This window comes from Bubalus bubalis, chromosome 2 (genome assembly GCF_019923935.1).
Source record: "Bubalus bubalis isolate 160015118507 breed Murrah chromosome 2, NDDB_SH_1, whole genome shotgun sequence".
Classification (NCBI taxonomy): domain Eukaryota; kingdom Metazoa; phylum Chordata; class Mammalia; order Artiodactyla; family Bovidae; genus Bubalus; species Bubalus bubalis.
The window spans coordinates 12,293,396-12,415,376 of record NC_059158.1 but is presented as its reverse complement, the minus strand read 5'-3'; the positions used below and the strand labels follow the sequence as shown (position 1 = coordinate 12,415,376).

General features: G+C 41.5%; 1 protein-coding gene, 1 non-coding gene and 1 pseudogene across 2 annotated transcripts; all 3 read right to left on the bottom strand.

Annotated features, from left to right (window-relative positions):
• Window positions 1-11,058: 11,058 nt before the first annotated feature.
• LOC112578552 lies at window positions 11,059-49,255 on the bottom strand (annotated as a pseudogene).
• A 3,905-nt stretch (window positions 49,256-53,160) lies between these two features.
• RBM24 (RNA binding motif protein 24) lies at window positions 53,161-65,665 on the bottom strand. Its single transcript, XM_006072505.4, has 4 exons — window positions 64,928-65,665; window positions 63,634-63,757; window positions 62,148-62,202; window positions 53,161-55,318 (listed from the first exon to the last, which is right to left on the bottom strand). The coding sequence occupies exons 1-4, from the start codon at window positions 65,093-65,095 to the stop codon at window positions 54,955-54,957; spliced, it is 711 nt and encodes a 236-aa protein (XP_006072567.1). The 5' UTR covers window positions 65,096-65,665; the 3' UTR covers window positions 53,161-54,954.
• A 6,251-nt stretch (window positions 65,666-71,916) lies between these two features.
• TRNAY-GUA lies at window positions 71,917-71,988 on the bottom strand. The gene has a single exon. It is a non-coding gene; the product is annotated as a tRNA-Tyr (tRNA).
• Between the last annotated feature and the right edge of the window lie 49,993 nt (window positions 71,989-121,981).

Genomic DNA, 121,981 nt, shown 5'->3' with positions numbered 1-121,981 from the left:
ACATACAACATCTTTTTGTAAAAATTGCCTGATTGTTTAAGGATAAAAGTGCTGTGCTTAGTGACCTCCTAAACTGTAGTCCGCCAGGCTCCTCTGTTCATGGGGTTTCTCCAGGCAAAAATACTGGAGTGGGTTGCCAAGCCCTCCGCCAGGGGAATCCTTCCTACCCAGGGATCAAACCCAGCTCTCCCCACATTACAGGCGGATTCTTCACCGTCTGAGCCACCAGGGAAGCCCACTTCCTGGTACCCTAAACCAATCTACTTTTATTGTATTTGTGGCCATTCCTCTTGGTATGTTGACTACAATTACAAAACTGGAGATTTTTACTTTTTTTTGTTAACGCTGTTAGAAAGAAAACATTGATTTTCAATTTTCATTAGTTTATTTCAATCTGAAAAAGTAGACTTGAAGCTCTTCACTGAATGAATGCTAGGAAAATAATTACAGAGAAGAAAGGGGGGCGGGGTTGCATTGATATTTCTTAAAGCAAAATTTCTAAGCAAATACTAGGATAGTGTCTAAAAAGCCAGTATTTTCTGTCGGTGTTAAAATTGCATGTAATTTGGTTCTGTGCGTGACAAGGCTATTCTCACCCCAGAGGTCACAACTTAAGGTTTTTTCCTATCACACACTGTTCTTTGTCCAACACTGGTGATGAGGGGTGCCTTCTTGCTCCCCTTTGTCTGGAAAGAAGGGAAACAGAATGACATTGTTTATGTCATTGATCACATCGCTAGGTGAATGGATACATTACACATATCCAGGATCAGTGCTGTCCCTGCTGTGCACATGCCTTGCATTTGATAGGTATTCAATACATTTTTACTGAAGAATGAATGAACAGACGAATCTTTAAAAATATATATACATATATATGTTCCAGGAATACAAAAATTAATATATCCTTAAGAACCAATTTTTACAGGTTCACAGGAAACTTCAAAGTTTCCAGTTTAACATGACTTTTTTTTTCTCTAGCATTAACTTCAGCAAGCATTAATAGAGCATTTCTTTTGGCTAAGTGTATTTTGCACTGGAGTATAAAGTATTATGGAGTATAAAGGTGAATGAATGAGGCACAAATCCTCCCCTTGGATCTATAAGCTAGTAAGAAGATAAAGAGAGTATAAAAATAACCACATTGTAAGGAAGACTTTAAAACATGGTCCAAGAGAAGTATGAACAAAGTTTGTGGATATGCAGGGGAGGGAGGTTTTTTCTAATTCTGGGAACCAGAGAATGCATTCTGGTGGAAGTAAGAGTTGATCTTTCAAGCAGAAATAGGACAGTAAGAAAGGGCAGTGGGGGGAAGGGCACTCAAGATGAAAGGACAACAGGAACAAAAGTGGCGAGGTGGTGAAGGATGGGACATGTATGAAGGAGAATCCATGAACTTATATGAGAGCAGAGTTGTGGAACCCAGATCTGGGAAAAAAAAGGTTAGGCCCCAGCAGATGGAGACCTTCAATCTTAGCCTAAATTCTCTGAACCCTAAGGGGCAGGCACTGGGGTATTATTGACAGTTTTGGATGAGAATTATGACACAGTTGATTTGGTGGTGCCATCCAGGACTGGAAAGAGATAAGAGACAGAGAAGTTTTCTAAGAAATAATTCACTAGTTTGAATGGGAAAGTAATGAGTCTTAACCTGGTGCCGGAATTCTTCCCTTCACAAATTGCACCTGGCATAGCATCTGTCTGCTATGTGACAGATGCCTGTATGGGGTGGGGGGGGGGACACCCCCCCCCCAGTGAACTCTTCTTCCTCACAGCTCTCTAACACTTACTGTCCATATTTTCCAACTAGATTCAAAAATTCCAAGAAAGCAAGGATCATGTCTATTTAAAGGTTCAAGGCTATCTTCTCAAGCCTGACACTTAAGAAATCATTGAGTACATATTTATTGATACAGTTTTCTTCTACAGAATTAGTTCTGAAGGTGGTAGAGTTGGAAAGAACAGGGCAGACACTGGGTTCTTCTAAATCTTTTTGGATCTTGAGATTCCATCCCCAAACCTTGCCTTTCTCCTTACAAGATGATCTTATTATCTGCTTTACAAGGAGGCTGGTGCCATGTCAACCTCTACACCCTTTCGTTACATTGCATTTGAATTAAGGTCCCCTTCATTGCCTAAGCTAACAATATTCTTGTTTTATTCCACCTCTGCATTGCATCTGAGACTCCTCCTCCCCACTGATTTTGTCTCTGGATAACATTCTGGTTGCTACCGGCCAGGCTATATCAGAAAGCTGATAACATGACAGACACGTGGGAAACAGGGGGACCCATCACTGGAATGGTTCTGCTGTTCTACATTTCTTTATATAGTATAAAACATTTAAACTGACAATTTTATATGAAGGGTCTTTGCTAGGATCACCTACCCTCACGGCTGCTGACATACTGAGACCAGATTATAGTCCCTTTGCTATTTTACCTGAATCCCCTTTCCCGTTTTCCAGTAAGAGATCATACCAGTAAGCAGAAAACAGCTAATGAACACAGGGTTTGTTTGTTTTTTTTTAATGTTTAGTTTTTAATGCAGATTTTTAATAAGTGAATGGCCAAGGTTGCCTTTTTAAAAAAAATATTTCTTTGGCCGCACCCAACATGTCTTAGTGGCAGCAGTTGAGCTTTCAGATGCAGCATGCAAACTCTTAGTTGTGGCTCATGGGATCTAGTTCCCTGAGCAGGGATCAAACCCTGAATCCCTGCATTGGGAGCATAGAGTCTTAGCCACTGGACCACCAGGGAAGTCTTCACAGCTTTTCTGGAGCTTTTCCAAGCCCATGAGGAAGAAAGAATAATAACAACAGGTCTCCACAAACACTCTTCAAGAGTTTTGAAGAAAAAACATTACCAATGTCCAATGAGACATTGCATTTCATTTTAATAACTCCAAGGTGGAAAGTTATCAATGGTAATTTATCAGCAGCTGATCTACACATAGTGGGTACTGAGAATAACCAAGCAAACAGAGCCTGATAATAGTAGAGAAAAGTTACACTTACCATGTGAATGAGTTATTTACATTGTTTCTTCTCAAATAGGGAATGGGGAGAGCTCAGCTCTTGCATCCTGACCCTCTCCTCTCCATTGGCAGTGTGTGTTCCAAAAGTCAAAGACACTAAAAACAAATTTAAAATAGTCCAAACTTTTGCCATGTGAAGGTCCTTAGTAAAGAATTCTATCTAATTTACTTCCGTCTGTCCTGACCCAGCATCTATAAGGCTCCTTAATGGCTACGTCTTGTGGTCTGATTGTTCCCTGGTGTGCAGGAGTTAAACTGAGCTTTCACTGGATGGAGCAGTTACAACTATGCCAGAGCTGGCCACACCATATAGCCTTTGCATCATCACCTCCATCGCCCACCTTCCCCTCCACCACCACACACAGCCCCAGCCTCCTTTGGCTACACCTTGTTCTTGGTTACATAGTTCTAGCGCAAGGAAATAAATTGGAGGTAGCAGCATACCTCTTCTTCCTAAGGTGAGGATTCTTAGTCATTATTTTGATGATTCTGTCCACCCACCAATGAGGGTGGGGATGGGGGTAGGGGGTGGGAAAGATGAGCATGAAAGGTGAGTGGATGAACTATAAATGAAAGAAAATGAAGGGGAGCAATGCCAGTTTACACAGCACTGCAGACAATAAAAATAGCACTTTTTATTCGTTCAGTGAAGAGAGATTCTTAACCCGAGATCCCTAGATGGCTTCAGGAGTCTGTGAGCTCCATAAGGCATGTGCAATGTTTTAGGTTTTATGCATTTATCTGGGAAGATACTCTACAGCTTTCATCATGTTTTTCAGAGTCATCTATGTCTAAAAATTGATCAAGGTACCAGTGATTTTACAGAAGTGCAGAGAAGAGGTTCCTTCCTGCTTTTTCTTTCCAAGTCCCTCCACAAAGCCAGCATCTCAGGCTTAGGTGAACAGTCTCTGGCTCTCCAGAACAAAGGTGTGATCAGGCTTGCTGATCAGAATCATCCTGGCCAACCATGTTTGGTATGTTCAGTCTTTGGGGAATATCTTCTTTATTTAAAGGACATCTTGTGATGGCCATACCTTAACTCAAAGGGCTAACTCACTAATCGCAGGCATCAAGGAGAGCATGGGGAATGGTTCAGCGGCATTTGAGATGATGAAGAGGGCTGGTGGACACCACTCAGACGACCGGGCATGTCTCTATTAACCCACTTTGCTGATAAGACTGTCCCTGCATGAAAATTTTATGTAGTTAGAAATAGATAAGAGTGCTGGGCTTAAACCTAAGGATTCTTTTTATATTCCGCTGATCTGTTGGAGTTATACCTAAATACTCCAGTCCACATTCATCTCTTCTGTCATTAAATACCTTTGAAATTGAATACATTTACAGTTTATTCATTACAATATATAGAAATCACTCTCTTAAAATTTTTTCCAGGTCTCATCTATCTATATTTAAGTGCCTCAAAGCAGAACAATATACAGTTCAAATTTACTGTTAATCATTCAGTTCAGTTCAGTTCAGTCGCTCAGTCATGTCCAACTCTTTGCAACCCCATGAATTGCAGCATGCCAGGCCTCCCTGTCCACCACCAACTCCTGGAGTTCACCCAGACTCACATCCATCGAGTCAGTGATGCCATCCAGCCATCTCATCCTCTGTCGTCCCCTTCTCCTCTTGCACCCAATCCCTCCCAGCATCAGAGTCTTTTCCAATGAGTCAGTTCTTCCCATCAGGTGGCCAAAGTATTGGAGTTTCAGCTTTAGCATCATTCCTTCCAAAGAAATCCCAGGGCTGATCTCCTTCAGAATGGACTGGTTGGATCTCCTTGCAGTCCAAGGGATTCTCAAGAGTCTTCTCCAACACCACAGTTCAAAAGCATCAGTTCTTCGGCGCTCAGCCTTCTTCACAGTCCAACTCTCACATCCATACATGACCACAGGAAAAACCATAGCCTTGACTAGACGAACCTTTGTTGGCAAAGTAATGTCTCTGCTTTTGAATATGCTATCTAGGTTGGTCTTAACTTTCCTTCCAAGGAGTAAGCGTGTTTTCATTTCATGGCTGCAGTCACCATCTGCAGTGATTTTGGAGCCCAGAAAAACAAAGTCTGACGCTGTTTCCACTGTTTCCCCATCTATTTCCCATGAAGTGATGGGACCAGATGCCATAATCTTCGTTTTCTGAATGTTGAGCTTTAAGCCAACTTTGTCACTCTCCTCCTTCACTTTCATCAAGAGGCTTTTTAGTTCCTGTTCACTTTCTGCCATAAGGGTGGTGTCATCTGCATATCTGAGGTTATTGATATTTCTGCTGGCAATCTTGATTCCAGCTTGTGCTTCTTTCAGTCCAGCATTTCTCATGATGTACTCTGCATATAAGTTTAATAAGCAGGTTGACAATATACAGCCTTGACATACTGCTTTTCCTATTTGGAACCAATCTGTTGTTCCATGTCCAGTTCTAACTGTTGCTTCCTGACCTGCATACAAATTTCTCAAGAGGCAGATCAGGTGGTCTGGTATGCCCATCTCTTGAAGAATTTTCCACAGTTTATTGTGATCGACACAGTCAAAGGCTTTGGCATAGTCAATAAAGCAGAAATAGATTTTTTTTTCTGGAACTCTCTTGGTTTTTCCATGATCCAGCGGATGTTGGCAATTTGGTCTCTGGTTCCTCTGCCTTTTCTAAAACCAGCTTGAACATCAGGAAATTCATGGTTCACATATTGCTGAAGCCTGGCTTGGAGAATTTTGAGCATTACTTTACTAGCGTGTGAGATGAGTGCAATTGTGCAGTAGTTTGAGCATTCTTTGGTATTGCCTTTCTTTGGGATTGGAATGAAAACTCACCTTTTCCAGTCCTGTGGTCACTGCTGAGTTTTCCAAATTTGCTGGCATATTGAGTGCAGCACTTTCACAGCATCATCTTTCAGGATTTGAAAGAGCTCAACTAGAATTCCATCACCTCCACTAGCTTTGTTCGTAGTGATGCTTTCTAAGGCACACTTGATGTAATGCTAAAGAACCTAGATAGCATATTGAAAAGCAGAGACATTACTTTCCAACAAAGGTCCATCTAGTCAAGGCTACAGTTTTTCCTGTGGTCATGTATGGATGTGAGAGTTGGACTGTGAAGAAAGCTGAGCGCCGAAGAATTGATGCTTTTGAACTGTGGTGTTGGAGAAGACTCTTGAGAGTCCCTTGGACTGCAAGGAGATCCAACCAGTCCATTCTGAAGGAGATTAGTCCTGGGATTTCTTTGGAAGGAATGATGCTAAAGCTGAAACTCCAATACTTTGGCCACCTCATGTGAAGAGTTGACTCATTGGAAAAGACTCTGATGCTGGGAGGGATAAGGGGCAGGAGGAGAAGGGGACAACAGAGGATGAGATGGCTGGATGGCATCACTGACTCGATGGACTTGAGCCTGGGTGAACTCTGGGAGTTGGTGATGGACAGGGAGGCCTGGCGTGCTGGGATTCATGGGGTTGCAAAGAGTCGGACACGACTTAGCAACTGAACTGAATGCTAAAGAAAGGGCTGCCCGTAGCCTCCTCCTCTTGGCAGATGTGAACAAATAGCCTCCATTCATCCATTGGCCAGGTGCCCTTGTGCAGGGCACACCTGCATAGCTGTACACAGTGGTCCTAACTAAGGAGAACATGACATGTAATCCATGGTCAGTAAGCAGTTTTTATTGATTTGCTACTGAAACAAATCCAGATTTAGTCAGAGCTCAGAGAAATAGACCAGTGCATTTGAGATAGTACAGAAAATATAACTGTTGTCCATGATGTTTAATATATTTTTTAAAATTCTAACTATTGAGAAGAAATAAGATAATGAATTTGAAAATATGATGAATATGAGAAGTAACAGATTTAATTATAATTTGTTATAATTACTGGAGAAGGAATGACAACCCACTCCAGTATCCTTGCCTGGAGAATCCCATGGACAGAAGAGCCTGGTGGGCTACAGTCCATGGGGTCAAAAAAGGTTGGACATGACTGAGTGACTAACACTCAATCAGTAATTATAAAAATAAATCACAGTAATAAAACATAATAAAACAAGATTCAAAAGTTTAGAGGCAGCCTAAGGGAGAGATTATCCAAGAGAATTTAAGAGACCTGCTGCTGCTGCTAAGTCACTTCAGTTGTGTCCGACTCTGTGTGACCCCATAGATGCAGCCCACCAGGCTCCCCCGTCCCTGGGATTCTCCAGGCAAGAACACTGGAGTGGGTTGCCATTTCCTTCTCCAATGCATGAAAGTGAAAAGTGAAAGTGAAGTCACTCAGTCGTGTCCAACTCTTAGTGACCCCATGGTCTGCAGCCTACCAGGCTCCTCCATCCATGGGATTTTCCAGGCAAGAGTACTGGAGTGGGATGCCATTGCCTTTTCCATCTCAATATGAATTCAGAAAGAGGATAGGGAAAGGTGCCAACACAGTATTTAATTCTGAGTATAAAGAAGGTTTGAGAAATTGAATTGCCTGAGACTGATGGTTAAACAAGGCAAGTTTATCTTTCATTTTAATGGAATATCTTAAAACTAAAGAAAACAGGAAATTTCCTGGCAGTCCAGTTGTTAAGACTTGGTGCTTTCAGTGCCATGGGCCCAGGTTCAATCCCTGGTGGGGGAACTAAAATCCCACAAGCTGCATGGTGCAGCCAAAAACAAACAAAAAACCCAACCAACCAAACAAAAAATAATGAAAATACACAGCAAAAATAATCATATCATCCTAACACGACACACTAGTGTTTTTATGTTCTTCCACTTTTCATATTTTTTACATGATATACTTTGTTGCTGTAAGTTTAAAGGTGAAGTCAAAATAGAGAATTTTACTTTAAAAAATAAAATTAGTTTATTAAGTAGAACACACTTGCCTAATTTGATCATAGCAGAGGTAATGCTTACATAGAACTGCTGTAAGAAGAATAGCTCATCATGGGGAAGAAAGACTGAAGAATGTAAAGAAGTCTGCCTAGAATGTGGCCAGAATTAACAACCCTCTTTTAAGTGATGGAAATGCCAAAATATCTATCCACAACAACAACATTCAGTTAGGGAACAATCTAAAAAATATGCCTTGTCTGGAAAAAAACTTTCATTGTTCAAGATAATTCTAAGCAGTAAATATAATAATCAGTGGTCCATTATGAATTTAACATTGTACAGATGTATTATATATGCAGCATGTATTAAATACAGACTATGTTTAACACATGTAAAATAAAGAGTGGATTGATCTGCAAATTCATGGACTCACTAAGACAGCAAGTGGAAAATTCCAAAACAATAGCTCCCTCTCATCAGGTATATTCCTAGTCAGGGTGCCTGAAAACATTTTACAATGGACGACTCTAGATATCCAAGTTTCTGCCTGTTTTAGTTCAACAGTCATCAACAAAACAGCAAAGATTAACTTTTAATAATTTTCCTGGCTAGCTCTCATACTTGGAAAATAGTATTCTATTGAGTTCTGTGGATTCCTCAGGTTTTTTGGAAATAATACAATCTGGATTAAGTATTTTGTAATGATCCAAGGGAAAAAAAGAAAAGAAAAAAAAGGCTGATTTAAACCTGATACTTCGTTATGACACCTTGAGAGTTTTGTTGGTGTGTTCCTGCTGTTTCTAGTCAAATGCAAGGGATAGACTCGAGTTATTTAGGTGTCTGACCTACATGAAAGGAAGACCTATGAGCCTTCTTACCAGGTGCGGTCAGAGCAGTGAGCATTTGTCTCCTCCTTCTCTCCCCCTCACTTCCCACCCTAGATCATCTCCATCATCTTGTGACCAAAGGAGAAAATAACTCCCCAGCTGTCAGTGGCTTTCTCAGCTGCCAAAACAAGAACCTGAGCATACAGAGGAATTAAGGACAGAGAGTCAACATGCACATTTCTGCTTATACCACGTGGGCTTTTGCTGGTGGTCATGGTGGATACCTCTGCCTACATCCACCAGTGCTCCCTGAAGCATGTCTGAAGTTACAGTAAATACTCAGCTTTTTGTTGTTGTTATTATTCTTTTAGATTTTGCATAACTGTCTTTTTGAATATCCCCATGGACCACTGGCAGCTAGATTTTATATGAAACAGAGAGAACATACTGTTCACTTTATGCCATTTCAGAAATTCTCTGGGTCCTGCTGGACCTGTTAATAGTTAGTGGACCAGTGGTGGGTGGAAGGGAGGAGGCTCTGACTGAGGAGCTGGGATCTGGCTCAGTGTTGGCCCTTGGACCATGCTTCTAGGATGGACCACACTTCTACTTCTCAAGGATCAATAGGGCTGCAGACTGGAGAAATGGGAGGTATGCGACAGTGAGGGAAAAGGTGAAAATACTTTAGATCCATCTGGCAGTGCATGCATGGAGGGAGGCCTGGAGCGGGCAGCAGAAAGGGCTTGGGACTCTCTACAGGGTAGACAGGATGGATGGAGCCAGAGCCAGGACCAGCCTGTGGTGCCAGCGTTGGCTGGCATGGGTGTGGGTGTCTTGGGTGGGGGCAAACCAAGGCCTGGGATAAAAACCTCCAAGTTCACCACCTGTGACCCTGTGGCAGGTCTCCCTATGCAGTCCTAAATCTAATTGGAAGGAATTTAGAAGAGCTCCATTTTCTATTCCCTGTTTTAAGGATAATGAAAGCATGAATGGGTGAAATTGTGCATTTCTGAAGCTTTAATAAGTATCTATACTTTTGCGAATTTCTCCCAGTGTTGATGAAATAATAGTGGATGAAATAAAATCAATGTAACCTCTGCAAAGGAGAAGGCAATGGCACCCCACTCCAGTACTCTTGCCTGGAAAATCCCATGGACGGAAAAGCCTGGTAGGCTGCAGTCCATGGGGTCGCACAGAGTCGGACACGACTGAGCGACTTCACTTTCACTTTTCACTTTCATGCATTGGAGAAGGAAATGGCAACCCACTCCAGTGTTCTTGCCTGGAGAATCCCAGGGACGGAGGAGCCTCTTGGGCTGCCGTCTATGGGGTCGCACAGAGTCGGACATGACTGAAGTGACTTAGCAGCAGTAGCAACCTCTGCAAATACCTGTGGGAAAGGTTGATGGGCGAGAAAAAGGATTCTTTCTTTGGCTGTGTCAGTTCGTAGTGGTGGCACTTGGGGGTCTTCAATCTTTGTTGCGTCATGAAGGATCGTTTTTTTTTTTTTAGGGGTGGCATTTGGGATCTTTGATTGTGGTACATGGGATCTAGTTCTCTGACCAGGGATGGAACCTGGGCCCCCTGCACTGGGAGTGCTGAGTCTTAGCCACTGGACCACCAGGAAAGACCCAGGGAAGGGAAGGATTCTACAGCCCAGAATGGAGTACAGTTTATACTTCCAGTTTCTAACATGATGAGGAAGGAGAAGATGTGGGGTTTAATTCTAAGTTGACTTTGGGGAGAAAAAAGTGATTAATTTCTTACCTCTCACAGATGCAGCAATGAAAATCCATTCCTCACTCAAATGAAACTCGTTCTTCAGACAAGTCTTGAATGATTTACTACAACCTCATAAAAAGTGTCAAAGAGATCTGTAAAACAAGACCAGTTTGCCCACATTCTTTAAAAAAGTAACTATAGAAAAGTCTGAATAATTGTGTGGTACTGTTCAAACACGTTTGACAAGCCTTCTGCAATCATAAGTATGCACTTGGACTTTTCTTGTCTTATGTATTTTCTTGTATTTAGATGCTTCCCAGTGGTGCTAGTGGTAAAGAACCCACCTGGCAATCCAGGAGACGTGAGCTTGATCCCTGGGTCAGGAAGATCCCCTGGAGAAGGAAATGGCAACCCACTCTAGTATTCTTGCCTGGAGGATCCCCTGGACAGAGGAGCCTGGCGGGCTACAATCCATAGTGTTGCAGAGTCGGACATGACTGAAGCACTCAACTACACAAACTCTTTTAGTGTCATGAAAACTCATATTTTAAAATCAAATTAACTGTATTTTTCTTTATTTCAACTTCTATACCTCAAAAAAGATTCTAGTGCCTGATTTTTCCTGAATTTGGGAATACTGCTTAAATACTGATGTGGTCATTAAAAAAGATTGCAAAGAAAAGTAACTATAATCATAACCCTCTTGTAATCTAAAAACAACTGATGTCAGGAAGTACTGTGTGGCTGAAATGTTTAGTCGTTGCCTCCTTGATCATGTCTAGCAAGAACCTGAATAAAACTTACAAAGAACAGCAGTGACATAAGCTTTTCAACTATTTCAGTCTGATTTCAAATGTCCATTGAGAGATTTTTGCCCTCCCACCCACCCAAATGGCAACCTACTCCATTATCCTTGCCTGGAGAATTCTATGGACAGAGGAGCCTGGTGAGCCCCAGTCCATGGGGTCTCAAATAGTCGGGCATGACTGAGCAACCAACATACCCACCCCAAAAACACAGGACTGGTTGCAAATTGGAGCAAATGCTGACACAGATTTGCATTTTCCAGGGTTCTTCAAAGCACAAGCAAGAGCTCCATGGCCTCCCACTGAGTGGCCAAAAATAGCCAATTTTCCATGGTCCACTGGAAAGTTGGCATTTATCAGTGAGGGAAGCTTATTCATTATGTAAGAGTACATTCTGTAGATAGTTTTTCAACTATCCACATAAAATCCAGCCTATGTGCCAAGGTCCCAGAGCTCATCTTTCCCTGGTGTCCAGAGCAATGATGACCAGGTTGTGTTTTGAGCCTGCTTGAGGATGGCTGATTCACTCTAGCATTTGCTCTGTGTATTTTAAGATAGACAGCCAGTATAATTCAATAACTCTTCCTGGTCCTGGCTTTGGAAGTGTGCAGACAGCAGCTTTCATTTTGTCCATTAGTTCAAACCTGTCATGTTCAAACACCTTCAGCCACCCTCTAGAGAACAGTGCTGTCCAAAAGAACTTTCTGTAATGATGGAGGTGTTCATCTAAGTGTGATCTGAAAAGCTCGGGTGTGCTTCCCTACCCCATCCCACGCACTTCACCTCCCAGAGCAGAAATGTCCACCACTGCTGCCAGGAATCATCTTCATCAGTCCCCCTTTGGTGAGGGCTGAAAAGTTAAAATAGCAACCAGACAGGGAAAGAATGAAGAAACAGATTTCTGGTGACAAGGGTTCTAGAGTTATTCTGCCCAATATGGTAGCTTCTAGTCACAGGTGGCTATTATAATTTTTATTGACTTAAGTGAAAAATTCAGCTCCTCACTGGACACATTACAAGGGCTCAATAGCCACAGGAGTTAGTGGCTACTGTTTGGCTGTCCTGTAGGATATAGAAGAAAAATATCTTTATATTTTCCACACGAAGTGCCATTACACGATGAATAAAGCACAGAGATGATTTTATATACAGAGAAATTTTTAAAAATTAACTTGTTTAAAAAATTTCAAATAATTTATCTGAGTTGGGAGACCTGAATTTATTTAGAGCAGTGAGATTTTTTTCTTTAAGTCTTCTTGCTTGTGCCTGAATCTAGGACGATGTTCACAAACCAACCGGGAGGATATTGAAGAGCCATTAGAGAAATAGTTGTGCCACCCTTGAGAACCACTGCCTCAAAGGATGCTTTAACAAATGCTGGGGGCGAGGGGGTTGGGAGGGATTGCCTCCTCTGTCTTCTACTTCTACCAGGTCTCAAGGCAAAGAGAGCTCATTTCTGCTACCTGTCTCGGGGGAGGAAAGCAGAGTCTAAGTGGAGTGGATTGTTAAATGGAGTGGGTTGTTCCTGGGTTATTTGCCTTGGTACACAACGGTTTTTGAGTCAGTCTTTGACCTGCACATGTTAATGTTTATTGAGTGCCTACTGCAGCCCAGATACCATGCTTTACACACAGCAATTTTCCTTTTAAAATATTTATTTTTATTTATTTATTTGGCTATGCTGGGTCTTACTGTGACACATGGGATCTTAGATCATTGTAGTGGGACACAAGATCTTTAGTTGTGGCAGGCAGGATCTTTTTTCTTTTTCTTTCTTTAGTTGCAACATACGAACTCCCAGTTACATATGGGATCCAGTTCCCCAACCAGGGATAGAACCTGGGCCTCCTGCATTGGGAGCTCGGAGTCCCAGCCACTGGACCCCTGGGAAGTCCCCACATTGATTTTCTTAATCCTCAAACCAGCCCTCTAAGACAGACACCATTATTAGTCATTTTCCAGAATGGCGATTGAAATAAGTGATTAAGTAAATGGTGGGATCTGGCTTGACTCTCAGATACCACCCTATACTTCCCCCAGGTGACCAGTAGAACTACTGGGAGGATCAGAAAGGGACTCAGCAGGACTGAGGATTTTTAATGTGAAGGATAACTCTGCTGTTAAGTAAACAGTATTATAGAAAGTGTTATCATTTATAGCATTGAGAAATATAAAACTAAAACAAAATTGATTTAGCTATAAATGTAAGTAGCATTCTTGGGTCTATTTATTCTTATGAATATACTGTTTCCTGGGGAGCTTAGGGAACAGAGTTGACAACAGTTCCTATTTCTAGATTTTTTAAAACAGTAAGTTAAAGAAAAAAAAAAACTCAACAGGGCTCTCAATTCTTGAAAAGATTGCTGTGGATGCAAGAAGTACCATGGGTCACTATGAGGGTTAACTAATCAAACCTTCCTAGTCCTTCTTGAGTCTTCTATGACCCTTGAGCTGTAGATTCCATAAGAATAGTTTTAAACTGTTAATAAAATTCTGTCACTACAAACTGCTGGTTCCTGTTTGCTCCTGATAATCAGAATACTATAGGAACACCTCAAATGTTTCCACTTATTTCAAAGGTGTGTGTGTGTGTGTGTGTGTGTGTGTGTGTGTATGTTAGTCACTCAATCGTGTCCAACTCTTTGCAACCCCATGGACTACAGCCCACCAGGCTCCTCTGTCCATAGAATTCTCCAGGCAAGAATACTGGAGTGGGTTGCCACTTTCTTCTCCAGGGGATCTTCCCAACCCAGGGATCGAACCTGGGATTTTGCATTGCAGGCAGATTCTTCACTGTCTGAGCCACCAGGGAAGCCCATTATTTCAAAGGTATACTGATTGCAGATTTAAAGGAAGTCTAAAACTGAAATCAAGTTCAATGAAAAACATATGTTTTCTTTTCAGTATTTTGGGGTGAGGGCATATGTGTATGTGGTTATCTAATACATAAGACCTTAGTAATAATTGCTGAAAGATTTGTGATACTCATTTATTAAAAGATTTCCTGGAAGCTAGAGATTCTATTTTCTCAAATATTCAGTACTCAGTATTAATTTATGCACCAGGAGAATCTGAACAGATTATGCAAGACCTATATAATTGAAAGACCTCCTTGGGGGGCATTTCTTAAATTTGACCCCCACCACAAGTATACTTTCTACATAAATATTAGACTATATATATACATAAATATTAGACTATATATAATATCAGGGCTTCCCTGGTGGCTCAGAGGTTAAAGCATCTGCCTGAAGGCGGGAGACCCGGGTCCAGAGACCTGGGTCCGAGCCCTGGGTTGGGAAAATCCCCTGGAGAAGGAAATGGCAACCCACTCCAGTACTCTTGCCTGGAGAATCCCATGGAGGGAGGAGCCTGGTAGGCTACAATCCATGGGGTCGCAAAGAGTCGGACACGACTGAGCGACTTCACTTGCTCACTCACTCATATATAATATCAGTTGGCTTACACACTGTAAAATAAAAAGAAAGATAGCACTGATATTAAAAGTACCAAAAACAAGGAAAGGGGGGAAATAAGAAAACCTACTCCACTCACAGAATGGCTGTCTCTTTGACGAGTTTTCTTGGCTCCAAGGAAGTTGATGAATGAAACATTTATAAGGGAAACAAAAGATCTTATTAAATTATGAGAAAAAATTTACTTGCAAGATAGGGATGATGAGCAGAGCTGGGGGAATAGCCATATTTCCATATTCTGTTCTTTGGAAATGGAAGCTGGAGGTTCTCTTGCAAAATGAAGTGATGTCTTGAATAATTTTAAATGTTAATTAAATTGGAATGTATAGGAATTGGTTAAATCATTAAAAATAATTTTCAAAAAAGAGAAACTGTGAATTTTATATAGTACATCTAAAATCAATAAGTACCAAGACATTTAACTCATTAATTAATAAAGGAACCAATAAGATGTTACAGCTGGTTTCAAGGAGAATTTCAAAGGTGGAGGTACAGGAAAATTATGAAATAAATATGCAAATAGATGCAAAAATTATCTATGTCTGCAGGGTAAGAGAGAGAAAGCAATTGTCTTCTGATGCTCCAAAATTTATTTGTGGGACTATTGACAAAAAATATTTGCATTGCATTCATTATCTACAAATTACAGAGCTGTAAAATAGCTCAAAGGCAATGAAGGACACAAGCCCTCTAGAACGAGACAGTCCAAAAGAATGTGCTCTAAACTGAACATAGTTTTCCGTGAAAACCACTAGTAACATGAGTTTGAGCAAGCTCCAGGAGTTGGTGAGGGACAGGGAAGCCTGGTGTACTGCAGTCCATGGGATCGCAGAGTCGGACACGACTGAGCAACTGGACTGAACTGAACTGAACCTTTCGGTACATTTCAAAGGCCATCAGAATTTTTTCCTACACAGGTGATATGAGATCAGGCAGAATTATTCCCATGACTATCTAAAGTTCTTCACATTTCTGATGTATATGAAGCCTTATCAGATTTGATTTCATTCCAAATACACAGAGCAATGAATTACATCTATGTTTTGGAGGGTGAAGATTTATTGTTTACTTGGGAAAATGTCACCAGCAAAGCCCACTAACAATTCCTGATAAATAAAAACAGAATCTGGGTAATAAAATAAAATCTTTTTTCCCCTTCTCTTTCTTTGTGCTTAGTCATTCTGCTTACTCACAGGGTGCTGTGTGCAGGAGGCCTTGCACCCATCACTTCAGGCCAGAGTTCCTAGTGTGAAATGGCTATATCTGGCAGTACAGCTCTCTCAGTTGTGTGCAGATACCACATCTTGATTCAAAACGGCAGAATTTATAAATTCTTCTATACTTGGGAAATGTTATCTTTTTGCTTAGGACACCAAATTAATTCATGTCTCCCACATGAGCCATTAATTTTCTGAATTTTTCTCTTTTGACTGCCAAGAGTTGCATATACTTTGCAGTCACTCCCTCTCTTCATTTATTCTCCATAATTTTTTTTCATCTTGAAGTTCAAATTGCATTTCTACCACCATTAACAACAGTAAAGAAATTGTTCAGATGTAGCTCTTCTGTTCCAATCAAATCTGTTTCTCTTAAGTTGATTCATATTCTCAGACTTTCAAAGATGTGCAAACATTTATGTCATTACTAATATACAGGCAAAGCTTCAGCTGTACCAAAGGCCAGATGTAAAATTAGAGCAATGAACTAATTAGCGTTATATGTACTAAAAGAAACTGGAAGTTATTTTTTGTATTTACCACTTGAGCATGGGCGAGTGGAACTTGTCAAGTTTAAAACCCAAAGTGTTGACAAGGTCCCCCTGAAGACTTACGAGATTCAAATAGTATTACTACTGGCACCATGCAATGTCATCTTTAAGAAATATAAAAACTGGCACCAGAAAACCAATGGCACTACATCTGGGAAAAAGAATTGAGTGCATTTTGGCTTTTGAGTTTTTCATCACAACAAAATTACTTCTCTTCTGACTGAGAAACTACGATTGTAGTTCCGGAAAAAAATTTTTTTTTTCTTGAAACAAATTCTTCTTTTAGAGAACTTAGATTGTTTACCCTTAACTTAAAATTATGCACCTTAATGAAACTTTATATAAAATTACATTAGTGTCTGTACTATTTTTCTGCAAAATTTCAAAGCTGATGATCTTTGTTGGGCTGTCATTTCTACTTCAGTGTGCCTGGTTGAAGAGACTTCCTACTTGTAGGGAAACTTAGCACTTGGGAGGCTTTGGTCTGCCTGCCTTTCAAAATGCTCTCAGAGGTTGTTGGGAGTAAGCACGGCAGAGTGGAACGAAAGTGGCTCTAGATGCATTTTATCATCTATTTTTTCTCTTCTCAGTTTTTTCCCACATGCTAATGCTGGCTACTAAAAGCATGCTTCATTCCTTATGCCTAGCAACCGATCTACTTCAGGAACAGACAATTATGTTGCAGCAATGAAGAGGAATCAAATCCCAGCAAAGGTTAAGACAAATCCTCAGCCAGAACAGCCTGGGTTTGAATGCCAGCTCTTGCTTTTAAGCTGTGTGACCAGGGACAAATCACTTCATTGCTCTACTCTCAGTTTCCTCATCTGCAGAGCAGACATGATAGTAGCAGTGCCTAGAGCAAAGGGTTATTTTAGAGATTAAATGAGCTCGCTTTTGTAAACTGCTTGGAATACTGCTTGGCACTTGGTATATGTTATGTATTTTGAAGTAACTAAATTAAAATAATTGCTCTCAATTGTGAAGGCTAGAAACAAGGCAACTGTCCATCAATAGGAGGCTGGTATTAAATCCGATATAGTACATTTCTGCAGGGTTGTACAATGTAAGTATTAAAAAGAATGTGGCAAGTTCTCCTATCTTACATGGGAAGAGCTTCAATAAAAAAGATACACATATGCTTTTATATATACTGTGAAAGTGAAAGTTGCTCCGTTTTGTCTGACACTCTTTGCAACTGTATAGTCCATGGAATTCTCCAGGCCAGAATACTGGAGTGGGTAACCTTTCCCTTCTCCAGGGGATCTTCCCAACCCAGGGATCGAACCCAGGTCTCCCACATTACAGGTGGATTCTTTACCAACGGAGCCACAAGGGAAGCCCAAGAATACTAGGGTGGGTAGCCTATCCCTTCTCCAGGGGATCTTCCTGACCCAGGAACCGAACCCAGGTCTCCTGCATTGCAGGCGGATTCTTTACCAACTGAGCTATTAGGGAAGCCCGATAAATATTGTACCATGGCCCCAAGTCATGGCTTAGAAGAAGATGAGGATTGAGGATGTTTCGTGCTCTCAGTTCCCAAAGAGAACACTAATACTATATTTAATTCCGAAGATACCAGCAAAGTAATTTAGAATATCTTATATTTGTCTTTATTCTTCTAGGTAACGAATTTAAGTTCATGTCCTTAATCTTTCACCATTACCCTTCCCCCTTCTCCCACCCTGCCACTAATAAAACCATAATGAACCAGACTTTTATTGAAAAAGTAATAACTGAAACTGGATTTTTTTTTAGCAGAATAAAGGGTATATTATTATAATAATAAAAAGAAGAAGCCTCCCAAATCCCCAAGTCTCTGTGCCACTCAGAAACAACTGCTGATTGTAATTATCTCTGTGTTCTTCCACAGCTCATTGTGTTTGTGTGTGTGTGTGTGTGTGTGTGTGAATTATATGTTCATTTTGGGAATTGGTTCACATCTCTAGGCCTCAATTTCCTACTCTGCAAAATGAGGATAATACTTGTATGTATGGTAATTTTTAAAAATCTTGTATTGTTATATAGCCCCAGAGCCTAGAATAGCACCTGGAATATAATACATGATCAATAAACATTTGTTAATTAACCAAATGAATTAAATGAGGTAATATAAATTACTTGAAGGCAAGAGGTGGCCAGTATATCTTAGTTCTCTTCTTCTGGCTCCAGGAAGGCCTTTGACAAGGTTCTTCCTGATACATATATCCCTCATGAAGAGTGGATTATGGGCTAGAGGCAAACATGAGTAACTGCTTCAGTGACTGTAATCAAAGGTGGATTAATGGATCACTGTCAGTCTGGTGATAGGTTTCAAGATTTACAATGGGATTCTGTCCTTTGCATCCATTAAACATTTTTGTCATCTACTTGGGGAAGAGTATAAACAGTGTGGTTCATCACATATTTATAAGAACCTAAGCTGAAAGAAAGGATATACTGGAGAGAAGAATCAGGAGACTTTGACTGATTAATCCAAGAGACAGAATTAAATAAGATGAGATTTAGCAGGGTAAATTTAAGGTCTTACATTTGGGTCCCCAAACTCTAAAACATATGAACGTGATGGAGGAGACTTTGTTTAATAGCTTGTATGTGGACAAGCCACAGAAGTTTTTGTTTTCAACAACTCAAAATGTATCAAGTTCAAATATTATGTGTATTAATCAGTTCAGTTCAGTTCAGTCGCTCAGTCGTGTCTGACTCTTTGCGACCCCATGAATTGCAGCACGCCAGGCCTCCCTGTCCATCACCAGCTACTGGAGTTCACTCAGACTCATGTCCATCGAGTCAGTGATGCCATCCAGCCACCTCATCCTCTGTCGTCCCCTTCTCCTCCTGCCCCCAATCCCTCCCAGTATCAGAGTCTTATCCAATGAGTCAACTTTTCGCATGATGTGTATTAATAAGGTCATGCAGTTTTGAGTTGCCTTACTAGAAGAGAGGCATAAATTCAAGTTAAGGCATAAATTCATAGTTCCAACTGATTCTGTGACCCCTGGAAGGCTATGATCTACTCTTAAGAGTAGCACTTTCAAAACAATATACGAAAACTAGTTTAAATTTAGAGACAAGTAATCAAAATCACGAAGGACTCAGCACTATGTATGCAAGGTTTGATTAAAGAAAAGGAAAATTTAGCCTCAAAGAAAAACTTAGATGAAGATAAAATGTTGCTAGGTTGTTATATGGGAAAGAAATTAGATTTGATCTATAAGACACCAAGAGGTAAACTATCTTTAATGGGGAGAATTAAAAGACAGATTTTTGTCTCAGTCTAAGGAAGAATTTTTAAGGGTAAAAACTGTCCAAAGATGGGATAAACAATAATGGTTTTCTTCATGGTAAAAAGAATATGTGTCCTTTTAAGAAAATTGGAGAACAAAAAATGTTGAAACATAAACACTTATTATTTGGAAATCTCCCATCTGTTTAATCTCAAGCATGCTAATGCACTGTTGAAAAAAGTTCTGCGTTTAATAGTTCACTGAATTTGGCAGATGTTTATGCAGCGGTTGGTCCAGAGCTCAGCAGTGAAGTTATAGACAGGATGGCACTTAGATTAAATAACATTTTGGGCCCCTTTCAAATCTGGGAGCTTATTATCTTATAAATGCCAGAAGCATTGATTCTATTGAGATCATAGGCCAGGTTGGCTGTAGATCTAGGCCTTCTGTGAATATGTGAGTGTTAGCTCATATACTGGACTCTAACAGCTCCATCCACAGCTGGTTAACTAGAATGGAAGGCTGATGCAGTTGCCAAGCAACTCAGATTTGGATAAATATGGCTCCCTTTTCTGGTGTACCAGCTAAGTGGATAAACAAACATTCTTTTGACTATGACTCAATCTTATCCTACGAGTATACTTTTAAAGAACTAAGGCAGATATTTAGGTAACTCAGAACAAAAATTTCTATGAATAATCTAAAAATTTTAAAGCCCAGTGTCCTGACCCATGTGAATGGATGTCCTCAATCCTATATTTTAATGTGTAAGTAGAACAAAGGCTCAGCAACACATTTCTCCTTGAATAGACAGTAGATGAGGTAGCACCGGGAGATAGAAAAGGAAGACCAGAGAACTGGTGGTAAATGTGCAACTGTATTTCTTCTGCAATTTGGAGCTGACTTATGAGTTGGGATGTCTTTTTTTAGAATCTTGGACCACAGTCAGTAGCTGCTAGCAAGACAATGAGGTCAGCTTCTGGCAGCAATGAAATGGTTGTTTCCCCAAGTAGACTCTGAGCATTTTGAGGGCATTTATTTTTGTATTTCATAATGTCCAGAAAGCATAGAGTACTAGATATTAATTCATTACAGATGATTACAGATCAAAGTTGTCCTTGACATACACATATTCACTTACGTTTCCCAAATTTATGGGAACAAAATATACATACTATACTAATATACATACCAATAAAGATACCTGAAATGAAGCAAATGAATTCTCTGAATATATTTATTATTGTTTGAGCAAGCTCCGGGAGTTGGTGATGGACAGGGCAGCCTGGTGTGCTGCAGTCCATGGGGTCGCAAAGACTCGGACACGACTGAGCGACTGAACTGACTGACTGATTGTGACACTTTAAAGCTTAAGCTAAGAAAAACATTTTTTCCTGAAACACTGGTGAAATGTTGTTGTTTAGTTGTGAAATCACGTCCAACTCTTTTGCCACCTCATGGACTGTAGCCCACCAGACTCCTCTGTCCGTGGGATTTCCCAGGCAAGAATACTGGAGTGGGTTGCCTTCTCCGGGGGATCTTCCCTACCCAGGGATTGAACTCATGTCTTCTGCATTGGCAGGCGGGTTCTTTACCACTGAGCCATCAGGGAAGCCCTGGTGAAATACTGATTATTCATATATCAAATCTTTTCTCAACAACTCACTGCCATGCTTGTGTTTAGAAGATGGTGACATTTCAAAATATTGTGTTTATGTTTCAACATTTTTCTTTCCAATTTTTAAAAATGACATATTCTTTTTACAATGAAGAAAGCCATCATTGTTTTATAATAATAAAAAAAAACCATCAGAAATTTCTAACTATTCCCAGTGTAGAGAATATTTTCCTAAATCATGCTAAACTAGCCCCTGCTGATACTCATATGGCAGTGGGTGAGAAATGAGAATAGAATGGAAATCCTGAACACTGGGGCTGAAGGCTCTTAGTTCAGTTGGCTGCTCTAGAGTTGGCCTGGATTGGAGGACTGGCAGCCATACTTCTATCATGGTGGGGGAGCCTGCAGTGGCTGCTGGCTACAACTTTCTTCCCATTTTCCCACTCCACACATCCTACTCAACTCTTCCCACTCCCACCCCTAATCCACAGTCACTCCTGTAAATTTCTAAGAGCTCTGCATTGCCAGCAGCTTTGGGAGTCACCAGATCCTGAAGGCATAAAAGGAAGGGTATTGAGAAAACTTTACCTTGTAGTCTTGAAGGTCAAATTGTTTGAGAGATGAAAACTGGACTGCATAAATATAAGAAGAAAATCGGAGTCTCTGAAGACCACCTGGCCTATAGTAAGCTCTTTCTGTAATGCACGTATTAGAGATTCTGTGTTATAACGTCACAAGTCTAGGGGTAAGCACTGTCATCGTCCTTATTTACTGGCAAAGACATTGAGAGGCAGAAAGACAAAAGGCTGAGCCGAGATTTGTTTTCTCATTCTGCTGGACACAAAGCCATACAACCTTTTAAGACAGATTTTGTAGAGCAGAGAGAATTAGTAAGAGAAAAGTCTTCATTTAATTTAAATCACTACCATGTGACTGTTGCCTCTCTTACATGGGCAGAGATGACTTGACTTAGACCAGGGCCTTCCCATTTTCCTCATTCCTCTCAAAGATTCTAAAGATTATGAGCTCTGTAAGGGCAAGATCACGTCTCAACCCCTTTTGGATCCATAGCACCTACTACAGTGGCCGACACACAACCTGGAGGTAGAGAATGAAGCAGATGGCAGAGGACCGTTGTTATTTCTGCAAAACAGTGTGAAGGAGTTCAAGTGTATGAAGACCTGGGATTTTGTTTTCTCTCTGCCACTAGTTAACAGTGCTGGGAAAGTGACTTAGCTAATCGGTACTTTGATTCGTGTGTCCTTGACAGTATCTTTTACCTCTAAACTTCTGTGACTATAGGAAGACTTATGCTTCCCTAAAGAACAGAAATATTCTGCTGGAATACTTAGTTCATATCATCAGGAGTGTCTTCCAGCTCTTACATAGCTCAAATTCAGTGTCCATAATTTACCATGTTGGAGGAACCTCATGCTCACAACAAGAAATTAAGAAAAGCAAACAGTTAACAGGCCCAGGTATCGTGGACAAATAATCATGGCAACTCTGGAATCAACTTTCAGATAACAGCAGCTATTTACCATAATTTGGTGGAAGTTGAGTCATATAATATGACTCCATTATGTGTAGCAAGTAGCTTTCCTTTTGGAAGAAGATTCTCTATCATGTGGAAAGGATTCTACTTACTTATGGAGGTGTGAAAATGTTAACTTTCAAAATTTAAAGAATATAATCTCCTCTTAGGAAGATGTTGTGCCAAGGCAAGATGAGAAGCACAATACCAGTATATTTGTATGCGCACATAGGAGAATTTTTAAAGATTCAATTAATTCCTAATTCAAGACGTTGTCTTAGTAACTACTATTTCAAGATGCTCAGTGCCTGCAACATAATTCATAGCTTCACCAAAGCGGGAGAAAAATAGAAAAAGACAGAACCTTAAAATACCCTTGCCAATTAAATTCTGAATTATTTTTGACTTTGGGAATAGTCAGTCATTTTATTTAAGCTGTTAAGAATGATAAAGGATGCATTGATTCTGCATGTTTCCACTTACATTTTCATTATTTCATGATCTTCGGTGTGTTTGGGGGTTTCATCTAATTTCCTCTACCTCCAAATCCAAGGTATTAAAAATAGATAAAAAGACCAGCTTCATACTGGATCTTTACCATGAAGGCTAACGACAAAATAATGGCGTTCACGACCCAAGTCACCAAATCCCCACCATCCCAGGCAGCCTCAAGAAATGTGTAAGATATGTGGTGAAGCCACAGACCACACACCAAAACCAGCCAATTCTTTGTTTACTCTGTAATGAGAAGTTCATTGTTTAAGAGTGCAGAGATCAAGACAACTGCAAAATTCATAGCAAACCTCAAAGATTTATTTAAAATTTCAACTACTGCTCATCATTAACCCTCTTGGGGCTTCCCAGGTGGCTCAATGGTAAAGAATCCACCTGCCAGTGAAGAAGATGTGGCTTTGATCTCTGGGTGGGGAAGATATCCTGGAGAAGGAAATGGCAACCCACTCCAGCATCCTTGCCTGGGAAATCCCATGGACGAAGAGGCCTGGCAGGCTACAGTCCATGGGGTCACAAAGAGTCAGATACAACTTAGCAACTAAACAACAAGAACAAAATTAAGCCTCCTATGGTAGGTTCCTATGAAAGGTCTTGTTCATTGACTACTGAAAAGCTATTCCCAGGACTTGCCTAGTGGTCCGGTGGCTAACACTATATTCTCCCAATGCAGGGGTCTGAGTTCCATCCCTGGTCAGGAACCTAGATCCTACAAGAAGCCACAACTAAAAGATTCTGCATGCCACAACTAAGACCCAGCACAGCCAAATTAAAAAAAAAAAAAATTAAAGCTACTCCCCATTCCCTTTCTCCTGACATTTCTACTCCAGACGCTTAAAAGTCAAACCGCTGCTTTTGTAGCTTTTTGTTTAGCTACAGATGGTGACAGGATAGCACTGTTATAAGCAGAATTCTGCTGGGCGTTTCTAGATGAACTTGCGGTCCCCATAACAAGGGACAGGTGTCCCAGGAGGACCTTTCTCCTTCCCCCATCATTTCAGTCTGGAATGCAGGCATGATGGCAGGCCCTTTAACCCTCATGTGACCAGCAGGAAGCCACCAACATAAAGAAAAGGCCAAGAAACTTTCCAAGACTCATGCTGCTGGATTAAGGCCAGCCACTTCCTCCATTCAGACTTTTAATATATATTACAAAAAAAGCTTATTTGCTTAAGATCCTACGATTGTTTTTTTTCACAATAAAAACATTTGTTAAATCTCATGTTTTATTTTGTGAAAAGCATGTGATACAACATATAATACATCACTTAGTTGAGAGATATAATTATGATACCCAAAGACTTTATATATTTTTCATGGGTTTTCCAGTTCATGTTTTATATTCTTTGAAATCTGTAAGATTTATGAATACTCTTTCATAGGGAAAATATACTTTAAACATTTCCATTGTTTTTCCTAGGCTTCTTTGAGTATAATTTCAGTATGATAACATGATTCTCCAAAGTGATAGCTGACATATCCTACAGATGTTCTAATAAGTGATAATATGTACAAATTAGTGTTATATTAGTGATATATCTTGTATTTCTTAGTCCTCAATGTGTTCAGTCGCTCAGTTACGTCTGACTCTTTGCGACTCCATGGACTGTAGCCCACCAGGCTTCTCTGTCCCTGGAATTTCCCAGGCAGGAATACTGGAGTGGGTTGCCATTTCCTTCTTCAGGTATTACTGGGTTTTATGCTGCTCACAGCCAAAGCATTCCTAGCTGATGGAGTGTTTCACCTGCAACATTTATAATTCCCTCAACACTCCAGATGGCAGCCATTATTACCCCTGCTTTATAAATGAAAGAAAATGAGGCACAGAGCCTAACTGACTTGTCTGAGGCTACTAATGATCTCATCACTTTACTAGTGTTTCCAATTTTTAAAAAGGTGTCATGGGGCTTCCCTGGCAGTCAAAGGGCGCAGGTTCAATCCCTGACCAGGGAACTAAGATCCCACATGCCACACAGTGTGGCAAAATAATAATAATTAATAAAAAAAATAAAAACAGGACTTCCCTGGTTCAGCGGTTTGGGAGTCCGCCAGCCAAAGCAGGAGACATGGGTTTGATCCCTGGGGAGCAACTGAGCCCACGCACCACAACTATTGAGCCTGTGCTCTAGAGCCCAGGTGCTGCCATTTCTGAAGCTTCGCGCACTCTAGAGCCTATGCTCCACAACAAGAGAAGCCTGTGCTCTGCAACTGGAGAGTAGCCCTCAGTCATGGCAACTAGAGAGAGCCTGTGTGCAGCAACGAAGACCCAGCATAGCCTAACATTAACAACAATAAATAGCTCTTTGAAAATAAAAAAATAAAATAGGTGTCATTTACTGGCTAAATATAAATGTTTCCTGCACTTACACAGCACTCTTCTACTCTCTGTTTCTGTGTGTGTGTGTGTTGTGTTGTGTTTTTCCTACTTGGAAATTTTGGCTCTAGTCTAATTCTGCTACAGGCTGTCTTTGAGACTTCACCTCACTTACTTTCCACTCCTTAAAATGAACCTTGATTAAAGTTCAAAAGTCTACGATGCCACCATGACCTCACAACTGTGAGCTTCACAACACTATGGATTCTGTCTTTTGTTTGTTTTCAAGCCCAGATATGCAGTAATTATGTTAAGTATGGTTTAATTAAATTCCACTCTGAGGACGTATAAAAGAAATCTCAAGTACCATGGGGAAATATTAATTCAAGCTCACAAACTAGAGATTGAAAATTATGTTCCTTAGAAGAAATATATACCATACAAGTGCAAGATTCATTAATCTACTCAAGAAATACTTGTTATATATCTCTTATGGTCTAGTCTCTTATAAACATGGGGCTGGTCGTGATTTTATGAGGAGCTGGCATTACAGTTGGGGGATATATATGAGGAGTTACAGGACAGCACAGAAGTGTAATACTTCAAGGACTTATGGGAGATTTCAGGCTTTTTCAGACCCAGGCAATCCAGTCTGGTGAGATGAAAAACTCCACAGTGGAGGTGAAGGCTGAGCTAAGTTTTGGAGGATGTTTATAGATTCTGGCAGCAAGACAGAGGAGATGGGGTGGAAATGAGTCTGGCTGAGAAAATATGTCCAAGTCCATTCAGGCAACATAAGAACTTCTCTTGAGAACTGCAGATCTGGTCTGTATGGCTGGAGTATAGGGCATGGATGGAGTTGGGGAAGAAGCTAAAGAACTAAGATGGAGCCTGGGTGGTATAACCATGCTGAGGAGAGTGGATTTACTTTGGCAGGCAATGTGGTGCCAGGAATATGACCAGATTTGAAACTTTAGAAAGGGCGCTGTGTAATGTGAATTTTGTAATATGGTCAATGTCATACAATGTTTTGTTATTCCATTGCTCATAATATGACTGATATTTATATAGTCTATGAATAACAGAGATAGAGGGTGGTGAGAAGATGCAAGAGAAGAATGTTTCAAGGTTCTACAGGTAAGATGATGAGCATTTGAACTAAGTCATGGAAATGGGGATGGAAAAGAATAGTCACAAGTAATTTGAAGAGGTACAAAGATAACACTAGACGACTGATTAAATGATGGTGGGGCTAGTGATCAATGCAAAGAAATTGAGGAAAACAACAGAATGGGAAAGACTAGAGATCTCTTCAAGAAAATTAGAGATACCAAGGGAACATTTCATGCAAAGATGAACTCGATAAAGGACAGAAATGGTATGGACCTAACAGAAGCAGAAGATATTAAGAAGAGATGGCAAGAATACACAGAAGAACTGTACAAAAAAGATCTTCACGACCCAGATAATCACGATGGTGTGATCACTGACCTAGAGCCAGACATCCTGGAATGTGAAGTCAAGTGGGCCTTAGAAAGCATCACTACGAACAAAGCTAGTGGAGGTGATGGAATTCCAGTTGAGCTATTTCAAATCCTGAAAGATGATGCTGTGAAAGTGCTGCACTCAATATGCCAGCAAATTTGGAAAACTCAGCAGTGGCCACAGGACTGGAAAAGGTCAGTTTTCATTCCAATCCCAAAGAAAGACAATGCCAAAGAATGCTCAAACTACCGCACAATTGCACTCATCTCACACGCTAGTAAAGTGATGCTCAAAATTCTCCAAGCCAGGCTTCAGCAATACATGAACCGTGAACTACCTGATGTTCAAGCTGGTTTTAGAAAAGGCAGAGGAACCAGAGATCAAATAGCCAACATCTGCTGGATCATGGAAAAAGCAAGAGAGTTCCAGAAAAACATCTATTTCTGCTTTATTGACTATGCCAAAGCCTTTGACTGTGTGGATCACAATAAACTGTGGAAAATTCTTCAAGAGATGGGAATACCAGACCACCTGATCTGCCTCTTGAGAAATTTGCATGCAGGTCAGGAAGCAACAGTTAGAACTAGACATGGAACAACAGACTGGTTCCAAATAGGAAAAGGAGTACGTCAAGGCTATATATTGTCACCCTGCTTATTTAACTTATATGCAGAGTACATCATGAGAAATGCTGGACTGGAAGAAACAGAAGCTGGAATCAAGATTGCTGGGAGAAATATCAATAACCTGAGATATGCAGATGACACCACCTTTATGGCAGAAAATTAAGAGGAACTAAAGAGCCTCTTGATGAAAGTGAAAGTGGAGAGTGAAAAAGTTGGCTTAAAGCTCAACATTCAGAAAACGAAGATCATGGCACCTGGTCCCATCACTTCATGGGAAATAGATGGGGAAACAGTGGAAACAGTGTCACACTTTATTTTTTGGGCTCCAAAATCACTGCAGATGGTGACTGCAGCCATGAAATTAAAAGACGCCTATTCCTTGGAAGGAAAGTTATGACCAACCTAGATAGCATATTCAAAAGCAGAGACATTACTTTGCCAACAAAGGTGCATCTAGTCAAGGCTATGGTTTTTCCTGTGGTCATGTATGGATGTGAGAGTTGGACTGTGAAGAAGGCTGAGCACCGAAGAATTGATGCTTTTGAACTGTGGTGTTGGAGAAGACTCTTGAGAGTCCCTTGGACTGCAAGGAGATCCAACCAGTCCATTCTGAAGGAGATTAGCCCTGGGATTTCTTTGGAAGGAATGATGCTAAAGCTGAAACTCCAATACTTTGGCCACCTTATGTGAAGAGTTGACTCACTGGAAAAGACTCTGATGCTGGGAGGGATTGGGGACAGGAGGAGAAGGGGACGACAGAGGATGAGATGGCTGGATGGCATCACAGACTCGATGGACGTGAGTCTGAGTGAACTCTGGGAGTTGGTGATGGACAGGGAGGCCTGGCGTGCTGGGATTCATGGGGTTGCAAAGAGTTGGACACGACTGAGTGACTGAACTGAACTGAGGGACATGGTGACCCAGAGTGAAACACGCAGGAACCAAGCACAAAGAGAAAGTTTTGTGAAGCCAGATGGTGAAATTTGCTTTGGACACATCTAGAATGCCATGCAGTGTCTGAGGGCAAGCTGTTCAGTAGAACATAGAGAAATATGGGTCTGGTGCTTAGGTTATAGGCAGTCACGAGCACTTAGGGCTTCTCTGGTGGCTCAGACGGTAAAGAATCCACCTGAAATGCAAGAGATCTGGGTTCAATCCCTGGGTTGGGAAGATCCCCTGGAGGAGGGCATGGCAACCAGCTCCAGTATTATTGCCTGGAGGATCCCCATGGACAGAGGAGTGTGGCAGTTGCAAAGAGACATGACTGAGCAACTAAGCACAGCACATGAGGCCTTAACACAATGGTTCTCAACCCTTTGAAAACCAGTTTGTTTGTTTGTTTTTCCTCCACACCACAAGGCTTGTGGGATCTTAGTTCCCCAACTAGAGATTGAACCCAGGCCTCCAGCAGTGGAAGCATAGAGTTCTAACCACCAGACTGCCAGGAAATTCCTTAACTTTTTTTTTTTTTTTAGCATCTTCTTTATACAACAAATAATAATGCCCCTGTAAATCATAGATAATACACACATATAGTAAATATTTTTAAAAATTTATTTATTTGGCTGCATTGGGGCTTAGTTGCAGCACATGGGCTTCTCTCTAGTTGTGGCCAATGAACTCGAGTGTTCAGCAGTTGCAGTGCGCTGGCTTAGTTGCTCCATGGCATGTGGGATCTTAGTTCCCTGAACCAGGGATCAAACCTGTGTCCCCTGCCTTGGAAGGCAGATACTTAATCACTGGGCCACCATGAAGTCCCTAGTAAGTTTCTTAAGAATCCAAATAACACTAGGTAAAGGAGAAATAAAAGAAAGTCAGCTTCATTTTTAAATGGAAATTTAATATTTACATATTCCAGCATGGCTACATTTATTGTAAACAGAGGTTAGTCCCTTCACAATGAGTTTATTTGTGCTTCCATTTAACAAGTCCTCACTGAGTGCTTCCAGGTTATCAGTACAATTTTAGGCACTGGGAAAACTGCAGGAAAACAAAAGAGACAGTCTCTGTGCTCATGGAATCTACATTCTCTTACAGGGCTAGGGCTTCCCAGGTGGTGCTAGTGATAAAGAACCCATCTGCCAATGCAGGTTAGACATAAGAGACATGGGATTGATCCCTGGGCCGGGAAGATCACCTGGAGGAGGGCATAGCGAGAGTACTCCACTCCAGTAGTCTTGCCTGAAGGATCCCATGAACAGAGGAGCCTGGTGGGCTATAGTCCATGGGGTTGCACAGAGTTGGACATGACTGAAGCGACTTAGCATGCACACACAAGGCAAGCAAATAAATACTATAATTTCTTATGGTGATAAGAGCTAGGAAAAAATAAAAGACTGTTGGGATAAAGAGTGATTGGGAGGGAGGAGGGTTACTTCAGATGCCCAAGTCAGGAAAAGATATTAAAGATAAGAAAGAGGCAGCCAGGTGGAAGAATCAGCAATATCCTAAGATGGAGAAAGTTGGCTGTGTCTCAGGACCAGAAAGAAAGCCCACGTAGCAGAAGTGTAGTGTTTTAAAATGAAATCACAGGAGTAAGCACAGGTCATACAACACAGGGCCATGAAGGTCAAATAGGAAGTTCAGTTTTGTTCTAAGGGCCATAGGAAACCGTTGGAAAATTTTAATCAGAGATGTGATGTAACCTGTGTTTACAGTTTTTAAAGTACATTCTGGAGACTTCCAATTATGACAGCAAGGCAGACTAGATGTCCCAAATGAAATCGAATCCAATTAAAATGTGAAATGAATTTCTCTCATGAAAAACAACTAAAAATTCTAGATAATTTTATACGTTTAATGCTTTCAAGATGTAGCAAATAAGTAAGGGGTTTGCAGATGCCAAAATGAAATAACACCAGAATCCTAGTTGGTACATCCCTGAAACTGGCTTTTATCCTAAGGGTATATGCTTAACTTTGGTGAATTTAATCTCTAATTTGTTGATGCTCAGGGCACAGAGAAGGAGATAAAGTCCACTGTCCAGTTAATGCAGGAGTATTGTCATTTAGGCACTAAGTCGTGTCCAACTCTTTTGTGACCCCATGGACTGTAGCCTACCAGGCTTCTCTGTCCATGGGACTTTTCAGGCAAGAATACTGGAGTGGGTTGCCATTTCCTTCTCCAGGGGATTTTTCCCCACCCAGGGATCGAACCCACATTTCCTGCTTGGCAGGCAGGCAGATTCCTTACCCCTGAGCCACCGGGGAAGCCCTGGGAGTATTGTAGGGAATGCCTATATAAAGCTCACATCCCCAAATACTGGATGTTAAAAAGTGAACAAGAAATAAAACCACAGTGCAGAAAGAGAAAGCAGGCACTCCCATACTTTGTTGCTGGGAGTATAAAATAGTATAACAGCTTTGAAAGATGATCTGACTGTTCCTTATAAAACCTAGCATAATCTTACCCTATAACCCAACAATTCTACTCCTGAGGTCTTTACCCAATAGAAATGAAAATATATGTCCAAAAACTGATTTGTATGGAAATGTTCACAGAAGCTTTATTTCTAATAACCCTAAACTGGAAACAGCCCAAGTGTTCATTAACCCAAAAATGGATAAGAAAATTGTGGTATATGTATACAATAGAGTACTAGCTAGCACTAAAAAGGAACAAACTATTGATATATCTAACAACACGAATAAATCTCAAAAACACTATGCTAAGTGAAAGAAGATTCACACAAAAGAACAGAATTGATTCTATGTATATAAAATTCTACAACAAGCTAAATTTATCTAAGGAAGAAAAAATCTGAACAAATTTTTTTATATCGCTATGGCTGGAGATAGGGGACATGGACTGACTATAAAGAGGTGTGAGAAAATGTTCTGATGTTATGTTAGTGTTCTATCGATATATTGTGATAGGATTAAAGCTTATAAAACAGAAGAATTAAAATTTGTATGTTTCATTTCACTTAAATTTTATGGATGTATATATCCATGTATATGAGATGGCTGGATGGCATCAGCGACTCGATGGACATGAGTTTTGAGTGAACTCCAGGAGTTGGTGATAGACAGGGAGGCCTGGCATGCTGCAATTCATGGGGTAGCAAAGAGTCGGACACGACTGAGCGACTGAACTGAACTGATATCCATATATACATATTTATATATTGGGTTGACCAAAATGTAGCATTGTGTACATTGTCATGCAGCCCACTTCTGCTACAGTGGGCTTTCTTTCTGGTCCTGAGACACAGCCAACTTTCTCCATCTTAGGATATTGCTGATTCTTCCACCTGGCTGCCTCTTTCTTATCTTTAATATCTTTTCCTGACTTGGGCATCCGAAGTAACCTTCCTCTCTCCCAATCACTCTTTATCCCAACAGTCTTTTATTTTCTCTTTGCTCTTATCACCATAAGAAATTATAGTATTTATTTGCTTGTTGTCTGTCTAGCCTTGTGTGTGCTAGACAGAATGTATACAGACATGTAGCACAAAATGTTTGGGTTGGAAAAATCCAAATGAACATTTTGGCCAACCCAATACATTGCTGTTTGATAATAAAAATAACAGATCACTCCGGCTACTTTGCAGTGAATATAAATGGACCAAAAGGGTCAAGGGAATCCAGCAAGCAGGCGATTGCAGTGAACTAAGTGAAGCGTGATGAGAACTTAGCCTGGAGTAACAGCAATGGAGGTCAGGGAAAGTGGCTGAAGTCATGATTTAATTTGGAGCGGGAGCCAACAAAAAATTGGATATAAGAACTGAAGAAAGATAGGAAATAAGAATGACTGTTAATATTTTAGCCTATATTATTAGGTGGACAGAAATGTCATTAACTGCGAAGAAGATTAGGAAAGGAAAAATTTGATTGGGATGCACAAAAATTCTCTTTTCTGACCATCTCAGTTTTGATAGCTATTATATATTCAAAGTGAAGATACAAGGACTTCCCTGGCAGTCCAGTGGTTCAGACTTCACCTTCCAATGCAGGGCATGTGAGTTCAATCCCTAGTTGAAAGTAAAAGTGAAAGTCGCTCAGTCGTGTCCAACTCTTTGCAACCTCATGGACTATATAGTCCACAGAATTCTCCAGGCCAGAATACTAGAGTGGGTAGCCATTCCCTTCTCCAGGGGATCGTCCCAACCCAGGGACTGAACCCAGGTCTGCTGCATTGCAGGCAGATACATTATTTACCAGCTGAGCCACCAGGGAAGCCCTCAATCCCTGGTTGGGGAGCTAAACTCCCGCTTGACCTTTCCTCTGGATTATTATACTACTTATCTACTTTGTAGCTTCACTTTTTTTTCTTTTTAAATGTGGATCATGTTTAAAGTCTTTATTGGATTTGTTACAGTACTGCTTCCTTTTTTTTTTAATGTTTTGACTTTTTGGCCACAAAGCATGTGGGATCAATCCCTGGATGGGGATTCATTAAAAGACTTTAAAAATTCAATAAAGTCCAGTGAATTTAAAAATTCAACAAAGATTTTAAACACGATCCATACTTTTTAAAAAACTAAAAAAAAAAAAAAAGGTGACAATACAAAGTAGTATAAGTAGTATACATAGTAGATAAGTAGTATAATAATCCAGAGGAAAGGTCAAGGCTTGAGACATAAATTGCAAAGTCTGAGCATATAGGTGATGTATTTCATCATTTGTAATATGAAAATATATGAAATGTTTAAATGTGTATAACAGCTAGCTGGTTATATAGATAGTGGTATTCATAGGAGAATAACACATAGCCATTAAACAAGGGTTAGAGTCACAGAGACAGAGACTAAATATGTTCAGGATAATTGTTAAATTAATTATCTATTTATTGAAATATAGCTGATTTTACAATATTGTGTTCATTTCTGCTGTCCATATTGTTAAATTTTAAAAGCAAATGACACATATATCATATAATTTGTATAAATAGATCACATATGCATGCTTGTGCATGGACAGAAAGTTTCTGGAAGATATATAAACAGGTGTCAATGGTGGTTACTTGTCTGGAGGTAAAGCTGAGGTACGATGTGGGGAGGGTAGATTTTGCTTATCTCTTTATTATTATTTCAAATTTTACCTCAAATGTGCATTTTATAAATAAATATCAGGTAAATACATAGGTGGGGACTGTGGTGGTATTGTTGTTTTTCCCAAGGGGCTTCCAGTTATGACGGAACAAGAACCAAACTAGGAAAAGTCAAAATCTGGTTTCTTCACTGACTCTGTGTGATGTGGGACCAGTCAACTCTTCTATGTAGGCTTTACTTTTCTCATCAGTAAAGCATCATCATTAAGTAAACAGTTCTCTGCATTCAAAGTCCCATCTAAGTCAATTTTGGCTTATGCTATATTCAATTCAGGCTTAATTATTGACACTACACACCAACACATTAATTCAAATATTCTGCTTTACATCAGTCTGATCCAATCCAAATCTATTCAATTCATCCAGTCTTAATCAATCCATCCAGTACTACTTAATTCAATAAAGCATCTATTGTAGATTGTACTACAGTTTACCAATATCTGTTTGTTCTTCCTGGGAGAAGATTCTATGTTCTCAACCCTCTGAAATCATGCTTGGCCAATGGAGTATGAGAAGTGATATGTATCACATTCATTCAAAAGTTTAAGAGGAGTTTGTGCTTTTTAATTTATTTTGGGCCACACTTCATGGTTTGTGGGGATCTTAGTTCCCTGACTGGGGATCAAACCTGGGCCCATGACACTGAAAGTCCATGTCTTAATCACTGGACCACCAGGGAATTCCTGAGGAATTTGTGCTTTGCTTCATCTTTTTCCCCTGTCACCAGCCACATACCAGATAGTCTCTGCCAGGGTATCCTTGGTTGTGGTGTGAAGATGACATGAAACAGCATGGCAGCCAAACACAATGGCCTTGTAGCTTGACTGAGATTCAACTTTGTTATCATAAGCCACTGAGATTTGGGAATCTATTCACACTGCACACCTTTGGGGGCTGATCAACAATGGGCTGAGTCTTCCCATCATTTTTTTTCCATTTCTTCCCTTGAAAGAAATTCAAGGCCATAATTTACTAAAATATCAGGGATCAGCAGCACCCAAACCATACCATTCATCAACAAGGCAATCCAAGATAGGTCCTGGGAAGAAGAGCACATAATCTTGATGTAGTTCACCTTTGTTCCAGAGAGAAACACATTTCTCTCTCAGCGAGTGATGAGGAAACAATTTCTGTCATATTATCCTTTTAGTTTAGTTGAAAGTGAAAGTGAAGTCATTCAGTCGTGTCTGACTCTTTGTGACCCTATGGACTGTGGCCCGCCAGGCTCCTCCGTCCATAGGATTTTTCAGGCAAGAATATTGGAGTGGGTTGCCATTTCCTTCTTCAGGGGATCTTCCTGACCCAAGGATTGAACTTGAATCCCCCACATTGCGGGCAGACTCTTTACCGTCTGAGCCACCAGGGAAAAGTTGACACAATTGCAAATCTACACTTATGTATAAATTAGCCATATTATAAACATAGAGCCCCTGCCCTTTAGGGGCAAATCAAACACTCAACGTTATACATACAGACCTGAAAAGCTCTAAGTAAAGGCAGTTCCTTTCTATTGTTCAGCCTTCTGTAGTGAGAGTCGGAGTCTGTTCCTTGGTCCAGACGGCTTTTCTGAGTCTCCTAGAAAGATAGTGTCTAATGGGAGGTAGATGAAGTGGAGTGGAAAAGCATCCTGGGAGCAAAGACCTAAACTAAGATATCAGGTTCTTGGAATACTTTGGAATACTCTTGGAATATTTTTTGGCAGCATCATTTGAATGACAATCGAAACGTTTCATTAGGAATCTCATGACTTTTTTTTTTTTAACTTCTGTTTGTTCATGAAACTGTACAAATATTTTTTCAGATAGAAAACAAGGGAGTTATAATGTTTAGTGTTTAGATACTTCTAAACACTTGTTATAGTGTTTCAGTTCAGTTCAGTCCAGTCGCTCAGTCGTGGCCGACTCTTTGCGACCCCATGAATCCCAGCACGCCAGGCCTCCCTGTCCATCACCAACTCCCGGAGTTCACTCAGACTCACGTCCATCGAATCTGTGATGCCATCCAGCCATCTCATCCTCTGTCGTCCCCTTCTCCTCCTGCCCCCAATCCCTCCCAGCATCAGAGTCTTTTCCAATGAGTCAACTCTTCACATGAGGTGGCCAAAGTATTGGAGTTTCAGCTTTAGCATCATTCCTTCCAAAGAAATCCCAGGCCTGATCTCCTTCAGAATGGACTGGTTGGATCTCCTTGCAGTCCAAGGGACTCTCAAGAGTCTTCTCCAACACCACAGCTCAAAAGCATCAATTCTTCGGTGCTCAGCCTTCTTCACAGTCCAACTTTCACATCCACACATGACCACAGGGAAAACCATAGCCTTGACTAGATGGACCTTTGTTGGCAAAGTAATGTCTCTGCTTTTGAATATGCTATCTAGGTTGGTCATAACTTTCCTTCCAAGGAGTAAGCATCTTTTAATTTCATGGCTGCAGTCACCATCTGCAGTGATTTTGGAGCCCAAAAAATAAAGTGTGACACTGTTTCCACTGTTTCCCCATCTATTTCCCATGAAGTGATGGGACCAGATGCTATGATCTTCATTTTCTGAATGTTGAGCTTTAAGCCAACTTTTTCACTCTCCACTTTCACTTTCATCAAGAGGCTCTTTAGTTCCTCTTCATTTTCTGCCATAAGGATGGTGTCATCTGCATATCTGACGTTACTGATATTTCTCCCAGCAATCTTGATTCCAGCTTGTGTTTCTTCCAGTCCAGCGTTTCTCATGATGTACTCTGCATATAAGTTAAATTAGCAAGGTGACAATATACAGCCTTGACATACTTCTTTTCCTATTTGGAACCAGTCTGTTGTTCCATGTCTAGTTCTAACTGTTGCTTCCTGACCTGCATACAAATTTCTCAAGAGGCAGATCAGGTGGTCTGGTATTCCCATCTCTTTCAGAATTTTCCATACTTCTAAATATTGGCATATTTTTTAAAAAGATACAGTGCTTTAAATTCACGGCCATTAACCTTACTAGAACAACTGCTTGTTGATCCTATTCTGTGTCTCACCACAAGCCCGTTCTCCTAGACTTTTTCACCTCCCTTCTCAAAACACAAAATTTTGGTACTTGTGCTGCTTAAATTCTGGGGGCATGAAAACCAAAAATAAATCACCATGCAAATATACTTTTCAGATAGGTGATAAAGATAATAACAAGGAATAAAGAAGGAAAGGGGGTAGAAAAGGAGAGCGAGAGATAGGAAGCGGGCAAGTCTGGGAAGCTTTTCTGATAAGATGCCATTTAAACACAGAACAAGAATAAGAGAGGTAAGCCACGTGGGCACTTGCAAGAGGATCATTCCAGGCACCGGGAACTACACGTGCAAAGGCCCTGAAGCAGGAGTGTGCCTGGTGTGTTCAAGGAAGACAGTGCAGCTACAGTGGAGAAAGAAATGGGCAGGAGTGGCAGGAGATGAGGTCAGGGAGGTGGCAGGGAGCAGCCAGAACACACAGAACCTTGCAGAACATGCATTTACTGCCCTTGCTCTTAGATAATGACATTACTATTTACTTACTGCATTGAAAAAAATTGAACCAGTCACAAGTGAACTTGTCCCTCACCACCCCACCCACTACCCTATCTGTATCTGTGCCCTTACAATTTGTCTTCTCTCCTCTGACCATGGAAGACTGCCCACACTCCCGCCTCAACTCTTGAATGCTAGCTCACCCCCTCTGCATGTCAGTGACATCAACACTATTCTACCTGTGGGTGGCTTCCTACCCTACCCACAGTAAAATCCTAAGTTGCCATCTTCTATAAAGTTGTATGGTGTTCTGGCTGCTCCTTTCCATCTCCCTGACCTCATCTTCCACCACTTCTCCCCCTTACTTCTCTGCTCTAGCTACACTGTCTTCCTTGCCCTTCCTTGAACACATTAAGCACACTCCTGCCGCAGGGCCTTTGAACATGCAATGCCCTGTACCTCAAATGATCTTCCTACAAATGCCCACATGGCTTACTCCTTATATATTCTTATTCCTGGTTTAAATGTTATCTTATCAGAGAAACTAATAAGATGTGACTACCCTCCTTCCTACCTCTCTCACCCTCAATTCCTTTTCCTTTTTTATTCTCTATCATTACTTTTTCACCTCTTATATTTACTTATTTGTTTATTTTTGGTCTCCTCTCCTCCAAGAATGTAAGTTCCATGAGCACCAAAGCTGTACTTTTTTCTACTCCTATGTCCCCAATGCCTAAGACAATATCCAGCACATATTAAACACTTAATATTTGTCAGATGAATAATTAAGAAAAACAAAATATAAAATCTTTATTGACTGCTTACTCCTTGCCTTTATTAATGCTTTACATTATCATACTTTATGAGGAAAGCATCATCCCCCTCTTACAGAGGAGGAAACAGAGACTTAGAGAGGATATGGAACTTGCCCAAGGTCACTCGCTGGTACATGGTAGAGGCCAGTCTCAGTCCCACATCCATCTGCCTCCAAGTCTGAGTGCCTAGCCATCATACACTAATGACCTTGTCTTGCCATGATTCTGGCAAACTCCCTAGTGAGCAATCTATTAATGTATTCTTAAATTAGAAGCTAAAAGTAAGGAAGAATTAATAATTAAATGTTACCATAAAGAAGAACTAGATAGATCTAGAAGATGATGAGCTCTAAATGGAATGAAAAATAGATTTGGGAATTCTGTTGATTTTCAATCTTCCATATTGGGTCTAAAACCAGGCAGATAACATTTTTATGCTTAAACAGTGACCTAATATAAAGCCTAAGGCCCCCAAATAACTCAGTGCCCTTGACCGTTCTTAAAGACAAACAAACAAGAAAACCTCTGGTCAAGTTTCTTTCCTTCCTCCCCTGTCCCCTCCCCCTTTCCTTTTCTTTTTCTCTCCCTCTCCGTACCCCCACCTGTGTGCTTAGTCTCTCAGTCATGTCTGACTCTTTGGGAGTCCATGGACTGTAGCCTGCCAGGCTCCTGTGTCCATGGGATTCTCCAGGCAAGAATACTAGAGTGGGTTACCGTTCCCTTCTCCAGAGGATCTTCGTGATCCAGGGATCAAACCCGGGTCTCCTGCATTGCAAGCAGATTCTTTACCCTATGAGCTACAGGGAAGTTCCCTTTTATCTTTCTATTGAGGTATAAATGGCACACGGGTCAAGTGTGTTTCTGACCAGCCTTTGACCCCAACAAATGAGGCTGGCAGAAAGGACTGCTGTGTGTTGAACGTATCTTCTAAAATTGTTTCTGATCTAAGCTATCTGGTGGTGTCACTGGAAAGTTCAGAGAGTGCTGCGTCACTCTGAGCATATTCAGTTTCTCTGGAACGAGGGCCTCGTTGGCTCTGTCTTCCACAAACAGCAACATATCTTATTAATAGGGTTCTTTCTCTACAGGGCCATGGATTATTGATGGATCTCACTGTTAAGCGAGGCCCCTGTTGCCTTAGACAAATATGACACAGCTTTTCAGCTTCACTTCAGCAGGCCCAGATGTCCCCTCCAGTAGCCTACTTGTGTACTTACCCCAGGCAATGTGAGGGTGGCTGTTGTTTATGCTACCTCTTAGAGGAAGAGCAGCTTTTCCCTGGCTGAGTGTGTAGAGTGGGTGGGAAGGGACCTGGCCGTTGTCCTCATTGCTCTGGAGAGACATCACTCTCGGGTACCTCTCAGGTTGACCAGGAAGCTCTCTTTAGACGCAAATCTTTTTTTTTTTTTTTTTTCCAATTTTAATATATTTAACCTGCCATTTTATTTTAATTTTTAAATTGATTTAGTGTTAGTTGCTCAGTTGTGTCTGACTCTTTGTGACCCCATACACTACTCTGTCCATGGAACTCTCCAGGCAAGAATATTGGCGTGGGTTGCCATTTCCTTCTCCAGGGGATCTTTCCCACCCAGAGATCGAACCTCGGTCTCCTGCACTGCTGGCAGATTCTTTACTGCCTGAGTCATAGGGACCCATTGTCTTAATTATGGCCTATTGGCGTCAAATACCTTCTCTTCAAGCTCTTTCTCATGTCTTTCTTTTCCTCATGTAGGTATTTTAATACAGGCAAGAATGCACTGAAACATGCAAAGGGCTGGAAGCTCTACTGTAAGACAGTCACCAAAAAAATGCTTTTTAGTTTTTTTTCCTAGCTTCTTTTCATACATGCTTTAAGAGCTGCCCTGTTAGGAGCACAGTAGGACAGACCCGCATGAAAATCACTGTCACTGTAACTGGAAGAAAGGAAATCCTGAGGTTCCCTAGTGAAATCTTTTACAGATGAGGAAACAGAAGACAAAGATAGACTCTTCTATCTTTGCCCAGATGCATAATGGCAATTACTGGTGGGGCAGGAATTGAACTTGTAGCCTTTGACCTCCCCCTTCAGTGTCCTTCTAATTGTACAGGCTGCTGGCTTCCTCAGGATGTTGGTTCCTGCTGTTAGTGTCACGGTCACTCTGTGCTCCATGGACCTGGCTAATCTTCCTCCAGCGCATATCCCAGCTCTAGGAATTTGGACTCATAATCTAACATCTGGCTAGTTGGTTATCAGATTTAGAAAAACTGTCAGTCTCCTAAACAGTTGTGATAAATTATATCTAATAACTACTATACCCTGCTGACACCTGAATTTCTATTTGATTATTCAGTTCAGTTGCTCAGTCGTGTCCGACACTTTGAGACCTCATAGCTTCCCTGTCCGTCACCAACTTCCAGAGCTTGCTCAAACTCACGTCCACTGAGTTGGTCATGCTATCCAACCATCTCTTCCTCTGTTGTCCCCTTTTCCTCCTGCCTTCAATCTTCCCCAGGATCAGGGTCTTTTCCAATGAGTCAGTTCTTTGCATCAGGTGGACAAAGTATTGGTTATTAAAGCATTTGATTATTATTAAAACTAGTTTATATCAGAAGTAACCTTTTATACAGCTATATCCCAGGGCTCTACTACTCATAACTCAGCACACCAATTCTACATTTCAAACATGAGCAAACACAGCCACAGAAAGGGGAAGAGAACTTATTACTTACAGATTAGGTATTAGAATGAAAAAGGCATTCAAGGTAAGTGAATCTACACTGAAAAAATCTTTATTAATATGGCAGGGTTTTTAAAAAATTTTTTTAATGTGGACTATTTTAAAAGTTATAATTTGTTATAATATTGATTGTGAGATATATATATATTTTTTTTTGGGGGGGGGGGCCCTGAGGCATGGGAGGATCTTAGCTCCCCAACCGGGGATCAAACCCACATCCCCCTGCATTGGAAGGTGAAGTCTTAACTATTTGACTGCCAGGGAAGTCCCTAAGATGGTAGTTTTAAAGATGGCACCAAATACTTTTTATTCCTCCCATCAAGAGGTAGGGTCTAAGTCTTCTGTCTACTAAGTGCAGCATGGTCTTCGTGACTTACTTGGAATCCACAGAACACAGCATAAGCAGTGCTACGTAACTTCTCAGGCTGGGCCAAGAGAGGTCACCCAAACTTCTTGGTCAGTGAAGTCTGAAGTGTTGTGCAGGAAGTCAGACAGCCCTGAGACTGCCATGCTCAAGCTCATCCTGGAAGTGATCCTCCAAGGCCCAGCTATTTGGATCACTGTGCATTCCAGACACCTTGGCCATTCTAACCATGACTGCTGGTCTAGGGCAGACACTGTATAGCAGAGAAGGGCTGTCCCCCTCTGAATTTCTGACCCACAGGACAGCAAAAATGAACAAATGGATGTTTTTTATTTTGTACGCCTCGGTTTTGGGGTGGTGTGTAACACTGCAATAGACACTGGAACAGTTCAACAGCTCAGTGTTTCTTTGTTCAGATTTCCGATTCTTCACACTATGGTGCACATTAGTTTTATTTTCCCACCCTTAGAGAACAGTTTGCATCATTCTTCAATCCACTTGCATGTTCCCATAGTCTTTTTATAGCCTTTACGCTTGCATTCATGTCCACACTGACATCTCCTCTGTGTCTTTAGAATCTGTAAACACATACTAGCTATCTAACTCAACATAACTGAAATCACAAAAATGATTACAATTTTATGGTTACCACTGCAAATAATTCCTCTGAAATAATTATAAGAAACATAACTGATCTATAAAACAGTGAATATTTTAGTTTTAATAACCAGTTCCCACCACTTTAGTTACTCCTACCTTATTCTATCAGAGATTTTTAAAAGTCATTTATTCAAAGATCTCATAAAAATGAATAATGTCAAGGGAATGTTAGCTGTCATACATTGGCTATTCCATAGAAGCCAAATCCCAGAAAGATGCATTAATAGTATATTTAACATGCCTTACACACAGGGAAGAAGCTTCCAGGTAGTGGTAGTAGTAAAGAACCTGCCTGCCAATGCAAGAGATATAAGAGAAGCGTTTCGATCCCTGGTTCCAAAAGATTCCCCTGGAGGAAGGCACAGTAACCCACTCTGGTATTCTTGCCTGGAGAATCCCATGGCCAGAGGAGCCTGGAGGGTTACAGTCCATGGGGTCACAACGAGTTGGGCATGACTGAAGTGACTTAGCACACATGCATGCATACACAGGAAATGCCCAGTAATACCCAAGGAAGATGAGATTTCAGTGTTGATATCATTGTAACAGAAAAGGAAAGTGGAACACTGTCAAGACAAAAAAGAATACGAATGATTCTGAAAAATAATTATGACTTTAGTTGTTTATATTATAATTTATAGAATCCACTGGCTGTATGACCTGTCTTCCCTGGAGCTATGAAGTACTGAGTTGATAATGTTTGGAACTTCAGGATCTCAAATATGATATCAATTCATCATTTAGAGTTATAGAGCTTCTATCCTTTTTAAAAAATATTTGTTTTCAGTTTAGTACAATCACTTTACAATGTTGTGTTAGTTTCTGTACAACAAAGTAAACTGGCCATATGCATACATCTAACCCTTCCCTCTTGAACCTCCCTCCCATTCTTTCCATCCTACCCCTCTGGATCATCACCGAGTTCCAAGCTATGAGCTTCTATCCTTCTAACACAGACTATTTTTTTTACCAGGATCCATACTGTTATCTAATTAGCAATAGCCAGAAAGAGTTTGCCCTTTGTAACTTGAAGATATGTGTGTGTGTTCAACTATTCATTCTGGCATATTATAATCAATGCAGGCTTTTATAGAATATATTCAGATATGGCAATTGATCTGATTGAGATGACAGTCAAAATGAGTAAATCCAGTTCAAATGGACCTTGCTTGTTGATTTTCCCCTCATCTCAAGAACCTGGACTTAATTAAGTATATAAAAAGTTCCCATTTACTTCAAAGCATAGTGGGTATGTATTTCGGACAATCAAGAGATTTACTTTCAATATTGGTTGATATCATTTTTGGAATGACACTCTTGTTAGCATACTAGCAACACAAAGATAGTTTAACAGATTTGTTCAAATTTCTGAGGTTATTGGCCAGCTCCAAAGAGAACCTAGGGATTACCCAGGACGTTTTACTTTTGGAGTATTTCTTTAGGTTTTTTTTTCAGTTGTTGTTTTGTTTTTAATATTTGTTTGGCCATACTGTGCGGCATGTGGGATCTTAGTTCTCTGACCAGGAATTGAACATGCCACCTGTGCATTGGAAACTTGGGAGTCTAAACCACTGGACCTCAAGGGAAGTCCTGGAGCATTTCTTGAGTGGGAATAAATGAATGATTGCTGCCAAACCAGAAACTCCTAGCTGCCTAGCAGTGTAGCATCCCAAAAGTTTTCCCTCTTTTTCAGAGGTCCTCAAGCCCTTATTATGTAATTAAAAAAAAAATTCCATCCAACTAAAATTATATTATTTCTCTCAATCTCTCAGAATCCATCATGGTAAGAAAATCTGATAACCTCACAGAACCACTAATATTCTCTCAAGAGAATTACCATGAGGTGTGACAATCACATTGATTACAAAAACTTCGAATCAGCTATAGGTATTGGTGATAGGCAAGTAAAACCAAGGAGTTTCCAACATGAACTGAAATTTGTCACCCGCTTCTGGCATTCACCTTCCTGTACACAGTTGGGATGCCAGTTAACATTTTATGCCACTGAGAAGGTGTTACATAAACTTGGTGAGGCTGTTGCTGCAGAGATTCTGCATTTCTAAGGGGAGAAATCTCTTGTTTTGGACAATTAAGTGCCCTGTGGTTCTCTTTGGCATTTCTCTGTGCAAGTCTCTTAGATGTCTCATCTTTTCAGAATTGCGTGAGTTGATTCATGCAGTGCACCAGGTTGGAGGAATGCTGAGATGAATTTTTTTCTTGCTAGATTTCAGGGCTAATTTTGCAAATGCATTGTTATAATGGTTATGTTCCCTCCCCACATCAGCGTGCTGAAATGTCTCACTCTGAGAGAACAGCGAGACAACTACTGTGCCAAAAGTGGCAGCTGGGGAAGATTAAAAAAAAAAAAAAGTACAGATAAAGGAAACAAGGGCTGAAAGGTAAGAAAGACAGCTGGGAGATTTAAGAGACGTGGCTTCTAAGCAGCTGAAAGAGACAGGAGTCCAGAAAGAGAATGTTTGCAAGATAAGAGGCTTTGTGCAATCTGGAGAAATATGCCAAAGATGATAAGAAATGCAGCTGTTAGGAAAGTGTGAATTATCAAGATTCCCGGTATGCCCTGGATGGAAGGCCATTCCCCATGTGTGCTTGAGGGGCGAGCACAGAGACTTCTTTCACAGGTCAGTCTCAGTCCTCAAACTGCAAATACGTACCTCCCACTCAGCCATTCCCAAGCTGCTATGGCTCCTGGTTTGGGCACTATTTCTTCATCAAGTTCTCCTTTCCTCCTTTGTCTTTTCTTAACTGGCATGGAGACAGTCAAGCTCACTACTCTAGCTCATGCATGGCAGATGACTTGAACCATATACCTTTAATATCCATATTCTCCATTTAAACTCCATGTTGTTATTATTAAAGTTGGCAATATTTATTACAAGTGTATAACTATTTGACATTCTTTGACATATACTCATTCAATTTTATGGTCATTTCTAATAATAAATCACAGTATAATACATTTTCCCCAAAATCACAAATGGATGGAGGTCAAGATGACTAAACAGTCATTATAACCCTTAGTATACTGCTGCTGCTGTTAAGCTGCTTCAGTCGTGTCCAACTCTGTGCGACCCCATAGATGGCAGCCCACCAGTCTCCCCCGTCCCTGGGATTCTCCAGGCAAGAACACTGGAGTGGGTTGCCATTTCCTTCTCTAATGCATGAAAGTGAAAAGTGAAAGTGAAGTCGTTCAGTCATGTCCGACTCTTCGAGACCCCATGGAATGCAACCTACCAGGCTCCTCCATCCATGGGGTTTTCCAGACAAGAATACTGGAGTGGGGTGCCATCACCTTCTACGTAACCCTTAGTATAGTGACTACATAAAGGTTGACCACAGAAATTAAATTCAGAGAATGAGCACAGAGGCATTTGTGCTATGCTATCTTTATATGTATCTTTATATATTTTAAAGGATTTTAATCATGTAAATAACTTGCCTCAGGGTCCTTAGATTTGGTTTTGAAGGGTCTATAGATTGAAAGCATGTTTGTTAAACTTGCCTTAGAATTTCTGAGACAATTCCTAGTGACACAGAAGGAGACTGCTAAAATAATCCTGTGGCACTTAGTCTTTGGCAATGACTCAGACCTGGGTTTCAACTCACAGTTCTATCACCTTCAGTTACGACTTTAAGGAAATTATATCAGCCTCCAAAACAAGTGAAGATAATAACGCCAAGTCTATAGTGAGACTGTGAGGATTTAAGATAATGTATGCAGTTATTTATATTAGCCAAGATATGGAAGCAACCTAAGTGTCCATCAATAGAGAAATGGACAAAGAAGATGTGGTATATATACATACTGAAATACTACTCAGTCATAAAAAAGAATGCAATAATGCCATTTGCAGCAACATGGATGGACTTGGAGGGCCTCATGCTAAGTAAAATAAGACAAATATTGTGTGATATCACTTACACCTGGGCTCTGAAAAATACAACAAACTAATGAATAAAACAAAAAAGAAGCAGACTTAAGAGAACAAACTAGTGTTTACCAATGGGGAGATGGAAGAAAGGAGAGGCAAAATAGCAAAGAGTAAGGAGAGTGAGAGGTACAAAGTATTAGGCATAAAATAGGCTACAAGGATATATTGTATAACACAGGGAATATATTCAATATTTTATATATGATAACTATAAATAGAGTAGTCGTGTTAGTCACTCAGTCGTGTCTGACTCCTTGCAACCCCATGGACTATAGCCCACCAAGCTCCTCTGTTCATGGGGTTCTCCAGGCAAGAATACTGGAGTGGATTGCCATTCCCTTCTCCAGAAGATCTTCCCAACCCAGGGATCAAACCTGGGTCTCCTGTATTGCAGGAAGATTCTTTATCAAGGGATCGAACCCATGCCCCTGCATTTGGAGTGAAGAGTCTTAGCCACTGAGTCACCAGGGAATTATAAATAGTAAAACCTTTAAAAATTGTGAATCATATGTAACATATGTCCATGGGATCACAAAGAGTAGGACACAACTGAGTGACTAACACTTTCATATTTCATATTTTCAGGTATAGAACAGTGGTTTACAATTTTTAAAGATCATGTTCCATTTACAGTTATAAAATATTGGCTATATTTTCTGTGCTGTACAATATATCCTTGTAGCTTATTTATTTTACACATAGTGGTTTGTACCTCTTAAATCCCTTACTCCTATGTTGTCCCTCCCCCTTCCTTTCTCCCCACTGGTAGCCACTAGACTGTTCTCAGAGTGCTTGTTTCTTTTTTGTTTTCTGTTTTAATATTTATTTATTTGGATGCTCCTGGTCTTGGTTACTGCAAGCAGACAGGATCTTTAGCTGTGGCATGTGGGATCTAGTTCCTTGACCAGGGATCTAACCCAGGGATCCAATGGGTTGGGACCCTGTAGGAGTCTTGGCCACTAGCCCACAGGGAAGCCCCACATGGAGTGTTTTTAAATTATCGATTGATGAAGTAGGCAGAGTACAGAAAATTTGGCATTAGATTTTGTAATATTGGTCTCCACTGATTAGCAGGTACACAAACTACAGTTAGATGTCAAGTGAAAGGACGAAAGAGTGGATTTAGTTGTAACTGGGAATGAATCGGACTTGTTCAGAGCAACACTGAAAGCTTCCTCAGCCCCCTGGAATCTGCTACTCCCATTCTTTTCAGGCAATCATATCCATGTGCAGGAATTTTGCCTCCACTAATTCAGTGGTCACTTGCTCATATGTCACAGGAGATTGAGGACCAGTGGCTCTGTCTGAGGAACCCAGGGGAAGCACCTAGGGTTCATGAGAAAGAACAAGTCCAGAAGCAGGTGGTGAGGTGGCCGGCACAGAAGAGGTGGTTTCAGGCCACCCCACCTTGAAATCTGGTTCTGTGCCATGCTGAAGCTGTGGCTTGGGGCAGGCTGCTCACGGGGCAGTCGAGGATACCATGGAAAGTGAAAGTGAAGGTCGCTCAGTCGTGTCCGATTCTTTGCCACCCCAGGTCCATGGAATTCTCCAGGCCAGAATACTAGAGTGGGCTGCCTTTCCCTTCTCCAGGGGATCTTGCCAACCCAGGCATCGAACTCAGGTCTCCCGCATTGTGGGCAGATTCTTTACCAGCTGAGCCACAAGGGAAGCCCAAAAATACTGGGGTGGGTAGCCTATCCCTTCTCCAGCAGATCTTCCCGACCCAGGAATAGAACTGGGGATACCATTACTTACTTCACATTTAAGTACCTGGTACCCGACGTGTGGTTAGCGGTGCAAGCCGCATCCCTTCTTCAACTTGGTTACTTCTCCCAAAGACCCATCAGTAGGAGTGACCCGCATTGAGGCAGAAACATGTGCAAATAGAGACATGCAGAGCTCACCTTTCTTCACCACACGAAATCTGTTCCTGCATTGAAGGAAACTATACTGGTTAGCAAGGTAAGTACATTTTCCTTTAATCTCCCCCACCTTTCGCTCTCTCTCTTTTTTTAAAGCCCCTTGGCATGTCGGATCTTATAGTCCCCGCCAACCACCCCCCACCAGGGATCAAACTGGTGCCCTTCGCAATAGAAGTGAGGTGGCTTAACAGCTAAGACCGCCAGGGAAGTCCCGTGCCACCGCCCCCCCCCCCCCCCCCAGCTTGTTTGCTTAAAATTGAAAGTGACACGGGATGAAAGGATGCTGTCCTATCCTTGGAGGGCCAAGGGCTATGACGAAGCTCCATCTGGGACTTCCGCAGGCACTAGTGTCTGCTTCTAAACTCTCAGTTACCAAGAATATACCTTTTTAAAAAAAAATGTCTAAACTTTTCGGAGCATAGTTCAAAAATTCAGCTGTTGTTCTGTATTGAATTAGAAAACTAGATAGCTGATCAGTGTAAATAAATAAGCTGCTTCTCCTCACCCCCAGACGAAGTCTCCTGCCGCAGAGCCCCATCCCCTCGCGGCTCCTGCTCTCATGGCCCGCTTACAGACACGTAAGTCACGTGTGGTCCCTGCCACACGTGAGCTGCCCATAGGCAGGTCCACGCCACACGTGACCCACTTATAGGCAGGTCCTCGCCACACGTGACCCACTTATAGGCAGGTCCTCGCCACATGTGAGCCGCCCACAGGCAGGTCCTTGCCACACGTGACCCGCTTACAGACAGGTCCCCGCCACACGCGAGCTGCCCCCAGGCAGGTCCTCGCCACACGTGAGCTGCCCATAGGCAGGTCCACGCCACACGTGACCCACTTATAGGCAGGTCCTCGCCACATGTGAGCCGCCCACAGGCAGGTCCTTGCCACACGTGACCCGCTTACAGACAGGTCCCCGTCACACGCGAGCTGCCCATAGGCAGGTCCTCGCCACACGTGACCCGCTTACAGACAGGTCCCCGCCACACGCGAGCTGCCCCCAGGCAGGTCCACGCCACACGTGACCCACTTATAGGCAGGTCCTCGCCACATGTGAGCCGCCCACGGGCAGGTCCTTGCCACACGAGACCCGCTTACAGACAGGTCCCCGCCACACGCGAGCTGCCCCCAGGCAGGTCCTCGCCACACGTGAGCTGCCCATAGGCAGGTCCACGCCACACGTGACCCACTTATAGGCAGGTCCTCGCCACATGTGAGCCGCCCACAGGCAGGTCCTTGCCACACGTGACCCGCTTACAGACAGGTCCCCGCCACACGCGAGCTGCCCCCAGGCAGGTCCTTGCCACACGTGACCTGCTTACAGACAGGTCCTCGCCACACGCGAGCTGCCCATAGGCAGGTCCTCGCCACACGTGACCCGCTTATAGGCAGGTCCCCGCCACACGTGACCCACTTAGGTCCTCACCACACATGATCTGCCCACAGGCAGGTCCTCACCACACGTGACCCACTTAGGTCCTCACCACACGTGATAGGCCCACAGGCAGGGTCCTCGCCACACGTGACCCGCTTATAGGCAGGTCCTCGCCACATGTGAGCCGCCCACAGGCAGGTCCTCACCACACGTGATCCGCCCACCTGACTCCCACTCCATCTCATCCCTTTCCACCTTGTTTTCAGTTAGGGCACGCTTTTTTTCTTTTCTTCATTGTTTTCTTCTACTTCCATTTCACACCCCTCCTTTCTCAAATTTCAAAATGGACACAAGACAACGCAGAATGGAAGTGCGTACTCGTTAAGATGCTCCGAAGAATCTTTTCTATCTTCTTCACCTCACCTGAGGCACCTTGAGCACAAGTGGTGCGGCTTAGAGAGTTTCAGAAAGTTAAACATGTTTATACCTGGTTGCGACTGTCAGGTGAACCTAGTTTAGAGATAAGAGATGCTATGCTATGCTATGCTAAGTCGCTTCAGTCCTGTCCGACTCTGCGACCCCACAGACAGCAGCCCATTAGGCTCCTCTGTCCCTGGGATTCTCCAGGCAAGAATACTGGAGTGGGTTGCCATTTCCTTCTCCAATGCATGAAAGTAAAAAGTGAAAGTGAAGGCGCTCAGTCGTGTCCAACTCTTAGCGACCCCATGGATTGCAGCCTACTAGGCTCCTCCGTCCATGGATCCTCCAGGCAAGAGTACTGGAGTGGGGTGCCATTGCCTTCTCCGAGAGATAAGAGATAAGCCTCATTATTTCTGGGCTTCCCTGGTGGCTCAGCAAGTAAAGAACCTGCCTGCAATTCAGGAGACACGGGTTCGATTTCTGGGTTGGGAAGATTCCCCTTGGAGGCATAAATGGCAACCCATTCCAGTATTCTTGCCTGGAAAATCCCATGGACAGAGGAGCCTGGTGGAGGACAGTCTTTGGGGTCACAAAGAGTAGGACCTGACTGAGGGACTGAGCACAAACACACATACTTGGCAAAAGGAGGTTTTTGTGTTTCACGCTCACTCTGGAAGACAGTTTGAAATATTTGCCCTTTTATGAACATATTATCTGAGCTATTAAATGAAAAGGAATTACAATTGCTACTCAATCCCTCCTATGATGTAATCAGAATGACCTCTGAGAGTGGAAACAGGAAAAACAATGCACACACTCCAACTCACTTAAAGTATATTGATAGCATATCAATGGCTTAGAGGTAGTATCTTGGATTTTAAAAAGCTATGACATTCATCTCCCAAGAGACAAGTAACTGGAAAGAAGGGTACTGTATTTAATTTTTGGCTGTGCTGGGTCTTCATTGCTGCCTGCAGGCTTTCTCTAGTTAGAGACTGAGCTACTCTCTAGTTGCAATGCCTGGGCTTCTCATTGCAGTGGATTCTCTTATTGCAGAGCACAGGCTCTGAGGTCCGCCGGCTTCAGTGGTTGTGGTGCTTGGGCTTTGTTATCCTGTGGCATTTGGAATCTTCCTGGGCCAGGAATCAAACCTGTGTCCCTTGCTTTGGCAGCTGGATTCTTGCATTGGTCCATTAACCAATGGACCACCAGAGAAGTCCAAGAAGGGTACTTTATAGACTTTCCAAGAAGGGTACTTTATAGACTTTCTTTCTGAAGAAGTTGGTCAAGAATTAGCAGATACTGTGCAATTTTGAGACAGAATTAATACATGATATCAAAGCTAAAAGTCCTTTGTATTTAAAATTTCTAAAGTGCTTAAACATGTATTATCTAATTTCTTTCTCATTTTGTTTTGTGATTGGGATTTCAAAGTCTGGAATGTAAATGATTTAGCTAAAGTCATTACTGAACTTATAAAATTCAACTTGGACCAGATATCCAAAATGAAACCTCTTCTGTATGAAGTGTTTAAGCAAAGGGAAGTTAGAATTTCCATGGAAACAACCTGGAACTCTTGAAGGGAAAAAAGAGCACAAAAGCATAAAAATGCATTTACTTATTTTTTTGGTTCTTCTTCACCTCTGCCCCTGTAAACTTCAGACTGTCATCTTAATAAACGCTTTCAAGCCTCAGAGGGAATTAAGAGCAATATTTGACAGGAGTGAGGAAGAAGCTAAAAATATAGTTCCCTGTGAGAGAAATATATTCCATAATCTTTTCATCTCCCCTTCCTTCTCTTAAGCAATCCCTCCATCTTTCAATGTGATTTTTGTGCCACTCACACTGCACAGCAAGTTTAGCTGTGACTTGGTCAGGAAGAGGAAAGATAACACCATAAAATAACGATTTTGCCCTCTTTTGGAAGAGTCATTTCATAGAAGACAACAGAGGTCTATTTCCAAATTAATACTGTGTATATTGCCACAGTATAACTTCCATTTGTCTAACATTCAAAATTTCTAAAATGCTCTCGTATCAGTTAACTCATTTGATCAGTACAATCTGAGAGATTAACAAAGCAACATGTTAGGTATTATCAGCTTACAGGTTACCACCATAAAGGGGTACAAGATCATCCTGCTGGTAAGTAAAGAGGACTCATCCAGCTCTTTGAATCTCAGACCATCGTGTTCTCCAACTCTATAAATATAACTAGCTTCCTGACCAATGGAGACCTTGTGTCATGGGTATGCCCCCTCTTTATTAGAAATTAAGAACTTTTACTTACTTTTAGAAATATGTGCTCTAGCATTATTAAGTAAAAATCTTGTCCTCTCTGTAACTGCTAATATTGATATCCATATAGATCAGTAAATACCTCCAAGGTGTAGTCAAGTGTACATGAACTTCTGGCTTCCCTGAGTATGGCTATTTCTGACAAGCTTTTCCCAGAATCATCTGACCTATTTTTAATTGATAAATCAAATGTTTCATTTTAAAGCTTAGTAATCAACACTTGACTTATAGAGGGCACAAGTGACTTTTCATACATCTGAAACATTAAATGTAGAGCTTGTCTTTTGGAGTAAAATGATCACTGATGCACAGACTGAACTAAGTAGTTTAGAAATTATTTTACTGACCCCAGATAATACCTTGAGGTGCAATACAATCTCTCCCAAAGTATTTGGTGGTGTCTAATTTTCTTTGGAAAATTAAAAGCAATTAAGGTTGAAGATTATGGTGGCTCTAAATAGGATGATAGTTATCATCAAGTAGAAAGCATGCTGGAATCTGTTATAACTTTATAATTTTCAAAAACTAATGGAACTCAATAAAAGATATTATATCATGGATTTGGAAAACATTAAGACCTAGGGACCAGCAGATAGTCCATTCCATAATTAATGTAACATGTACACTTTAAGACAATCAATATGACAGTCAAGGCCACATCACTGTGGACAAAAATTTAAAAATATAAACATTCCAAGAGGTGATTTCCTCTTTGGTTAGTTTTTGCTATAGAACATTACAGAAACTACTGCCAGTAATCGTTTATCTAGATAAATAGTAATACATTTGACTCTGTTCTAAGTTTAGAGTTTGCCAAAAAGTTTGTTTCGGCTTTTCCATAACATCTTATAGAAAAACCCGAACAAACTTTTTACCCGATAGTTGATATACTTTAATACTTAAAATAACCATGTAAGATAGGTATTTCTGTCCTAAAATTATAGATGAGAAATCAATAAAAACCTCAGCCTAAAAGTGGAGTACAAAAAGCAATGTGTTTTGGTCACATTGCTAGTACACGGTTAGAGGTGAGTACCAAACCTCAGTTTCCCTGAGCCCAGCATCACTCCAGCTTTGAGCTGACCATTCCCCCTATAGCCCTCTCCTTCCAAACAACCTTCACCTAACCGAGTTCCAGTGCCATGAATTGTCCTTTAGGGTTCACTACTGGGGAAAGACCTGTATCATGTGCTAAATGAAAGGCAGATACTGAGTTAATGAAATTTACTTAAAAAGTATAAAAAGAAGGCATCTGGCAAGCTTTCTGCTCACTGAAAATGCTACCTGTAAATCACATCATTAGTTCTAATTAAAGGGCAACATCATTCCATTTTTACCACAAGAAGGAGAAACAATCAACGCAACAGAAGTTGTTAAAAATTATATTTAATACAAGTGAATAGATTAGAAGATCTGAAATGTTATAAAGCAATATACACAATGAATAAATAATTTGCACAGGAGAGTCATGTCTACATTACATAACACTGTCTAGTATGGGAATACTTAAAGTAAATCCAGTGATAATGGAGAAAGTCCATAAAAATGCTAACCTGTCTTCCCTTGTATGAAATTGTTCAAGTATAAAAATCCAATACAGTGTAAAATAGTATTCAATTTAGTTTAATAAAAATTGCAAGTATTGCAGTTTCAGAAGAAAAACGTAAAGCAGCATTTAAAAACTACATAAGAAGTGTTAAACTAATGAAGTACCAGTAAATGAGACTGCATGAGCAAAAATCAGAGAAGGAAGCATGAAACTAGCGATAGATCCTGTTAAAAAAAAACCCTAAAAACTAAAATAAACTAAAATGTGTTAATGTAAGAGTATTCTCTTATACAGTGCACATATGAATTTAAATAAATCCAAGTCAACATCTTTAGTTGAATAGGTTAATATTTAATATGCTACATCTAGACCTACTAAATAATTTATGCCATGAGATGAATACATAATTTTACAGTGTCACATCTAAAGTTCCTTTCTTTAGAGTGCAGCATAGTAAAACTTAAAAATAAATATCTTAAATAGCATTACTATTAAGGCACAGTATAAACCACATTATCATTAACCGTTGAAGAATTGTCATCTCAGTAACCTTGGTGTCTCATGTACGGTATTCACTAATAAATAGTTTTAAATATGACTCTGAAATAGATACTAAAAAGTGTAAAATTATTTAAAAAGGGAAAAAAATAAATGTCCTTAAGACAGCTCTTAAGGGTTTAAGAGTCTGCAAACTTTGCCTGCCTTTAATCATAAGCCACGAGTCGACACAATAAATAGAAAGAGAAGGCGGTTGTATGTAGTAAAAGCCTGATCCTATTTCAGAATCAGAATTGCTGACACCAGCAGATACAAGTTTCCCAAAATTGAAACAGGATGGGGAGAGGGATTAGAATGTGACAAGCTCATCAAACAAGCACAAGTGATGTGTTCTTTCCAGAACTGTGTGTGTTATTGATTGTCTGTACAGCTGTTGCACCCATTCATTCCACATCACCTGTTTCACAGTCCCACTCATCCACTGGGTGGATGAGAAAATAGCTTTGGTGCCTGTCCACCACTTCACCCACTGCCACGCTCCTAGATTGTTCGATGCCCATTTTTTTTTTTTTTTTGAGAGAGTAAGAACATCACCTTCTTACTTGAGAAAAGTTCTCTAGGCCATAGTGACGGCTAAAAATGACAATCAGTGCTTTCACCATTTTTTTTTAAAATCTGCTTTTAAATGTAATTCAAGCTACATATTGCTCACTCTGTATTCCCTGGTTCAACTAGATTCAAATAGCATTTTCTAACTGGTAAAAGGCAGTTTGCTTCCCTGATACTATAAAAAGAGCAAAAGTAAAAATCCCGTTATAAAAGTGAAGTTCCATGGTTTCCTCCTGCCACCATTTCGTCGCGGCCTTGTATTTACTCAGGCTCTTTGGGATTGATTTCCAAAAACTGCGCCCACTCCCCTTCCTTCTTATCTCTTGCACGTCTAGAATGACTACTGGAGTATATAAAAAAAAAATCATAATTCTGCTTCACAATAGCATAGCTTTTTTTTTTTTTTTTTTAAGCTGTTAAGTCAATGTTAACTCTCATTAGCTACTGAAAACTGGGACAATTTGGAAAGAGAAAGCAACTCGACTTTGATCAGGGGCCGCGGGCCTATTGCATCCGGTCTGTTTGCAGCTGCTGAGGCTGGTACTGGCCGAAGGCGGCGGCGGCCGCAGCGGCGGCGGCGGCGGCGGCCGCGGTCCCAGGTGCGGCGGCGGTGATTGGCTGCTGCACCGCGTAGCCGTAGCCCCCGGCCGTGACGTAGCCCGCGGCGGCCGGGGAAGCTGCGTACGGGTACTGATCGTAGGCGGCCGCGGCGGCGGCGGCAGCGGCGGCCGCCGAGTACTGTGCGTACGCGGCTCCCGTGTAGTCGATGTAAGGTGCGGTGGAGGCGGCCGCGGCGGTGGGCTGGACGTGGGGGATGACCACTCCAGGCTGCACAAAAGCCTGCGGATAGACATAGTGTGCAGGTATCCTATTGAGAAATGGAAAAAAAAAGAAAAAAAGTCAGGCAGGAGTTGCCTCCTGGGTTGAGCCTGGCTTCTTCCGCGATCAGACAAACTCCAATTTAGTGGTTATTATGAGCATAGGGTTGCCACAATATCGACTTGCCATTCATCGGCGAAAGGAGTCTGGCCGGAGCCCAGATCATGGAGTGCCCCAGAAGGAATTCAACAAGGAAAATAGGATACCCTCCCTGCTGGAACTTTTTATTCAGGATCATTTTGGAACCAAGAAATAACCATGGAACCAAAGTTTTAGAAGAAAAAAAAAAGAAATCACGGTTCAGGAGGGCCTCGCACAGAGGAGGTTATTTCCTAAGTGCTGAATTACGACTTCAGAACATTTTGTGATGACTTTGTACAACAAAAGCGGTTCAGCCAATGGAAAGTTTCTTAAGTGTGAACAGAGGACTCCAAAGGGAATCCGTGATTGTTCAGTTCCGTAAGGGTGATGGCCGGTTTCTCAAAACGACAATCAATTTCCACAAAATCTGTCTGTTTATTATCATGGCAACCCTACTGGAAATTGCTATGCAGACTCAGCACACATTAATCTCTCTGCAACCTCAGTCACCCTTATTAAAGATAATAATAATAAAAAAAAAAAGAAGCAGGCGACAAAATAAAAAAAAAGGAATTTAAAAGTTCACAAGTGTGGTAAACACAGCAGAATCACACTTTTTCAAACGAACTGTAGTGCAGCTCACTATCACAAGAGGCTGTTGTGGGAAGCTACAGAAATGCTATTAACATTCATGGCAGTGATTCCCAAAAAGAATGTGCAGCACGCTTTTGGTCTTTCTTTCTTTCTTTTTCTCCATAAAATTCATAAAGACACAAGGGTCAGTCAAACCTGTTTGACTATCAGGCAACTGTAGGTCAGCCAGCTTGTTTATCTCTATGACAGACAGAAGGGGTTTTGGGGGAAATGATGAGGTTGAAGGAAAAGGTAGGGACAGGGAAACACAAACTAAATATTTCTCAATATCAACTTAATAGGGTTACAATAGTAAGACTAACTTTTTTTTTGCATCTAATAACTCTTGTTTCACCTTCAAACTCAACAGAAACAGATTTCTTAGCATATCTGTTTTAAATCTTCCCTACTGGTAGATATTTTATACAAAATCAATTCTATTTTGGTGTATTATCCTATAAAAAGTTAACGTGAAACAAAATTAAGTACCTTTTAAAATTACACATTCAGAGGTCACATACAAAACACACTCCAGTGGCCTTACTTAAAAGTTAATGTTGTTAAAAAAAATTCACAAGAGGTATTTTTGAAACCCATGCATCTCAATTCTCACTCTTGCCATTCATAATGGCTCAGTTAAAACGCTATCATGAATACCTGATTTATTTTCATCTTTCTTTAGAATAATCTCCATCAAAACCCCTGTATTTCCAAAAATATGACACCATAATGCCATCTGCTTGTTGCCAAAAGCAACATATAAGAAGTACAGCACAAGTGACAATTTTTGAATTTTAAAGAACTCAAAACAGAAAACTGCATATTAAGATTTTTAAAACATAAACTTTGCTTTGCCTTTTCAGAGTTTTACTGAAAGCACTCATTAAGGAACATCCATGGAAAAGATGAATTTATCACAGAGGGTAATGAACTTTGACCCCAATGATAAAAATACACTCGATTTTACTAGACTTGTAGATCTTTCCCAGTGCCAGAAGAAACGACGTCATCAAGTGTTTCTGAGGACACTTAGAGATGTTCTTAATGGCTTGTCAGAAACCAGATGCATGGTCATGCACACACTCAGAACTTCTCTGCAGGTCAGGTGACTGACTGGCTCACAGCGACAGGTGTGGCTTTATGAAACACTGTCCCTGGAGGCTGCTGTGTCCACGATGTGCAGACACGGATAAGAGAGCCTCACTCACGCCAGTTTACATGTGGTGATGGACAGCAGGGGCTGCAGCCGGGCTATTTTTGATCCTGTCATGCGACAAGGGTTTCCAGCGGGTAAAATGTCTTTATAAGGCCAAAGTAAAACATCTATCAGCTGCAAAGGCCAGCCAGTATGAATCTCACTGATACTGGAACATTAACCCATGTGCTCCCAAAGTTCCAGAGACAACAGGAGTGTTGCTAGGCTTCTATCTCTGAATAAAGGTGGTAACTAAAAATAAGTTTAGCCTACAAAAAGGTAGGATCAGTGTGTGTGTGTGTGTGTGTGTGTGTGTGTGTGTGTGTGTAGAATGTTTTAACTGGTAAGATAGACAGGGTTTCTTACAGGACTCTTGTCTGCATTTGATTTTACATTAATAGCTTTCATTTGATGCTGCCAACCAATGAGTATAAAGTTCCCAGGAATATCAGAAACCTACACAAAGTCTGGCAAGGGTTAGGAAGCCATCTGGAAGGCAAATGAAACCATGGAGTTTTTTTTTTTTTTTTTTTTTTTTAAGGCTTTAGGGAAGGGAGAATCCAGAAGACCATGGAGAGACTGAAATATCTCAATTCAGGAAGGGAAGCAGAATCCGACCAAAGCGAGAGGTGGGGCTTCTCAAGCAGTTCCTGTTTGTATTAATAGTCTGCGGAACCCATTAAGGCAGTTTGGAAATCTCCTTCCCACTAGAGATCTACCAACATCCTTTCCCTCAATGAATCATAGAATATACATGTCTAGTAGCAATAAGGGGTTTCCCTGGTGGCTCAGATGGTAAACAATCTGCTGCAGTGCGGGAGACCTGGGTTTGATCCCTGGGTTGGGAAGATCCACTGGAGTAGGGCATGGCAACCCACTCCAGTATTCTTGCTGGAGAATCCCTGTGGACAGAGGAGCCTGGCGGGCTACAGTCCATGGGGTCGCAAAGAGTTGGACACAACTGAGCGACTCAGCACAGCACAGTAGTAATAAAAGCGAAGAGCGAAGCTAACATCTTGGACAATTTTCACAGAAAATTTACTATGTTTTCCTTTTCTTCCTGTCTCTTCATGTCCCTCTGGTGTCTCTCTGTGACTTTGGACATCCTAAAGGGTTTCTTCTTCCAGCCTATCACATACACTGCTGACCCAGTCTGCACCTCATACACCTGTTTAAAGTAACCTAGGTCCCTAACATCCTACCAAGCTAACTGCAAACTTCTTAATTAAACTTTGGCATGATAGGCCTTTTGTACTCTGGCTCCAAAATACTCCTTCCAGTATTTCTTCCCACCTTTCCTTGAATCCAGGTCAGCTGGGCTCCTCAAGGTTTCATGGACACATCACAGATACCCAGAGCTTCACCTTGGCTCATGACATCCCTTGGCCAGGGACGCCAGCCCTCATTCCATCTCTACCTGTTGCAATCCCAATCCTACTCACCCTAGCTGTATCACTCACCATGTCTAAAGCCTTCAAGAATTTGCTTCACCTTTTTAGCCTCACATATTTCTGATAAGTGAAATGAACCTAATAGTTCCAACCCTAAACTGCTGTGCATTAAATAAAATTATCAGTGTGAAGAGCCTACAATGAAAAATATACTCACTGCAAGAGTTCCCTAGCCTCCATCATGTTTTAAAATCTATTTCAGATTCTACCTCTTTCATGAAGACTTCCTAGATCCCACCGACCTGACGTTGCTCTGCCTTATCTGAAACCATATGGACAGCCCTTCTGCATGCTTCTCAGTTTTCTTACTAGATTATAAGAGAGAGCACAGTTGTGTCTTTGGGGCTACAGACTGACACAGAGGAAAGAGTATGGCTTTGGAAGTCATGCAAACCATGATTCTGAACCTAGAATCAGACTCTAGCACTTAGTAGCCATTGTGGGAAGTTAATTAACCTCTCTGCGTCTCAGTTTTTCACCTATGGAAAGGACATTAACAGTGTCTTTATCAGATAATTACTGTGATAATTAAATTACATAATTTATGTAAATCCTTTATCAGTACCAGGCAAGTAGCAGATGTTTGGTTAACTGTCCCTCCTGCCCCACTTAGTGGACAGTATAATACTTATTATGCATTAACGCAACTAGAATAAAACTTAGCACTTAAAGGAGGACTGAGTAAATATTTAAGTGTATTTCAACTTGGTCTAAACTAGCCTGGAATTTTCTACTCACAGATCCATAATCTCTCCTCTCCAAGATTTCAGTATGAAAATGATTCTTTCAAATATAAAATATTTATAAGATGTAGTTTGGCAAATTCACCAATTTCTATACATCTGCCCACTGTGTTACATCGGAAATTCCTTCAGGCCAAGATTTTTTCTTTAAAAGCCTAGAGTAATGTAGGGGCCATGTAAAGACCATATAAAAAATAGTTCTAGAATTTCAAACAATTCACTGTTAAAAATTCTCAAACTTCTTTCCAGGCCTAAAAATAAGAACATGTGGCATTCAAATAGAATTGAGGATGACCAGGTGTGATTTGTTAGGTACAGACTCTGGGAATTAGAACAGTGTTAAGAACTCCTAAAAAGAAAGAGAAGCCTTGCTTGGTCTATCTGGAATGCTATCTATTTCTAATAAGAACCTCAAGTTCAATTTATCCAAACAGTAATAATCACCATCCTTTATAAAGACAGCTGCTATTAGAAGGGATGAACAGCTAAAGGTTACTATCCAAATACACTTGATTTAAAACTTCCACATGACACATTGTTTGTTCTTATTTCCCTTATACTACTTTCTTGCTCATGGATCCATAAGGACTATCACAGCCAGTTCAAATTTCTATGTCTACCTCTCAAGACCCTCCATAGAAGTCTCATTTCTCCACGTACTGAGTCTTTTCTCCTCTTTGCTGATGTTCCCCTATCCTATACCCTTTAGACAGGTCCCTTTTTCCTTTCACCTGTCCAGACATACCACTGGTCCAAATCTTGTTCCAGTCCCCACAAAGCTTTGTCCAACTCCTCTGACTCATCTATTTTCTTGCTATTCAGAATTCCTCTTGTACTTCAAATAATACCACGTAATTTAGCAATGAATAGTTCCTGATGGGTTTGTGTTAGTTTCATTTCCCAAACCAAAATGCAGTCTCCTTATTTTGTACCATCCACTAGCATCAAGAAAAATACACACATGCTAATACCGGTTGATCAATTTAGCTGTATAACATCTGTCTCGGGATTAGTAACGTGAGACCATGATTAAGTTCACCGTCACTTCTTAAGATGTCTGTTCTCCCCAGTTCTACCTTGAACGTAGTCTAGACCAATGAGAGGTGGTATCCACAGAAGTAGTTGGACCCATCAACTACTATTTGTTGTCGATATCCAGAATGGTTTAGATGGGGCATCATTATGGATACACGAAGGCCCTTTCTAATCTTACTGGACAAAAAATTCTTCTATGGTATAAAAAAAAAGTAAGGGTTGGTAGTAAGAGTGAGAATCTTGATATGGTTAAGAGAAGGTTATAAAGAAGGTATTCATGGAAAATATAACTTGAATCTTCCAAGTCAAATTATTATTGCTTCTTTGGATCTACTCTTGGTAGATATCTATCTTTGCAGATAGAATCTAACCTTTCAGGTTACACATGTAGATGTTCAGGTGCTAAGATGCAGAAGAAACTATTAATATTGTTGAGGATGAAACACTTCTAAACAGTTAGAATATTCAAAAGGAGAGCGTAAATTTCTGGCATTAGTTACAGCCAAGTGGATCAGGTAGAAAACAGCCAAAACAGACCCTAGGTGTTCAGAATAAATTGAGGTGCTTGGGGATTTTTTCCCCCCATATAGTGTCTGAATGGAAGGGAAGTTGGGGAGCTTGGACAGGGAAGGATGGTAATCACAGAACCCAGAGAACACAAATATAAGCCGGCTGTTCACCCGAGTCAGATCTGAAAGGCGAAGGTTAGTGCTACTCTGCTCAAAAAAACTGGCCAGTGTTAATGAAATCTGATGAGAGTTGTTGAACCTTTAAATTAGAAGGCCTAAAAGTAGATACACACTGCCAAAGAAAGAACCCCATCCCCAGAAAAACGCCCCAGTAATACAGAAACTTAGGACATGCAAGCGATGAATCTGTGTTCTTACAGAGGGAAATCACACCATTTAGCACTCACTACAAAAATATGGTTAAGTGGAAGTTACAGGCTACAGCTTAAAAGCAAGGAAATAAAAAAAGACCCTTTGCTTCCCATGGCAAAGTCAAAAGTCAACACCCGTCAACACCACCACCAAAACCAAAAACACAAAGAGCCCCTTCCCCGAGGAAAAGAAAACACTTTCACTACAGCTCTTTTCAATTAAGTAAAAAAAGCACACAGTTTAGCTATCAACACCACTTCATGACTGTAATAAAATAAAGCACACGGAGGTCTATTGACTATGGTGAAAAAATAAAACAACACCAACATCCATGCATCGTTAATCACCATCTGAGCTTGTGTGTCTGAGTCTACTGGTTACAGAGTTTAATTCCAAACAGAACTATTCCACCTCTTATCATGGTATCCTTCTGATCAGTTAGCTTAACAGTATACGAGCCCTGTCAGGTTAGAAAGAGATAAATACAATTGAGTCAAGTTGAACAGCAGTAATGGTGTTGGGACACAATCGTCTGTACACAAGTCATACCTGGTATTTTTGTTTTGTTTTGTTAATCATAAGCTCAAAATGGGTCTGGTTGGGAGGCTGCATACTTGGTCAGATAACTTGACTCATCTAAAAATATTTACAGTATCAGCATTCAAAATACACAAACATATATAAATATGTAAACCGGGAACAGTCTATAACATGATGGTCTGGTCTGGATATAATGAAAATGAAGGTTAACAAATGATAGTCATATTAAAACTTAGGAAGGCCTGATTCGTTGACTTACCCAAAAGGTCTTTGTATAAGGGCTGGATGAAGCTGTTGAACACCAAAGGCAAAACCTAACAATAAAACATACCACATTCTCTATTTGTGCATGTTAGGCATTTATTACTTCTACAAATAAAATGTAATCACACCTTTCACTTAGTAAAGGTAATCATTCTTTTAATACTTTAGAGAAAATATTATAAATAGGTTTTTAAAAGTCACTTTACTAATGTTATTGTTAATTTAAATAAAATTTTCAATAGTCTTCAAGTGGAAACTAGAAATGATCTCCAAAGTTCAGTTGACAGACACATAGTAAGACCTTAGAAAACCAGACATAAAGTTCTTGTGGAATGAAACCAAGAACAACAGGACTTGATAATGAAGTTACACGTGGCAAATCTTCCAACAATTCTGAATCATGATCTATAAAAAAGCCTTTTTAATTTGGAACATTCTCGAATGTTTTGGACAATGCTTTGGAAGATTATGGCTTTTACAGATTATAGTATTAAACATTTACCAAACAAACTCTTTTCTGGACAGCAAAACAACACACACTGTATTAGATAGATAAATGTTTTTTAATGCTCATGAATATTTGCACATGCACACCCTTTCTTGACAATCTACTTTCCAGCAAATCTGTTTGGATTGAAATGTCTACCTCTTTCCAAAATTTCAGATGGACAGACTTAAGAATGAAGAGTATACGATTTAAATTTGCATGCCCAAGAAAAAGATTACGTTTGTTCAGTAGTCGATTCACAATTACTTGTGCGAATGCAAAAGACAGTGTGGTAAGTAATCCAAAAGGTCATGTTTTCACACAGACGAAATTCTCTCCCTTTTGGTGACTAACAGCTGTATGACTTTGGAGTAAACCATTTCTCATCTCTGCATCAGTTTCTTCATCTGTAACCTAAGGGTCCTGAAGTGCATGGAATCTCTTTATTTTCTGTCATTACAAATATGCTGTGATTTTATTTTGAACATTTACCATCTAGGCACCACCACCGCCCCTTTGTTTCTTTTGGGTCAGTGTTCTGGTTGAACTGCCCACTCTGAGCACAGGGCAACTGGTGGCAAAAGAAGAAACACCACCAAGCAGAGACGTATAACCAGCTGGAGTTGACAGATCTGGCCCATATCATCCACACGGGAATGGTCAACAAGTGGCCAAGAAGAGGAAAATGGAGACTGAACTATGTATACAGAAAACAGAGGAGTCAAGCCCAAGTCTGGGTGTGTATAAACGGAACCCAACCCCAAGATCTATTTTTTGCCCACAGGTACATTTCAAGTCAAGAAAGGAGTCTTTTCAACTCTCATCTATCTTTCATGTCTTGGTAGAATAACCAGCCACAGTTCAACTTTACTCAACACAACTACAGATGCTCAGGGAACTAGGGTCTTCTCAATCAGGGATTTACCCTATTCAGAAGTGGGGGTCTCTATGGGGGGGAGGGGGAGGTGGAGGTGGGTCCAGGGATCTTTCTCACCTGGTTGCATGATCCTTGGTTTTGCTCCCAAGTATGCCAGGTTCACGTTGGCCTTCCTGCCATCAATGATGGGGTTGGGATCCTTGCAGGCTCTTTCAGCAGCAGCCCGGTCAGCCATGGTGACCTTAGCAACATACACACAGACATACACACAGAGCTCTAAATCAACCCCTGAAGAAAGCAAGAGTCGCACTGGAGAAGTTATTCTTGTTAGTAAAACTGCGCTGGTTCTTTAACTTTTTCTTTTTTTCTGGCAGTGGGGGTTGTCGGGGGAGAGGAAACTAGAATAATCCTTGACCCTCCTTCCAAAACACACAAAAATAAGAATACAGAGAGGCGGGATAAAAAGAACCACCGCCTCCCCCACCTCTAAAGTTCTAAGGGTGCTGGTAGGGCCTAGCAGAGACTCGGAAGCCAGAATTCCGTCTCAGAACTCCTCCAGATTCCCCCTCCCCCGACCATTCCCGTGTCCCTACCCGGCCCGGAGAGCCAAGGTTTGCTTTCAAGAAAGACTAGCCTCGCGCCCGCCCGGCGTTCCCAACCCGGTAAATACTCCTCAACCACAATAGCTATTGTCCTGCGAGGGAGCTCCCTGCTCCTCGGCAGCTGAATTTGCACGCTGAAATCTCCGGGAAGCTTAACTATGCTCTCTTTCAGTTCGGCAAAAAGCCAGAGGCTCATCTTTTAAAAGAAGTCATCTTTGCAATTACGAAAAAAAGGGGGGAGGTAGTGGTGGTGAGGGGGGTGGCCTAAGAAGAAGAGTCCCAGACCTCCTGGAGTGTCCCTTCCCGGCCCCAGCCGGAACGCCAGGAAGACACACTCATTTTTACAAAGCAAACAGCGCGCTTAACCACCAGCCTCCAACCCTGGAGTGTAATTATTCCCAGGGGCTGCGGCCCCTCCCTCCCAGATCTCCGCACCCCACAAATCCCGCAGACATCACAGTTCGCTCCCTCCCCTCCACCCCTGCTCCGCCTGTCCCCCGATCCCGCCACCGCGCTCTCGGTCCCCCCAGAACCCTTCGAGGCAGGCGCCGGCCCTCCGTCCCCAGCGCCACGGCGCGCAAACTTTCAGTTCAGCCGCGGGAGAGAAGGGGCAGTGCCGCTCCAGTTCGCTGGGGTCCTCGCACGGACGCGCCGAGCCCCTCACTCCAAACTCCAACCCCTCCGGCCCAGCGCCACTCTGTTCTCTCCCCGCCCCCGCGGTCCTCAGTTTCCCCGCCAGGCTCTCGGTTGCCCCCTCCATACACGCTTCCCCCCGCTCCCCCCAACACCCCCCCATCCGCGCAACTTACAAATCCATAGCCCCGGGACTTGCCCGTCTGCCGGTCGGTGATGACCACCGCCTCCTCGATCTCGCCGAAGACCTCGAAGTACTTGCGCAGGCTGGCGTCCGTGGTGTGGTAGGGCAGCCCCCCGACGAAGATTTTGGTGTACGTCGTGTCCTTCTGGGTGGTGTGCATCTTCGCGCCCGCCCCGCGGCTGGGGCTCCGGCTGCGGCTGCGGCTCGGGCAGCGGCTGCGCGTCCTCCTCCGGCTCCGCGTCTCCCGCACCCTCTCGCGGCCGCCGGGGGCTACGGGCGAGCCTGGGGGCGAGGGTGGCGGCGCAGCGGCGGGGGCGAGCGGCCCGGGGGCGACCGAGGGCGCGGGGCGCGAGGCTGCCGAAGTCGCCAGCAGCCGCCCGGGGAGACCTGACTTCGCTCTCTCCTCCCGCCCCCCCTGCCGGTCACGGTACAAATCCTCCGGATCGTCTGGCTGAGGCTCCGGTTCTGTAGGATGTGCAAACGCTTTCCACTCACCCGGTGGGGAGGCCAAAATGTGAAATGAGAGGGGTGGTCCTCAAGCGAAGATCAGGGTGCGTTTAGAGGTAGATTTTTTTTCTTTCGCAGAAATTAGGTAGGTGTCTCGGGTGGGGCCTGGGGAGGGTCGGCAGTGAGAGCGTCCAGGCGCGGAGGTGGGCGGGCGGGGGACGCAGCGGCGGTGGCGGGGCCCCGGGTATTGGGGTGCGGGGGGGCGGGCGGTGTGGGGGAGACTCCGCGCGGCTTCGGCTCCGGATCCTGTCTCTCCCGCCGCGGAAGCTGGAAGACAAGTGGCGAGAACGGCTCTCCACCTCTCTGCTCCCTTCCCCCCGCGGGCCGGGGGTCGGCGCCCGGCTGGGGAGGGGGCGGGCCGGACGCCTGCGATTGGCCGCGGCCGCACCTGGGGCGCCCGGCGCCACCGCCCCCCAGCTGTTGGGAACAGCTGCTTCTCTGCCGGCGCGGCGCGGCGCGGCGCGGCGCTGGAACCGGCGCTGGGGCAGGGCTGGGGACGGCTGGAGGCCGCCTGGCCCTCGGCGTCGCCTGTCCTAACCCGTCAAAGTCCCAGGGACTCAGCGCGGCCTCAGCCGGGACCCGGGGCGCGGGGGGCGCGGGGAGCGCGCGGGAGCAGGGAGTTGCGTCGCTTTCCAAAACAGCGACGCGAGCTCTGTGCGCTCGGCCTCGGCGACAGGGCCGGAGACCCAGACAGACGAGCTGGGGGGCCGGAGCCCTGGGGCGGTTTCTCTGGAAGGCCAGTTCCCCAACCTGGGTGCGGGGGCCCGCGAGCTCCGCCGACGATACCCGGAATTGGATGCTCTGAGGTCTGCAGGGCGACAAGGAGGGCCCCCAACTTCCCTTGACCCCAAAGAGCCGGTGCTGGGGACAATCAGCGAGATAGAGCCAGGAGGAAAAAAAGCTCTGGCCCTCGGGTGTGCCGGGGGAGCCACTAGCTTTCATTGCTCAGCGCCCAGCCAAGCTAAGCAACGGTAGACACCTGTCTGTCAGACACCGCCTTCTCTTTCAAAGGACAAATTAGTGCTTCACCTCACAGTCACCAAATTTGTGCTTCCTCCTTAACTTATTCCTCCCTAGCCGTTCGGGAAGATTGGTACAGATTTCTCATCATATGTCCTCCCCCCGCCCCCTCAAGCAAAGAGTTAATCTATTTTCTTCTATTCGAATTGCAAGAATGTTTAGTGACTTGATCTCAACTGTTTTATCGGGATGTAATTGTAAGAGATGTAATCTTTGAAATCGACTTGTTACATAATCACTGGTTTCTACACAGCAAACCTTTAAAGCGTTTGTGGAAATACAGACTTGAGTGCAGCTCATATTGTATTTATTTTTTAATATCGACTTTTTGCAGCTTGTTTTAAAAATCAAGATTACATTCAATTAGGCTGTAAAATCATGATCCTATTTGAGGTTTTGATGAAGATATTTAACGGGAGCACAATGTGTCTCCCTGCCCCCTCTTGACACATAGTTTGCTGTTAAGTCATTTCTAAGAGTGTTCACTGAAGTCCACCCAGTGATTGCACCTGGACCACAGCATTTATTCCCTTTAAAGCAGCTCAGTTCAGCATGTTAACCTATTAGAGTCACATAGTCCTGTTCCTCTTGCCAGGGCACCTTTGCAGTCTGCCCAAGAGGATGAGATGTACTGCATTTGCAAAAGCTAATAGGAATGCAAATATTGTTGTGAAAAATGTTAAGTTCTGTTTTTTATCTTGCTGACATCTGCATGAGGTTGGCTTTTGAAGGTCATCAGTTTCTTTAAGTTTGAACCCCCAGTAAAAGATAGAAAGAAATCCAAAATTTCTTGGGAAAAAAAAATGCTTTTAAAACCAATTGAAGAAAAATATTTTACAGGTGCATAAGAGCCAGAAAGTGAAATTGTAAACAACATCCTTTCCTCATCGCTGAAGTAAAATACAGGTTTAAAAGGAACTGTGTGTACTGGTACGATAAAGATGATTTTTAAAAATTAGAAAAACAAAGCAGGCTGTGAAACCAAAGAGGCATGTTTTTTAATATAGGACATCTATCTTGTGGTGCCACTTAAGAATTACTATACTTCCAAGTGTTGGCCGCTCAGTCAAGTCTGACTCTTTGCAACCCCATGAACTGTAGCCCACCAGGCTCCTCTGTCTGTGGAATTCGCCAGGCAAGAATACTGGAGTGAGTAGCCATTCCCCTCTCCAGGGGATCGTCCCCATCCAGGCATCAAATCTGGGTCTCCCTACGTTGCACGCAGATTCTTTATGGTCTGAGCCACCAGAGAAGCCCAGAGGCTCAGGCAAGACATCTTTTGTGAAGGGAAGTTACTTACAGAACAGACTGACTTTGGCTGTCTCACTTTTCTTCCTACCCAGACAGGGAACTTACCCCAGAGGGACTGTGATAAGGGAAGAAGTGTGTCTAGGAGGGTAGCCAGCAGCTCTGATGTTCACTAGGTAAAGTGGTGAAGTCTACAAGGAAATTCTGATCCTATACTGGGATAACTGTGTCACAGAACTCTGGCTTCTGGAAATAAGATGCTTCCCTTGCAGTTGTCCCAAAGAAAATAATTCAGCCACCCTCTTCCTATCCCATGTAACCCCTGCTTTTGTTTTTTTCAGTCCAACAGTATTTGATAGTTTGGTTTGAAACTTCCTTCATTTTGTATTAACTATTACCTGTATATCCCTGATTTTGAACTCCAGAGATAATGAAAGCATTACTAATAATCTAGTGTTATGTGATTCACTGAAAACAAAGATTAAGCAGAATGGAGATTCCTTATTTTCCAAACCAATTTATTTTTTTAAAATTTGTTTTATTTTTTACTGGGGTATAGCCGATTAAGAATGTTGTGATGGTTTCAGGTGAACAGCAAAGGGACTCAGCTGTACATATAAATGTATTCAAACCAATTTAAAAAGAAGCCATAACGCATACTGGGCTCTGCTTGACAAAACATCAAGCGCCCCCCAAAGGCAGGCACTGGGCTAGGGTGAGGCTTTACGGACACTGGGTTTGTTTGACATCTGCACAAAGGTGGGTAAAGTTACAATAGCCAGATCCATTCTCGTTGGATTTATGAACCTGAGCCATCAGACCATGTAGCCCTGGGGACATAAAATCTTTCTGAATTCAAAGTTTCAAGGTTATTAAGTACCAAATATTTCTGTATAATTACCCTTCATAGATTCAGGTTTGAAAAACAATACTTGGATAATCCTTTTGCTTTCTCAGCTGCCTTTGGCAGAGAACAACACTTGTATATTCACAGACCTCATGCAATGTGATGTGTGCTTCTTTGGAAAGAAAGAGTCATAAAATACTTTAAAAGTTATAAATAGGTTCCAAGCTTGTCATATCCCAGCGACTACATGTGTATAGCCCTGTATTCTTGGTTCCCACTCCATGGCAAGACTGGTATGATTTTATTATTTACAGTGAATTATTGTCCACTTTGTTAAAAATCTTTATTTGACTATTAAAGGCCAAAATCAAAGTTACAAGTTTCACATTCATTTATCTATTTCAGCCCCGCCCCCCAACTCCACTCCCTCTTCCTCTTAAATTAATCATGGAAATCAACTCCTATGAAGAATGTTGAGAAAAGAGAGTAATAATATTTCATGAAGGGAGAGAAGCATTATACTATTCTGGTTTAAGGAGATGCCTACTTTAGAAGTAGTATTGCTCTGGACAGTAAGTCTTCTCCAGGCAGGATTGGTCGCTTAGATGTTACTGGATCTCCTGTAGGTCAATTAAGTCCTCTGCAGGGTTCTACATGGGGCTTCCCAGGTAGTGCAATTGTAAAGAATCCACCTGCCAGTGTGATCCCTGGGTCAGGAATATCCCCTGGAGAAGGAAATGGCAACCCACTCCAGATTTCTTGCCTGGAGAATCCCATGGATAGAGGAGCCTGACGGGCTACCGTCCATGGGGTCCCAGAGAGTCTAGACACGACTGAGTACATCCACAATCACATCCATTCCCAGGGTTTGACATACATAAACACCGAAGAAATATCTACCGAAGAGAATTGCTGTCTTAAAGACATCTACTTGCAAGCTTGGTGAAAGAAAATGCATTCTCAGTTAGCACTAACCACTTGTGAAGTATTTAGGCCAGGCATTTTTTTTTTTTAATTTGGAAAACAAAAATATGGCCTCCTTGAAGTCTTTTGTTTTGATTGTTTGGAAACGTTTACCTTTTTCTGAGAGTCTGTGTGAGACCTCTGATATAAAACTAACAGGTTTTCTGCCCTTTGGAGAAGTCCCATGATCAGATGTATTTCTGTTTCTCTGGGTGGGTTGGTAATTTTCTCTTAGTAACAGATAACAAATGTGTGTAATAGGTTATGCTGCTATTTTTGTGTGCAGAAGAGTTGGCAGTCAGAAACCTAGTCGGTTCAGCTCAGATCCACCTCTGGGAGAATTCTAGCATGCTGCATTAAACCACATCTAAGCTGGTAAGAAAAGTGAAATGGAAATTCGTAACTGTTATTCAATCATGAAAGTCATAATGCCTCTTTTACATCAAGCATCCGGAAAATAGAAAGAAAAGGTCACTTTGGAGGATGAGAATAGGGCAAAATTGAAAGTGGAGGGAGTGTTCACTGCCAACCTCGCCTTTGGGATAGTTTCACTCTGCCTTAGGTGTAGAAGGGGCTTTAAGTGTTCGCACACTTTGAATTCTGTTACATAAATCTGAAAGGGAAGGATGAGAGTGCAAACATTTTAAATCCACTCTGTGTTTCTTCACATTTTAAATTCAGGGTGCTGCTTTGGTTTTAAGTCTTTAAACAGTGAGCCTTGGAGCTGCCAAGTTATTTTAAGGAGCTGATGAACACTCCAAAAGGATTGAATGACTTTCTCTTGATGACAGATTCATTCTAATGATGTTGCTGAGAAGCGGAGGACAGTGTGGGGGAAATAGCCTTGGGCCCAAGAACAGGAGACCTAGGGCCTAGTCCAAGCAGTCATTAACCAACTCTAAGACCTGGTTTGGTTTACAAGTACAAATGTGGGCCTTCCCTGGCGGCTCAGTGGTAAAAAATCCAGTGAAGGAGACACAGGTTCAATCCCTAATCCGGGAAGATCCCACATGCTTCCGAGCAACTAAGCCTGTGCACTGCAACTATTGAGCCTGTGTTCTGGAGCCTGGGAGCCTCAACTACTGAGCCCACGTGCTGCAACTCTGAAGTCCACGTGCCCTAGAGCCTGTGCTCTGCAACAAGAGAAGCCCCCACGGTGAGAAGCCCGCACACGGCAACGAAGAGTAGCTCCCACTTGCCACAACTAGAGAAAAGTGAATGCAGCAACAAAGACACAGTACAGCAAAAAATTAAAATACATAAATTAATTAATATATATATGTAAAAAGTACGAATGTCATTGGAAAAATGGTAGACAGTGCCTCCTGAGCAAATATGCCCTAGAATGGAGAACACTAGCCTGACCCTTTACTTACAGATGTTTAGAGGGTCACCTCGGATTTATGAGACAGCCCCATGTTGGCACTCAAGTGTCATTTATTTACTTTTTAATGTAAACTACTTGAGGTTATTCGGTAAGATTGCTGTTTTCCCTGCTAATGAAGGAAAGGCATATTTATGGCAGAAAATTATGAAAAAGCATAAAGATGTACACAGAAAATCCAAATCACTCACAATTCTACTCAAAATAACATAATATTTTACAATGCCTAATATCAGGTTTGTCTTGTACATAAATACACACTTATAAATGTGCTAACATAAGTTACCCTTACATTCTGTTTTACTATCAGCTTTTGTCATCTAATCAGTTCAGTTTAGTTGCTCAGTCTTGTCCGACTCTTTGCAACCCCATGGATTGCAGCATGCCAGGCTTCCCTGTCTATTACCAACTCCCAGAGTTCTCTCAAACGCATGTCCATTGAGTCTGTGATGCCATCCAACCATCTCATTCTCTGTCGTCCCCTTCTCCTCCTGCCTTCAATCTTTTCCAGCACCAGGGTCTTTTTCACCTAATAGTACATGGTAAATAATTTTGTCTATTAGTTTCAACAGTTTATTTAAAATTCCTAAATAGCATTTTATCATGTCAATGCCCCCAAATTTATTTAAGCAATCCCCTTTTGTTGGATATTTTTATTGTTTCCAACTATTCCCTATTATAAAGAGCTCTGAAATGAACATCCTTGTTGATAAATCTTTTTACACATTTTTTATTATTTCATAAAGCTGGTTCCATAAGGGAATTTATTTTCTCCATGGCTGAACCCACAACTCCTAGAATAGTGCTTGGCACTTAAGAAGTGCTTAAATACTTGTGGAATGAATGAATAAATTCTTTCAAGTTTATATATTAGATTGAAGTGTGTGTTAGTTGCTCAGTCGTGTCCGACTCTTTGCGACCCCAAGGACTGTAGCCCGCCAGTCTCCTCTGTCCATGAAATTCTCCAGGCAAGAATACCAGAGTGGGTTGCCGTTTCCTTCTCCAGCAGATTTTCCCCACCCAGGGATTGAACCTGGGTCTTCTGCTTTACAGGTGGATGCTTTACCATCTGAGCTACTAGGGAACCCTGAATTTAGATATTTTGATATGTATTGCCAAATCGCCCTTCAAAAGGTAAGGCAGATTTTACTTCTAGCAGGAGCCTGTTAATGTCAGTTTCTAGAATCCTCATTGACATTGCTGTATAAAATAGAATAATTTTGTTTTTAAGTGAGAAAAATCCTAACTCACGTTGACGCAAGTAATCAAAAGGAGCTTTTTGTCTCCTGTAATTGCAAAGTCCAGAGGCAGGGCAGGCTTCAGGTGTGACTCAGCCCCAAGGGTCATGTTGTCACCGAAACGATGAGATCCTCCTGCTTCATCATCCATCCTCTGCTGTTTGGCTTTGCTCCTGAGCCCATTCCCTCAAGACGGAAAGTTGAGTGCTGGCAGCTCTCAGAGCCAGGAGCCTCCTTGGTCATAGGCAGGGGGAACTGAGCTTCTTTTTGCCCAATTTTCAAACCAAAGTCTGATCCTCCTTTTGATTGTACAATCTTAGGTTGCAATTTCACCTTTGAACCAAACTTAGGCCAAGGACTCTGATTTGCTGCCTTTCTTAGGCCTGGCTTCCATTCTGTTTTCCCGCCATGGGATGACGCATGCCTCAGGCACCAAGATGGATGACATTGATTTGCTCAGACTCAGGATGGCCTTCCCTGGTGGTTCAGACGGTAAAGAATCTGGCAATGTGGGAGACCTGGGTTCGATCCCTGGGTCGGGAAGATCCCCCTGGAAAAGGAAATGACTACCTACTTCCGTATCCTTGCTTGGAGAATTCCATGGATAGAGGAGCCTGGCATGCTATAGTCCATGGGGTCTCAAAGAATCAGACACAACTGAGCTCCTGAGCACAGCACACAGGATGGCCCAGAACTGAGGAAGCCTACTGAACTGAACCCTACAACAGAATGGATATAATATTCTGGGTTCTTTGGGAAGAAGATATACTGGAGTAAATGTTTTGGAAGCAATAAAAAATTACAGTAAGTATTAGCATTTATTTTTAAAAATATATTTATTTTCTGGGGTAAAAGTTTTTCTCATTGCTTGTTTTTCTATAGACTATTGGTTGTTGAGGACTGTCTTTTTAAATTAAAAAATTTTTTTTATTTTTATTTGGTGGCACTGGGTCTTCATTGCAGTATGAGGGATCTTTCTTTTTTTTAGTTGCAGGTGTGTGGGCTCTTCGGCACGTGGGATTTTCAACTGAGGCGTCAAACCCAGGTCTCCTGCATTGGCAGGCGGATTCTTTACCACTGAGCCACCTGGGAAGCTTATTCTTATATTAGGCTCTGCCAAAGAGACAAGTACCAATAAATGAGCCAAAAAACACACTGAAGAGTCAAACACAATCAGAGTTTCTGTCAGATTCTGGCAATGATTCTGAGGTGATCTTGTGCAAATAAAGAAAACTTTCTGTACTGTGTTTTAATCACATAAACAGTGAAAATAAAGATATAAAGATTAATATTCATGAATGTATGCATAATTATGGTTACGATATCTGTTTCTTTTTGTTAACAAAGCAAAGCAATTCATCTAATTATACCCATAAAAACACAGTGAAACAACCCAAACATTTTATGAAAATAATTTATTTTGGCTTATCTGTTCTGTTTCTATTTATGATACACTGCATGAAAGCACTCAGCCCCTATTTGGATATGGAACAATGTCGTTTTCAATGTGCACTGAGATTCCTTGTCAATATAGGCTATCACAATTAAATCCTTTGTCTTTTAATTTAAAAGGATAATTCAAGAGTGAATCACTGATACACAAGTTATTTAATTTAAGTAACAAACTGCACAGTTGGTAATTTTTCTAATCCTAGAAAGATGTTTATAAAATATTTTCCCTCACAGCTTTAAAAACAGATTTTTTTTCCTAATTGTATTTTTCTTCCAATTTCAACTTACCTTTTCTTTTTCTTGCACTTTTATGGGTGAAAACCCATCATTATTTTTTTATTAGGAAAAAGACCAACAAGCAATTTTACATGAAAAAAACAAACATTTTCTTAGGCTGCCTTGTACTTTATAATAAATATCATAGTACTGTGTATCAAAATAAATTAGCTTAGGTCCAACTATTGTATACATATATGGCCTTTAATTATTTAACTTTTCTTAAAAATATGTTCCTTAGTGAATATATATATATATTTATATACATGAATTGGAGAAGGCAATGGCACCCCAGTCCAGTACTCTTGCCTGGAAAATCCCATGGACGGAGGAGCCTGGTAGGCTGCAGACCATGGGGTCTCGAAGAGTCGGACACGACTGAGCGACTTCACTTTCACTTTTCCCTTTCATGCATTGGAGAAGGAAATGGCAACCCACTCCAGTGTTCTTGCCTGGAGAATCCCAGGGGCGGGGGAGCCTGGTGGGCCGCCGTCTATGGGGTCGCACAGAGTCGGACACGACTGAAGCGACTTAGCAGCAGCAGCAGCATATACATGAATATAATACCTATCTATTTCCCTCCTACTCATATTGATTATTTCAGTCATATCGGTAAGCTTGGGAAGAATAAAACAATTATGACTGATAAATATTGTAGGTTTGGAGGTTTTTTAAATGTTGAAAAGTGAAGTAAAGTGGAAATGTCAGTTGCTCAGTCATGTCTGACTCTTTGCAACCCACGGACTATAGCCCACCAGGCTCCTCTGTCTAGGCAAGAATACTGGAGTGGGTAGCCATTTCCTTCTCCAAGTGATCTTCCTGATCCAGAGATCCAACCCAGGTCTCCTGTGTTGCAGCTGGACTCTTTACCATCTGAGCCACCATTGAAGCTGAAAATCCAAATCTCCCTCTGTTTTCCTGGAACCATTTTGGATACTTCTATCACAAAAGTCTAAATGGCAAAATACATTGGCTAGGGATTTCCAGAATTCTCCCCAGATCATACAAATCCACAGATAAGATGAGTTAAGAAGATGGATTGCTCTATGTTATTTCTTTTTTTAGAATGTATTTATTTTTAATTGAAGGATAATTGCTTTACAGTATTGTGTTGATTTCTGCCATACATCAACCAACATGAATCAGTTGTAGGTATATATATGTCCCCCTCTATGTTATTTTTTACTGGCATAAGGCAGAGAAGCACTTTTCTGAAAAGTGTTTGGTGTGTATGATGTTTGTCAGTATCCTGATTTCTCTGCCACTCTTTTACTAATATTACTTAGGCTATACTTGTATGAGGGCATGTTCTCATTTTCAGTAGGGTTGTTGAGTTAAGCCTCATTGAGAGGCAAGATTTGAATGAGGACTTGAAGCATTTTTCTAGAATTTAGGGTAAGAGTATTCCAGGCTGAGGGACAGTGTCTAAAATATTGAGGAACAGCAAGGGACCGATCAGCTGGAGTAAAGGGAGTGGTAGAAGAAAAATATGGGGGTCTGGATCACAGGGCCTAGGAAGCCGTTGTAAGGACTTTGGAGTCATTGCAGGATTTTGTGTGGGGGTGTGATGTGACATCACTCTAAATGTTAGCTGAAGACTATTAAGAGGTGATCATAATCATTCAAGGGATTCCCTGGTGGCTCGGATGGTAAAGAGCCTGCCTGCATTGAGGGAGACCCAGGTTCAATCCCTGGGTCGGGAAGATTCCCCTGGAGAAGGAAATGGCAACCCACTCCAATATTCTTGCCTGGAAAATCCCATGGATGGAGGAGCCTGGCAGGCCACAGTCCACAGGGGTCACAAAGAGTTGGACAAGAGTTGGAAAGTGAGCGACTTCACTTTCACGTTTTTTTTTTTTTTTTCATAATCATCAAGGTGAGAGGTGAAGGGGCACAGACTATGGTGGTGGCAAAACTGGGGGGAATGGGGGACGTTCTTGGTGGTCCAGTGGTTAAGACTCCACGCTCCCAGTGCAGGGGACCAGGGTTTGAGCCCTGGTCAGGGAAGTAGATCCTGTGTGCTGCAACTAAGACCGGGTGTAGTCAAATAAAAAACTAAAGAAGGAAGGAAAAGGGCAAGATTCCCAAGACAGATTGAAGGTTGAACCAATGAGATTTCCTAAAGACTGAGTAGGAGCTGTGACCATAAAAAGAAATTATGGATGATAGCAAAGATCTTACCCTAAGCACACGCCACGAAAAGCCCTGACCTTCAGACTGGAGATATAAGGAGCTGTGCATTGAAAGCTGTAACGACTCATTGTGACTATCTTGGAGTGTCATTTAAATAATATATTAACATACATTCATGGGCACAAATTAGAGCATGACCCCACTGCTTCTTTGAGGAAGCGAAAGACAACCAAAGATTGTTGTGTACTATGAATAGATTTTTATGGAGATACTTTATTTTATTCTACCTGTCAGGATAAAGAGCAGGTCAGACAGCCTTCCAGCTTACCAAATGTTACCAAGCCCTGAATGCTTCAGCCTCAACATAATTATATCCTTTTTATTTATTGATAAACACCATATGTCTGTCATGTCAGAGATCGGAGAATGTCAAGGAGTCATTCAGTAGACTTTGCTACAAAGCCTCCCTCATTATCCTCCACTTGATTCATTCTTGCTGTGTCTTCACAGGTCTGGGGACGTCTGTCTGTAGGGGATTCACAATCGGGTATTCAATTCAAAGCATGTTTTGATAGTTGAGCCATTGGAGGTATCACTAATCTGCAAGTCCCTCCTTTCAAATATTCGCCCTGATGTAGAGAAGCCATGATTCAGACCATTCAAAGAAAGAGAGAAGATAATACACATTATTTATAATTAGTTTGAAAATATATAAATCGCCCTTGAAACACTTTGCACTTGCTGATTATAGTTTACACAGTCTAAATTTAAAGTTGATTTGCATCTTCTGAGCCTACTTGAGCTTAGAGAGGAGGGAATCTTATTTTGTATGGCAGATGGCAGGGTGATACCGTTTGGGGATTAAAAAGAAAATATATTGCATTTCCATTAAAAAGGGGCTTTATTTTTGGTATAAACACATGGAAATGCATGGGATGATAATGGTGGTGATGATCATGAGAATAATAGTGAGAACAATAACAGCTAATAACTTATTGAACTTTTAATATCTGCCACATACTGCTGTAGACACTCCACTTCTATTAATCCTCTTAATCCTCATATGAGGTCTGTATTATTATTACTCATATTTTACAAATGAAGGAACTGATGTTCAAAGAACATAGGTAGCTTGCTCCTGGTCACATAGCCAATATGTGGCAGAGCTGGGATTAGAATCCAGATGGTTTGATTTCACGCTTTTAATGACTGCTGCTGCTGCTGCTGCTAAGTCGCTTCAGTCGTGTCCGACTCTGTGTGACCACATAGACGGCAGCCCACCAGGCTCCCCTGTCCCTGGGATTCTCCAGGCAAGAACACTGGAGTGGGTTGCCATTTCCTTCTCCAGTGCGTGAAAGTGAAAAGTGAAAGTGAAGTCACTCAGTTGTGTCTGATTCTTAGCAACCCCATGGACTGCAGCCTACCAGGCTCCTCTGTCCATGTTAAATCATAAGAAAATACCAACAATAAAATATAATACATCACATTGCTTGATAGAAAGGGAAATGCCCAGGTGTCATAGACAAGAAACTGGAAGTTAGAGCCATGACAAAAAAGGAAGGGGAAAAAAGGAAACTCAGAAAACTAAGCTCAGTATTTGTAACAACTTTCTCTTGGAGGCAGCTGTTAATTTCAGAAAAGGCAGCTGAGAGTTTAAGAAAATCTCTCCAGGGCTTCCCTGGTGGTCCAGTGGTTAAGAATCTGCCTTGCAATGCAGGGGACACGGGGTTCAACCCTGGTCCAGGAAGATCTCACATGCCAGGGAGCAACTAAGCCCATGCAGCACAACTACTGAGCCCATGCTCTGGAGCTCCCATGCGGCAGCTACTGAAGCCTGCATGCCTAGAGTCCGTGCTCGTCAACAAAGAAGCACCGCTGCAGTGAGAAGCCCGTGCACCACAGCTAGAGAGTGGACCCTGCTCAACACAAATAGAGAAAGCCCGTGCACGGCAACAAGACCCAAAACCAAAATAAATAAAAAAGAAAAGCTCTCCACTGACTCACAAATCTAGGAAGACAAAAAATGAAGATCCTGGTCTGCTAAGGATGAGCAATACCTCGGGAACCCTCACCTAAGCTTTGGGACCCAGAAGAATTATATCTTTAGAGTAGGGTAAACCAGAAATGGACCAGTTTTTTTTTTTTTTTTTTTTTTTTTGACCAGTTTTTCTCAATCTTTGGTTGGATTCAGGTGACCTGGGATTGCAAGTGCCTTAGCCTGTTAGAAGCAAATATGTCTCTAGAGGAAAATAATATCATCTGAGATCAACTGATGTTCACACTCAATAAACCTGACCAGTCACATGAGGATCCAACATGATATGGAAAAAATGCAAGAGAAATCATTTAAAATAGAAATAAATCTGTAGAAAATGGAGTATCAGATGAGGTTTAGAAAGTTCAGAACATTTTTAAAAATCAGATAAGAATTTTGACAGATGAATGGAAAACATAAAAAGAATCAAATGATAACTTTAGAAGTAAAAAAATACAATAGCTGAAATTAAGAACTCAATGGATGAGTTTATTAGCAGATTAGAGTCAAGTGAAAAGAGACTTAATAAGTGGAAGATAAATCACAAGAAAATATCCATGCCGAATCCCAGAGCAACAGCATAATAACAAAAAGTGGAAAATACCCATAAGAATATAAGAGACAGGACATACAGTGAAAACATTAGTCCTTGTATTATTGCAGTTCTACAAGAAGAGGAAAGAGGTAATGGGGCAGAAGCAATACATGAAAAGACAGTGGCTGAGAATAAAAATGAACAACAAGAAACCAAGAACCCTGAAAGACATCAAGCCACAGATTTAAGAAACCCTCAGGAAAAATAAAGAAAACCATGTCTAAGCACATCACAGTTAAATGTGAAAAATAAGAGAGAAAAAAAAATCTTGCAATAACCAGGTGGGAAACAATAAAAGTAACAGTTGATTTTTCAACAAAAGGATGGAAGCCAATAGAATGATATCTTCAAGGTTCTCAAATGCAATAACCAAATACTGGTTTTGGCTGGACCCACCCAGACATCTGGAGCTGACGGGAGGCGACTCTGCTCCATCTGTCTCTCATCCTCCTCCTGGGTATAGCAGGCTTTGAGAATGATCTTATGTTATGGCAGAGACATAAGAGAGCAAGCAGATATATGAAAGCACATTTTAAGTTTCTGCCAATGTCACATCTGTTAGATACCACTGGCCAAAGCAATTCACCTGACTAAACTTCTAATCAAATAACAGGGAAATATGTTCTGCTGCTGCATAGGAAGGGGTCTAAAGGCATGTGAGAAAGTATACTACACGGATAAAATAAGTGGTAACGAACTGGAGACATCAGTGTGAAGAGCTATATAGATGATAAGGCTTGTCGTCTGTTTCTCTGGACAGAAACAAATCAGGAATATCTACCTAACTAAACCTAGCCATTCTTCTGAACAAATCTCAAGAGGTTTGATAAGAGGTGTAAAGAGTGTTCACTCTTTCAGTTTATACTTTCAGAAAATAGATGCTTCATACCACAGGTGATTTAACTATTAATATAACAGCAATTTCAGCAGCACAGGAGGGAAACTCAGTGAAGGGGAAAATTTGTGTTTACTCTTTGAAACATAGGACTGATAGTAAATTGGAATAAAGAAAAACAAGTAGATATGAATTTGAGTAATATCTTTGTTATCTAACTAAGAAAAAGCACTATGCAAAATTGAGAAGATTAAAAATATATAAACTTATTCCTTCCCAAACTTAGCCGTGCTAAATTGAACTTATAGTTCAAAAAGAATATGGCAGAGAAGTACGGAAATGATTGAAGTTTCAACATATGTCATAGACATTGATGCCCCCCCACCCCCATCCAAGAAGAAAGAAACCAACCAGAATCTAGTATATATGGGCTTGAGTCACTTGTACTTGCTTATGTAGGGGCAGAGAAAGGGAAAATGGCCAGAACGAAAGAAATTAGCCAAAAATGGTTCTTGAAGGGACTTCCTGGGTGTTTGAGCCAGTGAGAGATAAAGCAATGCTGATTAACAGCCCACTATGTGCCTTGAGCAGTGGCAACACATTCTTTCTGAGAATCTGCCCCAAGCGTAAACATCCTGTGATATTTGGGTTCTTTTTAAAAATTCATGGAAATTTTGCTTTCTCCTCCTTGTTTTTCTGCAAAATAAATACATGCCCATTTTAAAATAAATATTAAGTTACCTATCTTAAGTGTGTTGGTCACTCAGTCATGTCTGACTCTTTGCAACCCCATGGGCTGTAGCCAGCTAGGCTCCCCTGTGCATGGAATCCTCCAGGCAAGAATACTGGAGTGGGTATTCATTCCCTTCTCCAGGGGATCTTCCCTACCCAGGAATTGAACCCAGGAATTGAATTGTCCTGCATTGCAGACAGATTCTGTACCATCTGAGCTACCAGGGAAGCCCATCTTAAGGCAGTATTTAAGATTTAAAAGAAGTGGCATAGTTATGCTACAGCTTTGGGTATTTCCTAGCATGTGAATATATTTTTTGATGTGGACAACTTTTAAAGTTTTTATTGAATTTGCTACCATATTTATGTTTTGGGGTTTTTTTTAGCCATGGGGCACGTGGGGTCCTAGCTTCCCGACCAGGAATCAAACCTGTATCCCCTGCATTGGAAGGCAAAGCCCTAACCACTGAACCACCAGAGAAGTCCCCAGAAGGTGAATTTATATTCCCAGGGTTAGATCATTCTGTTTAAGAACCTCAGGTTATACTGTTAGCTTGGAGTCAGAAGGACTAGATTTTATTCTTGTCTTTGCTCCCAATTCATGCCAGTGTCAGAGAACTTATTTGAATTGCCTAGACCTCTGTTTTCTTGCCTATAGGAGATAGGACTAGACCATCTCTATAGCTCCTTCCAGTTTTGAGCCTCTATGGATCTCTTCCAGGTCCTCAGCTTACTCAGTTCAATGTTGGCATTTGCCTGTGGGCAGTATTCTCCCGAGTTCCTCTACCATCACTCAGTCATGTCTGGAGTTCATTTTCATGATCCATCCTAGAGAATGAGAGCCAATTTTCCTTAACCAGCTGATCACACAGATTGGTAGAGTCCGCTTTACAGTCAGCCAGGTATGGTTTCTCGTTGTACGGCAGCACTGATATAGCAAACCAAGATAGGATAGGAAATATGCGTCCCGAACAATCAAACTAGAGACAATGCCGCTAGAGTTTTTGTCTTTAGTATACCAAATTGACATACTTTTTATGGGGAGATTGATGGACTGGCCTACTGACAGATATAGGGGTCTGGTTTGGGGTTTGTTTTTTTATTTTCAATTCCATCGGCTTTGAAACTGAGAATGGAAATGAGACACTTGCATTAATAAAACAGCAAGGTAGCGCTGGGACACTTAAACTAAACAAAAGAAATCGGACCTGGATGTGAATTACTTATTTATGGCCTCTCCTGTCAAGCTAACTATCCTCTTATGAGACCTGGCATGCTCTCTTTATTGGTCCTTATGGCAAGTGGGAAGGGCTCTGTGATAGTCTATGGTTTAGGTCAATAGTGAGCTGGTTGTGTATGGGGGAGTGTCATTTGGTCCAAAGTTTCTTATAAAGAAACTCACACTCTCTCCCTTTGTTCTTTCCTTTAAAAAAAAAAAAAAATATATATATATATATATATATATATATATATATATATATATATATGGCTGTACCGGGTCTTAGTTGCAGCCTGTGGGATCTAGTTCCCTGACCAGGGATTGAACTCAGGTCCTCTGCATTGGGACTGTGGAGTATTAGCCACTGGACCACCAGGGAAGTCCCCCTCCTTCTTTCCTTGAAGATACTCTGAAGGGACTTTTAAAGGCTCAGGAATTTCACTGTATATCCAGGAGGCAACAACAGAATTAAACGAGAGTGGAACAAGGCCAGAGGTCTTAATTCCACAAAAGAGAAACTCCTGAGGAGCTGATGGCAGCCTGGTTTCTTGAATCTGTTATAACTTACCTGGGAGAAGAATAAGTGAACGTAGGGCACCAGGCAAATCTTCTCCGTCAAGAGCTTGAAGTGCTGAATCACCTAAACGGTCTCGTCTATCTCTAATTTCTCCTATTATCCCCTAAAAAGCCTACAGTAGTTCTCCTGCAACCTTGATTAGCATCTTTTAAACAAAGATCACCTTGACTCTGATGTGATCTCATAGAACAGTTGTATTTCACCATCTCTAATGAATCTTTAATAGGATTTTTACATACCTGCATATATGCATACGAAACCTGTCTTGTTATTGTCTCATCTACTTAAACAGTGTGGTTGCACATGGGCACATTCCATATGGAAAGCATTTATATGGACATACACGCATTTTGTCATGGTATAAAATCGATTCTGCCATAGAGCCATTTTCTCCTTTTCTTGTCAGTAGGAGGAAATGGTCAGGTTTTAGGAGTAATAGAAGAAAATCCCACAGAGGAAAGACTAGTCTCCCCATCTGCTCTTTACCAAGAAGTCATGGCATCCCACTCCAATATTCTTGCCTGGAGAATCCCATGGACAGAGGAGCCTGATGGGCTACAGTCCATAGGGTTGCAAAGAGTCGGACACAACTGAAGCAACTTAGCTCATGCGTTCCTACCCCGACCTGAAAAGCTATGATAGGTTACCTCTTCTTGGTGCTGACAACACAGATATTGGAACTGAATATTAAGGAGAAAAATATACAACAACTATTCCATTTTCATGGATGCCTAATCGAAACAGGAGCTTTCTAGAATATACCCTGTGATGCTATACATACAGTTATATATGCACGATATTTTCTATTTTTCTTTTATTTTCTTCCTATTTTATGGGAATCACATAAAATAAAATTGATCATAATCCCTGTATTTGTAAGACATAAGCCTGTGACAGTATTATAAACAGCAAGTATAACCAATGTGAAGTCACATGTTTTATGCATCCCAGCTATCAATAACAAAAAGCAAATTTCAATTAACCCTGTTGGAAGAATGACTGAGTTATCTCCGTATTTGCTTCAGAGAATGTGTTACAAAACTAATGTTGTATGAAGAGGCAATCAAAGAGTGTATAGTCAGAAAGTGTAGGAAGAAATATTACAGACATGTGTCAGGTGATTAAATAATAAAATGTGCCACTTTGAGGCTTTTGTCTGCTTGAATTTGCATGTATAGTTCTTCCTTATACCTGATTCTATATTCATAAGTTTTCATCATGTTTTTAAAAACAGGACTAAAAATTATATAAGCTCCACCGCATCATAAAACCTGGATATTTTCTGGCAAAAACAAAACATAATTTATTATCTCAGTAAATTAGCCCAACACAAAAATAATAATTCTTATTACTTGGGTGCTTGCTTTGGGTCTGACATTATTTTAGGCACTTTGTGTAAAGCTGACATTTGATCCTTAAGACAACCCTATGGGAAGATACGATTCTCATTTCAGAGGGTTCCAGAAAAATGAAGTTGTTTACTCAAGGCAACACTTGGGTCAAATTAGTTCTGTCTGATTCTGCAGCTCTTGTGCTCCACCCAGCATGCTTTGCTTCTGTCACCCTCTGTGTTCCCTAATATCTCATTTAATTGTGTTTTTCTTGAGTTGTCTGTCTGCTGCTTTATATTTGTGGTCCTTGATTCCAGCTGTAAATTCTTTGATAAAAAATACAACCCAAACTTACAAATCAACTGCAACACAGGGCAGAGAACTGAGGTAGAAGCTTTTAAATTCTCGACAATCAAGTTGATTAGAAGTCACAAATCTGGAAAATGTCCCCAAGAGAGGTACAGAATCAATTATTCTTCTCAAGGATGAATAAAAACAATTTTTTTTTCTATTTCAGTGCAATATGCTATCACACGGCACTGTGGAAGAGAAAAACTGATTTTCTTTCTTTTTTGATTAAAAAGCATTTGATTTAAGAGAACATTTCTATCAATGATTTTTAAAGAATGGTATCTGTGTGCAAGCAAGTGAGCTCAGTCGTTCAGTTGTGTCCAACGCTTTGCGACCCCACGGACTGCAATCTGCCAGGCTGCTCCATCCATGGAGTTTTCCAAGCAAGAATACTAAAGTGGGTTGCCATTTCCTCTTTCAGGGGATCTTCCTGACCCAGGGATCAAATCCCCGTCTCCTGAGTCTCCTGCATTGGCAGGTGGATTCTTGACCACTGAGCCACCTGGGAAGTCCCATGGTGTTTGTGTGGGAACCAACAAAGACAGCCTTGGAACAACACACATGTGAGGAGACTTTATATATGACAGAAGTGTCCCTGTACATCTATGAAGAGACGGTGAATATTTTAGTTCAGTTCAGTCGCTCAGTCATGTCCGACTCTCTGCGACCCCATGAGTCGCAGCATGCCAGGCCTCCCTGTCCATCACCAACTCCCAGAGTTCACCCAGACTCACATCCATCGAGTCAGTGATGCCATCCAGCCATCTCATCCTCTGTCATCCCCTATTTTAGTAGACAGAATTTAAAATGTAGCCTTACTACATAAAATTTTTCTTAATTTTTATTGATGTATAGTTGGTTTACAATGTTGTTTTAGTTTCTTCTGTACAGTGAAATGAATCAGCTTACACATATTTTGAATTTTCTTCCCGTTTAGGTCACCACACAGCGCTAAGTATACTTCCCTGTGCTATATGGCATGTTCTCCGTAGTTATCTATTTTATACATCCTATCAATGGTGTTAGAAATGTAAAAGGAGCAAATACGCAGTTGGAAGCTACAGGTAGGCTGTGGGTTTTGTTCTGAGCCCTCACTGCTGGCTGGTGAGTACACGTGTGAAATGCTAGTTACCATAGCAACCAGCCCAGCAAGATTTTGCCCCCCTGCTTTGGCTTATGAATTCAAATCAATAAATGTTTATAAATATCTCTCCAATTGGCCAAAAGAAGTAAAAACACAAGCCAGAACAATCCTTCTGTCCTGTGAATGTGAGTCATAGATATGTTAGCATGTTCTGGGGACAGAAAAAAGGTTGTCCATAAAATAAACAATTGGCCACATCATCTGCTTTGCAAGCATGCTTAGGAAAGACCCACTGAGCAAAAATCCATTTCACAGGCTTACTGACAACAGGAATACAAAGGCTGCACATCCAAGGGTCATGAAGGTGAAATTATAGAAATCCCAGATGCTGGGTCTGAAAGAGAACATTGGTGTAATTGGACCTGAATGACTATACTGGAATTCCAAAGGAATAGGTAGAGGCATTTTCCTGCATTTGTGGATGATATGTTCTCTGTGAAATGCAAGCAGGATCACACAAAAAGTGGGATTTGGTATCAAAAGTCCCAGCAAACTCAAGTCAGGCCACCAACTATTGTAAGGTTTCTTTCTATAGCATTCCAAACAGATGGTCAGACAGCCTCTCCTGGGATATTTTTAGTGAAAGGGAAAGTCATTTTCCTGTAATCTCTATCTAGTAGCTGTTAAAATTTCTTTCCAGAGCCAAAATCGCCTCCCACTCTCATCCTTAGCATCTCTCCACTGGTCTTAGTTTGTTCCTTGGCACGACAACAACCTAATCCATCTGGTTCCCTGTCGGTGACAGCCCTTCAAACCTTTGAAGACAGCCACTGAGTCTTTCTTTAAACCTTCTCTTATTACTGGTGTGGTTCCAACATCATCCCTCTCCTGGTTTCTTTCATCAGAAAGCTCATAACCTATCAGCATTCTTCTCAAAATGCGGACTCTCAGAATGAGCGGTACAAATCCCCAGAGGTGGGTTAAGGTTTCAGGGAAGCTACTGCTTATGTTTTATCTGTGGATGACATGGCTAAGTTTATGTTCAAGTGTGTGTGTGTCTATGTGTGTGCACATGTATGCATGTGTGTGTGCCTGTCTAGAGCCATACTGCACTGTTGGCATATATTAAGCTTCTGGTAGGCTAAAACACACAGGGCGCCCCATCTCAGAATAGGAATGAATTACATAAATATTTCTCCCAGGAAGAACCAACTAGGGTAGGGATTCCTTGGCAAACCCCTAGGCAGTGAAACAAAAAGGAACAGCCCTTCTGATGGTGTTGGCAAATATTTTAGCTGGCTGATGTAAAGTGGAGAAGTAACTGTCCACTAGGTGTGGTTTGAAGGATCTTAGTCTCCTGCCCCCAAATGCCTCATTCATCCAAAGTGTCTGGTTGGCTGGTATGTCACCATTTGGAAAGGCTAAACATTTTTGGACATTCCCCCCCACCAAAGATGTATTAAATCACTAACAATTTAGTGTGAATGAATGAGTTGATCTATTTCTTTCAGAAAAGATAATTTGGGGCAATAAGAAAGCACTAACTTGGTGGATGTGGAGGGAGGGAAAAGACATTCGGTGTGGGGAAGTGTTTTACAAAGAAGTGATAAGATGCTCCAGAGCTTTGCAGGTTTGCTTTGGGCCAGCCCTGCTCCACTGGGAATGTGCTCTGTGGCATGGGGTGGGGGGTGTCACACACCAAAATGTACACCTGGAAAAGAAACAGGAGGGTAGAAGAAAGACTACACTTCCAGTTTAATAATGGGTGAACCCAAGACAAGGAAATTGTTGGAACATGGCACCCTGTGGGTCCCACTAAAGGAATGGCCACAGCGTGAAGTGAAGTGAAGCTTGCTCAGTTGTGTCCGACTCTTTGTGACCTCATGGACTATAGCCCGCCAGGCTCCTTTGTCCATGGAATTCTCCAGGCAAGAATAATGGAGTGGGTAGGCCTAGATAGCATATTGAAAAGCAGAGACATTACTTTGCCAACAAAGGTCCGTCTAGTCAAGGCTATGGTTTTTCCTGTGGTCATGTATGGATGTGAGAGGTGGACTGTGAAGAAAGCTGAGCGCCGAAGAATTGATGCTTTTGAACTGTGGTGTTGGAGAAGACTCTTGAGAGTCCCTTGAACAGCAAGGAGATCCAACCAGTCCATTCTAAAGGAGATCAGCCCTGGGTGTTCTTTGGAAGGAATGATGCTAAAGCTGAAACTCCAGTACTTTGGCCACCTCATGCGAAGAGTTGACTCATTGGAAAAGACTCTGATGCTGGGAGGGATTGGGGGCAAGAGGAGAAGGGGACGACAGAGGATGAGATGGCTGGATGGCATCATCGACTCGATGGACATGAGTTTGAGTGAACTCTGGGAGTTGGTGATGGAAAGGGAGGCCTGGCGTGCTGCAATTCATGGGGTCACAAAGAGTCAGACACGACTGAGTGACTGAACTGAACTGAACTGAGGAGGGGATAGCCTTTCCCTTTCCCAGGGATCTTCCTGACCTAGGAGTCAAACCTGAGTCTGCATTGCAGGCAGATTCTTTACCATCTGAGCCACCAGGGAAGCCCCAGCCATAGCTTAGCTCCAGCTAAATCTTTCAAAGGAGGAATGCAGGCCATTTATTGGCAGATCTTTCAGATTTTCAGAAATCTGGAAGTTCATGTAAAATCTTTTGGTTAGAGAATAATGGCCAAGACTCTGAGAGTCAAACAAAATTTCACATCTCTTGTGAAATCTCAAAAAAGGCAAATTTAGAGAAACAGAGTAGAGGTGGTGGTCACTAGGAGGTGAGGGGGTGGGAGAATGGGGATACATTGCTCAAATGGTGTGAACTTGGAGTTAGAAGATTAACAATTCGGGGATCTAATGGACAGCGTGGTGATTGTAGGTAATAATTCTGTATCCTATACTTGCATGTCACGGAGAGTACATATTAAATATGCTTAGCATGAAAAAGAAGTGTAATGGTATGATGGTTTGGAGGTGGTAGCCAGTACTGCTGTGGCCATCATTTGAAATTTATAATGGTATCAACTCAACATGTTGTATACCTTAAATTTATACAGTATTATGTGTCAATTTCTCTCAGTGAGGTTGGGAAATTTTTTTAACAAAACAAAATAAAAACAAAAAGAATCTAAATATCTACACTGCCAGACATGGCCTAGGCTACAGATTTGTAGTCTTTAACATGATTAGAGTCTATGTAATAGGATCTCTTAGGGGCTTCCCTCGGAGAAGGCAATGGCAACCCACTCCAGTACTCTTGCCTGGAGAATCCCAGGGATGGCGGAGCCTGGTGGGCTGCCGTCTATGGGGTTGCACAGAGTCAGACATGACTGATGTGTGATTTAGCAGCAGCAGTAACAGCAGCAGGGGCTTCCCTGGTGGCTCAGATGGTAAAGAATCTGCCTGCCAGTGCAGAAGACCTGGGTTTAGTCCCTGGGTCAGGAAGATCCCTGGAGAAAGAAATGGCAACCCACTCCAGTATTCTTGCCTGGAGAATCCCCATGGAAAGAGGAGCCTGGCAGGCTACAATCCATGGAGTTACCAAAGAGTAGGACTGGATTTAGCAACTAAATAACAGCAGCAACAATACGATCTCTAGCTACATTCTATTTCAATGAAGCAAGTGGCAGAGGCTCCAGAAATAGCAGTTTAAACAAGATACAAGATTCTGCCTTACCACCCCTTAAACCTGAGAGGGACTTCAAGGAGTCTACTTGGAGAGCTTGAAGTGTGTCTTGTGGAGCTGGAGGGAAAATAATGCATGTCTGAGGATTCGTATTCGGACAATCAAAAAACAGAAAGTTGTGACCGTCTGCCCACAGTGGTGGAGCAGAGAATTCCATGGAAAGCAAATAGCACTCTGCATGCTTGTGTGTTACCAAGCAAGTTTGAAAAAGTTATGGAAACTATCTGAGACAGAAGAACTAGATCACAGAGTGCTTTTGGACAGGTGGTGAAGATGGAAAAAACACTCAGATGTCTTCAGCCCATTCAATAACACACACACACAGACACATGTAGGTGGTTTTTCTTTTCTGAAACTTCTTTATCAAGTTAAAGTATCTTGGAGATTTCTCTGCATCAGTATCAGCCTTATTCTTTTTTCCATTTGCATATTCAATTGCATGGATTGTATCTGGATTATATGGTTTTCTCTCATCTGCATATTCAGTTGCATCCCAGGCTCCCCTGTGAATGACTAAAGTATAATTGCTGACAGCCTGTGCACTTTTTATTTTGAAAGCTGTTACCAAATTGCTTCCAGCCTGCTAATATAAATATACAGGCCCACCAGCAATGCATGCTGCTCAGGGTGTGGTTAGTGGGCCGCTGTCAGGAGGGAGCCTGTTAGGAATGCAAACTCTCAGACGTCACTGCAGACTTGATCTATCAGATTCTGCAGGTTAAGCCCATCTCCAGGTGGTTCCTCTGAGTGTAAGAATTAAGAAGTACTGTTGACTTTTCACTGACATGTCATTCTGTGTCTTATTATGGTTTTATTTTGCATTTTGTTTAATACGAGTAAGGTTAAGACTATTTTTATGTACTTAAGAGCCATTTTTAAAGTCTTTCTGTTAGAAAGATGTTATCTCCACATCTGTGATATGGGTTGTAGTTACGTTTTGGTGTGGTGGTTGTCTTGCATTTTTTGTTTTTTCTTTGATGTGCAGAATTTAAAATTTTTACATGGTTAAATATATCTTTTTATAATTTCTGTGTTCTGAGTCAGAAAAGCTTTTGCCACTGCATAATTATTTAAAACATTTTTGTTTTCTTTAATACTCTATGGTTTTATTTAAATATGTTTTCTATCTGGAATTTATTTTGGTTCAAGAAATGTGATGTGGGTTTATTTAATTTTTTTCCAGGTGACTACCTTCTTGTCCTAATACCATTTATTGAATAGCTTGAAATTTCCCCATTTATTTGAAATATCACCTTTAGCATACACTAAATTATCCTTTGTGAACTTTCCATCAATTACTTATTGTATCATGCCACTTTTTGATTAACCAAGATTCTCTACTGAATGGCTGAATATGTTCACCCATGGCTGTGCTTCTTGCTTCCAAATGATAAATAAAATGATCAAAATTTATTCTTGTATCCCATTCCATAAGAATTCCTGTAGGTGACAACCCATCTGATAAGGAAATGCAGGATAAAGGCTTCCCAGCTTTTACAGGTGAATATTTTGTTTCATGTTTTTCCCTTTCTTTCTTTTTGTTTTTGTCCAGGCTGCAAAGCTTGTGGGATTTTAGTTTCCTGACAAGGGATTGAACCCCGGGCCTCAGCCATGAGTCCCAACCACCGGGCTGTCAGGGAATTCCATTTTGTTTTAAATAAGACCTCAAAACAAAGAAGTAATTGAAAGGGATAAGAAATTCTAGAACAGGTTGGATTTTTAGAAAGTATTGTTTTATATCACAGAAACAGTGCATTACTGTGCTTTCTCAGTAGTTACAAATTAGGAAAGTTATAAATTTGACTTAATTCTCCCCCTTGGATTGTCCTGTTTCCGAGCTGTTCATTGATGATTTAGAACTCTTTCTACTGCTGTCATTGTTTTTATCACCTTCTTGCCTTTGATGTATTCTTTTTTCTTACATCAAAACCTTAAAGTACTTAAAAATAAGTTTCTTGACATTCTTCTAAGTATGTCTGTCTTTAAAGAAATTTCTGTAGCAACCCTGATAACAACTCAAAACAGGAATTGGACCACAAATGTACCACTTAAAAATAGGAATATTGGTTTTTGCTGGATGTTTTGTCATATTCCCTCTAATTGTGAGAGTTATTTTCTTGGATGATATAAAATGAGGACACAATGACCAGAACAAAGCTGGTTTCTTGTGATCTCAAGACATTCCTACAAGCACACTTGTGTGAATGTTAGCAGATGACTTTATGTGAAGTATTGGTAGTTTTCCACTAAGAAATGAAATTCTGGGAATTGAAGATTCTTTCTTAAGGGCACCACACGTTTTAATCAGAGCTTAGTTTTGAAGAAGAAATTCTGTTAACTTCAGTAATAAGGTGGTGATATTATTATCCCTAATTTTATCATAAGAAAATAAAATTCAGAGACATTAAGTCACTCACTCTAGGTCACAGCTCTAGTAAGTGTTTAACACAGGAGTCTAGTCCACATCTGATCAAGTTCAAACCGTCTCTCTTGGCTGGGCTGTATAATAGAAAGTGGACGAGTGAAAGGCAGGCAGAGAGACGGATGGATGAAATGATCCAGGGAAAGGCTGGGAGGAGGTCTTTGGCTAGAGAAAATGCCAAGAGTGACCCAGAGCTGTTCTTTTAGCAGACAGAGCTGAGATTCCTTGATGGATAGTAACACTGGACTTCACTTGTCCTGCCTCTCTGTCTTGGGGAGGAAATGGAGAAGCGAGAAGCCGCAGGTGTTAAAAATTCAGCAGGAGTAGGTGTGTTGTGAAGAGCTGTTTTGTAGATCTACCATGATGGGAGCTCTCACTGCTGTTCCAAGTGGAAACCCAATTGAGGCTGTGCTTAGAAATGCAGCCAAGGAGAGTCCTGATCACAGAGGGGAAGGGGGAGGTTTAAAGGAGAACAGCCTAGAGAAGAGAGAAGGGATTTTTGCATTCGGCCTTAGCGGGGAAACCAAGCAAATGTTTGGACACCAACATGTATGACAGTATATGTGCTCACGGGCTTGTTCTTTCTGGTCCATTTTGGCTGAGCCACCAGGCAAAGCACTAAGAGGGGAGCTCTCTGGGGGCTGGAAAATGGGGACTAGAAGAGCTCCAGCTCTTTAGAAACAAACATACCAATCCCTGACTCCAAGTCTTTTGAAAAGAAAATCCAGCCCTTAGAAAATAAGCAGCCATTGATAAACTCGGGGTAAATCTTGTCTAACTGGCAAGGCACACAATGGCTCCTGGCTGGGGGTGGGGGAAGGCAGCGGCTGAGTGTGTTTGGACCATATTCCACCTTTTCAATGACCCCTCCGCCAGCTGGAGGCTTTACAAGGGCCCCCACTCAGGCCAGCCAGCAGGGAGTTAAAGTAATCTAATTTTAATTATGTGACAAAAGCATGAAGAATCATTTAAAGGTCTGTCGAAGGGAAAAATGGCTCCAGTCTGCCAGGGCTCCTTAGATGGTAATAAAGAAATCCATGGGCTAAAAGCAGGGTTTTGGTGCTTAAAAAAATAAAACTCACATAATAACCAGATTGTACACTATTGAAACAGAGGCAGGCAGTGAGGAGGCACCACAGCTCTAGTAGATAAAGACAAAGGCGACTATGAGACAGCCGGCTGCATGATAGTAATTCTAAATTGTTATTGGGGTTAAGTAGTCTCAAAAAAATAAGGTGAGTATTCTCCATTTGTCTAAAGCCAAGGAACAGAGCATTTCTGTGCACTGTAGCAAAAAAAAAAAAATTTTTCTTTCCCCTGAAAAGCACTTTCAAGTACATTGCCCAATCAGATGTTCAAAAACATCATCTTGATCATTAGGTCCTTAAAGTTCTTAGTTTTAAATAAAAAGGATTGATTTTGAGATCTCATTTGTTTTAGTTTACCACTGGCTTTCATTTGTGTAACAGTGAAGTGTCCTTTTGACTAAATGCTAAATTCTCTAGCGATACTTTGAAAGCCTGGGGGCCTAGAGCCAGGAGGTCGGTATTTCTCTGAAGCACCTGGACTGGACGAAAAGATCCTGGAAACCTGGAGGCACTCTACTGCTATAGAAAGTCTTCAACATCAATCGAATAAATGAGAAGGCAGTCTTGAAATCATTAAGCAGATTAAGACTCATGGCTTCATCAGAGGTATTGCCACATCTTCTTCCAAGTCAGCACAGAATTCTGTGCAGGCTCAATTCCAGGTAAATATAGTAAGGTTTACTGAAAAGTTGGTCACAAATGGCATTGGTCAGGAGATCGGTGGGGACCTCAGAGAACTGGGCAAATAGATACAAAATTATCTTGCTTCACCGTGTTTCTATGTCATCTGTCTTTGCAGATCTCATCGAGGGGGAAGGTAGTCTTTCTGAAGGAGTAGTCATTGTCTTTCTTCGGTCCATAGTTTTCCAGTAAGAAGGACAGCAGAATCGCTTCCCCCTTTTCCCCAGGGACCATGTGAGTCAGGATAATGTTACTGTTATGCTTCAGTAACAAAAATGTATTTGTGCTTGTAACAGGTTGATGCAGGCTTTCCCTGGCAGCTCTCATCCAAGCAGAGACTTTGGAGGCTGGGCTTCCATCTTATTGCTGTGCCATCTGCATCATACTTCCAAATCACCGTGGAGAGGGGAAGGGAGGAAGCACTTGGCATTGATATATCCAGGCTTGGAAGTGACAAACGTCACTTCCACTTGAAGTTCATGGTACTGATCTAGTTGTTAGATACCTAACCCAGCTGTAAGGAGTTAGGGAAATGTAGGGACGCCCACCCCTACTTGGGGGATGTTAACCAGCTCTGTCCCCGAGGACTCTATTCAGCACCATTTCCCACCAATGCCCTTGTCCACTTATTGTGAACCAAATGAAAAGACGCTTTTCCACTTGAGCAATCAGGTTTATACAAGGTAGATGGTGGTCCACATTACTACTGAGAGAACGTTTTCCTTGCTTCTCTATTATGACTATCTACAAAATATTTTAAATTCTAGATTACATCTCTAATACAGCACAGGCATGACCTTGGAGATATTGTGGTTTGATTCCAGACCATCACAATAAAGATAAAATCACAATAAAATGAGCCTCACAGATTGTTTGGTTTCCCAGTACATATAAAAGTAGTGTTTACATTATACTGTAGGCTATAAAATATACAATAGCATGCTGTCTAAAAAACAATGTACCCACCTTAATTTAAAAATACATTATTGCTAAAAATGTTAAGCATCACCTGAGCCTTGAGCTAGTTGTGGCAGTGACAACAAAGATCACTAACGAAAGCATTTGATTATTTCAATATTACCAAATTGCAATACAAAGACAGGAAGTGAACAAAGGCTTTTGGAAAAACACGGCACCAAAAGACTTGTTCAACGCAGGGTCGCCATGAGATTTCAATTTGTAAAAAACGTAGCACAACCAGTGTAAAACACAAGACTATGTTCTTGCTTTGCCTTTCTCTCATGATGCTGAAAAATCCACTAGTCATGGTAACAGCTTTACTAATAGAAATAGATATAATTGCTGGAAAAGTGGAGTGCTGGCCCCAGGACCTTGCATCCTATGTACAAGGGGAGCAGAAAGTCCCTGTTCTTCCTGTGCTGAGACTCACTAATTCTGTTGTTGACCCCTCTGAGATCCACTTTGTATTGTCTGACCAGTGTGATTCCAGTCTCGATCTCCTCCTAGCTTCCAAAACTAGGCATGTTCTCCGAAGGCCTTTCCAACAAATAGGCAAAAGCTAGCTCTACTTTCCGGAGAAGGCGATGGCACCCTACTCCAGTACTCTTGCTTGGAGAATCCCATGGACGGCGGAGCCGGGTAGGCTGCAGTCCATGGGGTCGCTAAGAGTCGGACACGACCAAGCGACTTCACTTTCACTTTTTACTTTCATGCATTGGAGAAGGAAATGGCAACCCACTCCGGTGTTCTTGCCTGGAGAATCCCAGAGACGGGGGAGCCTGGTAGGCTTCCGTCTATGGGGTCGCACAGAGTCGGACACGACTGAAGCGACTTAGCAGCAGCAGCAGCAGCAGCTCTGCTTTTAGGTCTTGGTTCCTCCTGATCAGCCTTGTCCTGCTGTGTAGCTAAGACAGAGAATGAAAGTCCCCCCTCTCTCTATCTCTTTTTTAATATTTTATTTATTTGGCTGCATCAGGTCTTCATTGCGGTATCCGAGATTTTTGACCTTCGTGGTAGCATGCAGAGTATTCAGTTGCAGCATGGTGGCATATGGAATCTAGTTCCCAGATCAGGGGTTAAACCCCAGGCCCCATGCATTGGGATCAAGGAGTCATAGCCACTGGACCACCAGGAAAGTCCCAGAAAGTCATCTCATGATGTAGCTCCAAGCGATTTGCTCACCTGTCTTCCCTTCTTACCATGTTTCTTCTTTCAGATCACAGATTTAGAGTTCTAGAGCAGGAAGGGGAGATAGAGTCTGTCTAGAACCACCCCCGTCCTCAAACTGTATTGACCAGCCCATCTCTGTATTTTTGCCATATTTCCACCTTGGTACTCACGTGAATTCTGGAAACAAGATTTTCCTTCATATCGGTAAAACGACATTCCCATGCTTTTATTCAATATATACTTTCTCTGAGAAGACTAACAGTAACAACTACATTTATAGCCCAGAAATTGGTTAGGGGGTAAAATGGGGTGAGGTGTAACAGAAATAAGTCCCTATGTTCTTCCTGTGTTCAGAGAAAAATAAACCTATTTCCAAGCTTTTTGAGCATTTTTATGTGTGTGTACGCTATTTGTGCTTTCAACTGAGCAGCACTGACAGTTTAATGATGGCAAAACAACATTAACTGTTTTCCCGCGACACTATTAGAAGGCGCGTGTTTCAGAGCCAAGGATGATACAAGTGTGGGAGTGCGTCTTCCAGAGCCTCTTCTAGCAATCGCAGCAATCTGAGCAAGCAGCACACTTGCTTCCAGACTGATGGAAGTGAGTAAACTGGAGGATGGGTCATGGGGGTGAGGAAGGAGATGAGTGCCAGGCGGACAAGGGGTCCTTGCCTTTAACCTTGATTTTCTAGCTCAGGATGCCAGAGGTGGGTTCATTGATTTTTGTAAATGGACAGACAGGGGAGTTGTTTTGTTGATGGAGAAAAGAGTTTATTTGACTTTTAAAATGATGATTTAAAATGGTTTTACACTTTGTCATTATCTTGCCACAAAGCCCAGTGTCTTTTCTTTTTTTTTTAAGTGGAATATAATTGCTTCACAAGGTTGCATTAGTTTCTGCTGCACAACGAAGTGAATCAGCTATATGTATATATATCCCCTTCCATTTGGACCTCCCTCCCACCTCCCCATCCCACCCATCTAGGTCATCACAGAGGACTGAGCTGAGCTCCCTGTGCTATACAGCGGCTTCCCACTAGCTAGCTATTTTACCTATGAAAGTGTATATATGTCAATGTTACTCTCCCAATTCGTCTCATCCTCCCCTTCCGCCCACCCCATGTCCACATCTCTGTTCTCTACATCTGCGTCTCTATTCTTGCCCAGCAGATAGGTTCATCTGTACCATTTTGATGGATTCCATTTATATGTGTTAGGATACAATATTTGTTTCTCTCTTTCTGAATTACTTTAGTGTATATGACAGACTCTAGATCCATCCACATCTCTATAAATGACCCAATTCCATTCCTTTTTATAAAACTTAGTGTTCGTATGCTGCTTGAGACCTGGGTTATCTCCTCCCCTTGAGCAGTATGATGTATACAGTAGGTACTCCATAAAAGCTTATAATTTCCTATGGTTACAGTTGTGTGTACACAACACACACATATCCTTCATCACTCTTGAGATTTTCACAATGTATTAATTGCAACACATGGATTGAGTGACTATTATATGTGTAGGATTATTGTAGATACCCCTGAAGATACAGAGTCATGCACACAGGATCCTGGAGCTCAAGGATTCCAATAAAAAAAAAAAATCTGTAGTCATTTTAAAATCTATTAAGTGGAATGATTGGTACCTTTTATAATGTACCATTCCAATTCAGAAAGTGATGATATCATTCCATAAGAGTCTCTATCAGTAATCCATTTTTTTCTCAAACGTTTTCTTCTTCACTTAAGGCTTTCATTTTTGGGAGTCAAAATAATTTCCCCTAAAACAGTCTCTGCCTTCATGCCCCATGCTGGCCCCTTTGTTATTTTTATGACATAGACGCAAAGAAACATAGTCACGTACTGCCAAAAGGAAGGTTGGATATATATGCCTTTCCAGTTTTCTCTTTGAAATGTGTGTCATGTTACTTTCCATTCCGTTATATATATTGTGCAGCTGTTCAAGTTCTGGACACGGGGAAGGTCATTGGTATAAATAGGACACCTCACCACATGCTCCCAGGACTTTTGGAAGTGAGGCATCTCCTGCAGTGAGTACTAGTCACCATCACTAAGATGCAGATTTACTGTTCCTCTTGCTCCATAGTCATTGCAGATGGGAAAGGTGAAAGGGATTATGAATTGAGGGGAAGTGGGGAGAGAACTGTGAGAAGTGAATTCCTTTGCCAAGTTGTGTCAAACTTGGTGTTTCCGAGGTTCAGGTCCTTGAAAATGGCTTGGAAAAAAGTTCCCAGTGAGTAAACTGGTGAAATGCCCTTGGTGGTTTTCAGGCCCATCTCCTAATATGATTAACTGAAGAAAAACATAAACCAAGGTGCTAATCACCCGGGATGAAGTCTTTAATCACAGAGTGTCTTCAGAGGCCTGGCATGTGGTCAGGTTGGCTAAAGTTAAGGTCTGTATTAATTTCACCTGTGTTTGTAACTGCCATATATTTTATTTTACTTTTACTTTTATCTTTTGGCCACATAGCATGTGGAATCTTAGTTCCCTGACCAGGGATTGAACCCACACCCCCTGCATTGGAAGCATAAAGTCTTAACCACTGGACTGCCAGGGAAGTTCCTGTAACTCCCATATATTTTAGAAATACTGATTAATTTTTCTTGTTTCAGAATATATCTTACATTTAATGTATGAATAATATAAATAGCTTTTTAAACTTTGGAGCCGGCAAACAGGAAAATTCACAATGGAAAAGAGTAGTGTATTTGACCACATAAAGAACATTTATTTATTAATTTATTCAACAAATATTTAATGAACTCTCATTTTGTGACTAGCTTTGTGCTCAGGGCTTGAGGCCTTGCTAGGCTTAGTAATTCCATCTCTGCACGTTGAAAAATAAAATAAAAACACAACACAAATGTAGTAGGAAAATATTCCCATGAAATTGATGAATTGCTCTTCTATTTACTGAAGTTAAGTGAAAAGTGAAAGTGAAATTCATGTCTGAACTCTTTGCAATCCCATGGGCTATACAGTCTGTGGAATTCTGCAGACCAGAATACTGAAATGGTTAGCTTTCCCTTCTCCAGGGGATCTTCCGAACCCAGGGACTGAACCCAGGTCTCCCGTGTTGCAGGCAGATTCTTTACCAACTCAGCTATCAGGGAAGCCCTTACTACTTCAGAAGAGGTTATTCAAACATTGAGAAGATAATAAGAAATTGACAGGTTAAAAATCTAAATGGAAATGGGGCCGAAGAGGACTAAATGGGGACCTGAGCTCTTAAAAGTCCTGTGCCATGAGGGTATTTGCTCAGCCAGGAAAATGTAGGCTTACATTTTGAGTTTCCTGATGCTAATGGGACAGAAAGTGAAGACAAACTAAAGAGCCTCTTGATGAAAGTGAAAGAGGAGAGTGAAAAACCTAGCTTAAATTCAACATTCAAAAAACTAAGATCACAGTATCTGGAACTCATCACTTCATGGCAAATAGAAGGGGGAGAAAAATGGAAACAGTGACAGATTTTATTTTCCTGGGCTCCAAAATCACTGTGGATGGTGACTGCAGCCTTAAAATTAAACGACGGTTGCTCCTTGAAAGGAAAGGTATGACAAACCTAGGCAGCGCATTAAAAATTAGAGACATCGTTTTGCCAACAAACGTCCATATAGTCAAATCTATGGTTTTTCCAGTAGTCATGTGAGGGTGTGAGAGTTGGACCATAAAGAAGATTGAACACCAAAGAACTGATGCTTTTGAATTGTGATGCTGGAGAAGACTCTTGAGAATCCCTTCGACTGAAAGGATCAAACCAGTCAAACCTAAAGGAGATTAACCCTGAATATTCATTGGAAGGACTGATGCTGAAGCTGCAGCTCCAATACTGTGGCCACCTGATGCGAAGAGCTGACTCTTTGGAAAAGACCCTGATGCTGGGAAAGACTGAAGGCAGGAGGAGAAGGGGACGACAGAGGATGAGATGGTTGGATGGCATCACTGACACAATGGACATGAGTTTGAACAAACTTGGAGATAGTGAAGGACTGCTACTGCTAAGTCACTTCAGTCGTGTCCGACTCTGTGTGACCCCATAGACAGCAGCCCACCAGGCTCCCCGTCCCTGGGACAGGAAAGCCTTATTTCTCTGAGAGTGTTGTGAATATATTGCAAGATATAAGAAATGAAAAATGGCATGATATTCTAATTTGATCATTTCCAGTGTCATTGACAACAAATTTTATTGGTATAGGAGAAAGGATATATTTAAGATCGAGAAAGGATATATTTAAGTTCAAAAAAGTAAATAAAAACTTTACCTCTTGAATTTGAATTGGAAGACATATTGATATACTTTCATGATGTATTTTAACTTTTGAAAATTAAAAAAAAATTTTTCTAAAATATTTCTTAGTTCTATCTGTAAGAAATAACTGGGCTTCCCATGTGGTGCTAGTGGTAAAGAACCCACCTGCTAACATAGGAGATATAAGAGACGCGGGTTTGACCCCTGGGTTGGGAAGATCCCCTGAAGGAAGGCATGGCAACCCACTCCAGTATTCTTGCCTGGAGAATTCCATGAACAGAGGAGCCTGGTGGGCTACAGTCTGTCAGGTAGCAAAGAGTTGGACACAATTGAAATGATTTAGTGCTCATGCATGCACAGAAATAGCCAACAAAATAATGACCAACTTCATAACAATGTAAACCCGAGTGGCCAGATTGTGACTGTACAATTTCATTTCCCGATACTAGGAAGGAACTCCTTGGAGAGATGACTTCTAGGTCTGGGTCAGAAAAGGCACAGGGAAAACCTGGAATATCTTTTTGAATCAGAAATCAAAGCAGAAAGGACAACAGTAAAGACATATTACTAAGGCATGTCAAAAGGACTTAGGAGCCAAACTAAGAGGCTCTCCTTGACTAAAGACTGAGATATTTTAACATTAATAAGGATAATAATTGCAGTGGATTGAAACATATATGTTAAAATCCATGAGTTCATAAAGATATAAAACACAAGTTAAAAAAAAACAAAACAACTCGGACTAATTACCAGTTGGTCCCCTTTGGAGAATGCTGGTGATCCAACACGTTAATTTAAAGCCAATAAACAAAAGGAAATATCAGGCATTTATCCTGATGTTACTCTATGCACTATATTGGATAATTAAATAATAGAAAAGGACAAGTTTATAGAATTTTTTCAACTAATAAATCACTGCAGATGGTGACTGCAGCCATAAAATTCAGAGACACCTGCTCCTTGGAAGAAAAGTTATGACTGACCTAGACAGCATATTCAAAGCAGAGACATTACTTTGCCAACAAAGGTCTGTCTAGTCAAAGCTATGGTTTTTCCAGTAGTCATGGATGGATGGACTATAAAGAAAGCTGAGCACTGAAGAATGATGCTTTTAAACTGTGGTGTTGGAAAAGACCCTTGAGAGTCCCTTGGACTGCAAGGAGATCCAACCAGTCCATCCTAAATGAAATCAGTCCTGAATATTCTTTGGAAGGACTGATGTTGAAGCTGAAATTCCAATCCTTTGGCCACCTGATGTGAAGAACTGACTCATTTGAAAAGACCCTGAAGCTGGGAAAGATTGAGGGCGGGAGGAGAAGGGGATGACAGAGGATGAGATGGTTGAATGGCATCATTGACTTAATGAGCATGAGTTTGAGTAAACTCCGGGAGTTGGTGATGGACAGGGGAGGCCTGGTGTGCTGCAATCCATGGGATTGCAAAGAGTTGGACACAACTGAGTGACTGAACTGAACTCAGCTGAGTAAATGAAGGATCAACAGAATATTATCATTTTACATTCCTTAATGAATTAATGGATCTATGTATTAATCATCAGTAGCTGCAAACATCACACAAAGAGAAACAACTAAATATTATATTTATTAATGGAAGATTGCACCACTCTTATAAAGCAGTCTTTAAAAAAGTCATCCTGAATCTTGTCAAGTTATGTATCCAACTAGCCATTTATAAGAAATCACAAAAGAGAGAGAAACATTTTAAAATACCATGAAGATGTAACGAGTAAATCCAAACAGGGAAACTTCATATGAGACATCATCTGTCTTTCCCCACAACAACAATAACAAATTCAAGTAAATAAAACAATGAAAGAGGACCAACAGATTATAAAGGACTCAAGTGGCATCGTAACCACTGCCATTGATAGCCCTTAATTGGATCTCGATTAAAAAAAATTAAAAAAAAACAAAATGCACACGTTAATACATTTGTGAAACAATTGGAAATGTGAATAGGTACTAGATAGTTGATGGTATCGAGGAAAGTGCTTGTTGCTCTGTTGTGTCTGACTCTTTGTGACCCCATGGACTGCAGCCCGCCAGGCTTCTCTCTGTCCATGGGATACTCCCGGCAAGAATACTGAAGTGGGTTGCCGTTTCCTTCTCCAGGGGATCTTCCCAACCCAGGACAGTTGAGTATGGGTCTCTATGCAGGCAGATGTCTCATTACAGGCAGATTCTTTACTGTCTGAGCTATTGAGGAATTTCTGGAAATTTATTGGGATGTGATCATTATGGTTATTTTTAAAGACTCCTTATCTTTTGGAAATGCATACTGAAAATTTTACGGACAAAATTTTAAAGTAGATTTTTGTTGTTGTTGGCTGCATTGGGTGGCATGCAAGATCTTAGTTCGCTAAACAGGGATGGAACCTAAGCCCCCTGCAGTGGGTACATGGAGTCCCAACCACTGGACTGCTAGGGAAATCTTGGACAAAATTTTAAAAAGAAAGAAATCATCCCAGAAATAGTAGAGAACTCATCACAGATGTGAAAGAGGCAAAATGAATTTCAGGAATGTTTCATACCTTCCTACCCCACCCCCAAGAAGTCAGAGTTTATTCTGTTGATTCATCAGTGAACAAGCAGAGCCTCCTTGGAAGGTGGATCTTTAGTGGATGAGGAAATGGTCCAACATTGACCTAATCTTGGCTCTGACACTATGCCCCCTATATCAGTCAGCTCAGGTTACCATAACAAAATACCATAGCCTGGATGGCTTCAGTTTGGTTCAGTTCAGTTGCTCAGTCATGTCAGACTCTTTGTGACCCCATGGACTGCAGCATGCCAGGCTTCCCTGTCCATCACCAACTCTTGAGCTTGCTCAAACTCATGTCCATCATCATCATCATGAAGTTGGTGATGCCATCCAACCATCTCATCCTCTGTCATCCCCTTCTCCTCCTGCTTTCAATCTTTCCCAGCATCAGGGTCTTTTCCAGTGAGTCAGTTCTTTGCATCAGCTGGCCAAAGTATTGGAGTTTCAGCTTCAGCATTAGTCCTTCCAATGAATATTCAGGACTGATTTCCTTTAGGATGGACTGGTTGGATCTCCTTGTTGTCCAAGGGACTCTCAAGAGTTTTCTCCAACACCACAGTTCAAAAGCACCATTCTTCGGTGCTCAGCTTTCTTTATAGTCCAACTCTCACATCCACACATGACTACTGGAAAAACCATAGCTTTGACTAGACGGACCTTTGTTGACAAAGTAATGTCTGCTTTTGAATATGCTATCTAGGATGGTCATAGCTCTTCTTCCAAGGAGCAAATGTCTTTTAATTGCATGGATGCAGCCACCATATGCAATGATTTTGGAGCCCAAAGAAATAAAGTCTGTCACTGTTTCTATTGTTTTCCCATCAATTTGCCATGAAGTGATGAGACTGGATGCCATGATCTTCGTTTTTTTTTGAATGTTGAGTTTTAAGCCAGCTTTTTCACTCTCCTCTTTCACTTTCATCAAGAGGCTCTTTAGTTCCTCTTCAATTTCTGCCATAAGGGTGGCAGAGGTTATTGATATTTCTCCCAGCAGTCTTGATTCCAGCTTGTGCTTCATCCAGCCCAGCATTTCACAAGATGTACTCTGCATGTAAGTTAAATAAGCAGGGTGACAATATACAGCCTTGACATACCCCTTTTGCAATTTGGATCCAGTCCGTTGTTCCATGTCTGGTTCTAACTGTTGCTTCTTGACCTGCATACAGATTTCTCAGGAGGCAGGTAAGGTGGTCTTACAAATGAAAATTAACTTTGTCACAGTTCCAAAGGCTGGGAAGTACAAGATCAAGGTACTACTGGCTGGTTCGGCTTGTGAACAGCCACCTTCTTGATGTGTCTTCATGTCCATATCATGGACTTTGATGGACTTTGCAGGACTCTTTGGCTCAGTGCTGGGTCCAAACCAGGTCTCTGTGTCGGTAGCCAAGTACCTAAAAGGATCCAGCTACATGAATATTCGCTGGGCTTCATCATAGCCCATATGGTTTTGTGCTGTTTGCCAGGGCTGAGTGAATTAGATCAAACCAAAGAGGAGAGCCCTGCGGGATATTGCTTTTTGCTAGTTCTTTCTCTCATGTGAATAAACACTGAATATACTCAATCATGTGAGAAGTGGGGAAGGTTGGTTTTTTGTTTGGTTTTGTGTTCATTTTAATTTTGTGAGAATTTTTCTATAGGGATCATGCCCAAACATTTAACTCACCTGTTTTTTAATGTAAGGATATGTGTGTGTGTGTGTGTGTGTGTGTGCACGCGTGCGCACGCGTGCTCAGTCGTGAGGAACCCCATAGATGGTAGCCCACCAGGCTCATCTGTCCATGGGGTTCTCCCAGCAAGAATATTGGATAACGAACATGAAACAAATCTAACATAACAACAGATTCTACCGGGAAGACTTCAATATTAGGAGCAGTTGACAGGCTGGGAGGAGCAAGAAAGATGAAATAAAGAGAAGGCCCAGGGCAAGTCTGGAAGGAGAGGGGTGGGACCGTCTTCAACCACTATTGCAAGAGCAGGAGAGAGGGGAGAGGCCTTATAGGTGGTGCTGGATAGGATGCGAACAAGCTGCAGAGTTAAATGTTTCCTCTAGAACTGGTCTTTTCTCCTCTCGCCAGGTGAGACCTGGCTTTTCCTATAGGAAAATCAGACCCAAGGGAGTAGGAGATGGTACCTGCAGATGCCCACCTGAAGTGTCAAGCTCTCTTCCATTCCTTAGACCTGCTGTATACGTGGAACCATTTTTCCAGCCCTTTCTCCCTGCCTGCTCACTCCTCCTACAGAGAACCTGATCCCAAGATGCCTGGGAAAGCTTCACAGGGATAGAGCTGAAGTGTTCTAAACGTGATAGCCTGGTGTTGGAGGTTTCTGCCCAGGAAAGAAATGACGAGTGGCATTCACTCATATAAATGGCATTCTCCAATTGTCCAAGAGTAATTGTTGACTTTTTATTTTTTGGCCACACGTCCCCAGATCCTTGGCATCCTACTTCTCTGACCAGGCTTGAACCTGTGCCTCCTCCCCCACCCTATTTTGCCGTGGAGGCACGGAGTCTCAACCGCTGGACTGCCAGGAAAGTCCCTAACTGTTAATTATTGACGGGTGACTTGGATGTGACTGGATCCTCTCTACCTCTCTATTGAGCTCTATTTGGATAGTTTCATCTCCACATTCAAAGGCTTGTGCTGCACAGATTCCTGAATGTGGCTTCTTTTGGGGACAGAGCACCAGCCCTGGGTGGAGTAGCATCCCTAATAGTATTTCCCACCCGCCAGGCTGTGTGCTTTTATGCAGATGCGCCGAGTGCTTTCCTTTTCTGTAAATGTCTGATCCACAACAGGACTACCCCCTGCCCGCTTTCATCTTGCTTGGCTCTCACAGAGCCCTTTTAAGGTAGGGACCATGTGGCGGCTCTGTCACAGATAAGTTGGCCTCCTTCTATCAAGAAGTTAAAAGCCTGACAATAGCCCTGAAATTTCTAGAGACAAATAGTTCATGTATTTTCAGTTTGATGGCACATTAGTCATGAGTTGTTGTTTTCTCTGAATGTGATAAAAGATCAGCTCAAATGAGCTTCTGTACAAAGAGGAGTTTGATAGGATATGGGAGTTGCTTATATCATCAAAGGAAACTGACAGCCAAACCCCACTTGAGAAACTATAATGAGAGACCAAAATGTCTCAAGGATCTGTGTTTTGTCTCTGCTTCTCTCTCCTGTCGACTTCTTTATCACTACACGCTGGCCCACATTTCACATCTTGCTGTTCCCACAACTAGAACGGGACCGGGACTGACTCTCTCTTGGTCCCAAGGTTAAATAATCACAGCCAGGGGAGGGCTGTGATTGGTTCAACTGGCGCAAGCACGTCACTCCTGGAGGCAAAAGCCCTCAGATATCTGGAAAAATTTTATCAAATTATATTGAGCGGTTGACTTTAAGTCATCTCTTTTGTGCAATGCAACTCTTGATGATTTCCCAGTGCACGGGTCGCCTTTGGAAAAACGGGTGCTTTGATTACGGTGTTTGTTTCCCTCAACCGAACCTTTCTGGCACGAGTGGAAATATCCATTTCAGCAAAGACATCTGCCATTTTTTTAAAGGGGGTGGGATATTCTGCTTAAAATCCTGTGTTAAATGCTATTATTTAAAGAATATTTAGTACTGTGAATAATTTATAGATTTAATAAGACTACATTATCGTTTCTAGCAAGAAAAAAGCTGTTTTAATATACTTTTTATTTATTGAGGAATTAAAGCTGAGGTTTTAGCGGGGGAAGTTGATTACAGCAGCTCTGGGCTAAGTCCCCATATTCTAAAATAGGAATGAGTGCTCGTAGTATATGTCACCATCTTTGGAAAAGCCAAGTATCGATTGCAACAGAAAAGCAGGCCGGATTCTACCATCAGGTTCAGCCTTGTTGCATTCAACCGTCACTTCACAGAGCATAATTATCTTGTCCACTCCCCACTTCCATTTCGTTGAGGATGACGAGCACCCCATTTGTATTTACTCCTTTGCCTCCTTCGAAGGATGCGGACTGACTCTGAAAGACCAACCTTGATCTCAGGGAGGGTGAGACGTAGAGGCAGACAGGCCTGGATTCAAGTTTTACACATGGCCACTTCCTATGTGGGACTGAATAGGACACTCGACACTACAAAGTTATTATGTTCTCATTTGTAAAATTGGGATGATTCTATTACCCAGAGTTGTTTGGGGTATATTTTTTTTTAACCTTAAAAATGTTTTTATTGGAATATAATTGTTTTACTATATTGTGTTAGTTTCTGCTGTACAGCACAGTAAGTCAATCAGCTGTATGATTAATGTATACCCCTCACTCTTGAACCTCCCCATCCCACCCCCCTGGGTCATCACAGAGCCCTGAACTGAGGTTTTTAAAGGAGATTGTCGATGTAAGCTACACGGCACATGATGACTTGGTAGGGTTTTATTTCGTCCCAGCCATGCTGACCTCCTTCCCTTTGCAGGGTCATCTGACTCCCTCTTGGTCCCCTCTGCTCCCCCAGCAAGGGGTGGGCAGAGGGCATTGAGGGAGAGGCTGACCACACCCACGTTAGCCTGACTTCCAGGGGCACCGTTAACCCCAGGGATCCCTTCCCTCTCTGTTGCTTTCACAGGAACTGCAGGTCACTGTCAGTTGGCTGCGCTGTCACAGGGCGAGCACCCCTCTAACATGGAATGTCCACCTGTCCTGCGAGTCCAGCTCCCTAATGAGGTGAGAAGCTGGCCTTGAGCACAAGACTGCCCTTTTAAAGCCTATGACTTGGGACTCCCTTGGTGGTCCAATGGTTAGAACTTCCAGTGCAGGGCTCAAGGGTTCAGTCCCTGTTTGGGGAACTGAGATCCCACAGGCTGCAGGGTGAGGCCAAAAAAGAAATCAATAAACCGCATGACTTAGGCGTTTCAGTCCTGTGTCCTCTTGCCTTCCTTGTTTACTTTCTCTTTCTCTCTTTTTTTTTTTTAAAAGAGGAGGTTGGGAGTGGGTAGGGAGGGTGTTATGGGATTTTAGTTCCCCAACCAGTTATTGAACCCAGGCCCTCGGCAGTGAGAGCACGGAGTCCTAACCACTGGACCACCAGGGAATTCCCCCATGTCAACTTTTGTGTTCATTCCAAGCACCCATGTCCTTGGAGAACATTTCTTAGAAGGAAGTAATAGCGTTGGTGTAAAAACACAAGCAGGATAGGAGCAACTCTGCTCTGCGACGTAAGAGGTTGGCTGACTTGGGCCCCAGGAGTGGCAGGAAAGAGAAAAAACCGGCCATCAGAAACAGCGCCATGTAAACACTCAGGCACCAGCATCCTCATCCAAGAAGCTGTTGCGAATGTCGAGTGCGTCATCTTTGCTGAGGCAGGCTCAGAGGCCAGCCAAACTCTGGGCCGTGCCAGTGGAAGGATGAAACGCTACTGTCGTTTTCTCTGCTCGTTAATGTCCAGTTTCCTGAGGTGACACGGCTCCTAGTGCAAGAAGAAAGCAAACGTGTCTTTGTCCTTCTCTGGCTCTTCATGTCAAGCTTAGCTTTACTACAGATGAGCCCAGGCTCATTCCAATGACTTATCCATGTCAACAAAAATGGCAGAAAGAATCTTTAGGGCAGGACCTACACTTAGACATGGATGAACACAGGATACGCTGTGGCATTTGGATCTCTTGGATGGTCAAGAATCCTGCCCTTTCCAGCACAACTGAAGGGATGACAGTGACAGGCTGCCTCGGGAAATTCTATGGAGGTTCCTGAGAATGTCCACAGGCGCTGTGAGCAGTTCCACCCAGACCTGTCTGCTGCTGAAACTGTATATTCGTCTAGTCCAGGGCTCAACCGCCCAGGCCCAGGGCCAAGGATGGTCCTATTTCTGTTGAGAAGGGTCAGGAATGCTTTCCATTTAATCCTGTCTCAGATAACATTCAGATGCTTTAGCCCATAAAAATAAATTCAATTCTTGGAGGTCTAATGTGTGTTTGGGTCTTAAATATAGACGGTGGGGACTATATTTCAATATTGGCTTTAATAGAAAAAGCAGGCCCTGCGTGTCTGTAAAATGAAGCCATTGAAGCCATTTTAAAGCCTATAATTATCTTGATAATGCAATAGAATGGGAGATGCAATAGAATTCAATAACATAATGTAGATTTTTAAAAATTCTAAAGACAATATTTGGATTGATCATTTAAATACAGTTCAAGCAGGCCTAACTTTATTTCTCACTTAGAAAAAGGTAAGAAAACCGTTTCTGATTGCTGTCGATCCAGGCCATGAATGAATAGCCATTCCTGCCACAGGAAAATTGAATTTCTCTAGAGACCTTTGCATTGTGGCAAAGGCAGCAACTTATGAATTTGTCCGGAGCACCACCTAGTGGAGAGAAGTATTGCTGCAGAAACCTCCGCTGGTGATGGTGTTTAAATTTCTTCTCAAGAGAAATCAGAAATTCTTGTTAATAGAAACAATGTGAAACCCTTTTTTAAATCTCTAGTTTGTAAATGTAAATCTCAGTTTTCTCTAACCTGTCGTCTGTAAATGATTTTTCCAATCTGTTTTTGTTGTTCTGTTGCTCTTTGTGCGACTTCCCTGTCCTTCACCATCTTCCTGAGTTTGCTCAAACTCGTGTCCATTGAGTCAGTGAAGCCATCCAACCATCTCATCCTCTGTTGCTCCCTTCTCCTCTTGCCCTCAGTCTTTCCCAGCATCAGGATTTTTTTTCCAATGAGTATAAATGTTTTACCTCAGTAAATACAGCATACTGAATGTAACCATTTCTTAGGTAAGTCAGAATCCGATCGTGCTTTTTGAAATGAGGTCCCTGGTTGATTACATTATAGGTTATAATTATTTAAGTGGCACATTCAGGTATATATGTGTGTGTGCGTGCATAGGCATGTAGTGTAGGGTATATAGTCACTTCCTTATAAAAGCATGCAGAATGTGCTCTGCCACCCATTGGAAAGTTTGCCACTCATTGGAAATGACCCTGACACTGGGAAAGATTGAAGACAGGAGGAAAATGGGATGACAGAGGATGAGCTGATTGGAAGGTATCACCGACTCGATGGACATGAGTTTGAGTAAACTCTGGGAGTTGGTGATGGATGGGGAGGCCTGCTGTGCTGTGGTCCTTGGGGTTGCAAAGAGTCGGAGATGACTGAGCAACTGAACTGAACTGAACTTGCCACCAAAACTGCCCCGCTGTGAGCCCCCAGGAGGGCAGGGGCCACTGCATATGGGGGTTTGTAGCCTGTGGCTGCAGATTTAAAGCTGTGGTTCTCAACCTTGACTGTATTTTGGAATCCTCAGGAGAGCTTTCAAAAAACAGTGATGCCAGGTTGCACCCCCAGATACTCTGATTTAATTGGTGTATAGAAGGTGCTGAGTATTGGGAATTTTAAACACTCCCCAGATGATTCTAATGTGCCCTCAATAACTTCTCCCAAGTGCAGAAATGGCAGTATCACTCCTCTGAGAGAGCAGAAGTCAGCAAGAAGGAAGAGGGTAATGAAAAGGAGGCTGGGAACTTGCCTGCAACCTCATGGCCCTGGTGGCTCGGAAGGTAAAGAATCCACCTGCAACACAGGAGACACGGGTTCAATTCCTGGACATAACTGAGCGACCAACACATACACAATTACCTGGTTATTAACTGGTTACCTAGTGCTGTTATCTGGCAATTAACTGGTTACCTGGTGCTACGCACCACCCAGTGTGAGAACAGTGTTACGGGTATTCTTCTAGCCTGCCAGTCACAGGTAGTTGAACAAAAGGAAGACCATGAGGACATCAGAAAGCTCCAGAAATGAACCTCTCATTGGTTTACAAGCTAGCACTGAAAAGTGTTCACAAAAGGGAAATAAATTAATAAAGAGTATATGTTTAATTTCAGTAGTAATTATATGTGTACAAATAAACATATCTTCCCTCCTAATTACCATAAAAATTATTTTAATGATATTCAGTGTTAACAGGGTGAGAGTGAAACTCATCTTCCATTGACTGTATCCGCTTTGGAAAAAAATTGAGCAGCATGGGTCAGGGCTGATAAAAATGTTTCCTGTTTATCCGAAGAGATGATACAAATGAGCTTACAAAACAGAAAGAGACTCACAGACTTAGAGAATGAACCTACAGTTGCCAGGAGAAGAATGAGGAGAAGGGATAGTTAGAGAGTTTGGGATGGATATGTAGACATTGCTATATTTAAAATGGATAACCAACAAGGACCTACTATACAGCACATAGAACTCTGCTCCATATTATGTGGCAGCCTGGATGGGAGGGGAGTTTGGGGGAAAATGGATACATGTCCAGGTATGGTTGAATCCCTTCACTGTTCATCTGAAACTATCACAACACTGGTTAATCAGCTATATCCCAATACAAAAAAAAAAAAAGTTTCCTGTTTAACCACCTAATTCCCCTGAAAATCTGAGGAAACATTTTATAATATGGGAAAATCTACATGGATGAAAAGGTTCATCATAGTTATTCTTAATAGTACAATATGAGAAATAGTCAAAGTATAAACAGTAAGAGAAAGGTTAAAAAGATAAATCACATATCCATTGGGTAGAACATAATGCAGCCATTATAAACATTGTTAGAAATGAAAATGTTTTATATCAAAATCTTTATGCTTTAATGCTAAGTAAGGGCTTCCCAGACGGCACTAGTGGGAACCCGCCTGCCAATGCAGGAGACCTGAGACTCAGGTTCGATCCCTGGGTTGGGTAGATCCCCTGGAGGAGGGCATGGCAACCCATTCCAGTATTCTTGCCTGGAGAATCCCCACGGACAGAGGAGCCTGGTGGGCTACAGTCCATAGGGTTGCGAAGAGTCAGACAGGACTGAAGTGGCTTAGCATACAGCACAGAGGATGAATGAGGGGCAGGAATGGAGAGTCTTGGGGGCTCTGCAGGCACCTCCAAGCTCTGATTCTGTAAAGTGCCCTTCCTCCCTAAAGAAAGCAGGTGTTACTTAACAAAAACTCCCCCAAAGTGCAAGGAGTTGACCAACTTCAGCCAGATGGACAATGCCAGGGAAAAAAACCACCACAAAATGCCAAGAAGACACAGGAGCAGCAGAAAAAGAGGATTCCTGAACGGGATGCCAATTCTGTTTGATGAGTCAGGAGTGGGACCTAGAAGGTATAGTTTTTGAAAAGCACCCAGAAAATGTTGGGAACCAATGAAATTTGACAACTGGTGCTCCAGATGTCCTTTGCTTATCTCCTGCCAAGTGTAAGGTTTCACAAAGTCCTCTCTCATACATCCTGCTCTGCCCACACTCATGCCTCTGGCTTTTTTTTTTTTTTTTTTTTTTCAGGGCTGAGCTATTTGCAACAATCTATTGAGCTTCAATCTGTATTTACCCACTGCATCTCCCATGCTGGTACCAGAACAGTGGTTCCTAAACTTAAGTGTGCATCAGGATAGGCTGGGTGCCGTGACACAACACACAGATTCCCAGATCCCATGACCAGAATTTCTGATTCTGAAAGCTGGGGTTGGGGATTAAAATTTGGATTTTTCATCAGGTTCTTGGGGGAGGCTGTTCCTGGTGGTCCGGACACTTTGAGAAGCGCTGTACTAGAAGGGTCATCCTAAAGCAGATGGTGAGTTTGTCCATCACCTGAAGACTTGTGTGTTTACAGCAGAAAGCCCAGCCACTGAGCAGAGTCCATAGACACTGCAGCTTTTCCAGAGACTTCCTTCTCCTGTTCACATCTCTGGCTCAAGCACACCAAGCACTTCCCCGTGTGCACCAAACACTACCCCATGCTGCGTTCCTTCACACTTGCAGTCTTTGCAGATACAAGTCTCTCTCTGGAGAGATTCTTCTATTTCTATACTGGGTCAACTCCCACTCATCAGTCAAGATTCTGCTGGAATGTCACTTTCTCCACGAAACCGTCACAGGATCCTTCAGAAATAGCATTTTTCTCTCTCTGCTTCTCTGTGCCTCTGATTTGGAATACAGCACATTGCATTTTTTTAGAAAAAGATTTTTTTGATGTGACCTTTGAAAAAGTTTTTACTGAATTTGTTGCAACATTGCTTCGTCTTTCTTCAATGTTTTGGTTTTCTGGCCAAAAGGCATGTGGGAACCCATACGCCTTGTACTGGAAGCTGAAGTCCCAACCACTGGACCTTCAGGAAAGTCCCCCAGTGCGTTGCATTTGGATCCTCTGAATATCTCGATTACCTGCAGAATTTGCTAATTCATCATCAGCATTTCAAATAAAGATAAATTATATTCTTTATTGCTTATTCTGTATATCCCAAAGACCTAGCACAAAAGCCATGCTAAATTCACACTTGTTGCCTGAAAGACGGGAGAGTCAAGGACACTAGTTAAGCAAAGCGTTGCTTGATTTTTTCCTAAAGCCTAAAACTCCTTAAAGTGAAAAAGCAGAATCATTCTTTAGATGGCAGTTGAGCTATCAGTTACCCAGCTCTGGAAACTTTAAGGCTGGACACTGTGGGAAATACACAAATTTCCATAATGAACATCCTTAGAATACTATACTCTCTACAGAAGGATTTATGTCACGTTTTCCATTCCTTACACAAACCTCCCAAAAAGACTTTAATATTTAAAATCTGATGCAAAAGAGTTTGGGTGTGATTTCTCTCTCCTCTAAGCAAATATACAGCAAATAAAAAATTTTCATCTGACAAGAGAAATGGTTTGATAATACCCATCACATTTGAAATATAGGACATGTAATTTGGAGGATAGAAGCCCCAAATCTTTCCTTTTTATTTATATTAGTGCAAATATTTTAGGGCTTAAAGACAAATACATGGCCACTGGAGAAATTTAGCCTGGTTCACAAAAAAAAATTACAGTCATCCATTTTCAGGGCTCTAAAACATTGGCTGCTGCTGCTACTGCTGCTAAGTCACGTGTCCGACTCTGTGCGACTCCATAGACGGCAGCCCACCAGGCTCCCCCGTCCCTGGGATTCTCCAGGCAAGAACACTGGAGTGGGTTGCCATTTCCTTCTCCAATGCATGAAAGTGAAAAGTGAAAGTGAAGTCGCTCAGTCGTGTCCGACTCTTTTTGACCCCATGGACTGCAGCCTCCCAGGCTCCTCCGTCCATGGGATTTTCCAGGCAAGAGTACTGGACTGGGGTGCCACTGCCTTCTCCAAAAATATTGGCTAGGCTGAGGAAAATCCAAATTTATAGATGATTCTGAGTAAAGATGTTTTTTCTCTCACTGGCTGGTATTTTATAATACACGTCATCGTGTTCAGCCTTGTAGGATTTATGCCATTAGGAGTCATACCTTCAAATAAAATCGGGATCAAGGAAAGGGAATAGTTGGCAGAGTATTTGTCAGTGAATGATTCACAAAAAATGAGTTCGTTTGTTCTGAGTTTCAATCTTCTTTTTCAATAAAGACCTTGACCGAGGGCTTGGAGATCTGCCCCTACTTGTACATACTTCAAAAGGGCAAAGTACTCTATGTCACGAGGGCGAGGTGAGACTGGCCAGCTGAGAAATATTCTGGGATTCAACCACTAATTCAATGTAGAGTAATCATTCATTCCCTCATTCAGCAAGTTTTTATTGGTGGCCAATTGCTTGCAAGGCACCCTTTTTGGCCCTAAAGATACAGCAGTGACGAAACAGACACAAGTCTTCTCCCGTATGGGTCTTACACTCTAGCTGGGGAGAGAGGAGTAATAAAATGTGTGTGCGTGTGTGTGCACGTACATGAGTGCACATGTGTGTGCATAAAACACCCGAGAATAAAGCTTCGTGCTGGCTAAAGAATTATGGGAGTGGCTAGACTACAGTTTTCATCCAGGGAAAAGCTCATTGGCTGTCCCACCTGGAGAGGGGGAAGAGTGACCAATCAGCTGTCTGGGGGAGGAGCCTTCCAGGCAGAGGGAACAAAATGTACACAGATTCTGGGGTGGGATCAACATAGAGGGACTAGTGTGATTGGAGGGAATGAAGGGAGAGTATTAGAAAATGAGATCCAAGAGAACAGGATGGTGAGGTGGGGGCTGGAGTCTGGTCTTACATGGCCTTGTAGACCTCTATTTTGGCTTTTACTTGGTATGAGATGAGAAGACTTTGTAATGTTGAGTAGCAAAGCGGTAATAAGATCTCTCCTATTTTAGAATTGTCAATCTGGCTGCTGTCTTCAGAGTCAACTGAAGGGAGAGGGGGCAGAAGCAGGGAGATGAATTAGAGGGCTATGACAACAATTCAGGTGAGAGATGGGTTTGGCTCAGACAGGGATTTAGTGTAGGTGGTGAAAAGTGATCAGACTCTGGATATAATTTGAAAGAAGAGCTGACAGGATCTGCTAAAGGCCCAGGTAGAAAATGTGAGAGAAAGAGAGAAGTCGTAGATGCTCTCAGGGTTTGTTTGGGGAGGAGTGGAGAAGGGAATGGCTTTGAGAGGGAGAGAGCTCTATTTGGAACGTGTTGAGATGCTGATGGCACCGCCAAATGAAGCCTAGACTTAAGGAAGATATAAATTTGGCGATCCTCTGCATGTAGCTGTTATTTAAAGCCATCAGACAGAATGAATGCTATTAAGGTGAGTATTGTAAAGTAATAATAATAAGCAGAAACAACAATTAAACAGAGTTGGGAAACCTGAAGGAGGAACTCTCACACCCTGGGACATGCTTGACCCAGCAGGAAGAAAAAGACTCCTTTCCTGACAAGGACTCTGCTGACTTTCTTTTCCTCTTATAAAAGTCTTCCATTGCTCTGGGGTGGGGTGGGGTGGGGGCTTGCATGTGGCCTGCCATGGTTGCACACCCCAAATTTCAATTCTCTGTTGATCCCAACTTAACCCATTTTTATTGGAGAAATGTCTGGTAGTCTGTTTGTTTCAGGTCAAAAGTGTGTAGATAGAAAAGAGGACAAGTACAAAGTAAATGTTCTGAGCTCTCTAGTGGAAAAGATCAGGGGCATAAGAAAGTCAAGGAATCAAATGAAGAAGCGAAGGATGTAGGAAGGATCTTCCACAGGGGCATTGAAATCATCAAGAATTAAGAGAAGTGTTGGAGAATGTAATAGTGACCCAGAAGCTAAAATATTCATGAGATAGACCATCCAAAGTTTTGATTATTATACAGTCAAGTAGAAAGACTGAAAAATGCTATAAACTCCAATAGATTGCTAGTCTACAGTGGAGACACATATTGACTTCTATTAACTATCCTTTAGTGCCACCTGCTGGACACAGACCAAAGCAAATAACTACAGAAGGATGACCCTTTTAAAGAAAGTCCTTGTGATTAAGAAAATTTCACAGAAAATAAAAAAGTTCTTAGTGTACTGAGAGTAATTAGATAGTAACTTTGCAATTTCACCAAGCTTTGTTTCTTAAATATCTAAGGAAAAAATAGAGAAAAGGAGGATGTATAAAGAGGGAAGAAATTTGGAGATTAAAAAGTAGGCACACAAAGGGAAAAAAAGAAGTGGAAATGAGAAGGATTTTCTGATTATTCTATGATTTGTCTTTTGGAAAATATACTATCCACTTTAGAAATTAGGACATATACTATCCAATTTTGAAAGTCTCATGTATACTGGTGCTTTCCCCTCCCCAAGAGGTTAAATTTTCATAATCAGGTCCCCCACCTTACATATTGCTAGTGACATGCCTATCCTACCACTGTATTTAGGACAGGGCCTGGCAAAGAGTAGATGCTTAATATTCAAAGACTGGGGTAAGAAGAAACAACAGTAAAGATATTTTAAACAAACTCACAGATAAGTAAAACAGGCCTAGAGGTTACCAATGGGGAGAAGGAATGGGGCAGGGGCAGTAAAGGGGTATGAGATTAAGAGATACAAACAACTCTGTGTAAAATAGATAAGCAACAGGCATATATTGTAGCACAGGGAAATATAGCCATTATTTTGTAGTAACTTTAAATGGAGTAGAATCTATAAAAACAGTGAATCACTATGTTGGATACCTGAAACTAACATAGTACTGCAAGTCAACTATACTTCAGTTAAGAAAAGAGTGTAGACAGTTGTGTAACAATATGAATATACTTATTACCAAATTGTGCACTAAAAAATGTTAAGTGGTACATGTTATGTGACTTTCAACTCAGAAATTTAAAACTATAAAATAATCTTATTTATTATTTTTTAAAAGATTTTTTTTAATGTAGACCACTTTTAAAGTCTTTATTGAATTTTTTACAGTATTGCTTCTGTGTTATTTTTTGGTTTCTTGGCCCTGAGGTATGTGGGATCTTCTTAGCTCCCTGACTAGGAACTGCACACTTCCTGCGTTGGAAGACGAAGTCTTAACCATTGGACCACCAGGGAAGCCCTATAAACTATAAAATAATTTTAAAAGGGCAGCATGAAGGGTCCTTGTATCGATGGAAATAGCCTGGGTCTTGATTGAATTGATGTAAATATCCTGGTTATAGTATTGTATTATACCACAGTCTTGCAGGATGTTACCCCTGGGAAAGTCTGGATAAAGGGCACATTGTATTTTGCTGTATTATTTCTTACAATTGCAAAATAAAAAGTTCAATTAAAAAAGACTACCTAATAGAATGATTTGGTATTGACAATAAACTGCCTCAAGACCAGAGCATGAATAAATTAGATGTTGCTTTGTTGTAGACAGGGTTGCACTAGAGAAGTTCCTCTTTCTAGCACCTAATTGGCAGGCTCCTAGCACCTGAAGTCAAGGACGAACGTCCAAGTGAATTTCTCTACATCAGCTGCAGCTGGTAACTGCTTGTTTGTTTGTTTTTTTCTGGTGTGAATTTCCCTCATTCAAGTTGTACAGATTTCAACAAGTCTAGAAGGACAAAGGGATAAATTGTCCTTTTTTGGAGAACTAAATAAAATAAATGGTTCCAAGTATTCTGGACTAATCAGCAATTGCTCATTGCCATAATATTCCTCTGGAAATTGCAATTTCCTGCATTGCTAAAAATCAAAATGTTCATTTTATAGAATTTATGAGATGAAATTTAAGACTAGTAAGCTGGTATTTTGGTGTTGACTGTAAAATTGTTTGCAATAACTTACTGCCAAATTGAAAATAACTAAATCCTCCAATAAACAAGCATTGGTTAAATATATGATAGCATATTTCAACTTTTTAAAAATTGCTAACTCCTTAAGTGGTTTAAAAAATATATTTTTATAATTTTGAATGGCATGTGAGGAAAAAAGCCCTCATTTTAAATTTAAAATATGAAACACACATTTTAGGGTCAATATATTAAGTGTTAGAAAATTTCTTAAAAATACAATAGATGAATCATGTGTGGAGATTATTAGTTAATAAAAATAGTTAGGGAGTCTTAAACAAAACAGTGTATATATACCCTAAATATTTTGTTTCAACCTAAAACAATTATATATACTTTCACTTGAAAATGAAAGTATAAATGTTTTACTTTCACTTGAAAATGGACTTCCTTGGTGGCTCAGACAGTAAAGAACCTGCCTGCAATTCAGTAGACCCAGGTTCAATCCCTGGGTCAGGAAGATCTCCTGGAGAAGTGAATGGCAACCCACTCCAGTATTCTTGCCTGGAGAATTACATGGACAGGTGGCTGTCCATGGGGTCGCAAAGAGTCGGGCACAACTGAGCGACTAACATTTTCACTTGAAAGCACTTTGATGTAACACGGAAGCATGGTCGGAATTCTTACAAAGATCACATAGTAATGCATTACCTATAATTGCAGGTTTAGTTTTCTTGAATTGGAGGGTGAAATTTGTACATTTTATGAAACCATATGAATAGAAGCTTCAAAGATTTTTTTTTACAATCTTGTCTATTCCTTTAGATCATATTTAAGAAAAAATGCTTTTCAAAATTAAATGTAATAGCTAGTAGTTGGGCTGGATGCCACAGGCTTATGAGCCTTCTAGACGAAAGAAAGAGCCCAGAGACAGTGACAGAAACATCAACCGCTACTAGACACAGAGATGCAACCGCTGTCTGAACAACCGCTCTATATGTCTGAACCAAAAGGTCTGTGTTTCTATGTGTCTGAAACAAAAGGTCGTAGAGTGACACCCTACTGTGAACAGCAGACAGTAAGAGCAGGCAGGACACGATCACAACCTTCACTGCTTGAGGGACAAGGAGACTGCCCTTTATATGGGGAATCAATGTCAGGTTTTCTCATCAGTCACCAGGGAAGCCAGTGTCTGGGGCAGCGGGCAAGCACGTAGCCAGTTACTGATTAAGACTTATAATTAAGAGGACCGGATAGGCATGTGAGTGAAGCAGGCACTGGTCATGCAGAAGATGTACAAAGAGCAAGGGAACCGCCATCTTGAATGGTCTCACCATACTCCAGTACAAATGGCAATAAATTAGGTTTCAGAAGAGATAATAATCAACTCTTGGTAGATATTCAACTTGATCCTTGGGTGCAGGGGTAATTAATTGAACCTGCTGGAAAGTGGTCTGTTAGTCATAAATGAGCAGATTTCCATGGGCATGGCTGGGTAGTCTTAGGGAGTGAATGAAAATAAAGGGTAAAGGTGAGTGTGCACTCCCCGGAGGGATTGTTAAACTCAGGTTGCTCAGCCCTGTGATTTGATACAGAAGTTCTGGAGAGGGGCTGAGAACCTGCATTTATTACAAGTTCCCAAGTGATGCTGATGCTAGCGGTAGGGGGTCACAGGCTGAGAACCACTGGCATGGGTCAGTCCCATCAGTTCAGTTCAGTTCAGTCTCTCAGTCGTGTCTAACTCTTTGCGACCCCATGGCCTGCAGCACGCCAGGCCTCCCTGTCCATCATGAACATCTAGAGTTTACTCAGACTCATGTCCATTGAGTCGGTGATGCCATCCAACCATCTCACCCTCTGTTGTCCCCTTCTCCTCCCACTTTCAATCTTTCCCAGCATCAGGGAAATGAGTCAGTTCTTCACATCAGGTGGCCAAAGGATTGGAGTTTCAGCTTCAACATCAGTCCTTCCAATGAATATTCAGGACTGATTTCCTTTAGGATGGACTGGTTGGATCTCCTTGCAGTCCAAGGGACTCTCAAGAGTCTTCTCCAACACCACAGTTCAAAAGCATCAATTCTTTGGTGCTCAGCTTTCTTTATAGTCCAACTCTCACATCCATACATGACTACTGGAAAAACCATAGCTTTGACTAGATGGACCTTGGCAAAGTAATGTCTCTACTTTTTAATATGCTATCTAGGTTGGTCATAACTTTTCTTCCAAGGAGCAAGCATCTTTTAATTTCATGGATGCAGCCACCACCTACAATGATTTTGGAGCCCCCCAAAATAAAGTCAGCCACTGTTTCCACTGTTTCCCAGAGGCTCTTTAGATCTTCTTTGTTTTCTGCCATAAGTCTGGTGTCATCTGCATATCTGAGGTTATTGATATTTCTCCTGGCAATCTTGATTCCAGCTTGTGCTTCATCCACTCCAGCATTTCTCATGATGTACTCTGCATGTAAGTTAAATAATCAGGGTGACAATAGTCTCGACATACTCCTTTCCCGATTTGAAACCAGTCTGTTGTTCAGTGTCCAAATTCTAACTGTTGCTTCTTGACCTGCATACAGATTTCTCAGGAGTCAGGTCAGGAGGTCTGGTATTCCTTAAAAAATCTCTTTAAGAATTTTCCACAGTATGGTGTGATGGTTAAGGGCTAATACTGTAGGATTTAACAAGTGAGCACTGCTTTTCCTCCTTAAGTTAAGGAGGATAAAGCAATATCCTCCTTTTAAAGTAATATGTTTGCTTCAGGAATTAAATTGTATTCTATAGAGAGGAAATGTACGTATTAATTACTAGAAATGATTATAGCTTTCATGATCCTGACGTTTAGAGTGACTGCATTTGGTGCTTAAAATAGCTGATCACTTTATTTTCCTGACAGTAATTTCTTATTTCTAAATGACCAAAGAAAAATGTATGGATCTTTAACTGCACTCTTCTGTCAGTAACACTTTGCAAAGGCAGGTAGCCTTTATCCCCGATCAATGAAAAGGTCCATGGAATCAAAGCTATGGTGTTTGCAGTAGTCATGTATTGATGTGAGAATTGGACCATAAAGATTGAGCACCAAAGAATTGATCCTTTTGAATTGTGGTGCTGGGGAAGACTCTTGGGGTCCCTTGGACTCCAAGGAGAGCAAACCAATCAATCCTAAAGGAAATCAACCCTGAATACCTTCCAATGGCGGAAGGACTAATGCTGAAGCTGAAGCTCCAGTACTTTCGCCACCTGATCCGAAGAGCTGACTCATTAGAAAAGACCCTGATGCTGGGCAAGATTGAGAGCAGGAGAAGAGGATGACAGAGAATGAGTTGGTTGGATGGCATCATTGATTCAGTGGACTTGGGTTTGAGCAAACTCTGGGATATAGTGGAGGACAGGGAAACCTGGTGTGTTGCAGCCCATGGGGTTGCAAATAGTTGGGTGCAACTTAGCCACTGAACAACTACAACAATGAAAATGTAAGATATAACGGTTGCCTTTTTGAAACGTTTTATCTCTTGGACTTTTCAAGCATACTTGAGATCTCAGTGTGCAGAATGCTAACTGTGATAAGGGGAATGCAGCTTCCTGGACAGGGTGAGAATCTCGAGGTGAATTTGCAAGACGGATCTTCTGACCTCTGAGGGGCAGTGACCAAGAATAAGGACAATAGGAAGCAGGGTCCTGGGTGAGCAAGCAGCTGTCTGCCCTCCCAGGGGTGTAGGTTGCTGTTAAAGGAGCAATGTTCAAATTATTTTACTTACCAACTTGCCAGAAAACAGAAACAGAAATGTGTTTATGATCATCTTTAGGGATGAGAGTCCCTAAACACATAACAGGGAAACTAAACAATGTTACATCATTCAGAATGACACAGTGGGAGTAGATTTATTTACATGAAAAGATGTACTTCTGAGTTGAAAAATGCAAGTTATAAAACAGTTTATGTTGTATGAGTCCATTTATGGCAGGAAATAAGAATTGAAGTCCATACAGTCAAATACTTCTAGTAGTTTTCTTGATAGGAGGGAAAAATGTTGGATTCTTGGTATTTTTTGATTCCTATGTTTTTCAGTGCATATTGCCTGTAACATATTACTTATGGGATTTAGAAAAATAAAAACAAAGAGGTGGCTATTATTTTTAAGAAGCAGATAGGAGTGACAGAGAGACCATAACAGTTATCTCCCACAGTTTGTTTTAAAATAATGCCTTTATTGATCTCCTGAGACAAACATTCCACCATCCTACAAGAAGGTTTGCAGATATAGCTTATGTGGATGCAAAAGTGATCTATCCGCTGACACACGGCAGCCTTAAACATCTTTAGTATGTGGCATTTACTATATAATTACTCCCTCAAATACTAGCTGTTTACTGATAACGAAATAACAAACACAGAAATAGGCACAGTCATAAATTACTGGTAGTCACCATAGCAACACCCTATGAGAAATTCTATTTTTGTCCTTGTGATTACAAAAGTACTTTTGCTAACAGTCTTACATCGTGTATATTTTAAATATATGTGAAATATTTTAAATACACCTTTTATACATTATTTTAAATAAACATAAATTATCACAAGTTTTTTTTCTCCCAGAAAAAACTGGAGGATTTTTTGCTAGATATCAAAGTACCTTCTATTAGACACAGCAAGGCCATCTTTCACAAGGAAATCAATACAGGCATTTTTCAGCTGCCCTCAGTTAAAATTATTATAAAGACATTTGCCTAATCTCACCTTCCTGACTCATAACTTCTGAAGGCTGTGGTTTGGTTTTAACTGAAATACCCTGGTGATTGTTCAGAACTTCGTTATAAGAATGAGAAAACCATTTATGTTACTTCAGTAGAGATAATTAACATTATTCCTAGAGACTATATTTTAGAAATCTCAGTCCTTACTGTTTAGTATGAATCATCTTTAAAAAAGAAAGAAAGTTGATCCTGGTAAAAAGTCATGTTTACATTTGAAGTGGTTGGTTTTGCTTTGTTCGTTTTTTAAATTTTGCAGGGATGGGGTTGGTGGCTTATTGGAGGCAGAGTGGGTTCAAACACAAACCTCGTGTCCTGCTGATGCTTGTGGCTCTGGGAAGGCAGGAAGGACTTACAGCCTCTGAACCTCCTTCGCTTCTTCCCTAAACCATCAGACAGTTTCATGAGTAGTAACATGCCTAAAGTTTTTGGGCTTCCCAGGTGGCACAGTGGTAAAGAATCTGCCTGTCAGTGCAGGAAATGCAAGACACAGGTTCAATCCCTGGGTCAGGAAGATCCCCTGGAGAAGGAAATAGCAAACTGCTCCAATAGTCTTGCCTGGAGAATTCCTTGGACAGAGGAGCCTGGCGGGCTAGAGTCCATGGGGTCACAAAGAGTCAGATGTGGCTGAGTGCACACACAACACATATCT

What these genes read in the sequence shown, in the direction of transcription:
- RBM24 (XM_006072505.4), bottom strand. Translation starts at nt 65,095, where the DNA reads ATGCACACCACCCAGAAGGACACGACGTACACCAAAATCTTCGTCGGG. An exon ending in AGTCCCGGGGCTATGGATTT is followed by an intron (nt 63,758 to 64,927) that starts GTAAGTTGCGCG and finishes TATGTTGCTAAG; the next exon opens with GTCACCATGGCTGACCGGGC. An exon ending in ACCAAGGATCATGCAACCAG is followed by an intron (nt 62,203 to 63,633) that starts GTGAGAAAGATC and finishes TTTTATTGTTAG; the next exon opens with GTTTTGCCTTTGGTGTTCAA.